Source organism: Dama dama, chromosome 21 (assembly GCF_033118175.1).
Source record: "Dama dama isolate Ldn47 chromosome 21, ASM3311817v1, whole genome shotgun sequence".
Classification (NCBI taxonomy): domain Eukaryota; kingdom Metazoa; phylum Chordata; class Mammalia; order Artiodactyla; family Cervidae; genus Dama; species Dama dama.
In genome coordinates this window covers 26,756,703-26,900,881 of record NC_083701.1, presented here as the reverse complement: position 1 = coordinate 26,900,881, position 144,179 = coordinate 26,756,703, and the positions used below count along the sequence as shown (strand labels likewise).

Genomic DNA, 144,179 nt, shown 5'->3' with positions numbered 1-144,179 from the left:
GCTGGAGAAGACTTTGAGAGTCTCTTGAACTGCAGGATCAAACCAGTCAATCTAAAGGAAATCAGCCCTGAATATTCACTGGAAGGACTGATGCTGCAACTGAAGCTCCAACACTTTGGCCACCTGATGAGATGAGACGACTCACTGGAAAAGACCCTGATGGTGGGAAAAGGGGGTGGCAGAGGATGAGATGCTTAGATAACATCACCAATTCAATGGACATGAATTTGAGAAAACTCTGGGAGATACTAAAGATGGGGAGCCTGGCATGCTGAGGTGAATGAGGTCACAAACAGTCGGACATGGCTTAACAACTGAACATCAATAACAAACCAGATCTTAGAGAAGAATGCCCTTTTCAGGTGGCTCAGCGCTTCCTCCTTGCTGATGTCAACATTATGTAGAAGGACCTATGTGAAGGCTGTTAGAAATGTGCCTGACACCACTGGAATGCTTCATCACTTAACTGTCCATTAAATTCAGGATTTTGCTTCAAGGATCAGAATTCTGCCACCCCCTGGTAGAGCAGGGCATCACGGGGGTTTTAATTTCAGACTCCATCGGCTTAAATCCCAACTTTCTGCCTTTCTTTCTTTCCTTTGTTTCTGAGCCTCTGTTTCTCTACCTAAAAAGTGAACTCACAATGGGATACAGTAATGAGAGTTATTACAGGGAATAAACGAGAACACATGGGTGCTCAGCATGAGAGGGCCAGTCTTAGCAGTTGAGTATAAACCTCACCAGAGAAGGAATGCCATTCCTTCTCTGATGTACAGTTGACCTTGAACAACACAGGCTTGAACCATGTGGGTCATCTTATGTGCAGGCTTTTTTCAATAGTAAATACTATATTATATCATCCTGTTGTTCAGTTGCTAAGTCATGTCTGACTCTTTGTGATCCCGTGGACTGCAACACGCCAGGCTTCCCTGTCCTTCACTGTCTGCCAGAGTTTGCTCAAACTCATGTCCATTGAGTCAGTGATGTTATCTAACCATCTCATCCTCTGCCACCCCCTTCTCCTTTTGCCTTCAGTCTTTCCCAGCATCAGGGTTTTTTCCAATGTGTTGCCTCGTCACACCATCCTAGGTCAGTGGAATCTGAGGATGCAGAATGGTGGTTGCAGGGACCAACTCTGGGACTGAAGCATCCACAGATTTTGGTGTCCATGGTGGGTCCTAGAACCAATCCCCTGCAGATACCAAGGGACAACTGTTTTCCTATTGACAGTGTCCTGCCTAGGAAAAAAATACTCAATAAATAATTTGGAGTAAATTAATGAGTGAGTGAATGAGACAAACCACTAACTGTCGGCTTTATCTCACTCACTGAAATTCAGGGAACCTGGAAACAGATGTTTCTCAGAAAAGTCACTTCCCTTTGGAACTAAACACAGAATCCCGCAGACCTCAATTTGTCAGGGTCACAGTTTGTTTTTATCTTCTCACCACTTCTGGTGTTCTATGTCTATGTGTTTTCTTTCCAAACAGAAAACACCACCTCTTCAAACAGGATTTCTCTGGCTCTGTCCTTGCTGCCTCCTTAGTCTAGTCACTGTCTTAGCACAGGTTAGACAAGAGTCTTGGTTGGCCCAGTGTTTCAGAGTTTTAGGACTGATAGACCTGCATTCAGGATGATTTCTCTCACCCTCCTTGGCACCCAGACATTTTTGAACTGTGAAAGCTTAACTTTTGGGTACCAGTCACTGCAATATAAAATGTCTCAAAATAATTCATTTGTTTGCATCTGAGCTTTGTCGAAGAACGACATACGCCTTCTCTTTCAGCATCTTGTTTTGAATACAATCACAGTGGCAAAAAGGTAAACATAAGAGTGAATGGATCACATTTGTGGAAAATAAATACTAATTTTTTGGCAACAGCCAGAACAGGAATTAATATAAAAAGAATGACTCACATCCCCTCAAGATATTTTTCTTTAAGTTGGATTATTTAAACAGAAGGAAATGTGACAAAATGCTTATAAATGAAGCAAAGAGCAGCAAGTTCTCATGAAAATGTAATGGTGTGGTTTCAGCGCAGGGTAGATCAAAGGTTTGCTGGAAATGTGATTATAGAGTTTGCCAGAATCAGATATTACAGCTGTGGGCCTGATCAGAAAGATTATAAAATTACTTACACAAAAAAGGAATTGCATTGCTCATTGAATCCTCGAAGGGCTAGTTCCTCTCGTCCAAGTGGACTTCATTGGGAGTTTTTGTTTTGTTTTTTAGCTGCACCACATGACGTGTAGAATCTTAGTTCCCAGACCAGGGATGGAACCCAGGTTCCCTGCAGTGGAAGGTCAGGCAGTCATTGGACCACCAAGGAGGTCCTGGACTCCACTGTTAACGAGAATTCACGCAATATGGCACTGGTTGTCTATGAGAGGGTCTTGTTTTGTGAGGCAGTCTGCCTTGATGTTTGTTCGTTAGTGCACATCTGTCTGACACACATAGACATCAAGGGCCTACTGATGCATGTCTGCATGCTCAGTCGCTTCAGTCGTCTCTGATTCTTTGCAACCCTGTGAACTGGAGCCCTCCAGACTCCTCTGTCCATAGGATTCTCCAGGCAAGAATACTGGAGTGGGTTGCCATGCCCTCCTCCAGGGAATCTTTCCACCCAGGGATCGAACCCTTGTGTCCTACATCTCCTGTATTGCAGGCGGGCTCATTACCACTGAGCCACCCTGGGTCTGTTGGTAACACTTCCTTTTGTAGTGTCCTTTCCCTGGTGGCTCAGACAGTAAAGGGTCTGCCTACAATGCGGGAGACCCTGGTTCCATCCCTGGGTTGGGAAGATCCCCTGGAGAAGGAAATAACAATCCACTCCAGTACTAATGCCTGGAAAATCCCATGGACAGGGGAGCCTCGTAGGATACAGTCCATGGGGTCGCAAGAGTCGGACACGACTGAGCAACTTCACTTTCACTTTCAACTATTATCAGAACTTACCTGTTTGAACCAGGTGTTGATGTAATACTGAACTGCTTCTGAAAAGCTAAATTTAACATGGAAGCTGAGCAAGGAAAAAGAGGTTTTCCCATTATGACAAGTGTTCTTCATATATAGTAGTCCCCAGTTACCCATAGGCAGTATGTTCCAGGACCCTCAGAAGGATGCCTAAAACCATTGTATGGTACCAAACCCTAAACATACTGTGTTTTTCCCTATAGATAATACCTATGATACAGTTTAGTTTATAAATTGGGCAGAGAAATAGAATATCTGAATTGCCAGCATCACTACTTGTGCACTATGGGGCTAATATTAAGTAAAATAACATAAGCACTGCCATGCTGTGTCAGTTGATTCTACCAAGTGGCTACGGGGCAGGATACACTGGACAAAAGGATGATTCATGTCCTGGGTGGGAATGAGTGAGATTTCATCACACTACTGAGAACAGTGCACAATTTAAAACTTACAAATTATTTATTTCTGGAATTTTCCATGCCATATTTTTAGGCCATGGAGGACCCAAAGTAACTGAAACTGAAAAAGCAAAACCATAGATAAGGGGGGACTCAGTTCAGTTCAGTCACTCAGTCGTGTCCAAGTCTTTGCGACCCTATGAACTGCAGCACGCCAGTCTTCCCTGTCCTTCACCATCTCCTGGAGCTTGCTCAAACTCATGTCCATCAAGTCAGGGATGCCATCCAACCATCTCATCTTCTGTCATCCCCTCCTCCTCCTGCCTTCAATCTTTCCCAGCATCAGGGTCTTTTCCAATGAGTTAGTTCTTTGCATCCAGTGGCCAAAGTAATTGGAGTTTCAGCTTCAGCATCAGTCCTTCCAATGAATATTCAGGACTGATTTCCTTCAGGATTGACTAGTTTGATCTCCTTGAAGTCCAAGGGACTCTCAAGAGTCTTCTCCAACACCACAGTTCAAAAGCATCAATTCCTTGGCACTCAGCTTTCTTTAGAGTCCAACTCTCACATCCTTACAAGACTACTGGAAAAACCATAGCTTTGAGTCAATGGACCTTTGTCAGCAAAGTAATGTCTCTGATTTTAACATGCTGTCTAGGATGGTCATAGCTTTTCTTCCAAGGAGCAAGTGTCTTTTAATTTCATGGCTGCAGTCACCATCTGCAGTTATTTTGGAGCCCTCCCCAAAATAAAGTCTCTTACCGTTTCCATTGTTTCGCCATCTACTTGTCATGAAGTGATGGGACTGGATGCCATGATCTTCGTTTTTTGAATGTTGAGTTTTAAGCCAACTTTTTCACTCTCCTCTTTCACTTTCATCAGGAGGCTCTTTAGTTCTTCTTCGCTTTCTGCCATAAGGGTGGTGTCATCTACATATCTGAGGTTATTGATATTTCTCCCAGCAATCTTGATTCCAGCTTCATCCAGCCCAGTGTTTCTCATGATGTACTTTGCATATAAGTTAAATAAGCAGGGTGACAATATACAGCCTTGATGTACTTCTTTCTTGATTTGGAACCAGTCTGTTGTTCCATGTCCAATTCTAACAGTTGCTTCTTGACCTGCATACAGATTTCTCAGGAGGCAGGTCAGGTGCTCTGGTATTCCCATCTCTTTAAGAATTTTCCTCAGTTTGTTGTGATCCTCACAGTCCAAGGCTTTGGCATAGTCAATAAAGCAGAAGTAGACATTTTTCTGACATACTTGTGCTTTTTCGATGATCCTTCAGATGTTGGCAATTTGATCTCTGGAAAAGTTTAAAGTCAAATTAAGTTCACATCTAGCCAATTTCAAATATAAGGCATGTATAAGCAAGTGGTTATAAATAAGATGAAGCACCCACTACAACATTTGAAATATAAATTTCAACTTCTTTTGGGAGAACAATTTTTAATCCCACTGCTTCCACAGGTGAATGGGGGTGGGGCACAGAGTTTTTTCAGTTCTCTAAGGCTCATGGATTTTTTACTCCAGATCATAGTATTTTGAAGGTATCATTCTCTGAATACTTTAGAGGTACATTGTCTGGTTCAATCAGTTTCATATTCTAGCATGCACAGAATTGATGTCTTTAAACTGTGGTGCTGGAGAAGACTCTGAAGAGTCTTCTGAAGATAAGGGAGGACTACTGTAATTCTAAAAATCCAGATCATTAGGACGGACTCTTTCTATGGAGAACAGTATTAAGTTTCCTTAAGAAACTAAAAGTTTAGAACTACCATATGACCCAGCAATCCCAAGCCTGAGCATATACCTGCAGAAAACCATAGTTTGAAAGGATCAGACACCCCAGTGTTCCCTGCAGCACTATTTACAATAGTCAGGACATGGAAGCAATCTAAATGTCTGTTAACAGAGAAATGGCTAAAGAAGATGTGGTACATACACACAATGCAATATTACTCAGCTGTAAAAAGGAATGAAATCATGTGATTTGCATTATTCCACATGGGTGGACCTAGAAACTTTTATACAGAGTCAAGTATGTCAAAAAGAGAAAAACACGTATCATATAACAGGGTTTATATGTGGAATCTAGGAAAATGGTATAGATGCACTTATTTGCAGAGCAGAAATAGTCACAGGTATAAGCATCAACATTGTAAATCTATACTCCAATAAAATGGGAAGGAAATCTAAACAAGAGAGGATGGATGTATAACTAACTCACTATGCCGTACAGCAGAAACTAACTCAGCTTTGAAAAGCAACCATACTCCAATAAAAATTAATAAAAAGAAGAAAGTAATTCACATTCATTCTAGTTATTTTCCAAAGGGAAACTCATTGCCTCAGCTGTGCCATCTTTAGACTTCATTACCTTCAGATGTCCTCACTGGGTGAACATGGATTCTCATTTGCTGACAACAGACTAACTATTGCAAATAGAACCAGTTACCTTTGCCCCACTCCCATCCAACATGAGCCTCCTGCCTCCCCAGGCCCAGCATTTGTTTATTTATTTACCTCTGGCTGTACTGGGGCTTCGTTGTTGCATGTGGACTTTCTCTGTTGCAGCAAGCAGGGGCTGCTCTCTAGTTGCAGGGCATGGGCATTGTGGTGGCTTCTCTCGTGGAGCACTGGAGCACAGGCCTTCAGCAATTGCCGCAGGCTTGCTTAGTCGTTGTGGCAGGCACCTAGGTTTAGTTGCTCTTCAGCAGGTTGGATCTTCCCAGACCAGGGATGGAACCCATTTCCCCTGCACTGGCAAGCAGGTTCTTATTTACTGCCCCACCGGGGAAGTCCCCAGGCCCAGTATTTAAATGAAATGTTGACATCACAGGATGGTCTGCATGGTTGCCAATGAACAGGCGCTGGCTTTGATGCAGAAAGTCCACCTTTAGAATAAGCCAAGATTATGCTTCGCTCTTAAATTTTACTGATTTTACGGGCAAATGGAGTTCTGCCTCAAATCCTCTTTCAAGAAGACATCAAGATGCGAAAGTGGAGAACTTGATATTTCTTCACCCATGTACTCTGGTCAGGTTAAAGCAACACCAATATGTACAAAAATACAGAGCTGCACATGAAAAATATCTCACAGTTTTAAGGGCCAAGGCTCAATTTGATATTTTGCTTGAATTTTAAAAATAAATCATTTAGAGTGTCTTATGTGTTCCAAGCCAAGAATGCAGTCACTCCTCAGAAACACAACTTCTACAAATGCCATTGAACAATAAGCTGTGGGCTGATTTTCTTTTTAAAAGTAACACCTATTCTTTATTATTGATTTAGCTATCTTGAAAAGAACCAGTAGGTCTTTAAAAAATGATTTGAATAGCTTTTTCTTTTTCATTTCTGGAACATATCTTACTGCAGTAAGCATCTCTGCTCGACTGCAACACTTCTAAAGCTAGAACAAAAGCCTAGAAATTATATTCGTGTAGACAAAGTTAATGGTTATCACCCATGTATTTCAAATTGAAAATTCAGAACCTTTTTTCTCCTTATTCAAAAGCTTACAGGAAATGTCTTGAGAACTAAGCAAAGATGGGTTTTTAGGGCTAATATTAGAAACCCAATGGTTACACCATCCCTCAGGGTATAATTGGAGAGAGTGGACATGACTTTTTCCTATGCATCACATTTAGTGATTCCTACCCAGTGGGAAGCACTACCAAGACAGACGAATGCATCCTGGGATTAATGATAGCCCAGGGGTTACCAAGCCACTGAGTGGATGACAAAATCCCATTAATTCCAACCAATCATTTTGCCTTAGGATGTGCTGCCCAGCTAAGTGGCTCCAATTATTGTAGCTCGTGCAAATAGCCTGAAATATACACACGGACTTACAAAATACATTCTCTCCAGCCGAAGTAGGTTATTTGTTTTTTTGTTTTTTGCTGCTGGTTTAGGCTTCACAGGGGTTTATTCCCTGTAAAACCGTAAAGGGAACTGCAATATGAATTTAGAAGTATCCCTTCGGAGTTGAAGCTGCCTTACCAGGATTTGAGAATCCAGTGGAAAAATCTAACTTTCAAATCCCAACATGTTCGGAGCATTGGGACAAGACTGCCAAAGATTTCACTTAACAATAACAATGGGTGATTTCTTTTTATACTAGCTCCTCAGGATTTGATAAATATATATCATTGTCGATCACAGTTAATAACCACTAGGCATGAAGGTTTTATGTTCTTTTTTTTTAAACTTTCTGTTTTCAAAACTATAAAATTACGCTGGTAAAACATAAACATGTTATGCATTTCTATTGCTCCCAAAGCTATAGATGAGAATTCACAGTGTGTTTACAGAGGATTAGAAAGCAGTGTCCTGCAGACCAGAGCTAAGAACCACCTCCTTAGTTTTGGGCTGTGTGTTCAAATCCATAACTGTGTATTATGTCTACAATATTTGTCTAAGTTCTTTAGGAAAAATACTATTTCTAAACCTCCATCTTATAATCTTGCTTTGAGGGGTGATAAAATCAGTCTGGTTTCCACATCTTCATCCCCACAAATCAGCCTCTCTTCTCTATTTAAGTACATTAATGTTAGCATGCTTGTGGTCCACCTCCCAAGGCAGCATCTCTGTCTTTGTGGAGAAGCCATCAAGTCTGCTAAACCTCTCCCTCCAAACAGACCAGAGGGTGGAGGGGCCAAGTAGATATGTTTAGAGAGCAGATGATGGCTTCCAGTGCATGTTTTCAGCCAGCAAGACAAAAGGTCTTTGGGAGGACCTCCTGAGCTACTTTTGAGGATTCCAGAAGCTCAGTCATATTCCCTTAACACACAGTTTTTGTCATGTGACAATGAGATCTTAATGGGTTTAAAGAGAAGGGAGCCTGTGTTAACATTTAAACTATTGCCCTGTGAGATAAGCCAGTATACCCTCCAATTAGGGGTGCTCTCCATTGAAAAAAAGAAGGTATTAGTTGCTCAGTCATGTCCAACTGTTTGTCATCCCATGGACTGTAGCCCACCAAGCTCCTCTGTCCATGGAATTCTCCAAGCAAGAATAATGGAGTAGGTTGCCATCCTCTTCTCCAGGGGATCTTCTTGGCCCAAAAGTTGAAGCCAGATCTCCTACACTGTGGGCAGATTCTTTACCTTCTGAGCCACCAGGGAAGCTCTTTAGCTTTCCTTGAATTAGCAGGACTAAATTCAAGATGATGGTAAAGGCATGTCAAGTCCCAGGGTAGGCCTACAGAGGAAAAGATAAAGGCCAAGAGGATGCTTTTTGTGTCCCCCAAATCCTCCAGTGTTGGAGGACTGACTCACAAATGAGGACTGAGAATCCACTGCCCAGTTTCCATGTCTACACACCTGCAGAAGGACCCAAGTGGAGTGAACAAGGGATGGAGGGACTCAGGAGCAGGAGAAGAGAGGGATCTGTTGACCACCAGATCAGACGAAATGGTACCTACATTTGTCTCCCCAATGACACAGCCATGGAAGCCATGGAAGTTCCTTCCCCGGGTCAGCCTCACTCTCCTTTGATAAAGTCATAACTGTCGTTCTAAAGGTGTGCACGATTTTAAAAATTTGGAGGACACTGGAGCTCTCTCATGGTCAAATTCCTCCTCTCTTAGCAGTGACTCAGAGTATGTGAGTAGGAAGGCACTCAGAAGCACACCTACCACACTTACACTTTCCATGTCAGGGCTGTGTGTTCAACATCCTTGACATGAAGGGGGAGAAAGATGGTGTTTTAATACCTGTTCTGGCTAGTAGGATCCTGTTTGTAGGTAAATGAAAAGTCAAATGATTTTTCTTCATAATTAAAAAAAAAAGACCTTGGCTAAACTTTACCTTTGATCATTGGAAACAAGCTAGATCATGAGGCTGGCCCCTTAGAATGAGTTTTAATTCATAGGCTGTCAATTTCAGGTACACAGTGTGACTCTGGTACAATTATTCACCTCTTCAGCTGTTTTTAATGTCTGTTCTCACTGATTTGTGTGCCACATAGCCTTGCCAAGGCAAAAATTTTGATGCTACTATTTTTATACAGTCGATTTAAAGTGACTGATAGGATATTTAATGCAGTCTAAAAACAAGCCACTAAAGATTATTTTTAAACTATGTCCTTTGAATACCTGACCTCCTGTACCCAAATCTTATCCAGTTTCTCCATCTCAGCTTCAACCACAAAACTTGGACCACAAAGGAGGTAAAGAATAGGGTCATCTGTGATGCACATATCTTAGAGGAAAAAGCTTGTAATATTTACTTAATATCACACAGTAGGAAACATGGTCCAAACATTTCCAGTGTGTAAATGGCTCTGTGAGCTCAGAAACTCAATTTTACAGCGTGCATGCATATGTGCTCTGTCACTTCAGTCGTGTCTAACTCTTTGCAACCCCATGGGCTATAGCCTGCCAGGCTACTCTGTTCATGGGATTCTCCAGGCAAGAATACTGGAGTGGGTTGCCGTGCCCTCCTCTAGGGGCTCTTCCCGACTCTAGGATCAAACCCACATCTCCTGCATCTCCTGTGTACAGGTGGATTCTTTACTGCTGAGCCACCAGGGAAGACCCATCAATTCTACATTCACAAGTAAGAGGATTCCAAGACTGAACCATCATAAACATGCTTGTCAGACTGCTACATTAACCAGTGCATGCAGAAAGCCAGTCACCTAATTCACAATGGGAAATAGAGCTAACAAGTGGGCCAGAATCCTCACGAGCTCTGGCTAGTGAATTCCTTCCACATAGTAATAACTGCATGGGAGGTCAGATTATAACCAGAAAGTTACCCCAGGAATAGGAAACTGGGGTGCAAAGAGCTGGATAGATATATTGGTTTTCTGACTCTGCTAAATCCAGTGCCGCAGACTAACTGGCTTCAGTAACAGGAATTTATTTTCTCACGGTTCTGGAGGCTAGAAGTCCAAGATCAAGGTGTCAGCTGAGTGTTTTCTTCTGAGGTATCTCTCCTTAGCTTGTGGACAGTCATCTTCTCCCGGCGTCCCCACACAGTCTTCCCTCTGTATGTCTGTGTCCAAACCTCCTCTCCTTACAAGGACACCAGTTAGACTGGAGTAGGGTCCACCCCTATGACCGCATTGTACCTTAACTGCTCTTGGAAGACCCTGTCTCCAAACCCAGTTCAATTCTGAGGTCCTGGGAGTGAGGGCTTCACCATGTGAATTCTGGAGAGACACAATTCAGCCCCTAATATTGATGAACGTTAAGGCTAGTTCACCAACATTTTCATAACTTGGTGAACCATCCGCATTGCAAGGTGAGCCCACCAAGCTGATGTGCAGTTGTGTGGTCTCTTCAGGGCCATCTGCCCCCACAGCGCGAGAAACACCAGTTCTTAGTCCATGGAATCCCCACTCGAGTTCAGTAATGACAGTCCCACCAGTGTTGCAATTTTCCTTCAGTGTATCCTTCAAGAGATTAGATCTAAGCCTAGATCTAATTAGATCCTGGGTTGTACTTTTATTTCAACCTTGCCTCTCTCAGCTGGCATCTTCCTTGGAATTGGGGTGTCACCTGATTCCTGAGTCCCATATTTCCTCCCTCCCTTATTCTCTTCCACAAATGGCCAAGCCCATCCACACAGTGGGTTTCAATGTTTACAGAAGGCAGCCACATTTCAAAATTCTTCATTATGTGTTTTGGTTGCCACTAAACCATTGATTAAAGAAACAGGAAATAGAATATAGCCATAAAGGCTTCTCATAAAGATGTTGCTGATTTAACACTATAAGCTTCCTCCTATTTTAAACACATCAGTGATCTCACACACATACACACACACACACACACACACACACACACACACACACACACACACACCCCTAATTTGAATAACTTGAGTGCCATTAAAAACAAAAGGAACAATACATAGACCAGAAATGGGCACAGCTATAAATGAGACTAAAATCACACACTCTGGGTCAAAGTACCCTGAAGACTCCCTTGTCCTTCACTATCTCTCAGAGTTTCCTCAGATTCATGTTCATTGAGTCTCTGACGTCATCCAACCATCTCATCCTCTATAGCCCCCTTCTCCTCCTGCATCTTTCCCAGCATCAGGGTCTTTTCCAATGAATCAGCTTTTCACATTAGGTGGACAAAGTATTGGAGCTTCAGTTTCAGGATCAGTCCTTCCAATGAATATTCAGGTTTGATTTCCTTTAGGATTGACTGGTTTGATCTCCTTGCAGTTCAAGGGACTCTGAAGAGTCTTCTCCAGCACCCCAATAAAGATAAAAACTTCCAAAGTTATGAGAGAAAAAAGAGTGCCACAAAGAGACCATCAACAATGGTGGACGTCTCCTTGGGGCCAGATGTGCAGGGAGGGTAGGGTGAGACATTTAAATAGGGTCATTTACCACCCACAAACTGCTCTGAAAAATCTGCAGAGGCTTTGGAATTGCCTGAAAGTTTGAGGTAACCTAATCATGGAAGTGATGACCCATTCATTACCTTAGTCACAGAAGCAAGTTATAGGTCACCCCATACAGACACATTCCAAAGAAGAAAGTTATTCAAGGTCATGAGTCCTTATCAAGGGTCCTCTTGGAATTCCTTCCACCACCCTGGCCTTCAAATCATCTATCCAGTTGTCTGCTAGATATCTGAAACATCACAAATTATGTCCAAAAGTAAATCAATCATTTCTTCCTCAACTCCTGCCCTTCCTCTTCTTTGACAAAGTTCACTTAACATTAACCTAGTCTTTCAAGTCCAAAAGCATTGCAGTCATTTTGCTCATTCTTTCTCACCACTCCTACCCAGACAACAGAAATTGAATTAATCCCCTTCTTCCATCTCCACTGCCCCTGCCTTAGGCAGTTGTCCTGTTGTACTTGAAGCCAGTCTTTAAACCTTTAAGCACGTCCTCATACTTATGGTCTTGCCCACTCAAAGTCACACAACGTTCCATCATAGTTGAATCTCTCTTGCAGCTTTTTTGAAGACCTATAGAAATGTGATAGTAAGCATTTTCTATGAGGATGGGGTAAAACTTTCTAAACTTGATGCAGTTAGGCTAGGCAGTCAAGAGAGCAACCTCCACACCCTGAGAACAAGTTGAACTTCACAGCTGAATGCTGGGCTCACAGGTCAGCCCTTGATAAGGACTGGCCCTTCCAGGCTGATCTACACACCTGTCATTCATTCTATTCATTGTGTACCTCCCTTAAAGTCACTAGGTTGAAAATATATCAGTGTCTATAGAAATGCATGCTGTTATTTTAGCAGTGGAGTTTATTAAACTAACCTCCACCTTTACGAGAATTAACCTAAGTTCTTGCACAGCCATACCAGCTGGGTAATCTTACAAGAATCACTCGGCCTTGTCCGCCCTGTTTTCAATGGGAGTGACCATACACCCGCCCTTAGTTGTCTCTTAGAAATGGAAGAGGATTTGTGAGAAAATTTCTCCAATCCTTTTAGAAAAAGAGTGTGCAGTCAGTTCACTAAATTAGTTTTCATATCTGGTAGATATGTTCTGATGACTTTTACATTTTGTTGATTTTCCTGTTCAAGCACTACTAAAATACCTCAGTCATTGAAGTGCAAAATTCACCCAAGCTTTGCAATTTCCACAGGCTAATTTCTGAAACTACTGCAGCTCTTGCCAAGAAAGAGTAAGAATGTAATATTGTTCTGATTTATCTCATATTTTGTCAGAACCCTTTCTTCAGAATTAATGATCTGGATACCTTGTTCCAAAGTATATGAAAGATAGGCTCTTTACAGAATTCTGCCATACAGTTGAAATGAAATCAGCATGTGTGTCTGGAAAAAAATCCATCATTTTACAAAGCTAGTAAATATCCTTTCTTACCAAATGTCCTGGTGATGGATCACAGGGAGAAGTCACTTGATCTATCTACATGCAATAAAAAAAAAAGTCTGACTCTTTGCAATCCCATGAACTGTAGCCCACCCGGCTCCTCGGTCCATGGGATTCTCCAGGCAAGAATACTGGAGTGGATTGCCATTTCCTTCTCTAAGGCAGCTTCCTGACCCAGGAGACCCTGCACTGCAAACAGATCCTTTGCCGTTTGAGCCAGCAGGGAAGCCAAAAACATTTGAAGGCATTGCTAACTTCTGGTTTCTCATTTTTAGGTTTGTTGAAGGATCAAGAACCCAGGTGAGTGGTTACAGGGATGGAGTTGAGTTTCTTGAAGACCTGAGCCCACTGCTCTCCTCTGGCTTCCTTCTACCTTCAATAACCAGGGGGCATCTGCCTCCAGCCTACCTATACTCCCCTAGCTCCCTGAGCAATCTATCAGCCAGCATCTTTCCGAGGACCCCCAGGGGCAGAAAGCTGGAACTTCAAGACCAGGGTGACAGGCTGCCTGGAAAGCCACGGGGCTGAGTGACTTCTCAGTCTAGGGCACTACCTGCCTTCTCAGTGAACAAAGTGAGTTAGAGCTGAGAAACATAAGCCACCTCTTCTGTCACACATTCTACGTGGATGAAAACGGTGTCAAACTATGAGCCAAATACTCATCCTCCTCACCAAAACCCAATCTACAGATGGGAAGCGGAGGCTGAGAGCCAGCAGCTGAATCACCAGAAGTCACGCATCTGGCCAGTGACAGAGCCCGCCTGTGACTCAGGTCTCTCTGTCCTTGTCAGTAGCTTTCCAAGCTGAGTGCACATGAGAATCCCTGAGGGACTTTTGGAGCCTGGTCCCAGAGCCCTGGAAGCCCCACGATATGTGTTAATGCTCTCTCCTAGCAATTGTGATGTGCACACAGCTTGGGGAGGCCAGCTCTGCATCACACCACCTCCCTGCATCATTCAGGAGAGCAGAGCTGGACTCCTCCACCTGAGCTCTCAGCAGTCCTTGGGGTTGGGCCTGAGACAGCATGGGTCTCACAACTCCTAGAAGTTGCTCAGCAAATAATATATGATTTATATGATTTATTATTTATTAAATAATAAAGTCACTTTGCTGTACACCTGAAACTAAGACAACATTGTAAGTCAACTATACCTCAATTAAAACACTGAGAGGTACTTAGAATAACCAAATTCATAGAGAGAGAAAGTCGAATAAAGGTTACGATTATGTACAATGGAATATTACTCAGCCATAAAAAGGAATGAAATCATGTCATTTGCAGCAACGTAGATGGACCTAAAGATTGTCATACTGAGTGAAGTCAGTCAGACAGAAAAACTATCATATGATATCTCTTATATGTGAAATCTAAAAAAAGGTACAAATAGACCTATTTACAGAACAGAGGGGGCTTCCCTTGTGGCTCAACTGGTAAAGAATCTGCCTGCGATGTGGAAGACCTGGGTTCAATCCCTGGGTTGGGAAGATCCCCTGGAGAAGGGAAAGGCTACCCACTCCAGTATTCTGGCCTAGAGCATTCCATGGACTGTATAGTCCATGAGGTTGCAAAGAAATGGAAATGACTGAGCGACTCACTTTCACTTTTTTTTTTTTTTCCCACAAAACAGAAGAGTCACAGTTGTAGGAAACAAATAGTTAGCAAGGGGGAAAAGGGAGGAAGAATTAATTGGGAAGTTGAGATTGACTGTATAGCACAGGAAACTCTACTCATTACTCTGTGATGATCTATATGGGAATAGAATCTTAGAAAGAGTGGATACACATGTTTGTGTGACTGATTCACTTTGCTGTACAGCAGAAGCTAGCACAGAATTGTGAATAAACTCTACTCCAATAAAAATTATTTTAAAAAAATTAATCTTTTGATAACGAGGGGCTGGGAGAGAGGAGAATGCAGAATTATGGCTTAATGAGTAGAGAGTTTCAGTTGGGAATGATGAAAAAGTTCTGAATTTGGATAGTGATGACAGTTGCACAATGATGTGTATGTACTTAATGCCACAGAACTGAACGCTTAAAAATAGCTTAAAATGGCAAATTTTATGTTATGTATATTTAATGACAATTTCTAAATGTTGAATATTTTTTAAAGCACAATCCTCTAGCTGGTGGGAATTTACTTTACGAGGCAGGGAACCCAAAGCTGGTGCTCTTTGACAACCGACAGGTGTGGGATGGGAGGGAGGTTTAGGAGAGGGGAGGATGTACATATACCTATGGTTGATTCATGATGATAAATGGTAGAAACTATAACAATATTGTAATTATCCTCTGATCAAAATAAAATTTAAAAACATAAAAAGCACTATCCTCATTGGTGGTTTAGTCGCTGAGTCATGTCCAACTCTTTTGCAACCCTAGTATCCTCATTAAGCTTAAGCAGTTTCCTTGTGATGTATGAATTGATGAAACTTGCAGATTTTCTGGGGTTTTTTCAGCCAAATAATTCTACCTATCTCCAAAATTTCTTTCCTAAGTAGTTATTCTTTATGGATTTCCTCTGGCTTGGCAGATTCTGAAAGAAATACATCCTTAAATTTAAGCTTACAAACTTGACATCCATAAGCCACTCCCTTTTTGCTTTTGTTTGGTTTGGTTTTGGGTGTTTTAGTGGTGAAGAACTTGAAAAAAATAGAATAAGTCCTGTAGGTCATCTAATCATGAAATAACTTAGCCTCAAGGAAGTTTAATGAAGCTGGAGTCCCGTGTACAGTGGAAATTGCTTTAACAGACAAGTAGCTAAACAAAGTGACATGCGGGACTTCCCATTTGCTTTGTAATATAAAATTATTTCTTTTCTTTTTTAATGAAGCAATAATGCACCTAATGTCATCCACAGAATATTTAGGGAGCCTCATTATATTCTTCCCACATTTAACATTTTCCTGTAGAAATGATCCACTTCTGTAGACAGGCTAAGAAGTCCTTGGTGCATTAAGAACTATATTTTTTAATAAACATTTTTGTGCTAATAGTCTCTGAAAATTCCACTTGGATGTTTTGCCAGCAAAAGATAATCAAAAGTCCATTAGTTTTCTTCCTGAAAGCCCATAAATTTTGGCTTCAGTGGAAAGGCAACATCTTTATACTTTTATAGTTTGCTTTTTAAAATCAGTCCTTGCCCAAGAACATAGGCACCATGGGTTTTGGTTAGCAAGACCTGTCAAAATAATGATGCTTTTCTTTTCTCAGTGTCCCTCAATAAGTTTGTCAGCAATGATAGTTCTCTGGGAAAAGCTCTTCCACCCACAGCCAGGTTGTGTTGATCAAACCTGGAAGGAGTGTGACAGCGTGTACAAAGCATGAGCTTTGAAGCTGGGAAACAGGAATTCAAATACAAACCCAACTCGCAGAGGAATCTTGAGAAATTATTTAACTCTTCTTGGTTTCAGTTTTTGCCTCAAAAAAAAAGGAAAGAAAGAAATAGACCTCTATCTCCTACCCGGCAAGATGATTTTAAGAACTAAATAAGACAGCTTATGTAGAAACACCTAGATAGTAGCAGTTGCTTAATAAATATTAGCTGAATGCTTCTGTAAAGCTGTCTTAAGGCATCCTTGTTGTTAAGTTGCTAAGCCCTGTCCGACTCTTGTGACCCCATGGTCTGTAGCCTGCCAGACTCCTCTCTTCATAGAATTTCCCGGACAAGAATACTGAAATGGGTTACCATTTCCTTCTCCAAGGAATCTGCCTGACCCAGGGATCGAACCCACAACTCCTGCATTGCAGGCAGACTGTTTATCATTGAGCTACCAGGGAAGCCCCATGTAACCCTTAGATCAATCAATTTGTATAAATGATAAACTCTGTTGTGTGCATGGTTTTGTACTGAGATTAAACCTCTGATCTAGTGAAGCTAACACTCTATTATAAAAGGTAGATAAGAATAACATCCATGGATGCTAAGAAGGGAAGAGAAGATGCAAGGTGATCAATGCTGAGTTGGGTGGGACAGGCTCTGAATGCTGAAGCAGTTCTCCCTGAGTTTGCCTGCCTGGGAGGTTTCTTGGAGGAACAGGTGGCAGCAGCCTTCCAGGATGACAAGACTCTGGATTGTCAGAGAAAAGAATATAGGGCACTAAATGTAGCAGCCAAAGCACAGAACCCTTAAAAACACAATCTCTTTGTCCCACTAGAGCAATTCCATAAACATAACTTTTCTCATTATGACGAAATCAGACTTTTATATTGTATGCTTTTGCTTTGGGAGTGGGTGGGTCAGTTTGGGGTTTTTTGCTTGTTTCTTGGGGGTTTTGTTTGCTTTTTTGGCAGTGCCACATGGCTTGTGGGACCTTAGTTCCTTGACCAGGGATTGAACCTGGGTCCCTGCTGTGGGAGTGCAGAATCCTAACCACTGGAGAGCCAGGGAATTTCCCAGCCTTTTATTTTTTGCTAGAAAGAAGTTTAAGCACTTCCTGCCATCTCTATCAAGTATAGCCATCCTACGAGAGAGAGTCATTCCCACACTCTCCTCTTTGCTTTTTAGATTTTCTTTTCTTTTGTTTTTGTCTTTGTTTTTTATGGTGAGGGCACTGGATTTGTAGTCAGATCTGAATTTGAATCCTGACACTGCTGTTCCTCTGGGGCTGTGGGAAGTACATCTACCCTCCTCACACTAACTTTCCTTACTTGCCACTGCACAGGTCCTGGTGGGAGCATGCTCAGTCGCTTCAGTCCTGTCTGACCCTGTGACCCCATGGACTGGGGCCTGCCAGACTCCTCTGTCCATGGGATTCCCCAGGCAAGAATACTGGAATGGGTTGTCCTGGTGCTACTATTTGGGGCTGATCTGTTTGGGGCTCCTGAGCCCCCCATTCTGCAGGTGAGCTACCTCATTCCCTAATGACAATAGGCCCCTTACCTTTGGGGCTGATATTTTGAGAAAATATCGTCTCATTACAAACCCAAAGGAGGAGGTTTGATTTATCAAAATCAAAATTTGATTTATCAAAATTCCATTCTGCTGGGATATTTTTTTTTTCTTTCTGAGGTACACAGGCAAATAATTGAAAATGAAGTCAAGGAAAAATTGCAATCTAAGACATTTCACCATGATTGGTTGTGGCTAATACTGTCTCAAAAACATTTCCAGACTCCAAAACCTTATTGTGCATTGCAATTCTGCCCCAATAAAAGATAAATATATAATTCCCAAAATCAGACCTACAGTGGCCAATAATGATAAAAAACAAAAAAATCAACCTCACTAATGCTGAAATAAATGAAATAATAATAAGTTTGCCCATTGAATTGACAAACTTAAAAAGAATAACAGTAACTAGTATAGACACAGTTACAGGGTCAGTAATATCTTATACATTATTAATGAAAGACCAATCATCAAACCTTCTTAAAGGACATTAAGGCAACATTTTCATGAATTGTATACCTTTGGACTCGGCAGTATTATTTCATGGAACTTGTTCTAAATAAATAATTTGAAAAATAATCAAAGACATATGTGCAGGGATGTTTATAGTAAAGATTTTCCCATTAATGAAAAATGGTGAAACAAATTAAATATTCAAAAATAGGAAATAGAATACATATATGGATAACATCTATACATGGAGTGTTGCACCATCTCGCCATTTAAAATGACAAAACGAGGGCTTCCCTGGTGGAGAGTGGTGGAGAGTCCACCTGCCAATGCAGGAGACAAGAGTTTGATTCCTGGTGGATCCCACACGTCTCGGAGCAGCTAAGCATGTGCACCATAACTATTGAGCCTGTGCTCTAGAACCCAGGAGCTGCAGCTACTGAAACCTTCACACGCTAGAGCCCGCTCTCTGCAACAAGAGATGCCATCTCAATGAGAAGCTCTGCAACTAGAGAGTAACCCCTAGTCCCTGCAGTAGAGAAGAACCCACCCAGCAACGAAGCCCCAAGCACAGCCTAAGTAAAGAAATAGAATTATTTTAAAAATGACTATATGAGTGTGCATTTATTATTTGTCTTGGAAAACTTTCACATTAATGCTGCAGTGATAATTTTATTAACTCCCAAACGTTCACGTTTTCTCCTTTATGACCCGTCATCCCCACTCACTAAAGAAAAGGTTGATCCTCTCTCCTTCAGCAGATTTTCTCAGCAAGGAAGTTCCCTTACCTTTGCTAAACCAGACTCTGGAGAGTGGAAAATGGACAAGGGAACCAGACTTACAGGGACAGAGCATGAGGGGCAGGCTGGACTGAACTGAGAAAACAAGTAGCTACACATAAGAAGGTGGAAGGAGGTACAGAGCAAAGTTCTTCTGGGAATGGAAGCAACCTGGAGGTGTCTGGCATGGAGGATGCCTTAAGTAGCGCTGGGTGCAAATAAAATAAACCAAAATAACCTGAGGAAAACAGGAATCGGCTTCCAAGAGTACAACTGTGTGGTGTGTGTTAGATCTCCCTTAATATCTGCAAGAAACACGAGGACAGGATGGGACTGCACTTGGGGTTATAGATTCTGCGTCTTTGTTGTCGTTCAGTCACTAAGTCGTGTCCGATTCTTTGTGATCCCATGAACTGCAGCACGCCAGGCTTCCCTGTCCTTCACTAACTCTCTGAGTTTTCTCACACTCATATCCATTGAGTCAATGATGCCATCCAACCACCTCATCCTCTGTCGCCCCTTTCTCCTCTTGCCCTCAGTCTTTCCCAGCTTCAAGGTCTTTTCCAAAGAGTTGGCTCTTCACATCAGGTGCCCAAAGTTGATAATAAGCAGCAAGGGACCCTTGAATATACTAGAATATCTTAGAATTAAGGGCTTCCCAGGCGGTGCTAGTGGTAAAGAATCAGCCTCCCATGCAAGAGACTCAGGTTCGATCCCTGCTTATGCCGGGAAGATTCCCTGGAGAAGGAAATGACCACCTGCTCCAGTATCTTGCTTGGAAAACGTCATCGACAGAGGAGCCTGGTGGACTGCAGGCCACGGGGGTTGCGAAGAGTTGGTCATGACTGAGCACACACACACACACACAAACACACACAGAGGCATATTGTGCTTAGTCGTTCATTTGTGTCCGACTCTTTGCCCACCAGGTGGACTGTAGCCCACCAGGCTCCTTTGTCCATGGAGACTCTCCAGGCAAGAATACTGGAGTGGGTTGCCATGCCCTCCTCCAGGGGATCTTCCCAACCCAGGGATTGAACCCAGATCTCCCTCATTGCAGGCAGATTCTTCACCATCTGAGCCACCAGGGAAGCAGTTATATTATTTGAGAGGGAGCCCAGAAAGCAGGTTCAGAACAGTACATTATTTTTATACATTCCTTTGCTTGTATTTGCACAAGCAGATTTCTAAAAGACCATCAAGTTAAAATTTTATACAGTGGTCATTTTTTTTTCTGTTGTTTATCTAAGTTTTCTCTTTTTTTCTATAATGAACACTTTTTTAATGGAACAGAAAGGAAGAGGAAAATAGAAGACAATTCAGCCTAGAAGCTCAGGCACAAACACTCTGTGCTATACTGTATTATGGATTTTATTCCAGTCGCTCCCTCAAACCAGTTGCTTAAAGAAAATTTTTGCTTCCCCTAGCCCACATGTGTGTCCCAAGCATTGCTTGCTTCTCGTGTGTGAGGCCGCCGCCTCCCCCCATGCACTTGGAATTCAAGGCAGCTCCATGTCTGGTGTCCCTGGGCAGACTCCACCTTCTGCATAAAAACTAGACTGAGTTACAGACTTCCCACAGCACAGATGCTGGAGCCACCAGCATGAGTCTCCAGAGGAGCATGGAACTCGAGCATGAGATCAATGAGGCGCAGCAAGAAAACCACTGAACCAAATGCATTGTTCACCATGTGAAGAGCTATTCAAGACACAGTAATTTACAGTAGAGTTAAGGGAGAGGAAAACCTAAGACACTAGAAAATCACATCAGAATCTTTAGCTCAAACTATAGGAAAAAAACTGAGAAAAACGCGTCATATTAAAGCTGTGTTGCTTGTGTGTGCTCAGTCATGTGATCCCATGGACTGTAATCTGCCAGGCTCCTCTGGCCATGGGAGAGAATGGCCAGAGGAGCCATTCTCCAGGCAAGAATACTGGAGTGGGTTGCTATTCCCTTCTCCAGAGAATCTTCCCAGGGATAGAACCTGCATCTCCTACACTGCAGGCAGATTCTTTACCACTAGCACCACTGGGGAAGCCCTTATATTATGTATATAAAGTATCTATCTATATATGAGTTCATGTTTATACATACAAACTGCCATCTAAGGGGAGATGAAAAAAATGTGAGTTCATATCTTTGCATGAGTTCATCTGAAATGTATCAGTTCAGTCGCTCAGTCATGGCAGACTCTGCGACCCCATGGACTGCAGCACGCCAGGCCTCCCTGTCCATCATCAATTCCCAGAGTTTACTCAAACTCTTGTCCATTGAGTCAGATGCTCTCCAACCATCTCATCCTCTGTCGTCCTCTTTTTCTCCTGCCTTCTATCTTTCCCAGCATCAGGGTCTTCTCAAATGAGTCAGTTCTTCACATCAGGTGGCCAAAGTACTGGAGTTTCAGCTTCAACATCAGTCCTTCCAAAGAATATTCAGACTGATTTCCTTTAGGATGGACTGTTTGTATCTCCTTTCAGTCCAAGGGACTCTCAAGAGTATTCTCCAACACCACAGTTCAAAAGCATCAATTCTTCGGCCCTCCATTTTCTTCACAGTCCAACTCTCACATCCATACATGACCACTGGAAAAACCATAGCCTTGACTAGACGAACATTTGTTGGCGAAGTAATGTCTCCGATTTTGAATATGCTGTCTAGGTTGGTCATAACTTTTCTTCCAAGAAGTAAGCCTCTTTTAATTTCATGGCTGCAGTCACCATCTGCAATGATTTGGGAGCCCAAAAAAATAAAGTCTGACACTATTTCCACTGTCTCCCCATCTATTTGTCATGAAGTGATGGAACCAGATGCCATGATCTTAATTTTCTGAATGTTGAGCTTTAAGCCAACTTTTTCACTTGCATCAAGAGGCGCTTTAGTTCTTCTTCACTTTCTGCCATAAGGGTGGTGTCACCTGCATATCACAGGTTATTGATATTTCTCCCAGCAATCTTCCTTCCAGCTTGTGCTTCTTCCAGCCCAGCATTTCTCATGATGTACTCTGACTGTAAGTTAAATAAGCAGGGTGACAATATACAGCCTTGACGTACTCCTTTACCTATTTGGAACCAGTCTGTTGTTCCATGTCCAGTTCTAACTGTTGCTTCCTGACCTGCATACAGGTTTCTCAAGAGGCAGGTCAGGTGGTCTGGTATTCCCATCTCTTGAAGAATTTTCCAAAGTTTGTTGTGATCCACACAGTCAAAGGCTTTGGGATAGTTAGTAAAGCAGAAATAGGTGTTTTTCTGGAACTCTCTTGCTTTTTTGTTAATTCAACCGATGTTGGCAATTTGATCTTTGGTTCCTCTGCCTTTTCTAAAACCAGCTCGCACATGTGAAAGTTCATGGTTCACATGCTATTGAAGTTTGGCTTGGAGAATTTTGAGCATTATTTTACTAGCGTGTGAGATGAGTGCAATTGTGCAGTTGTTTGAGCATTCTTTGGCATTGCCTTTCTTTGGGATTGGAATGAAAACTGACCTTTTCCAGTCCTGTGGCCACTGCTGAGTTTTCCAACTTTGCTAGCATATTGAGTGCAGCACTTTCACAGCATCATCTTTTAGGATTTTAAATATCTACACAATCATATTATCTTCATTGACTAAAAAGGAATGTTTATACTTAATGAAAAATTCATAATCAAGTGAAAGAAGAATCTAAAATGCTCCATGACTCCTGACCTGGAAAGATAATGCTCAGAGAAAATATGATAACTGTTATTCCAATTATAGAATTTTGAAATTGGCAAAACTAGCATTTTCAGCTCTGCAACCTGGTGAGTGCTTGTAGCAAGTGTTATTTTGCCTGTCGAGCATCACACTCCACTTTATCTGTGAGCATCAGACTTCTGCATTCCCAGTCAATGTTTCTCACTGAGAGCTCATCTCAGCCCTAGTTACAGAGTTGAGCATTTATTAGCTAAGCCTCTGAAATGATGAAGCCCAAGCATGCTATAGTCAGGTGACAAAGTCTAGAACTGGCAGGAGATCCCAGACAGACAGGCTCCCTGACCCACAAGCTGATCCAAGCAACAGGTTGTTGTCACTTTGCTCAGTCCTCGCAGCCTTTCTCACTTCTCCCCAGTATGATCTACAACAAGTACCTCTCTAGATGTTCAGGAGAGACCTCAACGCATCGTATACAATATACACACTTGGGCTACGATGCCTTCAAAGAAGCAGTTCACTTCCGATTCACCATTACACTAACAGTACAGTCCTGTGAGGTCCCAGGTGTTTGGGAGGGGTCTCCTATTAGACTCCCAACTTACACAGATTTGATGCTTTCTGTCCCCATGTCTCACAAAGCCATCAAAGCACAAGTGAAGATTTGTCCTTCTCAGCAAATTATCTCAGGACAAAATGACTTCCCTCATGATTATGCTGTTTTCCTTTTATTTGGTGTTCTCTTGCAATCTTGTTCTATTTTATTAGCAACCCAATACTTTTTGAAAAGATATATTTTTATTAATATATAATATTATGCTATTACATGTGGCATACATGTAATAGCATAATATTATATATTATACTATATAATAGTATTATAAATTATACTACACAGTAGTATATTATATATAACTATTATATTAACTATATACTACAATTATAATATGTATTACATAAAAATATATCTCTCTTCAAAAAAGTATTGAATTACTAAAAAAACAGACCAATATTGCAAGAGAACACCAAAATTACAAAGCTTTCCCAATGGCTCAGTGGGTAAAGAATCTGCCTGCAATGCAGGAGACTCTGATTCAGTACCTGGGTCAGGAAGATCCTCTGGAGAAGGAAATGGCAATCCACTCTGGTATTCTTGCCTGGGAAATCTCATGGACAGAGGAGCCTGGTGGGCTACAGTCCAAAGCATTGGACACAATAGAGCACATGCACACACACACATACAAAATAGATATATCACATGAACTCATTTTAGCTGTTTGCCAAAGATGGTTGGTCCAGCCAGCCTAGCCCTGATGTTAGTGAAAATAGAACACATCCAGAGAAGTGTAGAGGAAGGGGCAGGGGCTGGATTCAAAAATCCTGGCTCTTTGGTAAAAATAGCAATATGAAGCTGTCTCAGCCTCAATGGCTAAATAAGTTTGCTGTGAAGATTGAATAAGTGGGTACCACACATTGATGCATTACCATGCCTAGCACAAAAGGGTTGCCTTGCTCTTTCTATTATTACATGACTTGATTCAATGTGAAGGTTTTTTTACAAGGGAAGTTGAGCATATGTTGGGTGACAGCAAATGTTGGAGGGAAGAAAGGTAGTCTCAAGTAGGGGCTGTGTAATAAACAAAGCAGTGAGAAAATGAGGTTTCTGGGTCTTCCCAGTGGTCCAGTGGTCAAGACTCTGAGCTTCCACTTCAGGGATACAGTGCATATGGGTTTGATCCCTGGTCAGGGAACTAAGATATCATGAGCCATGAGGCCAAATAAATAAATAGAAAAAAGACACTTAAAAATTAGTAATATTTTTTAAATGAAGTTTCTGAGAACAGATCTTCTGTTACTCTCAGCTGGAATAAAGATGGCATCATGTGAATTGCTTATATAAATGGCCATTTTGCATTTTTGTCTGCCTGTATAATTAATTTCTGTCTTTTATGACCCATTTCAAATGTCACCTCAGAATCAAACTCTTTATTAAATGAATGAATGGATGGAACTGGTTATCAGTCAGATTTCCATGGGAAAACAATTTCAGTGCCTTGGTTAATGTTAAGAAACATCACAATACAGTTATTCTCAATTTTATATTCTAGGCCTTTTATTTCAAACTGCCCGTTACATATGAAAATGAGTTCAGCTGTGTACCCCAGAATGGCGGGATCTGAATAAACCCACCATGATGCTGAACTTCCTTTCCCACCATCAGACACATCCATTTTTAGCATTCCAGCAAACTCTATCTTTAAAGATCTCAGAGAAGATGCTACAGTTTTTCTCAGTTCAATAGCCCTTTCTGTCCAAACTCCTTCCTCACACCTCAGTTAAATCCCTTCTGAAACTACAGAGCTAGTTGAAACATGTTTGGGATTTTACACTTTGTAAAGTCCAATTGCCAGCATCTCACACTTCTTTAGGGCTTCCCTGATGACTCAGCTGGTAAGGAATCTGCCTGCAATACAGGAAGATCCCCTGGAGAAGGGATTGGCTACCCACTCCTGTATTCTTGGGCTTCCCTTGTGGCTCAGCTGGTAAAGAATCCACCTGCAATGCGGGAGACCTGGATTCTATCCCTGGGTTGGGAAGATCCCCTGGAGAAGGGAAAGCTCCCCGACTCCAGTATTCTGGCCTAGAGAATTCCATGGACTGTATTGTCCATAGGGTAGCAAAGAGTCGGACACAACTGAGTGACTTTCACTTCACTTCACTTCACACTTCTTTGAAGGCATCTGTTGTAACTACCTTCAGTGACTCCCTCCATCTCTCCTCCTCCCTCCCTTCCTCCTTTCCCTCTTCCTTTCTCCCACCCTCCCTTCCTTCCTTCCCCCTGCCTGCCTTTCTCTCTTTCCACAGTTGTTCCCGTCCTCCAGTGCTCTGGTGAATACACCCCACCCAGTAAAGCCCCAGGGGTGGCACATCTGACTACGACTGGTAGGACTGACTGACTTCATGAAGGCAATTTGTCTCCTTCCCTTCCCGATCCCTTCGACCTTGCCTGTCCCCCCAGCGCAGCCTCAGATGCTGGTCCCCATTGCCTCCCTCTCGGTGTTTACAGCTCTTCAGCTATGCCGAGAAGGAACAGACACTGCATCGTCTCTTAGGGGAATCTGTGTTTGCATATCATTTTCCTTTCATTATGTGTCCTGCGGATCTACAGAGATGGGACATCAATTCATGCCACTTAATGTTTTAGTCTCACAGAAGGTCAATGCCAGCTACAGACTTGCCTTCCTACCATTCGCCCCTACTTGGTTTTCTTGTCCAAGTCCAAGCACATTTACGGTGATGAGTTAGCCTGGCCTTGCACTTCTCTGTGACCCTTTTCCTCCCAGGCTGTGCGGTGTTGGTGTGAGATGTCAGAGAGGCATAAATTCCCATTAGGGAGATTTCAGTGAAAGGCACAGAGACTCTTTCCCCATTTCATCAGCTCTATACAACAGCTTCACTCACACAGTCCTTAGCCCCAGGGCTGACCCTGCATGGGACCAGGTGATGGCCATCATTTTTCAGGTGGCAACCAGGGAGAAGACAAGAATTGGGATCATAGCTGTCATACTCACAACTACCATCTGTACCGCGCCCAAACCTTGCAAAGGGCTTCCAGATTAGCTTCTGTGTGTGCTAAGCTGCTTCAGTCGTGTCCAACCCTTTGCGACCCCATGGACTGTGTAGCCCACCAGGCTCCTCTGTCCATGGGATTCTCCAGATAAGAATACTGGAGTGGGTTGCCATTTCCTTATCCAGGAGATCTTCCCCACCCAGGGATCAAACCCACATCTCTTATGTCTCCTGCATTGGCAAGCCATGGTATTTTGCCACTAGTGGCACCTGGGAAAGCCCAATTAGCTTCCATATTAGCCACTAAATCATCACAGTCTTTTTCAAAGCTAGATGTTTACATTAATATTCCCATTTTACTAGTAAAGAACTTGAGAGCCCTGGAAAGACAATGTAAATAGTCTAAGATTACACTGCCACTCAGTTACTGAGTCTAGTAGCCCAATCCAGGGCTTCTGACTCCAGAACCCATGTTCTTAGTATTTACCTAACCAAACCACTGAAGAATTGAGTCATGGTTTCAACTACCGTCAAGCAACCCCGAAAATCCACGTTACACAGTGACATAATGGTCAGGAAATCATTTTGAATCCCAGCAAGAAGCCTGGTTATGGAATGAATCACTCAGCTACAGCCCTCCCAGCCCATCATACAGTGTATTTTTCCCTTCACACATTACAGTTTGATCCTAGACATTGAGCTTGGGTCTTTTTTTGGTTTTCATGTCTCTCTAAATAAATTTTAACATACAGAGTATAGTTAAAACTGTTTTAGCCTAATTCTAACTTCTGACATTCTAACATTTAGATCATTTTTTATTGATTTAACCTTATTACAGCTTGTATTTTCCTGTTTTTGTGTATGCCTGGGAATTTTGCTTTCACTGGGTGCTAGACATTGTGAATTTTGTCTTGCTTCATGCTAGAAATTTTTGTTTTCCACTAAATATTTCTGAACTTTGTTCTGGGATGGAATTAAGTTCTTGAAAGCCATTCCATAGTTTCAGATCTTGTTTTTAATATTTGTCAGACAGGACTAGAGCTGAGGAGTCTGAACAGAAGTGGTCCGTGTCTCTTTCAGGCCTGCTGCAGATAAATATCTCATGGAGAATTCTCCATGCTCTTTATTCTTCTGTCAGCTGATGTAGACAAGCATGGACTCCTTAGAAGACACACACTGAAGGTGGTGGAAGCACAAGATGAAAGTGCCAGGGCCCCTGAATCACCCTTGGAGGAGATGCTCACTAATTTGGAGCACTGTTCTGTACTTTATATAAGCAGGGAACAAATTTTTACTGTGTTTGAACTGCTGGAGAGGAGAACACTTTTATCCTTCTTGGTTCTTTGGCTGGTATAATAATCAAATTAACATGGGATAGGTTAACAGGAGAAAAACAAATTTAATTACGTAAGTACAGGCATCCCCTAAGAATATGAGATCCAAGGGCAAGTCAGGAAGTTGAGGCCTATATGCCATCCTGGGCTAAGAAATGGGATGAGGTCAGGACTTCAAGGGGGAGGAGGATAATTCAATAAGAAGAGCAGATGTTTGTTACAATAATGAGATGCTTGCCCTGCCATACAGATAGGTCATTCAGATAGAGGTTCTTCCTGATAATAGCTCTCTCTTGGATTCAGCCCCCCTATTTAAATTCTTTTAGATAGAGAAAGCGAGGTTTTCTTCAGTCTGTTGGGTCTTGCTTGCCTTCAGCTCATAATAGCCCACATGTCAAAGCAGCATATTTCAGAGTCATGTATTCTCCTCCCCTTTGGAACCATTATACTTTTTGCAGGTTTCTGTTGTAGGAGTTGAAGACGTCTTGTGTAATGAAGCCTCAGAATGTAGTGCTTTGCTGTTTACATTTCTATAAACTAATTGAATCAAGATAAAATATAATCTCACAATGAGTATTACTAATTTTTAAAACTCTTTAATTTTTCATGTTTTGTTATCTTATGACTTTTTCCACTTTTAAAGTAATGCCTGCTCATAATGTATTTTGTAAAAATTTGCTGCTCTTGCAAATAGAAAAGTGAAAAAGAGATAATAGCTGTCCTCTGTAATAAAACACCCAAAGATAACTCCAGTTAACTCTACCCACTGTCTCGAAGCCAGTTCAAACTCAATTTACTCAGCACTGAACTCAGGATCTTCCCTCCAAGTAATGTCTTCTTCCAACGTTCCCTCCTTCACTGAATAGCAACACCAGACCTCCAAATGCATGAGCCAAAAGCCAGAGTCATTCTCAACACCCACCTCTTCACATGCCCTTTCTGAAACCTGCAAGACATAGCTAGGATAGACAAAAGACACAACAGCTAATGAAACCTAAGAACAGATTGATATGTTAGAGTGATGGATGAACTGTATTAATCCTATTCCAAGACAGCTGTGGGTTGGGAGGAGTTGTGATACAGGTGGACTGGGCAGAGAAAACAATGGATCAGCACGATTTTGAATGTGAAGGGGGCTTTTCATCCTCTTACTATTTGGATCCCATTTTTCCTGGTGAAATACAACCCTCGGTCCAGCTTGAAATCTACCTCTTGCATAAAGCTTTTCTTGACTCCCACCCCATCGTAACCCTGATCTAGCTCAGAGTGATTTCTTCCTTACAAAAGGATTTCATATCCATTCCATTCATCCAGTGCAGGGTATGTGTGCTCAGCTGTGTCCAACTCTTTGCGACCCCATGGACTATGGCCTGCCAGGCTCCTCTGTCTATGGAATTTCCCAGGCAAGAAATACTGGAGTGGGTTGCCATTTCTTCCTTCAGGGAATCTCCGACTCAGGGATCGAACCCACATCTCCTGAATCTCCTGCACTGACAAGGGGATTCTTTAACATTTGCACCACCTGGGAAGGCATTCCATTCTTATGGTGCTTATTTTTGGCCATACACTATTATTTATTTTTTAGAATGGGTAAACTTAGTTGTTCAAACTAAAATCAAAATCATAGCTCTTGATGGAAAGGACTGTGGCTTTATTCCTTTGTGCATTCATACTCTAGGTTGGTGCCTGCTCCCCTCACATGCTTCTTTTAAAAAGAATAATGAACAAGTGCCTGCTGACTTACTCCAGTCTCATGTTACCCTGGGCTTGAGTGTCAATGAAGCCACATGAGGAGCAAGGGGTGAATGAAGCTCAGCTTTGTGAGCCATCCCATCTCCGTACTGAACAGAAAGCAAAGGACCAATTTTCCAAAGCAAGCAACTTGCACCCTGACCACTGCCTGAAGCACATCTAGAAGACCAAGATTTCTGAGATGAGGTTTCAGTTACATCAAAAAGAGATGAATGACCCTGGCTTAGATTATTCTCATTTGCTAATATTAAGAAAATCCATTTAAATTGGCCCTCCTCCACCACACTTTTTATACTGATTAATTTCTCTCCTGTCTTGACCTGCTGATCTCTTCAACATTCAAATTCACTACTTATTTCAATAATAATTCATTAACTTGATTTTTGTATTAACCACAAGACCCAGAAAATGTTTTTCAAATTCCTTACTGATCTGTTCAATGATGATTGTTTTTATGTGCTGAAATGGAGCCCTGGCATTTAAAGCCAATGAAATGGGGGCTAATAGGATCTTGTGAAACTCACTCTCGGCCTGACAGCCAGGTGGTTAGATGGAGATGTCGTTTTTCATTTTTTTTAAACTATTGCCTAAGACAGTCATATCTTTTGCTCAAGAGGTTTTCAGTAAAAATAAGCTTATAAAAAAGGGAATTAGGCAGATGTTGACCATTTCTGATTTTCTCTAGCCCTTTTTGACCACATTGCATTTCTGATGTTCCATGAAGTACTCGGTGAATTTTGGAAAATTGACATGTGCTCTTTTATGTAATCTATTTCCCTATGTAGAAACAAGTGTAGTGTTTTTTTTAGTTGGAGGATAATTGCTTTACAATGCTGTCTTGTCTTCTGCTGTACACCAGTGTGAATCAGCCATGAGTATGCATATGCCCCCTTCCTCTTCAGCCTCCCTCCTACCACTCCCATCATCCCACCCCTCTAGGTCATCACAGAGCACCAAGCTGAGTTCTCTGTGCTATAGAGCAGCTTCCCACTAGCCATCCATTTCACACGGTCGTGTATAGATGTCAATGCTACTGTCTCTATTCATCCCACCCTCTCTTTCCCCCACTGTGTCCACAAGTCTGCTAAGTCTGCATATCTATTCCTGCCCTCCAAATGGACTCACTTGTACCAGTTTTCTAGATTCCATATATACGCATTAAAAATAATTGTAGTCTTGAAAGAGAAAAATTATTGCTTAAAATTTGAGGAGATGTGCCCTTTTACCAACTTTGATGCTTTTCATCATCACAGTGACTTTTGGGGAGAATTTGCTGTTATTAAGCTCTGTGCTATGCAATTCTGCCATGAGATTTTCACACCAGCTCTGAGATTGAGCATCATGATTCTCCTTATGCCGTTGGTAGGCTGGGGCTCAACAAGGTTGCTAAAATCATCCAGGACAGCTCAGTGGAGCTGTGGAGGCTGGAGTTCAAAGCTGGGTCAGCCCGATTGCAAAGCTGAGAGCTTAAGAGTCACGTTGCTTGAAATATGGCACCATATTTAAAGAGCTTGTTGGAGAGACTTGTCACCTGTGTTAGTTGTCATTGTCTTTGCTGCTTACCACTGCTCTTGGTTTAGCATGACACTGTTGAGCATCTAAATATAGAGCTATTAATAAATAGTGAGTGATCAGTAATACCTGAGAGAGAGACAGACAGAAAGACAGAAACAGAAAGAGAGAGAAACAGGGGGCTGGGGAGAAGGGAAGAGAGACACGTGCTGGTGTTGTGGGAAGAGTCATGGTTCTGAAACCCTGCAGACAAGGCTTCTGTCTCCCCACCCAGCAGTTGTGCAACCTCATACAAATGAAATCAACTGTCTCATCTGTAAAACGGTGTGAATGCTAAGAACTCCTTTGGGGGGAATGGTGTTCTCATTACCTTGATTGTGGGAATGAATTCACAGGTGTATACATAGGTCAATATTTACAAACTGTACACTTATATGTGTGCCGTTTATTGTATGTTAAATTAAACCTCAATAAAGCTATTAAAACAACAATAATAATAGCTCCTGTATGGGCTTCCCAGGTGGCTCAGATGGTAAAGAATCTGCCTGCAAAGCAGGAAACCTAGGTTAGATCCCTGGGTCAGAAGATCCCCTGGAGAAGGGAATGGCAACCCACTCCAGTATTCTTGCCTGGAGAATCCCATGGACAGAGGAGCCTGGCGGGCCACAGTCCATGGGGTCCCAAAGAGTCAGACATGACTGAGCAACTAAAACCTTGCCTTTTTCAATCAAAGCCAGCTGCTACAGCAACATATTTCTCTATAATTCCCACCCTCATCTTCCAGCTTTTCAGAACCCATTTCAGACAGGCAAATGAGGACTTTCTCTTGATCCTCTTTCTTTCCTACCCTTGCCCACTCTCTGACCTCAACTCACATTGCTGCTGCCCCTTTAGGTTAATCTAGCAAAGGGGACTCTGTCCTGTAGCTCAAGTCATCCAGCCCTTCATTACGTGCTGCTTGGTCCTCTGCAGGGAGCACTTGCCTGACAAAGAAAGCTCTCTTTTGCAACCCATGATCCATTGACTATGGCTTTAATTTAATTTTATTTTTTTAGTTCTATTGAAATAAAGTTGATAGACATCACTGCATAGATTTAAGGCATACAGTGTAATGGTTTGACTTACATATATTGTGAAATGTTTACCACAAGAAATTTAGTTTGCCTCCATCGTCTCATGGAGATACAATGAAAAGAAAAAACAAAATAAGAAAAAAAAATCTTTCCTCATTGTAATGAGAACTCATAGGATCTAGTCTTTTATCAACTTTCCTATGTATCACCCAGCAGAGTTAACTTACAGCCATCATATTGTATAGCACGTCCCTAGTGCTTGTTTATCTTTTTATTGAATGTTTGGGCCTTTGGACCACCTTGCCCTGGTAACTTTCGTTTTTAAACTAAGGATTAATCCATGCGCAGTGAAATGCCCAGATCTTGAGTGTATTGTTACTCAGTCTTAACAAACATGCATCAAAGCACAGAATAATGATAATACTCCCCAAAACCTGCCTGTCCCTCCCCACTCAATTCTTGCTCCCCAAAAGCAATCACTGATCACATTTCTATCACCACAACACAGTTTGCTTTACCCACAATGTTATATAAGTAGAAATGTACAAGGTAGGTTTTGGCTTATGGAGAGATCTAGCTTCTTTCACTAGGAAACTGTTTTTGAGATGCATCTATCTAGCTGCATATATTATTAGTTTGTTCCTTTTGCATTGCTGAGTAATACTTCACTGTAGAGATGTATCACAGTCTGCTTATCCCCTCTTTTGAGAAGCATGCAGGATGCTTCTAGTTGCGGGGTATTATACAGAAAGCTACTCTAAACATGCCTGCTCATGTTGTTTCCATTGCTCTTAGATAAATACTTAAGTCATTGGGTAGATGTAAGTTTAATTTTAAAAACACTGCCACACAGGATGTACCACTTTACGTTCCGGCTAGCAATGTGTGAGAGTTCCAATCACCCCACGTTATTGGTCATTTTTTCCATTATAGTGGGTGTGCAGCAGTAGCTCATTTTAATTTTCATTTGCATTTCCTGAAGGATGCTGTGTGATTTTTCATGTGCTCGCTGCCATTTCATTATCATCTTTTGTTTAGTGCTTAACTCTTTTGTCCATTTTTTATTTGGTTGTCTTTTTTATTATTGAGTTGCAGGAGTTCTTGATATACTAGATACAAGTCATTTGTCATATGTATGTGTTGTGAATTATTTTTCCCAGTCTGCAAATGGCCTATCAATTTTCTTGATGGTGTTTTTTTTAATACACAGGAGTTTTTAATTTTGATAGTCTAATTTATTAATGTTTATTCTTTTATGGTCTGTGGTTTTTATGTCCTCTCTAGGAAATATATACCCCCCTCATGGTTGTAAAGATATCTCTATGTTTTATGCTAGGAGTTTTATCATTTTTGCTTTCTTGCTTAGGTCTGTGATCCATCTTCAGCTGATTTGTGTGTGTGTGTGTTGTGAGATAGAACATGATTCTTTATTTTTCCAAACAGATACACTGTTATCCCAGCACTGCCAGCTGAATATATTTTTTTTCTCTCCATTAAATGACTTTGGTGCCCAGGCTAAAATTTTGAATGCTGATGTGTGGACTTAACATGAATTTGATATGTTTACATGGAAAAGAGCCTCTTCCCACCAGGAGGAAAGGAAAGGCAGAGAGAAATCAATTCTCACACATACGAGGACTGCACTGGGTCTGCTGTGTGTCCAGAGAAGCAGCAACTGACCTGTCCGCAAACAGGAGAAACCAGGGACTTCCTTGGCGGTCCAGCAGTTGCAACTCCGAGCTTCCATTGCAAGGGGTACAGGTTTGATCCCTGGTAGGGGAACTAAGATCCCACATGCTGCATGGCACAGCAAGAAAAAAAGAAAGAAAGAAATCAACAGTGAAAGAAGCCTGAGAGCATTCAAGCTTGGGAGGTGACCGGCATAAACCAGGGGGCATTTCTCCCTGAGGTCTAATTCTCACTTTAGTTTCTCAAGCTCTCTGGTAAGAGAGAGGAAGTTAAGGAAAGTAAGTCTGAAAAGCTGCTGGCATTTTCGAAGTACACAGTCCTAGTTTGTTGTCTTCCATCCCCACTGAAAGAAAAATAGGCCCGGGCTCTTCCTGACACTCTGGGGCCCCTTGATCCAGAACACAGGCCTTTATTCTCATTTCTAGAGAACTGCATAGAAACCTCTTCAGTGCTAGGGCACTGAGCGGGTATATTTTGAGTTTTATGGCTGCTCTAAATCAGAATTAAGGAGTAAGTAGCCTGACCGATTTTCAATTTCCTATTTCTCCTTCATAAATTCTAAAGTGATTTTTATCATAGGGAAGCTGACATTTTAAGAATAGTATTTTTTTTTTTTTAATCCATGGCAGATAGGTCTCTTTGAAGTCTCGGTGGAAAATCTTCCTTGCAGTTATCATTGTCAAAATCATCATGTAGGGGCCTTATGAATATATTGAGTGCTTGGAAAACCACAGGGAGGGAATTTGCAGGGCCTTAAGTCTGTGCTAAGACCCTCACGGTCAGCATCCCCTTGAATGTTCACAACCACAGTATGAGAGAGGTTTCATCTTTATTATCTTCTAGATTAAAGAAGCAGAGACCCAGATAGATTCAACCACATGTTCATGGACACAGAGCTAATTAATCCTGAATTTGAACAGAGGGCTATCTGTCAAGCTTTTTGCCCTGTTCCTAACCATGATATAGCCTAGATTCCTCGGTATTACTTTGGGTTTATTTGTTTGTTTGTTTGTTTTGCAGGATCAAACCATGTGTTAAAATAATCCCCTCTCTCCCCCCAAAGGATGTAGCACCCGCATACACTTAGGAAGCTTCAGTTTTTAAGGCCGGAATGACACAGTTGTTTCTGATTTTTGAGTTGGAATGCTTGGCAGAAAAAAGATACTTCTTGCATTGAATTTGATGGTGCTGTTGAATGAAGCCTCTTTCATTTCAGCTCCATTCAGAGCAAACAGAAATCAATTTCTGCTTACCTAAAAAATAAAGTAACAAGCTCCACTAGGGGGGGAAAAAAAGATCTCAGGTTCCTTGTTAATACTGTGAATAATGGCAAACACCCAAGGGGAAAAAAGACCAGACACTGAAAAAGAAGCAATAAAGGCAGGACTGGTACTGAGCCTCTTGTTATTGCTCTTTGAGGCTTTTTGGCTTTCTTTTCTTTGTGGAGAAGGAAAATATTCATCTCTGATTTGTAGATTGTTTTTTCCAGTTCCCCAGATAGTCATTCTTAAAAATCTTGGGATCTAGCTTAAAATGGCTTATAAAGCATCTTGAAAGGACCAGTTGCTTTTCGTGTGTATTTTATTTTTGTACATTTGAACTCCATCTAACTCCATCTGTGCAGTTTTACCTGGAAATGCCGTCAGGACTCCAGGTTCAGAAGCCCACCAGGTAGCAAAAATTCATCCTTTCCCTCAGAATCCTGGAGACAACTGGAAACCCAGGAGAAGCGCTGCAGGACAGCCGGCGGGAGGCAGGAGTCCCACTGGCAGCCCCCCGCTGGCAGCCCCAGCCCCTTCCCGGAACCGGAGGCCGCGCCTTCCTCCTGGGGAGACTGGAGCCCGGATCAGGGACCGCGCCTTCCCCTCCCCCAGGCTGCCCCTCAGAGGCACCAGCCCGCTCTCCTGTTACTTTATTCTCACTACTGGAGGACCCTGTTTTTCCGTCTACCGTGACAGCTACGGAAAACAGACCACAACCGCACTTCCGATGGTCTCACCTTCTGCCGCTGGAGCAACCCCCTCCTGCAGCTGCCAGCTGGGAGCGCCCGCTTTCATCCGCGTGGAAACGTTTCCAACAGCCTCGGAAGCAGCCACTTGGCTCGGCAGCCACTTGGCGACTGCTTTCCGCCAACACTGCGATTTCGGATTTTAATTACATCCCCTTGATTAGGCATCAAAAATCCATATGTGAGCATTTGAAATGGCATTTCTAAAAGGCAGATCTGCCCACTTCAAGTGCTTCCTCTGGGTGGTCCGAACTGATTACACTTTTGCTGATTTGGAAAACACTCTGGTGGGTAGCACTAGTTACTCTTTGCTTTAAAAGTCACCTTTTCCAGAGATCTACAGAGAATCTCAGCCAACCAAGAAGAAGAAATGGGAAAAAAAGACAGTGTAGGGGGGCAGTATTTTCCTCCCCCCACCACGTGGGCCTGCAAGGCAGAGTGAGGGGTAGAGGGTGGCATCTGAAATCTCCCCCTCCTCTGCAAGCACCTGCCCTCTTCCCTTCAACTTGAATAAACCAGGACTTTAAGGATTTCAGATCCGAAAACATACAAGGAAAGGGTCAAGTGGACCCCTTTCCTGAGGGAAAAACAGGAATTGGAAGCTCCTCCTTCCAGGACATATTTGTGAACCACTTGCTACATGCCAGGCCCTGTGAGAGGTCATGTGACAGGACCCCCTTATGCTCTGCTCCCCACCACCCGCCCTTCACACTTTCCATAGGAACCACAGCTCTCCTTGAGGTCGAAATCTCTCACTTTAAGAAGCCCTCTGGGTCCTTGAATGGGCAACAACTTCAAAATCAGACTGATCTCCACTGCAGTAAAAGTTCTGCCTCTGTAGCTGTGGGTGCTTGAAAGAGTCACAACTCCGCTAAGCCTTAGTTTTCTCATCAGTAAAATGGGGACAGTATCTACTTCATAGGGCTTTCCTGGTGGCTCAGTGGTAAAGAATCCACCTGTCAATGCTGGAGAAACAGATTTGATCCCTGGGTCGGGAAGATCCCCTGGAGAAGGAAATGGCAACTCACTCCAGTATTCTTGCCTGGAGAATCCCAAGGACAGAGAAGCCTGGCAGGCTACAGTCCACAGGGGTGGTAAAGAATCACACACAACTGAGTGAGCACACACACACACACACACACACATACACATCTACTTTGTAAGATTGTCCTGAGGATTAACAAGATAATATCCTAAAGAATATAGCCTAGGGTTCAAAGCCAGTAAATGTTCAATAAATATTAGTTTCATCATTCTGGCATCTCTCCCTGTTCTGGTTTATTCCAGCATCCTCTGGCCAGCACCAGACTTGAGAACTGGCCCTCCTCATCCACCCAGATTACAGCACGAACAAGTCAGAGCCCCAGCGGTCGCTTCTCTCCACCTCGACACTGACTTCCTGTTACGTGCACGTGGGTACAAGAGTCTGTGATCCTCTAACCCTGGAAGCCAGTGCAGTAGTCTGGATTTTATTCATTGCAAGAAACAGAAATCTGATTTGCTCAAATATGATCTGAAATTGCATGGATTCCCACCACCCAGAAGTTTTCTCCTGGTGTATCCAGGGCCCTGTAACATCATCCAGCTCTCTCTCTGGCCTCACTTCACATTCTGCTGTCCTTGGTGGGTCAGCCCCTTCTGCAGCTACAGGAGGCTTGTCACTCATGCCCGGGAACAATGACTTTCAGCTGCCCCAGAATTTCACCCTCCCAGTGCACTGTACTAAGTCGCCTCAGTGACCGACTCTATGACCCCTGCCAGCCTCCTCTGTCCATGGGATTCTCCAGGCAAGAATACTGAAATGGATTGCCATGTCCTCATCCAGGGATCTTTCCAACCCAGGGATTGAATCTACCTCTCTTAGTGTCCTGCACTGGCGGGTGAGTTCTTTACCACTAGCACCACCTGGGAAACCCCTAGAGTATCGACCTCCAAAAAAAGAGGAAGCATCACCCTTGGTGTCGACACAGCAGCTCCAGGGTCTGGCCCCAGCTGGCCCTAGGAGAGCCCATCTCTGTAGGACTGAGGGGACAGGCAGATCACGGTGGTTGGGGATTCTGGTGGGACCTGAGGGCAAGAAAGGGTGATCATGACATCCCAGAGGGCAGAAACTGCATAACCCAGCACGGCACATGTCCCCTCCAGCCAGGGATCCTGGCCCAGGCACCCAGGACCTCATCACTGCAGCATTAGAGGAAGCCCAGCTCAACAGGGGTCTGTAATGGGAGGGAGGGCAGGCTCCCCGGCTGACTCTTCCTGGGGGCCAGAGTAGAATCCTAACTAGGCTTCCCAGTAACCCAGAGAAGCTTGGGGACCACAGAATAGGAAAAGGCAGGTTTCCCCAGCATCTGGCCTCAGAAGACCAAGCTTAGAAAAGTGTGGAAAGGAACAGCAGGAAGTGCCATGACCTTGGCCCTGTATACCACTCAGGTCTTGCTGGACCAGAAATAAATAAGAGTGAAACTGAAGTGTGGCAGCTAAGCCAAATCTTTCAAGAGATCGCATCACAATGATAAAGCTCTCCTGGCCTTCCACACATCTGTTCCAAGGAGACACACACACAGACACACACACACACAGTTAGGTGCTGCAGTGAGGATGGTTACAGGGAAGTGTCTACAAAGAACAAGAAGGTTGTTTAGGCTTTACTCAGTGTCATTTATCTGGGGGTCATAGGAATACTTTTGAAATATTTAATTAGGCCACAATGTGTCCGTAAGGAAGGTATCATTATTCATCTTCCCCAACTGAAACAAAAGTTATGAGTGACTTTCCTCGGGCTCCTAGGGATGGGGGATTTTGAGCAGCGTGACGGTCACAGATTCTGAGCGCGGCCACAGGCTCACCTCTTCCCTTCTCCCGTGGCAGCCAGAGGTTTAAATCCACGTGGCTTAAGCTGATAAGTCTGGTCAGTGTCACAGAATGCTGGATTCCTAAAGAGGAGGAGAAATTTTAAATAGGAAAAGTATTTTTAGCTTAATCTCAAGGTCAGAATAAATTGTAGAAGTCATTGAATCCATTTCTCGCTCTAGTCCTGGCCCGCAGGGTTCTCTTTGAATACAGCAAGGCACAGGGAGCCGTCCCAGAAAACACTGGCTCCAACCCCAGACACTGCCAATTGCTAGATCATCCTATGTCCCATTAAGTTAGAATTAGTCTCTGCCGAACTCTACGCACTGCTTCTGCTTTTGCCTGTTGGAAATCATTCATGTTTTCTGCCTTACTTGCTTTCTTCTGGCTATTAGTAGTTAGGAACCTACTCTGTGCTGTGTATTAGCTTGGGCCCTGCAACCAAGCCCTGAACAAGAGAGAAAGTCCTTGGCCTCATGAGAGATTATGTTTTAGTGGATAAAGACAGGAGAAAAAGAAAACAGATGAACAAAAATTTCAACTCAAGCTAAGCCTTATAGAAGAACTGAAGCAGGGAGGGGTGGGGGCTGCTTTCTATGGGGCTTACAAAAGTCTCCTGTGAGCCCCTGAGAAGGCGGCATTCAAGCTGCAACGGGAATGTTCCTGTAACCACACAGCATGTTTCCAGCCCTCTTTCCTCAGCTTCTGCTCATGTTCAAAGCCAGACACCATGACGCTCACACTTGCCTGTGTAGGCATGTGTGGGCATGTAGACACAGCTGGCTTCTATCCTCTTGCTTAAATATCTCTGTTCCTCTATCATTTCAAATATACACATCTTTTTGTCATTGTATCTTAAAATATAGTGTTCATCTTAAAATATAGTGTTCAAAACTGGATTGTTGTTGTTGTTAGTCACTAAGTCGTGTCCGACTCTTTGTAACCCCACAGACTAGAGCCTGCCAGGCTCCTCTTTCCATGGGATTTCCCAGGCAAGAACACTGGAGTGGGTCTAAATTTGGTCTGACCGAGGTTTGTGTCCTCACTCTCTTGTTATGAACTCCACCCTTCCATTAACCAGATTTCTGTGCTTCCAGACATAGGCGTGCCAAAGTCACTATCAGCCTTGAAAACCTGTATCTCATTAGTTCTCCCAGGAAGCGCTCAGCCAACTAAGTATGTATAGTAAGTCTGTCACATGTGCTAAATGTGATCACTAGTACCCTGTGATTTTGTCACTTTGAGTGGAGAGGAAGACCTACATCTTACCTCTTTTCTGTTAAAGCCATCTTGCCACCCGGTTAATATTTTCTTTCTTTCTTTTTTAGTGCAGATATTGTCCTTAGGATTTAACTGGTCTTCTACATTTCACTCTCAGATTTGATAAGCAAGACACCAATAATCAGATCTGACTCGTAATAAAAGTATCTCCCAAGAAGAGACAGTAAAGGGTTATGGACAGGCAGTTATCAATTCATTTAAAATATAATGAGCCAGTCCACGTAAAAGAGAAACATGAAAGAAACTTGCTAAAATCCAAACACACCTACGCATTCATTCAAGACTCGATGAACAGGCTTCCCTCCTGGCTTGGTGGTAGAGAATCCGCCTGCCAATGTAGGAGACGGGGGTTCCATCCCTGGCCCCGGAGGATCCAAACATACCGCTGAGCAACTAAGCCCGCAAGCCACAACTACTGAGGCCCTCACCCTAGAGCCCAAGCTCTGCAACAAGAGAAGCCACACCAACGAGAAGCCCACACACCTTCTCTCGAAGAGTGTCGTCCCTGCTCACCACAACTAGAGAAAAACCTGTGTAGCAACAAAGACCCAGTACAGCTCAAAAAATAAATAAATGAATAAATAAAAATTTTTAAAAACTCACTTAGCACAAATTTGTGCAAAGGTGAAGCCATAGTTATAATAAATAAATTAATTAATTCACCTGGCTATTTAATACGAAAAAGACCCAATGAACAAAGAAAGAAGGTCTTTGTGGCATTAAACTGGTGCTGAGTCATGAATTTGAATACTCAAAAGCTCCCCTTTTGAAACTCTGTTCTAAATATGTGCTCTAGAATCTTTCCTATTCTATACATAGGCTCACCAGTTTAGGGAACATATATTTTTATTTTCCCCTTAAAAATTCCAACTTTAATCCCTGGATCATGTTCCAGGATCCCCCAGAGGTTGCTGACAGTGCTGCTGTAGTTGAAAATGAAAGTTTTTTTCTCAGTGTCCTAAGACAAAATCTATTTGGGACCAGAGGTTTAGAAAGTTACAAACCTAACAGCCTCACTTTTACAATCATGATCTAATGTTGGGTCCCTTTTATGGTCATCAGTCTGCCACTTCCAGTACAATTCTCATCCCTAAAAAAAAGAAAAAAAAATTAGGTAGAAAAGAGAAATTGAGCACTTCTCCATTTATTGCTTTTTGTGTATCTTTTTTTTTTTTGCTCATACCTTTTATTTGAGGATGTAGAGAAGTTCCCCAAGGGTAAAGCAGAAAGTGATAGAAAGGAAACCTATATAAGAAATAAATGAAAGACAAATACAGTGTCACTCACATGTGGAATATTAAAAAAGTGAACAAACCAAACCAAACAAAAACAAACACACAGACCCAAAGAACAGATTAGTAGTGACCAGAGAGGAGGGGCAGGGGGTGGGCGAAATGGGTAAGGGGGGGTGATATGGTGATGGATGGAAACTAAATTTTTGGTGATAAGCTGTAGGGTACACAGAAACAGCCATATAATGTTGTACACATGAAACTTATATCATGTTATAAGCCAATGTTACTTCAATTTAAAAAAAAATTTTTAAGTGAAATTTTACACTGATCTTTTTAGGATATTTTGAAAATTAAATTTCTAAATTTATATGTGCCTGATCTGACCACTACGCTGAGGAATTTCTTTAAGCCTCAGATGACATTCTCTTTCACACCCAAGGTTTTTATAATCACAAAGCGCTCTCTCTTTGATCTGGAATAATTCCACAGTAGCAGTAACCATTGTTGCTTCTTTTAACTTCCTAGAAATAGAACTGTCACCGAAAACAAGTGGAAAAACCTTTCGGCAGCTCTGTTTTCACTGAATGAGGCATCCAGTGAGGGGTCAGTATCCCCGGCCCTCACCTGTGAGTCGCTCCCTCCTCTAAGCCAGCCTTGGGGTTTGTGTGGGAACATGTGCCTCCCTTCCCCGCTGGGGCCAGGGAATTCCTCGTGGACAGACAACACCCCTCTGTTTCGCTCTTTTAACCTTGACCAAGAGACCGTCCCTCTTGTAAAGGAGGCATTCTCAAAAGAAGAAAGTCCTGTTTCAGTCACCCTTTTGCAAGGGTTTCTGCTGACCTGTTGATCAATCTAGTTAGCAGGAAAAGAATTCAAATGTGGGTTGCACCTAACTAATTAGGTATGTCCCTAAAACAATATGTAAAGTATGATTTTAACCCAGTGCTTTGTAAAGGCTCCACAGTCATGCTAATGATATACACACTGGTCAAAATACTGGTTAGTGTGTCAATATTCAACATATAAATACAGAAATAAAATATAAAAATATTTACTATATATATGCTATTTTCTGAATGCTGTGATTCTTAAGTGACTTGATATACAACTGAGGTCACAGAGTGAAGCTCCTCTTGTCTCCATGTTTATCTATGCTTTTTTGAATGAGGTAACTTGAAAAAAAGGAGAGGGAAAAGAAGAAACAAAGGAGGAAGGGGAGGGCTGATGTTATAAAGGATCTACCATGCTGCAGAGGTTTTATATGCCTAGTTGTGCATATTTGATGAAACAACTGTTACTATTACCCCATCTCACATCTGAGAAAAAAGGAGCTCAGATGAGCTCAAGAAAGTGAAAAAATTAGCAAAAGGCAGAGGTAGGATTTTAACCCATTTTCTTCTGATACCAAATCTCTACTCTTTCTGCCACCCCTGTTCTCTTAGGAACAAGGACAGAGGAGCCTGACTTACTGGACACCCCACTATTCTCATGACTCATCACTAACACATTTTCAAATGACTTGAAGATATTTTAATTCAAAGAAGAAGAAAAAAAAGACATGCATATTCCAAGCTATGCTTTGGGTTTTCTTTGGCCAGTTACAAACATTTCCCTTACCTGTTCCAGGTAGGCATTTGATTCAACCAACCAAACACATCAATCACTTCTACAAGAGCAGGAGAAATACTTCACTCCACATCCAGATGACTCAGCAGTAGAGTTTTTATGGTCTTCATGATTATCAAACTAGAGAGATTTCATTTACGCCAAAGCCAGGAATGTGGGTAAAACTCAGGATTTGAGCATGATCATACAAAGGAAAGAATGAATACCATCTATAAAGAAGTGCAACGATGTGAGGAACAGCAAAGTTTCCAATTTTTTTTGTGGCAGCAAGGAAACTTTACCCAATGAAATCATTATTGTTTAATGATAATTTAATCAGGATAGGGGAGAGGACATCTCTGGGTTTCACCTGACTGACTCAACTGTCCTTACCCTTCTCCTCTTGGTCTCTATAAATGTGCCCTTTTAAGTGGATTTAACTTTTTGAAATTTTTATTGGCTTATAGGTGCTTTACAATGTTGTGTTAGGTTCTACAGTACAGCCAAGTGAGTCAGCTATATAGATATTTGCTCAGTCGTGTCCGGCTCTTTGCAACCCTATGGACTGTCGCCCACCAGGCTCCTCTGTTCATGGGATTTTTCAGGCAAGAATACTAGAGTAGGTTGCCATTTCCTCCTCCAGGGGATCTTCCCAAGCGGGGGATCAAAACCGTGTCTCCTCCATTGGCTGGTGGAGTCTTTACCGCTGAGCCATCGGGAAAGCCACCTATACATATACTCTCTCCCTTTTGGATTTCCTTCCGTTTAGGTCACCACAGAGCACCGAGCAGAGTTCCCTGTGCGGTACAGTGGGTTCTTGTTAGTTATCTATTCTACAGACAGTAGTGTTATATGCCAACCTCCCTGTCTCAGTTCATCCCATCCCTCCCTTTCCCCTGTTGTGTCCACACATTTGCTCTCTATTTCTGTGCCTCTGTTTCTGCTTTGCAAATAGATTCATCTGTACCATTTTTGTCTAGATTCCACATATATGCGTTAATATACAATATTTGTTTTTCTCTCTCTGAGAGAACTCTCTACTTCCTCTTCAAACATTTTCTTAATTTGGACAGCCTGTGGACCATGGTGGCGACATCTCAGACATCTCAGAGCTGTGCTGAGGACTAGCTCGGGGTCTGGAACACTGATTCAGCATCTACAGAATGGAAACACAGAAAATGCAGACAGTCTCGCCCTTCTGGCCAAACAGGGAAGGATTCAAGGTCACTTTCAGCCTCCAGGGTGTGCCCAGGAGTCTGCTGCAGTGCAACAGGAAGCAAGGTGAGGAATGGCAGGTCAGTGGAGATGATGAAGGACAAAGAAAATGCTAAACATTTCTCCCTGCTCATCAACAGAATCAATATGGAAGGAGACACCTGTCGCCAAGGGGAAGAGCAAGGTGCCCGCCTCCCCTCACTCTCTGCTGTCTCGGCTTCCCTCATCAGGCTGCGATGCTCTGCCGCCTTGTAGATCACAGCCTCGCTGAAAACGTGCCTGCATCCTTAATACCTCCTCCTGCCTTCCGTCCCTCCTGCCCGGGTCCCAGGTCCGCAGCTCTTTGTCCCTACTGACTTCAGCCTTCATCTCTCCCTCCCGTGTCTCCTCCCGCTGCTGGCGGCGTCCCCACAGACAGTGCACGGTGCTGGGGAGGGAGTGGGGAGGTGGGGATACCCGGCCACCGCGTTCAGCGGCTCCGGCACCATCTTTCAGCGGGAAGAAGGTGTCATCAACTGATAAAATGCCAAATGACAATTCATTTGCATTCTGGGGAACAGAAATTGTTAAATATTTCATTCCTATCACCTGCTCCTTTTCGGGGCAACCACCACACGGCAGAAAGGGCTCCCCCGAGAAATGCTTGAAAGGTCGGCGCCCGCAGAGGGCGCGGGTCCCGATGCTCTGCATCGAGGCTGGGCCCCGGGGCCTCCCGCTCCGTCGTCGATGTCTCAATGCTGCCCTCTGCTGGGCTGTGGAGGCGCTGGCAACGCCCCGAGCGGAGAGGCGCGGCCACCCTGCGGTTAACGGAGAGGATTCACCTCTGTTAACCGGACGCGGAGATCACAGATGACCCCTCATTGGAGATCACACCAGCCCATCCTAAAGGAAATCAATCCTGAGTATTCACTGGAAGGACTGATGCTGAAGTTGAAGCTCCAGTACTTTGGCCTCTGATGTACAGATCCGACTCACTGGAAAAGACCCTGATGCTGGGAAAGATTGAAGGCAGGAGAAGGGGGTGACAGAAGAGGAGATGGCTGAACGGCATCAACAACTCAATGGACATGAATTTGAGCATGCTCAGGGAGATGGTGAAGGACAGGGAAGCCTGGCGTGCTGCAGTCCATGGGGTCGAAAAGAGTCGGACACAACTGAGCGACTGAACAACACCTGTGCCCGGTACCAAGGAGCATGTGGCTGTATAAAAGGGGCACAGCAGAAATTCACTGCCTTCAAGGGCATCCTGTCTCACCCTGTGGATGCTCAGCTGCTCTCTTTGCAGTGCGGGCCCTGCTACCTGCGCCTAAGCTGTCAGTGCACAGATGAAGAAAGCCTTATGGCCAGGACTTCCTCCCTGAAAGAGATCTGCTTGTGGAACAAAGGCATGTGTGTGTTGCAGGGGTGAGGGAAGGTTCCTACTAGGAAAGAGTGAAACACTCAGATTTGGGGTCCAGGGTTAAACTACACATTCACTCCAGCTGGGGACCACCATCCCCCCCACAGAGCATTCCAAGGGACCAAGCCCTGCCCACCTAGTCAACCCCCCTCCCAGGCTGGGTTCCAGGCACTGCTCTCCCAGCAGTCACCCCAACTTGCCCCTCTCCCACTCCACAACCCATCTATTGGTCTTCTGACCAGTCTTTCCACACCAGCCCTCCTTCCCAAGTCCATCCTTCACTCCACCCAAGGAAAGCTACATTACATGATGCAATTAATGTAAAACTCTTCATACAATGCTTGGTACAGGGGTAAGTACTCAAAAGAGTTTAGCTAGAAATGTAGTTACATCTGAACATCCACACCCTGCCCAGTAAATGCTTTTAGGGTTTCCCTACACCTCAGATAAAAATCAATGGGCATCTGCTTGACTCTCTACTTCCTCTTCAAACATTTTCTGAAGCTTTATAGACCAGCCATGGAACCCCTGGGCTCCCCATGCACACCATGGGTCTGATATCTGCCTGTGGTAACGCTAATCCCTTCATCTGATAGACCCTCTCCCAGCCTCTTCATCTGTTTGTTTATCCAAGACTCAAGCCTTCCTGAAGGCCTCATCTCCTTCAAGAGTTTCCTAAGTGTCTGTTAGGAGTCTGTCCGCTCTCCATTTCTGAGCTTCTTGAATTCCAGGACTGTCTGAGTCATCTTTCTATCCCCTACCTCGCACAGTTGGAGAATCACCGCATGTTCACTGCATGAGTGGATGAATCAAGGCAAGGAAGAATGCATGCCCCAGAGGAGTCCCAGAGGCACCTACCTGCCCCAACCATCTCCTTGTACTTGCCAACTCACAGTCTCGTGACTTAATCTGCTCCTGTGAGGGCTGGAAAGGATCGAGCATCACCACCCGGAAGGCTTTGTTCAGTAAAGTTCACCTGGACCTTCAACTCCTTTGCTTAGATGATGATGTGACGTCAAGCTACTTTGGCAAAGGGAAGTGATTTTTGGAGGAGGAGAGGAGAGAGGGGTTCTGAAAACTTGACCATGGCAGAAATCATTCTGGTGGGAGCACAGGACTTTAAGACCCAGGAGAGAGCTATTCAGACACCAGGCACAAAAGGCAAGAAGAGAGTGTGGGAGCTTTGCAGAGGGGCTTAGAGGAGAGAAAAATGGGCTGAGTCCATGTATGTGCCAAATACTCCTCAAACTCCTTCTAAACCTCACGCCAGCCATAGAAAGTTGTGATCCTCATTTTCTCAACGGGAAACTGAGACTCAAATGGATTTGGTTTCAGACCTGAGGTCACATACCACTAAGTGACAGCTCTAAGATTCAAACCCAGGCTCCCTGACTTCTAAGCCCGCATTTTCCCGTTACATTAATGTTTGCTCTGCTCTGAGAAGAAAGGCAGAAGTGAGATGGAGCAGGAGCCTCTTTCCTTGTCCCCTCACCCCCACCGTGTCCTCTGCCTGCTTTTTGTCTGTGGAAACCTTTAGTCAAAGAATAAGTTCAATCAGAGAAGTAAGAATCGCAAAAAGAAAGGAGAAACAGTCAAAGGAGACCAAATAATAATAATGTAGTCATTAAGCATAGTCAAGGACCTTTAGTTCTTTCTCAAGGGCTATAGATGATATTCTGAGCCATATCCTGTGAGTTGTCTTGTAGATACTAAAGCACCAGGTGGAGAAGTTGACCAGATGGCAGGATGACTAGACTATACTCAGGACATGAACTGCCACAATTTCGAGAATTGATTGCAAAGAAATGGGAAAAAATGGACCCTGGAACTGAAGATTAACTGTACCTAAAACAACCAAGATGAAGCTGGTCAGACCAGCGATGATAGTTTGAAAATGACTGTTAGAGATGACTATGCTGTTTCTGCCTGTAGCACCCTCACTCTGTCTAAAAGCTCTCCCCCTCCTCGTTGCTGGCATCTGAAACTTTCCTTTCCACCAACCTGGCCTGTTTATTGGCTTTTGAGCGGTGAGCAGCCAGACCCCACACAGACTCTCTGTAACAAAAGCACCTAACACAAGCAGGAACTAACCTCCCACCTCTGAGTAAAGTGGGCTAGCCCTTCTGAAGGCCATCATCCTCTCCATCGTGGAAGTCTGCTGGATTTCTCCATCTCTCCATTTCTCCATTGAATACTAAGGGTCTCCTGTAATTCAGTCCCCTTCCTAGCTGCCAGCCTGCACATGTCCTAGGTATGATGAGGATCAATAATTGAAGAGTCTCATTTCCCGTCTTACAGAGATGACATCCACTTTCATATACCCGTTCACGAGGAGATGTGAAATGCTGCCTCATCCATCACTTTCCATCACTGGCTCATGCTTCATTAGGCATCAGTAGAATTAAATAGCAGTAACTAAAGAGATCTAATCGACTATTACAATCTTCAGGGACGAAATCTGAGCTCACAGATTGGTGTTTCAGGAAAACCCAGATTTGTGTCTGAACTTAGATCATGAAACGTGTGTTGCCGTGAACCGGGGGCTGAGAGGTAAGAACCGGAGTGTGCCGTGTCAGTGGGGATTTCCAACGCTCAAGTCCCCCTCGCCATCAAGAGCCACTGAGTTCCACGTGAGGTTCATATGACCCTCTGGGCAACAGTCAGAAACAGCAGCCTGAGAACAGTGCTCTGGTGTCCATTGCCATCACCGGGAGGGTTATGAAAATATAGGTATCAGCGCCTCACAATTCCTGCAGTTTCTGATTCAGTGGGCCTGGGGAAATTTAAGAATTTTGGTTTCCTAAAAAGTGGAAGCAGTGGCAGATTTTATTTTCTTGGGCTCCAAAATCACTGCAGACGGTGACTGCAGCCATGAAACTGGAAGACGCTTGCTTCTTGGAAGAAAAGCTATGACAAACCTAGACAGCATATTAAAAAGAAGATACATCACTTTGCTGACAAAGGTCCTTATAGTCAAAGCTACGGGCTTTCCAGTAGTCATGTACGGATGTGAGAGTTGGACCATAAAGAAGGCTGAGTGCCAAAGAATTGATGCTTTTGAACTGTGGTGCTAAAGAAGCCTCTTGAGAGTCCCTTGGACTGCAAGGAGATCAAACCTGTCGATCCTAAAGGAAATCAACCCTGAATTTTCATTGGAAGGACTGATGCTAAAGCTGAAGCTCTAATACTTTGGCCACCTGATGCAAACAGCTGACCCTTTGGAAAAACCCTGATGCTGGGAAAGATTGAAGGCAAAAGGAGAAGAGGGCGGCTGGGGATGAGATGGTTGGTGGCATCACTGACTCAACAGACGTGAGTTTGAGCAAACTCTGGGAGATAATGAGGGACAAGGAAGCCTGGCATGCTGCAGTCCATGGGGTTGCAAAGAGTCAGACACAATTTAGTGACTGAACAATAACAACGATTCCCCAGTGATACTGACGCTATTGGTCTGGGGCTCATTCTTGGAGCATTGCAGCCCCAGATCAGTTGTGGCCAGAGTGAAAAAAAGAGCCCAGCAGAGGGAGCACGGGCTTGGAGGGTTCCCTGAGCACCCCCAGTGGCTTCATCCTTAACTCACAGTGGTCACCAAGGCATGTCTACTAGAGTTACTTTCCTGTTTTTAAATGCATTTTTGGCACAAGCTAGGATCCACTGAGAGCTTCCCAGGTGGTTCAGTGGTAAAGAATCTGCCTGCCAATGCAAGAGATGTGGGTTCAATCCCTGGGTTAAGAAGATCCCCTGGAGGAAGAAATGGCAACCCACTCCAATATTCTTGCCTGGAGAATCCCATGGACAGAGGAGACTGGCAGGCTACAGTCCATGGGGTCACAAAGAATCAGACTCAGCTAAGCATGGGCTTAGTTGCTTTGCAGCATGTGGAATCTCCCCAAACCAGGGGCAGGCAGATTCTCAACCACAGGACCACCAGGGAGGTCCTAAGCACAGCTTCTGGCCCCTGGTAGATGCTTTATATGAGTAAAAACGCTAACTGCTAAGCTGACACGAGAACGTCACAGTGCCGTTGAAGGATGCTGGCTCTTGAAGGACTAAGCCATGCCTGACCCACTTGACACCTGGATTATTGCAGCCACCTCCTCGCGGGGGTTGCTGTCACTCATCTCCTCCCTGTCTTGCATCACTCTCCCTTCTGCTACCAGAAGGATGTCTTAAAATACAAACATGTTCAGGTCAAAAAGCTCTGGTGTGTAATGGTGTATGCACTGTTATGATGGTATCTCAGCCCAGGGTCACAGACGCAAGTGACCTCCCCAGGGGACAACACTGGCCCATCAGAGGGGGATGTGGGGTTGAGGGTGGTCATTGTGGGGGTCTCTGGCCTGGGATTCAAGCACAGACCCTGTGTAGAATGATCCCTGGGAATGCCCACTTGATAATCTGGAAGTAAAAAGGGTTTGCTTAGGACATTCAGGCCTGAAATAGGCCCTGAGCCAAAACTCCTAACCTGATGAATAGTGCAATTACTATGATTTGATTCATCTGAAATTTTGGAGATGCCTTAGGCCTCTGCCCTGGCAGCAATTTACAGACAAAGGAAGAGGCCAAGGGTGACTGCCAAGGAGCCCCGTGGCAACCACCTTCCAGAATTCTGAGAAAAGTCCAATGATCCTTCCAACAGCAGTGATGGGCGTGGGGAGCCTGTGGCCTGGACATTTCAAACACTTGACCTGGAGCTTCTTGAAGCTCTTCAGGGACTTCCCTGGTGGTCCAGTGGCTAAGACTCTATGTTCCCAATGCAGCAGGCCTGGGTTCAATCCCTGGTGGAGGAACTAGATCCCACATGCTGCAACTAAGGCCTAATGCAGGCAAATTAATAAAATAAAATATGAAGAAGGTTCTTCAGAAAGTGTTCTCTCCTTTGCCTTCCTTCACCCCATCAGACAGTCCTGTGAATACATGTAACTGCCTTTTAACAAAATTGCAGACACAGACAAAACAAAGCAAAATCAGTGCTATACTAATTATATTTTAGAAACTTATTTCCTCACCCGAGATGCCAAATTATTATTCATTCTGTTGGCTTCTAATCTATTTGGCTTAAGAGCTTTTTTGATTGATGACAGATATGTGAACTAATTCATTATCTATTCATCCATTCACTCTGGTAGTCTTTATTCACTGTCCACAGAATGCTCGTCATGAATTGGGATGATTTGATGCACACAAAGGCTCCATGTTGTTCCCGATATTTTATGGAATATACTGATCGACAGTGGAACTTTGTAATACATATGTGCTTTTTAACTCTTTAAATCAATTGCTCAGTCAGGATTATGAAAAAAGAAAAACCATGTATTTAGATTCAAACCAAAGCATATATTAATGTTGTTTTAGAGAGGTGTGGTGCTTTGAAAATATGTCTGCAAATTTTAAGTCCTGGAGAGATAGCAGTGGGTACACCTTGCCTTTGAGCCTGGTCCAAACTCAATGACTAGCTGACCAACCAAATTTGGCAGAAATGGTGCTACAAGAGTTCTGAGACTGTCAAAAAAGTGGGGTGGTTTTTACCTGGTTCTCTGGAACAGTCAGGACCTCCCAGGTGGCTCAGCGGTAAAGAATCCACCTGTAATGCAGGAGACGTGGATTCAGTCCCTGGGTTGGGAAGATCCCCTGGAGAAGGGAATGGCAACCCGCTCCAGTATTCTTGCCTAGGAAATCCCGTGGACAGAGGAGCCTGGCCGGCTATAGCCCATGGGATTGCAAAGAGTTGGACACGACTTAGCAACTAAACAGCAATAGCTGAAACAGTCAAAGTGAAGCCCTAAGTCTCTGCATAGTCTCTGCATAGGAAGAGAGGTTCTACCACCGATAGGCCGCCATTCTGTGAGGAAGCCCAAGTTAGCCTGCATGGGAAGATCGCATGAGAGGCCCTGAGACAACCAGGACAGAGAGAGAAAGGGAGGGGGTGTATACCTGCCTGCACAGATCCAGCCTCCAGCCCCACACTGCTGCAGCTCCAGTTCCTGGCCAACGAAACCATTCAGTGGACACTATAGTATGTCAACCCTGAGAAGTCTTCCTGACCCTCAGAAACAGTGATTGATTACAAAATGATTATTTTGTATGATGATTATTAAGTTTGGAACTGGCTTATTACACAGCAACAGACCAGTGATATGGAAGTAAACGCAAGATTTTCAATATTCATTTCTACTGCTCTCATGAGGAGTAGTCCAGCTGACTTTCCCTGGTGGCTCAGTGATAAAGAATCTAGTTGACAAAGCAGAGGATGATGGGGTTTGAGCCCTGGTTCTGGAAGATTCCACATGCTGAAGAATAACTAACCCTGTTTGCCACAACTACTGAGCCTGTGCACTAAAGTCTTACTCCACAACAAGAGAAACCATTGCAATGAGAAGCCTGTGCACCACAAGTAGAGAGTAGCCCCTACTTGCAGCAACCAGGAGATAGCCCATGTGCAACAACAAAGACACAGTGCAGCCAAAATAAATGAATAAAATTTTTTAATTAAAAAAATGCTCCAGAAAATATTTCTTATTAACTGCAAAATAACAAACCACCTTTTTCCTCTTACATTTGACCAATTATTTCTCTGAATAGTTAATGTGTCATGTGCCCTTAAGTACTATTGGGCTTCTCTATCATGCTTGACTCTCAGAAGATTATTCATAAGTAGAGACTCCAACTTGCTTACATTTAAAAGGAATCATGGTTAAAGGAAGAAGCAGTAACCACAGGTTTAGCCAACATATAAACATCAGAATCCCTTTTTGCTTATTTTTTAAAAAATAAATCGTCAAAGAGACTGTAGGATGCTGAGCTTCTTATCTGTTCCTCCAGCAAACGGGGACCAGGTCAACCCCTGATGGTAAGAAAACAGTTTTCCTAAGCAGGTTAATATGGCAGGTAACATTCAGCAACATGCTCTTCAGGGGTTTGGGCTGGAGGGTGAGAAGGAAGGTATAGACAGCAAAGAAAAAAAAAGCAAATTCTATTCATGTATCAGTGAAGCTATTGAAAGTCAAGGCTGATGGAAACACTGGGACAGGTTGAGAAGCTCCAGGGTATAGACGGAAGAGCACAGATGGAGACCATGCTTGATGGCTTGGTGCCCTGGCACAAACCCTCTGCCTCTTTCTCCTCTGGATCCTGGATTTCACACCATGTTACGTAACTCACCAAATCAGAGCTTTGTATTGCAGGAGCCTGCAATAGTTAAGAAGACAGAGCAATTGTTAGAGAAAAGGAATATGGAGAAAGGAGCCCTATATAAGGAGGGAAAGATTCCAGAAAAAAGGATAGATGGTAAAGACAATGAAACAGACCCAACTCTGTGGCTAGTTCTGACTGTACAGGACTGTGAAGGAATTCCCTGAAATACTTCTTGAGGGGAATGTGGCATAAAATGGAGAGTGAAGTGATCTAGCAATATGGAATATAGAGTTTCGTAAGAAAGTAAAATTTGTGTATAGAGTAATAGCTGCAGATATTCAAACAATAAAGTCTGAGGGTAAAGGGGGAAAAGCATCTAAAAGATCATAAAGAATAAAATCGAACCCACATGCCTGTGGAGTAATTCAGGCTTACCCCTCAATGACTAAATGACATCCAAGAAGAAGTTAAGTCACAGGAATTCTTTCAGGACTGCATATATCTATGCACAAATCAGTTATCACTTCTAGGAAATAGCTTTGGACCTAGGTGATCGTATTCAGCAAGAACTCAAAAAAATCAGATGTTTGGTTATGTTGTTGCTGTTTAGTCGCTGAGTCATGTCCAACTCTTTTGCAACCCCATGGATTCTAGTCCACCTGGTTTCTCTGTCCTTGGGATTTTCCAGGCATGAATACTGGAGTGGGTTGCCACTTCCTTCTTCAGGGGATCATTCCAACCCAGGAGTCAAGCCCATGTCTTCTGCGTCTCCTGCATTGGCAGGTGGGTTCTTTACCAATGAGCCACCTAGGAAACCCATATTTGGTTATACTGATCCCAAAAATCTTCTTGAAAAATAGAGTAAAATTAATCAACACCCAGAGCAGCTGGTTAATGAGCTTTCAAAATAACTAATGTTTTTCCCTCTTGTTGCGTCCTAGATCTTCCGTGTATATTTAAACGTGGTGTGTATAAACCCAGCCTTTTTTGGCACCAGGGACAGGTTTCGTGGAAGACAACTTTTCCCTGGATCAGGGGTGGGGGCGATGGTTTCGGGAAGATTCAAGCACATTACATTTATTGTGCACTTCATTTCTATTATTATTGCATCACCTCCACCTCAGATCATCAGGCATCGGATCCTGGAGCTTGGGGACCGCTGGTATAAAGGGAAAGAGAGATGCGAGACCATGACACAGAGCTGGTCATGACTCAGACATGACACTAGCCTGGCAGGGCAGACCTCCGCAAAGTTCACGGTGGGGCTCTGAGGAAGCTTCGAGAACTTAGTGATCTCTGTCTTTGTACACTTATCATTCATTTCCAAACCTTTCACCATAAACTATATTAACTTTGGAATCAGACCAGGAAAAAAAAAAAATGCCCTTGAAAAAGACTCTGCTCCATTTATCAAACCAGCAAGGCTATTTCTCATTAATTGTTGTTTTAATATTAATTAAGAACATTTATATAACTTTGAAAAATCAAACTAAAATATATTATCTGTCATAGTATTTCACTGCCTGTGTCTCAGAGGTGTGTCTTCCTATTAATCTCCCCAGCGTATTTGCATATCTCTGTTTTAAATTCTCTGATAGAAAACCTTCCTGTGTACTAAGTAGGACATTGTCCTGACCCTGAAAAAAAAAAAAAAATGAACTCTTTAGATTCAAAAATCCCTTCGGACAGAATTTAAACAATAGCTGAAAGTTTGTTGCCTGTCTGTTTGTTTTAACTCTCCCAAGAATGAGTCCTTGTGCCTCGGTCAAGTGACCTAGTGTTCTTTTAATCATGTGTTTTAAAGGGGAAAAAAAAAAAAAATCACTCGTCTTTTTCAGTCAGTTTGAACTAAGTGAGAAAAGAAATATGATCTGGAAGAGACAAACCAAAATGAGGAACTGAATATACATCATTTTTTTTTTTTTTAGTTTTAGTTTTGAGTAACCCCTTATGGGTAAAACCTTACTCTTGCATAGGCTGGCTGTGCTGTGGAGTAAACTGTCTGCCACCCAGCCCTCACCCCTTCCCTGGACACTGTCGCACCCCTGGGTGCAGCTGCCAGCATGGGGGTGTGGGGAGTGAAGGCACACCCATGTGGAGTAGGAAAGAGCTCCAGGGTTAGTAAAAGCAGTCTCCCGTTCATTGCTGGGGAGAGTCTTCACGTGTCCTGCGTGCATGACCTTGGGCAGATTGCTAATCTCTGTGGTCCGTCATTTCCTCTTTACAGATAATAATAGTAACCACCGCAGAGGCCTGTGGAGAGAGATGAAAACTGCCTCCAACGCCCAGCCTGGGACCAGCACATAGTAAGTGCTACATGATCCTTTGCTGTTCCTATTAGCCAAGGACTTTCCAAACAGTCCCTCTCCTCTATTCTCTGACGTCCTCTGCTCCTCTTGTCCCCAGGGAGAACCTGTCATCCACCTCCAACCCTCTCCTGGTGTAGGAGACACTTCCAAAAAGCTTAGGGCACACATGACATGAACATGTGTGGCTCTCCACCGCAGCGTAACTCACAAGGGTTAATACTAGTAAGGCTGTGTCTTCTTTGTCCTTGCATGTCCGGCGCCCAGCTTCTAGTGGCCACCCCCTAACATTTTCAAGGAATTACTGGAGGAATTCTAACATGAAGAATTTGAGACTCAGCCACCCTAAGTACCTGCCTCATGATCGCAGGCCAGTGAGTGCCAGGCTGGGGTTTTGGTGAAAGGGTCTGTAAGGAACCACAGTGACGCACTGCGGTTTCAAGTCCTAGAAAAACAGACAAGCTTGACTAGAAAGGGAGTGAGATAAAGGGGCTGTTACAAATAACGAATCTGGATCAAACGTACAAGAGCATGCCGCCTTTATGAGAAAGGAAGGCCTTGTCCAGACACGCACACACCAGGTTTAAAACGAAGTGACTCACTCTGGTCCCCTCAAACAAGCAATGACTTTGGGAGCAATTCATCTCTTTCCAGGGATCAGTTACTGGCCATGGAATCTCCTATGAAGTGCTTTGCCTGTTTTGTGTTGGTTTGTTTTGCTCTAAGACCTCCTAAATCTTGTCATTTGGATCTTGTCATTGGAGAGAGCATTTGCTGCTCCCATTCACATCGTTTTAAAACTCACTCAGTGCTGGTGAATTTGGGAGGGCTGTTCTTGTGCAAAGATTTGAACCTGAAAAGCATAACCACCGATGGACAGGGACCCTCCAAAACACATGGTTATTTTACTAAATTGACTTTTTGAACAACTGATTCTCGTCCTTTTTTTTTTTAACAAGGAGAAGTTTGTGTTTTGAAAGTAAGAGATGTTTTGTCTCTGAGCCTTGTTTGTGCAGAAACAAAACATTTTTAAACCCCTCTTAAAGACTCAAAACCAAAGTCCATTTTTTTGTTTGTTTGTTTTTTGGGTTTTTTAGGGTTTTCTTTTCTTTTCTTTTATGTGGTTGGAGCTAAAGAAAGGAGAAGCAGTCACCTCTTCCTCTGGTAACCCTGTGCTAGCTCCTTTTCTGTCTAGGTTGATGATCAGTCTGTTTCAGAGTGAATCCAGAGCCTCAATGTAAACAAGCGCCACTTGAATGTAAATCAAGGGCCTCTTGAAGTCTGCGGGGGACCAGCTGTGGTCACTCACCCCAGTGAGGCCCTGCCTTCATGGGGTTTAGTCCATGGACATTGGTGGGCCTAAAATTTATAAAACTCCAAGCGAATGACCCAAATCAGCACAGCCTGCTCTTCCCCAATTTTGGGAAACCAAGTTTTCTGTTAAACTATTAATGAAGAAAAGAATAAATATTTCGAAATATTTTTGAAACCATGAGAAATTTTTAACATTTAGAAGTTAATATTTTAAAATATTTAATATTGGTTTTTTTCTCTAAAACATTCCTGGTGAAAAATGGAAATTTGAGGGAACAATTTATAATCTATTTACTACATGTACTTTTTAGCTTAATAGTACAAAAGAGCATTTGTTGTAACTTTTTATTTTGACCATAAAAAATTCATGATTTTAAATATGCATTAGGAAAGAAGGTGGCTTCTAAGGGGCTTTCCTTGTAGCTCAGTCGGTAAAGAATCTGCCTGCAATGAAGGAGACGTGGGTTCAATTCCTGGGTCAGTAAGATCCCCTGGAGAAGAAAATGGCAACCCACTCCAGTATTCTTGCCTGGAGAATCCCATAGACAGAGGAGTCTGACAGGCTATAGTCCATGGGGTCGCAAGAGTCGGACACAACAAACTTAGCGACTAAACCTCCTCCTCCTGGTAATTCTAAAGTTACCAGTTGAATTTATTTTCAAAGATTTTAATGTTTTCAGGAAAGGGTGGTTACAAACTATGAAACTCTTTAAAGCACTCCGTATCTCTTTTGAGCAGTTTATGAAATACAAGCAAAAACCAAGGAAACCAGAAACATTAGTGTTGAACACAGAAAGTGACTTTTTAAAAAAAATTTTATTTATTTCTTTGGCTGCACTGGGTCTTAGTCGCCACACACGGGATCTATTATATTAAGTTCCCTGACCAGGGATGGAAACTGGCCCCCCGGATTGAAGTGCAGTCTTAGCCACTGGACTATCAAGGAAGTCCCAGAAAGTGACATTTTCCATGCTTAAAGCCATAAGAGTCAAGCATCCTTTTTCAGCAAAGAAGCCAGGAGCTGAAGCTGGTCCAAAGCATCTTTGGTCTTGGGAAGTGTGTTTCAGTCTTTATCCCTTTCACTGCCTTCCGAATCTTCAAGAGACTAGCCTCACACTTTTACGTCTCCTTTCACTTCTTGGCTTATTGATTTTTGGGGTTTTTTAATATAGACTATTGGCTTTTGCATGTTGGAGGAAATGGATCAATAGGATTCTGTAAGAAGTAAAGAGAGCCAAAAGTCAGAGTTTGCAAAGGTCAACCACTAGGCTGCCAGAAAAATGTGTTTGACACTCCCTAACAACCATATTCGTGGCCTGAGAACCTGGGAAAACTCTGGATTTTGCATCAGTTGTGAATATCTTGTGTGTGGTTCTTCTGCTGCTCCCATGCAATGAAGAGGTGGTGATGGTGTCATCCACTACATCGTCCAGGAGGTTTGTAGTGAGAAAGCTCTCGATAAGACCCTACCCATGTCTTTAGCAGCATTAGTCTTCTCCTTACTTTGCTGTGGACTTCCCTGGTGGCTCAGACAATAAAGAATTTTCCTGCAATGCAGGAGACACAGGTTCAATCCCTGGGTCAGGAAGACTCCCTGGAAGAGGAAATGGCAACTCCAGTATTCTTGCCTGGAGAATCCCATGGACAGGGGAGTCTAGCAAGCTACAGTTCATGGGGTTGCAGAGTGGGACATGACTGAGTGACTAACACTTTACTCTGCTGTGAAGCTCCAATACTTTGGCCACCTGATGCAAAGAACTGACTCATTGGAAGAGACCCAGATGCTGGGAAAGATTAAAGGCAGGAGGAAAAGTGGACAATAGAGGATGAAATGGTTGGATGGCATCACCAGCTGTTGATGGACATGAGTTTGAGCAAGCTCTGGGAGTAGGCGATGGACAGGGAAGCCTGGTGTGCTGCAGTCCATGGGGTTGCAAAGTATCAGACACGACTGAGTGACTGAACTGAACTGAAAACAGAAAGAGCTTTAGAGGAAACAGATCAGCTCATTTGACCTGAGTTCTTTTTCTAAGTCAGGTCTAACCAGCAACAGACTGAAACAGACACAGGTATTGTTGAAGACAGCGCTTTAGACTCTTCAGGAGGTTTTAACAGTTAAACTCAGAAGAGATTTCCACCAAGTTCAGTGGGCTTTTTTTTAACTTATGAGAATATAATGCCTCAATTCATTCTGATTCTTACCTTCCACCATGCCAAGTCTTACTACAGTAAGTCCCCTACATACAAATGAGTTCTATTCCATAGAGTATATTCATAGTCCAATATTATTCCTAAATCCAACAAAGTTAGCCTAGGTATCCAAACAATACAATTGGCTATGTGATACTGTACTGTGATAGGTTTATAATACTTTTCACACAAATAATAACCACATAAAAAACAAAGCAAAAAATAAAAAAAAAGTTTTAATCTTTCAGGAGAAGGAGTACGTCAAGGCTGTCACCCTGCTTATCTAACTTATATGCAGAAATCATCATGAAAAACACGGGGCTGGAAGAAGCACAAGCTGGAATCAAGATTGCTGGGAGAAATATCAATAACCTCAGATATGCAGATGACACCACCCTTATGGCAGAAAGTGAAGAGGAACTAAAAAGCCTCTTGATGAATGTGAAAGAGGAGAGTGAAAAAGTTGACTTAAAGTTCAACATTCAGAAAACTAAGATCATGGCATCTGGTCCCATCACTTCATGGGAAATAGGTGGGGAAACAGTGTCAGACTTTATTTTTTGGGGCTCCAAAATCACTTCAGATGGTGATTGCAGCCATGAAATTAAAAGACACTTACTCCTTGGAAGGAAAGTTATGACCAACCTAGATAGCTTATTAAAAAGCAGAGACATTACTTTGCCAACAAAGGTCTGTCTAGTCAAGGCTATGGTTTTTCCAGTGGTCATGTATGGATGTGAGAGTTGGACTGTGAAGAAAGCTGAGCGCCGAAGAATTGATGCTTCTGAACTGTGGTGTTGGAGAAGACTCTTGAGAGTCCCTTGGACTGCAAGGAGATTCAACCAGCCCATCCTAAAGGAGATCAGTCCTGGGTGTTCATTGGAAGGACTGATGCTGAAGCTGAAACTCCAGTACTTTGGCCACCTCACGCGAAGAGTTGACTCATTTGAAAAGACCCTGATGCTGGGAGGGATTGGGGGCAGGAGGAGAAGGGGGCGACAGAGGATGAGATGGCTAGATGGCATCACCGACTCGATGGACATGAGTTTGGATAAAATCCGGGAGTTGGTGATGGACAGGGAGGCCTGGCGTGTTGCGATTCATGGGGTTGCAAAGAGTCGGACGCAACTGCGCGGCTGAACTGAACTGAAATGAACAGTACAGTACAGTGATCTCCTGGAGGAGGTCATGGCAACCCAACTGCAGTATTCTTGCCTGGAGAACCCCATGGACAGAGGATCCTCACAGGCTGTAGTCCATAGGACTGCACAGAGTCGGACATGACTGATATGACCACGTGAGCACTTTGAGAAGTAGAGTAGGACAGCACAGCAGCTGACATTCAAGGGCCGGCACGCATGTTCACATCTTTGAAAGTTCTCAACTTGAAAGTTCATACGTAGAAGACATACTGTATTGTGTCTCAGTGTCTTTATTTCCCTGGCATGCTTTTCTTTGGGAAGGCAGTACTTCCATATGGACAGATTGCACATGTTCATGCATCCTTTTTTTCCCCCTCTCAGCTCTAGGAGTTTCTGCTTTGTGCCACTTTAAGCGAGTGTAAACCTTAGAACATACATCCAACTGCTCTAACGCCTGCATGTGGGTGGGCGTGTTTCCGTTCTGAGCAGCCCTGCTGTTGTTGAGGAAGTTGTGCTTTGACAGTCAGCTGAGAAATGTACTTGAAATGCTCAGCATCTCTGTGATTTCACAGGATCTATTCACTCAAGGCTTGATTCTTCTGCAAAGGCCCGATGGACTGAGACGTCCTTTCAAAGTCTGTTTGATGATTTTATTTCCCAGAACATGTCTGATCAGTCTGTAAGGGCCACAAGACACACGTGTCAGTGATTCTTCCTGGAATATATTCCAACCCACACACACACACAAACACACAGAGTCAATCTCATAGTTACAACACAAGCTGCCATTTTTCTAACCCTTACCGTGTGCCAACCGTTGTACTAAATGCTTTGTGCACAATAACTCATTTTGGTGCACAATGATGGTGAAAGATCACTATTATCAGCCCCATTTTCCTAATGGTTCAGAGTAAATTGTCCCAAGTCACGCACGGTTAAGTATCAGATGCATTGTGAGCCCAGGGCTCCATCCTGCCAAATCCTGTGCCTTGAAACCCCGTGTTTTAATGTCTTCTCTACAAAAGGCTGCTTCCAAAAATGTCTGCAGAAAACATCTTACAATCATCTCAGTTCTTACAGAGTCCAGCTTGCAAGTAACGTCAATGGCTAAAAATGACAAGCCAGAAAACTGCATGGAATTTTGAAGAGCACAGTGATTTTTGGTATCTTCTGAGGTTGTTTTTCACACTCACATGAAACCACTGGAAACTTTCTGTTTTTATTTTTATTTGTTGCTTTTCAGTAGCATGACTTGAGAATGTCACTTAGAAAGTGAGAAACAAAAGATGAATGTAGAGCTTTGAGAAGGCCGGACTATAGATAATTCCATTCACTTTCTTTTAATATGTGCAAGATATTTCCTATAGCCAAAATTATTTCGGCCAGTCTAGAACTCTGGTAAATACATGCCTCACGTGCAACCATGTTTTTTTTAACCTCAGAATAATGTATTAGGTGATAGTTTCAACATCTTGCTCAAAGTGGAAGAAATTTTTTGTGCTGTAGCTTGCTGATAAATACGAAGTTTATCAGGGCAAAAAATAACTTGGTCACTGCATTTTTTTTCTTTTGATCCATTAAGTGTCAGAGTGGTTTTATTTAGGAATTTGGTCTCTTTTTTTGTTTGTTTTTAAATATCATTTCTGTGAAAGACATTCCCTCAGAGTGTTTGTGAAGAAGGCCCAGTTGATTCAAAATTCAGAGAGTTTTCTGGGCAATTTCCTGTGGACGATAGTCTACTGAATCCATGTCAAGCTCTTCCTGCTATTTAATTTTATTTCTCTGGGTGGTGTTGGCCCTATCAAAGGACTGTACCCTGGTTCATAAGACAAGTGAGTCTTTCCTGTGGGTAAAGGCAGGGTCTGCCACCTGGTGTCTAGGGCTTGCAACCTAAAAATGCTTTGATATTTTCAAACAATTGAAAAGAAATATAAGAAGAAGAAAATTTCATGACGTGTAAATTATATGAAACCCAAATTTTATCATCCATAAACAAAGTTTTACTGGAGCATGATCACAGTCATTCATTTATTTGTCACCTATGATCACTTTCAACACACAGTTACTTTGGGGAAGAGTGGACACAGGTACATGTATGGCTGAATCCCTTTGTGTTCACCTGAAACTATCATATTGTTAATCACTGTACCACACTACAAAATAAAAAGTTCAAACAAAAATGAAACACAAGGACAGAGTTGAGTAGTGGCTGCAGGCCCCTAAAGCCCAAAATATTTACTAACTGGCCTCTTATAGAAAAAGTTAGCATAAAGTAAATACAGTCATTGAAGCTTCTTTTAGACACTAGAGCCCTTTAGTGTTTTGGCTGGTTTCTTTTTATTTTTCCTTACTTGGCAATTTTTGAAATGTAGAGTTTGGGATGGTTTAGCTTTCTCTATGGATAAGAGTTCCAAATGCTAGCTCTGGGTAGTGACCATACCATCATGATTACCCAGCTCATTAAGATCTTTTTTGTATAGTTCTATGTATTCTTTCCATCTGTTCTTCATCTCTTCTGCTTCTATTAGGTCTTTACCATTTCTCTCCTTTATTATGTCCGTCTTTGGATGAAATATTCTTTTGATATCTCCAATTCTCTGGAAGAGATCTCTAGTCTTTCCCCTTCTGTTGTTTTCCTCCATTTCTTTGCAATAATCAGGAAGAAGGCCTTCTTGTCTCTTCTTGCTATTCTCTGGAACTGTTTGAAACTTATAAGAATCATTTATAGACTCCTTTTATAGAATGAATATTGAACACCAACAGTTTTTAAAAAGACAACAGAAAAGAAAAAAGACTCATTTTTCCATATACTACAACATGTTCTAAAGCCACAGTAATTAAAAAGTAAAAAGTCTAATAACAGCAAAGAACGAGGCAGAAAGGTTTGTAAAACAAAGTAGAAGACCAGAAATGGAACCATATATAAACAAATAGATTATAATAATAGCATTCAAATCAACATGGAAATGATCAACAAATATAGAATTTGATAACTAAAAATTAATTGAATTAAAGTTTAAATGTGAAAGATAAAGCCACAAATGGACCCTACCTGTATTTCTTTCCCACTCCCAATCTTTTGGTGCTAAATTCATAGGATAACACATATCTGACACATCTATCTTTACCAAAAGTAAATTCCAAAACAACAACAAAAAATGCTGAGTCATTTTCTCTTGGGGAAAGTGACAATGCCTTTTGGAAGGAGAGGAGCATTTGGTTTCTGTGATGAGCTGTCATTACATAGAGAATTTTAATAATCTAACAAATATTATGATCTTTATGTTCACAAATTTTCTAGTTTTTCGCACAGCAAAAGCTGAATATTCATATCTGACAGTGTTCTCTTAAACATCACTGCATTTTCTTCAGAAAAAAAAAAATCCTGCTTATTTTTACAAATCTTCACAATTCTTTTAATTACAGGTAGGAGAAAATAAGATCACATTCATGGATCGCTGTCTTAGATGTGTCTCCCATCTAAGACAGGGATCCTTGTGACACTGAGAAACCCGCCTCTGAAGTGGAGGGAGGGGTGCTGGAGGGAGCAGATTTTCAGGACGGCTGCCTGGGCCCTCGGAGCAACACTCCTGCGGGACCTGCACTGAGGGGTCCCTCCCTGAGAAAGGGGGGTTGTCTCTTGTGCCCCTCATCCCCCCAGTCAGTCAGAGCTGCAGGCTGCCCCTGTTTGGGAGAGAGGGAGCGGAGCAGAGGAACCTTGATCTCTCAGGTAAAGAGGCTGTGTTTAGGGGCAACTGGAGTCCTTCAGCAGCCAATCTGAAATTCCACCTGAACTGGGCTTCCTGCTTGTAGTCGCTTAATTTGGCAGCCCTAGGTGGGGTCCCTACAACACACACCACTAGTAGCCTACAGGAACCAGGCTCTTTTACGGAAATTACTTCCTTTAACTGTGTGTGTGCCCAGTCATGTTCGACTCTGCAACACTATGGACTGTAGCCCACCAGATTCCTCTGTCCACGGGGTTCTCCAGGCAGGGATACTGCAGTGGGTTGCCATGCCCTCCTCCAGGGGATCTTCCCAACTCAGGGATTGAATCCGTGTCTTTTGTGTCTGTTACATTTGCAGACGGATTCTTTACCACTGTGCTACCTGGGAAGCCCTTAGACTTTAAGGGTAATGGTATTTTCTTTAAATTACGAATGAGGAAAGTTGCAAAAATCACTGGAAGCAGAAAGTGGGCCCAGTACAACCCCCTAGCCTGAGGACATACAGCATCACCAGTGACTCAGTGGGACCCCTCTAGTCACTCTCCCCCGGTCACACCAGGACAGGCCAGGGCTTTGCCAGGGCAGGTGAGAAATCCCCGAAGAGAAAACTGCTTAAAGTCCCAAAAGAGATGAGAGAATGCCTGCTCACCCCTTTCCCTCCAATCAGGCATCTTGCTGAGGAATATTCTCCCTGATCTTGCAGGAAAGGCTGTTTACCTGCTCCGGGCAACGTGGCTCAGAACCAAGAGGAGTGAGCAAGCTGGAATACAGGGCTGAACTGGAAATGCCCACGGGCCCCTGACTCAGCGGAGCTGCCTGACCCCTTGAAGAAAGAAGAGCCTTCTAAGCAGCAAGCTCCAGACTCTGAGCTGAGTTTTGTAACAACAGAGAGACAGGACACAGCCACCCAAGAGGGTTGTAAGTAGAAAGGAACAACAAAGTCAGGAGAAAATACACCCCCTCGAATAGGACTCGTATTTAGTTTGGCTGGGTCTCAGAAAATTTCTTGGACGTTCTAATAATCTTAGCTAGGTTCACACAAGTTAAGTATAATAATAGATGTCCCTTTCATCCTTTCTTCCAAATGTTGTTAGAGATACATGTATTATCTGAGTGTGAGTATATACAGAGAAAGATACATATGCCCACACACACATACACACACAAAGACAGAGACAGAAATAGTGAGAAATTGGAATAGATTGAAACAGAGATCCATGGAGCCATTCAGAACTTTGAATGCTAGAATTATAGGTTTACTAAGTAGTCAAAAACAACGAAATGAATGGCACAGAAAAGTACCAAGCAAGAGTCACTCCTTTTGATACAAAGGAGAAATGTAGCCATTAGTGTACATTTGCAACTAATAGTGTAGATTGTCATTACCCGGAATAGAAGACCCAAAAGAACAGAAATTCCTGTCTTCTTTGTTCCCTAACGAATTCCACGTGTGTGGAGCAGAACCTGGTAGGGAGCAAGCACTCAGTAAACATTTGTTGAATGAATCACTTTTCAACTTACAATCAACCAGAGATCATAAAGATACATCGGTTCACAATTCCACCCCAACTTGAAGGAAAAAACAGTCACTTGAGCTCTGGAAACTTCAAAGAGTGGAGGAACTATTTCCAAAGCAGCTCCTATGACATTTCAGTTCAATCCAGCAAACACGTGTTTGTGCTCATTGATGCCACACTGCGCCACCGGAGGTGCAGAAGATGCTGCAATGCTCATGCTTGTCTTCACAGGGGACTCTCCGCGGATCCAGGTTAGTCAGCACAGACCCAGAATCTCAGTACATTGGGTTCCGCAGTGCAGAGGAGGGCTTCTGTCCTGAATTCTGTCTGATTTTTAGATAATTTCTCACTCTCTTCGATGTGAAGACCAACCCTTGAGGTGTGTGTGTGTGTGTGTGTGTGTGTGTGTGTGTGTGTGCGTGTGTATGTACTCACTTGTGGACTCTTTGCAACCCAAAGAACTGTAGCCCACCAGGCTCCTGTGTCCATGGAATTTTCCAGGCAAGAAAAGTGGAGTGGGTTGCCATTTCCACCTCCAGGGGAACTTTCCAACCCAGGGGTCGAACGCATGTCTCCTGCATTGGCAGGCGGATTCTTTACCACTGAGCCGCCTGGAAGCCTGCAGACCAACCCTTATGGTTTCAGATTGTCTCCTAGCTTGTATCTGTTCTGCTTCCTCAGTCTGAGTAACAGGGATTAGCTGATCAAAGTGTCTAAAATCCCTTAGGACAATCATATGGGAGGAGAGAGGGAATGTGGTGTTCAGCCAGTTTCCATGCATTCTCTGAGATGGCTTTCTCAAAGATTCAGAACTGTCATTGTCTGGGTCCTTCTCCAGGCATGCCATCACACGAAACCAGGACACTGTACTCATTTCCTCATGCATTCATTCATTCCATCAACACTGAGCACCTGGCCCGCTGCTTGCCTCTAGGCATCCTGAGATAAGGAGCCTGGATTTTTCTTCTCTGCTTCGCTGGTAAGTCCCTTAAAGCTGAGTCAGGCTGATTCTTACCTATAAACTTCATAGTACCTGGGAGTTTACCCAGGAAGATTTCGATAGCTGTGTGTCCTCTGTGTGAAAGGAGCAAAATCAGGTGTCTCCACATTGCCAAGTGCCTCGGTACAGCCTACCCAGGCCGGCAGCCTGCACCTGGGCTGCCTGTCAACTTGCCCGGGTCTGTGGCGCCCCTGGACCATCCACCGCACGCCAAGAGATGCCAGGAGCTCCTTTCTCAGGGTTTGGAGCAGCCTTGGCACCCCTTTTCCAAATCTCTAATCCTCACCATCACTATGTGCCTCCCCTGTGCCCAGCCTGGCTCTCAGAACCTGTTTCCAGGATTGTTTTGCTGTTTGGCTCCCAAAACCTCTTTAGCCTTCACTCTAAATCCTTTTTAAATATCAGGCTTTCTTTCCTGTGTGCCATCTCTTCAACCCTTTAGAAGATCTTCTATTTGGCTGTTAAAATTGACAGCTGGCCATCCATCTATAGCGGGTATGTGTCTGTGCCCTGTTTTGCTTTTTGCTTGTTTTTGGAGAGTTCCATTGACAGCATCACTGCCATGTTTGAATCTGCACAGTTACTTCGGATTTAATTTCGCTCAATTAAACAAACCTTAACCAAGAGCCTACAAAAGAGCCCCACTCTGCTGGGGAAGGGGTGAAGGAGAGATCCATCAAGGCAGGTGTGACAGAGTAGATGGGCAGGGGTAGATAGGCAGGCAAAATGGTGGTAGGATATGAAAAATACCCCAGCATCCAGGGATAAGTAAGTGCTGAAATGGAGCAGCAAAGGAAGGGTATCTCCGCTGTGAGAGGACTTCCCTGGTGGTCCAGTGGGTTAAGACTCCGAGCTTCCACTGCAGGGGACATGTGTTCTATTCCTGGTGGAGGATCTAAGATTGAGCATGTCATGTGGAGTGACCATAAACTCCGCTGGGGGAATTATAACCAGCCTCTAGAACAGCCCTGAGGGTAAACAGAGATTATCAAGGTAGGGGTGAGAAGTAGAGAGACTCCTCAAGTCCTGTGGCTCAAGTTGGGTTTGAGATGTGTCACGTGTGTCAGTGACAACACATTCTTCCTTTGTCCTTTAGCTGCTGATTCCTACATATTTGGAGTATGCGTGCTAAGTCTCTTCAATCACGTCCGACTCTTTGTGACCCTATGGACTGTATGTAGCCCGCCAGACTCCTCTATCCATGGAATTTTATACTGGAGAAGATCCTTCTCCAAGAGATCTTCCCAACCCAGGGATCAAACCAAAGTCTCTTACATCTCCTGCATCGACTGGTAGGTTCTTTATCACTATTGCCACCTAGGAAGCCTTTCTGAGTACGAAGTCCCTTTTTAAAGCACACACACACCAAAAAAAAAAACAAAAAATTTCAGGGATCTCCTGCATGAAAATAGCTATAGCTATATTTTTAATAACCTATGACTAAGAAAACACATGTAAAAAAATACAATAACACATGCCTTGAAATTAACTTACTTATTTTACAAATTACAATCTCCAAGCATCTGTGAGGCCTTATTCAGAGCACAGACGATGCTTGTTGTGAGAATTGGGCTCCAGTGACCCAGGCCATGCCCTGCCACCCTGTACCTATCCTCTATTCACATGCCTTCAGATAGGTGCCCCAGTCTTGGGAGTGGGGAGCCATGACTATTCCCTTCATTGAAGTTTTAGGTCAGGCAGGCATCAGGCACATTCTCTGTCGTAAGAAGTTCTCTCTGGTAGGTATGAAAAATGCACTGAGTGAGGAAGAACCTGGGGTCAGAGAAATCAGTTGGGAAGCTATTAGATTTCAATGACAGAAGCTTTATGCAAAACTGTGTGTGTGCGTGTATGTGTGTGTCTGAACTATGCACAAAAACTCTGTATATACATCTCATTGATTCAAGTTTTCTAATTCCTTTTGTTCTTTTTCTTCTTCCTATAAATATTGATGAAAGCTATCTTAAGAAAATCTGTATTTTAAAAATATTTCTTAAACTTTCAAACTCTGATCCAATCTTAGGTTTTCTTCCAAAAAAAAAAAAAAACTCATATGCATTTGATTTGACCAAAAAAAAACTGTACTGTATAGGATAAGCCAAGTTTCCAAATAATGACTCAAATGTGTTTCATGATTCTTAAAGATCCCTACAGCCAGTAACATTAAGACATAACAATAGATCTCTCTTGTAACCTGGGTGAGTTTTTTCCTACTCCGTCAAAATCACTGGCATCCAGGACTGCATGACTTTATCTTGGATTTTCCATCACTGCCGACCACAAGAGACATCCACACCTTCTATATATCTTTCAAGCACATTAATTTTAATCTGTTGAAACCACTGTTTTACCTCCCATTCAGCTCAAGAGCTTTGAAGTTGACCAGATGATGAATCCAGCCTGACTACTGGCTTATATGGACCAAGTTTCTTCCTTCTGCTGCCTGTGGCTCAAGTTTTCATTACCCATATTAAGAAGTTTTTAGAAAAGCAGAAATTTTGCAAGGTTGATTTGTTCTTCAAAGAGCAGTGGGCTTAAATTTGCTTACTTTCATGCTTGCTGAAATCCCAGTGTCCAGTAGATTGTTAATCACTTTCTGAATACATGAAACAGGCAAAAAAAAAAAAAACAAAAAACCCAGATTTTATGATCTATGTTGGTTATCTATTGTATTGTGCCCCTGAATACCAAAAGGGAAAAGACTTTGTAGTGGTGTTTTGTTACGCTTCTAGAGGAGGGGTCCAGTGGAGGGACGATACAATAGGATCTATTCTCCACTCATAAATCCCCACCCACCCAGGAGAGAATAGAATCCTAACATTTGCATTCTTTTAAGCCAGCCCTTGCCTAAAGTTCACCCCTTCCTGAAATTCGACTCAACTGTTTAGCACATGTCGACCCTGCAGTAATGAATTGGCACAAGCCTAATTCTTATGATGATTAATGGAGCGCCTCGGATGCAGCCTATTATTTCATCCAAAGTTAAAACACTGATTCATCATTAATCACTATAAGAAATGGGCTCAGTGATTCATAATTCTAAGCCAGCCCATTTCCTCAAGGATCCCGTTTGCCTTTTGTTATTCCAGAAGTGGTATAGTTCACTGCCTTGTGCTACCCACATTCTGACGTGCACATTTTCTGATTAATTCTCTTAAAAAAAAGTCACGTACTCCAAGTGTTTCACTTATAACCCCAAAGCCTCTGAAAAATCATACTTCTTTCAGATACCAATCTTTTTCTGGATCCAGCTGCCCTCGGATTACCCAAGTTAAAACAAGTCAATAATTAGACTGAATGAATTAATCACACACAAGTCAATAATCCTCACGGCTATCTTTGGTCCTCAGCAAAGAGTCACATTTGGGGCGGGGCATTTGGATTGAAACGCACTCCCCGTGGTTACTTCTTCATTGCTACTGCTCACCTGCAACCAGATAGATGGTCGTCAGTGGCCAAGGAGGAGCAACAACACAAACCAGGCTTCCCCTGCTGGTCCTGGCCCAGAGTCACTGACAAGGACCGCATCATTGCTTCCTACATGGAAACCTGCATTGCATCATTTGCCATCTTGGTATTATTTTCTTTAAACCTGCCCATCTTGCATAAGGACTTGATGCTTTTCTGCTTTACACAAATGAAATGAAAACCTTTACTATGCTAGAGCACCATTGCTTGCCTTTCCTGGTGGTGCTCAGGCCATGCACAAAAAAGCAACAGCTTCAAGGACTTCCCTGGCAGTCCAGTGGTTAAGACTTTGCCTTCCAATGCAGTGCCAGTTTGATCCCTGGTTGGGGAACTAAGATCCCACATGCTACAGAGGATGGACAAAATGTAAATAAATACAATGTAAATCGACTAAAAAAAATTAAAACACAACAACTTCACTGCTGGCATGACTGCATACACAGTGCTTGGAGAGGCTTTAGTTCCAGAACCAACTCTTAGCTTTTCTGTTCTTTTCCTTCTTCTCCTCCTTCACCTACCTCCCTCCTATTTCTCTCCCTCTACTCTTCTTTCTTTTCCCTCTCAATTTCCCCTTTTCCCCATTTTTCCTAAGATATTTCTCCTGAGGGACCTGCTTACCCCAGATGACCACTTACCCTAGTAATGGCATTTGGGAATTAAAGAGCTTGGGAGAGGCATGGAGCTTGTCACTATGATCCATGATATCCTCTGAAGAAGTTATAATGTATAGCCAAGTCAATTAGGCAAGAATCTTAAATAACAGGCATCCAACTGGAAAGGTGGAAGGAAACCACCTCTATTTGCAGATGACACAACCTAATGTATAGAATATCCTAAGGAATACACCAAACAACTATTAGAACTAGTGAACAAGTTCAGTGAGGTTGTCGTATGCAAGAAAAATATACAAAAGCTTAGTGTATTTCTATATAGTGGTAATGAGAAAAATACAAAAGAAATTAAGAAAACAGTTCTGTTTACAATAGCATCAACAAAAATATAAATAAATACTTAGAAATAAATTTAACAAAATAGTGTAAAACTTATACCCTGAAATCTAGAAGTCATTGTTGACAGGAGTTAAAGAAGAACTAAATAAGATTCCTGGTGGCTCAGACAGTAAAACATCTGCCCACAATGCGGGAGATCTGGGATCGATCCCCGGGTCGGGAAGATCCCCTGGAGAAGAAAATGGAAACCCACTTCAGTACTCTTGCCTAGAAAATTCCATGGATGGAGGAGTCTGGTGGGCTACAGTCCATGGGGAAGAAGAACTAAATGAATGGGAAGGCATCTCATGTTCATGGATTGGAAGAGTTAAGGCTATTGTTAAGCTGATAATACTCCCCAAATTGATCCATAGATGTGATGCTATCACTATCAAAACCCCAAATGGTTTCTTTACAGAAATTGACAAGAATGGGGTGAAAAAATAGAACCCACAGAATGTGATAAAATTTTTTGTAAATAACATATTTGGTAAAGGATATGTATTGAAAAAAATACATAAAGAATTGTTACAACTCATTAATGAAAAGGCAACCCATTTTTTTTAAAGAGGACAAAGGAGTCACATAGACATTTTTCCAAAGAAGATATACAAATGAATAATAAGCTCATGAAGAGATGATCCACATCAGTATCGGGGAAATACAAAGAGGTACCACTTTACCCCACTAGGAAGATGTGCTGGTGAAGTGTTGGTGAAGATGTGTAGAAGTTGGAAACCTCATACTTTACTGGGTGGAAAGGAAAATGATGCAACCACATTGGAAGGCAATCTGGCCATTCCTCAAATGTTTAAACCTATGGGCACATTACCATAGGACCCAGCAATTACATCCCTTCAGTATACATTGAAGAGAAAGATAAACACATGTGCACACAAATATCTGTTCACAAATGTTCATAGAAGCATCATTCATAATAGCCAAAACATATAAACAACCTACATGTTTATCAACTGATGAATGGATAAATAAAATGTGGCTTATACAGGCAAAAAATATTATTATACACACACACACACACACACAGATGAAGTACAGATACAAGCTACAACATGGATTAACCTTGAAAACATTACCCTAAGTTAAAGAACACACTCAAAAGGTCCACATGTCTGTATCAAATGTTCACAATTGGCAAATCCATAGAGTTTAGTTTGCTAGTTCACCAGGGCTGGAGGAGGGGGTAGCTTATGGGAGTTTGGGATTGATGGCTAAGGAACACAAGGTTTCTCCTGGGAGTAATGAAAATGTTCTGAAATTGATTGTGGTAATGGATGTACAACTCTGTGAATGCACTAAAACACCATTGATTATACACTTAAATGGGTGAATTCTCTATTATATGAACTATATCTCAAGCTGATTTTGAAAAAAAAAAAGAAGAAGAAGAAAGAAACAATTTAAAAGAAATAAGTCATAGCTTGAAAATCAAAGTTTTATGGAAAAGACAAAGCAAATTCTCCAGAATACCAAAAATTTTAGGATACTAATTTTAAGTTCAGGTATAATTTCTAATGTTGGGATTTATTCCCAAGTTTAGACCAGTCATTTGCTTTACTTGTATCATTTTTGTTTATGTCATAATAATTAGTGATTAATAAGTTAAGTGAAAGTAGCTCAGTCGTGTCCAACTCTTTCCTACCCCGTGGACTATATATAGTCCAGGGAATTCTCCAGGCCAGAATACTAGAGTAGGTAGGCTTTCCCTTCTCCAGGGGATCTTCCCAACCCAGGGATCAAACCCAGGTCTCCCGCATTACAGGAGCTCTTTACCAACTGAGCTATGAGGGAAGCCAAAATAACAATTAATCAGATTCAATACTTCAACAGGTCACTGTGAGAGTCCTGCTCATCATCAGTGGTAGCCGTTGTCATGGTCCTTAGGTTCTGCTGCTGCTGCTGCCAAGCCGCTTCAGTCGTGTCCGACCCTGTGCGACCCCATAGACGGCAGCCTATCAGGCTCCTCCGTCCATGGGATTTTCCAGGCAAGAGTACTGGAGTGGGTTGCCATTTCCTTCTCCACCTTAGGTTCTTGCCCTGTCTAATGAAAATATTCAAAATTCTATCCTTTCAGTTAAATTCTGGAGCTGAGGAAACACTTTAGAAGAGACTCTTTGGTCAGGACTCAAAGAGATTTGTGCTTTGTCATCCAGGAATCTGCAGCAGGATTCAATGAGATTGAGAGTGAAAAGCGGGTGGAAGAGGGTGTCTCCAGTATCTCAGGCTTACCCTTCCCATTGCTCTGAGCAAAACGGGAGGCTTATGAGTAATTAATAGCATTCAATCCACCAAACATTGTGTTTTTGAAAAGACAGCATGTATTGTCTCTTTAAAAAAGTCCTTTAACTCATGGTGACAGAGACTGCTACATGCCCCTTAATACCCACATTTCTGTTCTTCCTTAGGAAGCTGTGGAGGTGGCTGCATGCTAAACAGGACACGTCCCCCATCCCCTGAAGCTAGGTGTGGCCACATGACCAAGTTCTGGCTAAGAAGTGAGAATGGAGAATGCAGCTTGCAAACCCTTTCCTGCAAAGACACTTCACCTTTTTCCCATCTGCTTGCTCCCTGCTGGCAGGGGTATAGACATATGGCTTCTCCTCCAGCACCCACTTAAACTAGTTAAGACCTGATCTTGGGACTTCCCTGGCAGTCCAGAGGCTAAGACTCCATGCTTCCAATGCAAAGGTCACAGGTTCAACCCCTGGTCAGGGAGCTAAGATCCCACATGCCTTGCGATACAACCAAGAAAAAAAAAAATCTTTTTACTAAATTAAAAAAAAAAAAAAAAAAAAAAGGAAGGTCTTGGTCAAAACATGGATTTGTGGACATCCAAAATGTGGATATCCAGTGATAGCTTGTTCTCTCCTTCCGAATGCTGTGGAGGATTGTATTCCTCACTCCAGGATATTTGGTTTGGCCATGTGATTTGCTTTGGCCATGAAATGTCACCAGAATGGATATTTATCATTTTTGAGTTTAAAACAGTTAATTGTCTGTGCATAAGTCTACTGTTTCCAGCATGATCTGCCGGTCATTGTAATCAAGTAAACCCATATATAAGTGCAATACTAAATAATGCTATTTGTTTAAAATGATGTAATTTGTTACTACAGCATAGCCTGGCCTCATCCATATAAAACAAGAAAACTGGAGCCAAAACAGGTGACGTGATCATAAGAAAATACTGTGCTGTGTTAAGTTGTTTCAGTCGTGTCCAACCCTTTGGGACCCAAGGACGGCGGCCCACCAGGCTCCTCTGTTCATGGGGTTCTCCAGGCAAGGATACGGGAGTGGTTGCCACGTCCTCTTCCAGGGTGTCTTCCCAACTCGGGGACTGAACCCGTGTCTCTTATGTCTCCTGCATTGACAGGCAGGTTCTCTACCATTATCGTCATCTGGGAAGCCCCCATCTCTCCCATAGGTATCCCTAATTCTAGCATTTCAGGATCCACCCTCACTTCTCTGGATGTCTATTGTGCTTATCATCTGAGTCCTCAGTGGCACTAACTACACAGCACACTTTATTGCTACTTGTCCATTAACATATACCTTGTTTTCTCAAACAGATTATAATCTGCCTGAGGACCAGAATCATTTCTAGTGTCTTCATTTTCTCAGGAGTCCAGAAGTGTTGTTGTTCAATCTCTCAGTTGTGTCTGACTCTTTGCAACCCCATGAACTGCAGCACACCAGGCTCCCCCGTCCTTCATCATCTTCCAGAGCTTGCTCAAACTCATGTCCATTGAGTCACTGATGCCATCCAACCATCTCATCCTCTGTTGTCCTCTTCTCCTCCTGCCTTCAATCTTTCCCAGCATCAGGGTCTTTTCTAATGAGTGGGCTCTCTGCATCAGGTGCCAAACTATTGGAGCTTCAGCATCAGTCCTTCCAATGAATACTCAAGATTGATTTCCTTAAAGACTGACTGATTTGATCTCCTCGCAGTCCAGGGGACTCTCAAGAATCTTCGCCAATACCATAGTTCAAAAGCATCAATTCTTTGGTGCTCAGCCTTCTTTATGGTCCAACTGAGAGCATTAATTCTTAGGTAGGTTGATAAGGAGTCTGGGGCCCTCAAAGAGGAGAAAGGGATTTGGGGCTCTCAAGGAGAAGGAAGGGACAAACATTTTTTTCTACATTGCTTTGTCTTAGTCATGTACAATGTTTTTTCTTAAACTCTGAGTTATTATGACAACAGCCTTTAAGACTAACTTTCTTAAGCCCAGCTAATGACACAACAAAACAACTTATCTTGATCAAGAGTATGTTTTTACTTAAGCTTTGTACTAATGATTATATAACAATAATGTATCTTGCTGGAAGACATGTTTCTCCTTAACAAGAATCTTCTGACTAATCTTCTTACCTTAAGACATTTGTTGTGGGAGTGGGTCTGGTAAGACCTTTCTATGTCAGTTCTAATCTTGTTAATTTAAAATGTATGTTGTGGGAGTGGGTCTGGTAAAAGTATATAAGGCCTTGATAAGACTATTGAGTGGGGCCCCCTCCATCCCCCTTCTGACGCCTATGTCAGAAACTTCCTCTGTCCTTTTTCACTGTAATAAAACTTCTGCCACACAAAAGCTCTGAGTGATCAAGCCAGTCCCTGGTCCTGAAGCTAAAACTTCTTTGGAGATCATGAATCCTACATCATTCACCATAATCTGTCACAACTCTCACATCCATACATAACTACTGGAAAATCCATAGCTCTGACTATACGACAAAGACATTACTTTGTCAGCAAAGTAATGTCTCTGCTTTTTAATATGCTGTCTAGGTTTGTCATAGCTTTTCTTCCAAGGAGCAAGTGCCTTTTAATTTCATGGCTGCAGTCACCATCTGCAGTGATTTTGGAGCACAAGAAAATCAAGTCTCTCACTGTTTCCATTGTTTCCCCATCTTATTTGCCATGAAGTGATGGGACCGGATGCCACGATCTTCGATTTTTGAATGTCGAGTTTTAAACCACCTTTTTCACTCTCCTCTTTCACTTTCATCAAGAGGCTCTTTAGTTCCTCTTCACATTCTGCCATAATGGTGGTGTCATCTGCATATCTGAGGTTATTGATATTTCTCCCAGCAATCTTGATTCCAGCTTTTTGCATGATGTACTACTCTGCATATAAGTTAAATAAGCAAGGTGACATGACATACAGCCTTGACATACTCCTTTCCCAATTTTAAACCAGTCCATTGTTTCATATCCAGTTCTAACTGTTGCTTCTTGACCTGCATACTGGTTTCTCAAGAGGCAGGTAAGGTGGTCTGGTATTCCCATCTCACACAGAGTAGGAATTCAGGGACCACTTGCTGCTGCTATAAATGATGCTGTCAGTTCTAATTGCTGACCTTCGGCCAATAGATAACCTTGAAAGTTTAACTCCATCACTGCCCTCAGCAAACTCTTCACCCTTCAGGCTCAGCCTCCATGTGGTCTTCAAGAAATGCCTCTTGGAAGATTTTTTCTGAGCCACTCAAGCTAATTTGCCTTAATTAGACTTTGTAAAAATCTCTACAATTGCTCATTATTTTATGTAATAATTATTTGTCTGTTTGTTTATCTTTGCTCCTTGATTGCAAAGCCCTGAAAGATGAGCATTATGCCTTATTCAAGATCTTAGAACTGCTTGCACCCTATCTACGTCTGGCATATAAAAGATACTGGAAGAGTGTTTATTGAATAAATAAATGAATCACAAATAAAGACAATGGCCAAAGAAGGCTCAGGGCTTCGCACTGAACTTGCTACTCTGCCTTTCAACTCAGTCTCTGGAGCCCTTTGACCCCAGGTCGCAGCCTTTCAATGGCTCCGTGGACATGAACCCTTTGGACGCCCACCCAGATCACACAGAGGCCCCCTCCTCTAGCTCCACTGAAACGACAGTGAAGTCCATGTGAAACCAGCCTGCATTCAAGTGAAACGAAGGAGAAAAGGTTGTCAAACTCAAAAGACAGATGTTAGTACTTCTCAGTTTCAAACTGAATCCTAGCTCTTGTGAAGTTCAAGTTTCATTTCTGCTGGGCCAGATGGAATTTCCTGATTCTATGTAAGAAAAGTTGAAGGGTCTATGTTAGAAGACTTGGAGGACTTTGGGACTCTAAGTGTTACCCCATTTTACTTTGGTGATTAATATACACATCTCTTTTCCCTTAAAGAGCACAGGTTTTACATTTCAAGAAAAAAAATTTTTGGCTTTGTTTTCCGCAAGGTGTTCATTGTGTTGCTCCACACCAATAGTCAGAAAGCAGGTAGAGAGAATCCCCAAGATCCTTGGCGTTCACTCCCAGGAGGAGGCAGACTGGGAATGGAACACAGAAAGACTCTGTTCTCTACCCAGTCCTGACTCATGCAACCCCAGGGAATTGCTGAAATCATCTGCCTCTATGGCCCTGTCTGGAAAATGGGTTAATCACCTTGTCTCCGATCCACCTTCCTGGAGTGTTGCAAGGATTAATGAGTTAATAATGCTTGGAGAGCACTGGGAGCTCTGGATGAAAGATACAGAAGAACAAAGTAGGAGGGTTATTATGCATAATTAAAAGCTCCAGCAGGAATGTTGGTCTGAGTTAACCACCAATACCACAACAACCAGAGCTCAGACATAACATAGGACTAATCTTCAAATAGATACCATTTCTAAATTTTAAACTTAAAAGGGGGTTTAAATCTGATTGCATGATTACACCAAACTAACTCATCTCGTGAGCAGAGGCTTCATAATCACCAAGGGTAAATGCATGATTCCATTCACACCCCAAGGCAGTTAGTAGTTATTGCCCAGACCCTGACCCAGGACTACCATGAGTCTCTCACCCACCAATATATATATATTGGCTGCTCTGGGTCTTCCTAGCTGTGTGCAGGCTTTCTCTAGTTGCAGTGAATGTTGTGATGCACGAGCTTCTCTGTGGTGGCTTCTCTTGATGCAGAGCGTGGGCTCTAGGCACACAGGCTTCAGTAGCTGTGGTGCTTGGGTTTAGTTGTCCCCCGGCACGTGGGATCTTCCTTGACCAGGGATCGAACCCATGTCCCTTGAATTAGCAGGCAGATTCTTAACCACTGGACCATAAGGAAAGCCCTGTGAACTCCCTTAAGATGAACTTTTTTGGAGAACTTTTGGGGCATCAAGATCCACTGCTTCCAAACCATTCCCTCACATGGTCACAGATTCTTGATATTCCTTTAATAATAAGACAAAGCTCTTTTCATATTAGAGAGAAGAGTTAAAATACAATTAATTCCCAGTGTAGCAAAGCACCCAGCCTGTGAAAGAAGTACACAGGGATGCAAGAGACCTGGGTGGATCCCTGGGTCAGGAAGATCCCCTGGAGGAGGGCATGGCAGCCCACTCCAGTATTCTTGCCTGGAGAATTCCATGGACAGAGGAGCCTCACAGGCTACAGTCCATGGGGTCACAAAGGGTCAGACACGACTGAGCACACAGCACATTGAGGTAACTGATAGCAGACCCCACCCTCCGCTCAGCACAGGCTTCAGTAAAGAGGAGGGAACAAATGACCTCAAGCTCAGGCATGAAGGTGAGCTCCTCCACCATACAGAGGCTGCGTGAGAAAGGAGAGACCCAGAGACCTCACAGCTGGCTCCCCGGCTTCCCACGGAGCACAGTCTGCACAGCGGAGAACCCTCTCCTCTTCCTCCAGAGTCTCTGCTCACACCCCCCAGGAAAACGCACAAGCCACATGCTCTAGAAATCTGGGGAGGGAAGACAGTGACCAGCGGTGCTGTCCTAGTTTCTGTGGGTGAAAAGGCAGCGTATTGTGAGAGCTCATCACACATAACCACGCTCACCACCCCTTTCTCAAACGACTGCCTACACTCTTTTTCAGCAGCCTCCAATCACTCCATCTACGCAAAGTGCCCTTTTTGCTGGTCAAGTTGATGTCTCAGTTGGACAGGCTAGAAAGAGCAGGGTTTTCAGAATGGAGGTAACGCCGTCCATCAACCTCATGGGAGTCTGCCATGGACACTCGAGTACAACAGTCCAGGCAGGACTGGCCATGAGTGGGCACAGCCAGAGGTGCGTGCAGGTGGCCACGGCGTGGAGGATGTAGGGATCAAATCTTGGAAGCCAGGCTGTGCAGCCTGAAAGATGAAGCCCTGGGAGCTGGAATGACTTCTTCATACATGTGAAGAGAGAAAATCCGCTTTCTCTGTGTTGATCCATAGCACAGAAATGGGCCCAATGCCCAGCAGGCTGACACAGCTTAATCCAATAGAAGGACACGCTTCCTAAACACACTGACCCAAGTTGGAGTTACCTGGCCACTGGCCACTTCCTGAAGTCAAGCAGAGGCTACTACGAATGATTTAACTTGTTTTAAATGACATTTTACAGTGAAAAGCATTCTTGAGTCTCATGCTGACAGAAGATGGGGAGGGGGGTGGAAATAAAGAAAAATTTTAAGTGGTTGTCTTACCAGTTCAGACACTATCGAATAAGTCCTTCTCTCAAGGTTCCTCTTTCAGTATTTATATCCAGTTTTTTACAAGTGGCTTCCCAGGTGTCTCAGTGGTAAAGAATCCACCTACGAAGCAGGAGACGCAGGCTCTATCCCTGGGTCAGGAAAATCCCCTGGAGAAGGAAATGACAACCCACTCCATTCTTGCCTGGAGAACCCCATGGACGGAGGAGCCTGGCGAGCTGCAGTCCATGGGGTCGCAAGAGTTGGAAAAGGAAGTGTTAGAGAATTTGAAGATTTACTATAAAGAAGAACTTTTTTCCTGCAGAATACAAGGTTTCACTTTGCATTCTAAAGCAAAATTTAAAAATTCAAGTAAGTACAGATTCTGTTCTTTCCAATTGCCCCGGGAAGAGGGTAGAAGAAAAAGTCCAGCGAGCCTGATGGCGGAGGATGGACGACTCGAGCTTGCACGACCCGACTCTTTCCTGTAGGTGGCAGCATTTGTTTACAGCTGTCAGATTTCCCTTCAATGGCGGCTGGAGGGCGACGGGGTTGAGTGAGTTTGAGCCTGGCTGCTTTCATTTCCAGAACATCTAGCATAATCAATTAAAATTTTAATATCATTAGGTAACTGCGTTTGCTGAAGGGAGAAAAAAAAAAGAAACCCAGAAATCGGTTCTGCCTGACGGAAGGAGAAGCAGCCTATTGATTACATGCAAGGTCACAGCTCAAGACCCCACTGTCACATTTTTTTCACCTGGACCACACACTGAATCCTTTATTTTCCTTCTGCCGAAACCTACGTGAATGCAACACAAACTGTTGTTTACTATTCTCTTGTCCTTCCCAGGTAGATTTTAGAAGAAGGCATTGAAGAAAGAACCCATGCTAACTAACACAGTGAAAATTCAGAAAAGCCGTGAATGGTCTGCAGCTGAAACCAGGAAACTGGGCTAATGTTGCTTTTTATTAACAATTACAAAATAATAATAATAATAAAGTATGCAATTATATCTTAAAGTTATATTTTAAATATACATATGATGTGTGTGTGTGTGTGTGTGTATATATATATAGAATGGAATAAATTTCTTAAAGCATTAAAAATAAAAAGCCAGATGTGCCTTGAAACACCGAACATTCCACTGTCTATGCTTGGGATCTCTGTGATCATTAATTACTGTGAAGACCCATAGTAAGCCAGAGAATGCGGTGAGAGCAAGTCTCCAACTGCCATTGTGGTCAGTCTTTTGGAAAGCTCTGTTGCTTAGGATCCTCTAGGGCAAACACTTCCAACCCGTAGATCAGGATGAACCAGTAGTGTCACCTCGCTCCCCTGGGGAGCTTGGCAGAGCTGTCCACGACCCGCCCACTCATCCCATTTCTATCCAAGGCTTCCTGTTGGGAAAAGGACACCAGCCGGTGTCCAGTCCTCCGAGGCCTCCCCTGGGTGGACTTTCCACCCCAGCCCTCACCCATCCTTGCCCAGGCTGTCAATCCTTTGGGAAAATAAGAAGTGCTCCACTTCTTGACAGTTGCCTGCCCCTGTTCTGGGGTCAGAAAGCCCCACTCTTTGGGGAATTTCCAAACCTTATTGTTTGTTTAATTTCCTGAAACCTGCCTTCTGCCCCTAAAAACCAAAAGCTGTTTTGCATAGTTGTTTCTGTCCCTTTAATTAAAGAAAAACTGAGTAAGTGTTGTTTTGAAATGTTCACAGCTCACTTAGACAAAACTGGACACGAGGGTAGCACAGTCAGATTTGGGAGTGATTACTTCCAAATTGTGGTAACTATATTATTAATAGGAAAGGAGAGACCGTATCTAGTATTTTAAAACATGTCACTTCAGAATATAAAATAAAGCTTAAATGTATTACTTGGAACTTACTACAGAAAAATTCGGAAACTTACATTGAAAATATGGGTTCTGTCGTCAGGCTTGCAAGGTATTTGCCGTTGTTCATTCACTAACTCGTGTCTAACTCCTTGTGACCCCATGGACTGTAGCACCCCAGGCTTCCCTGTCCTTCACCATCTCCCGGAGTTTGCCCAAATTCACATCCATTGAGTCAGTGATGTCATCCAACCATCTCATCCTCTGTCATCCCTCTTCTCCTCCTGCCTTCAATCTTTCCCAGCATCAGGGTCCTTTCCAATGAGTTGGTTGTTCCTGTCAGATGGCCAAAGTATCGAAGCTTCAGTGTATTCACCTTCAAGGTGTGCAGGCTTAGGAAAGTTACTGGATTTTCTGCTAAGGCTCCCATGACGACATACCACAGGCGAGGGGACCCCTAAATGACAGACAACTACTTTCCCCAGGTCTGGGGGCTGGAAGTCTGAGATCAGGGGTCCAGAGGACTGTCGTCTGAGGCCTCTCACATTTGCTTGCAGACGGCAGCCCTCTCCAAGCCCTCGAGTGGTCTTCCCTTGGTGTCTGTGTCTAATCCCCTCTTATAAAGACAACAGTCATGTTGGATTAGGGTCCACCCTCATGACCTCATTCCAGTGTAATTACTTCCTTGAAGACCCTATCTGCAAGCCCAGCCATATTCTGAGGCACTGGGGATTCAGCCTACAAACTGCCATATGCATGCCTGCATGCTAAGTCGCCTCAGTCATGTCCAACTCTTTCCAACCCCATGGACTGTAGCCCATCAGGCCCCTCTGGCCATGGAATTCTCCAAGCAAGAATACTGGAGTGGGTTGCCATTTCCTTCTCCAGGGGACCTTCCCAAACCAAGGATCGAACCCACATCCCTTCCTGCATTGGCAGATGGGTTCTTTACCATTAGCACCACCTGGGGTGGGGGAGACATAATTCAGGTAACAGTTACCCAGCCTTTTGAGTCTCACTTTACTCGCATTTAAAACAATAGTAGTAACAGCCTGTGAGTTGTTCTGACGATAAGCCGCCATTAGGCAGTAAAGCACTTAGCGGGGTGTGCAGAGCTTGGAGAATGCTAGCTGTGTTCTCTGTCACCATCAGCAAAGGGATAGGAAGGAGATAACACCTAAGGACCACTCAGCATCAGTGCCCTGCATTGCTGAGTGGGAAAGACGGCCCTGGGAGGGACGGACAAAGGAAAAAGAGAGACGAAAACACAATTTCCACACCCTTGTCCCATTTCTGACACAAATCATCTCAGAGCAGAAAATCTCTGTATCCACAGGAAATTCCAGCAGAGGAGGATCCATTTAAAGCTCTGACATCTATGGACTTCCCTGGTGGTCCAGTGGTTAAGACTCCACGCTTCCAATGCAGGAGGCACAGGTTCGATCCTTGGTCAGGGACCTAAAATCCCACATGCTACACGGCCAAAAAAATAATTCTGACTTCTAGCATTCAAACCAAATGTGGACCCAGGATGACAACAAGAAAAGAGAGATGAACTTGCCTTCCCTCAAAGAAGACCTAGCCGTGCACACCGCTGGTCACGCAGAGAAGCAGCAGTGGCCGGGTGACTGGCACCCCACCCTCCCAGGCACACTGTCTGGGATGGAGTTTCATGTTCAGAGCCTCTCCTGGCAATGACAAAGGCGGGCCTTCAGTCCCTGCTTCTTCAGGGAAAATGCACAGCCAGTCACCCAGTCACCCAGTGGCTGCGACCCCTGACACTGGCATAGCAACCAGCTGCTAAAACAACATTGCTAAGGCAGCCCACGAAACCATGGCCGGAAAAGGTGGCAATTTCTTGCGGGAGGGAAAAAGGGCCCCAAGAAAAAAAACCAAGCAAATGTGTTCCAGAAAGAAAGACAAATAGAGATCAACTTGGTGTCTGTCGTGTCTGATTCTCTGCCACCCTATGGACTGTAGCCCACCAGGCTCCTCTGTCCATGGAATCTTCCATGCAAGAATACTGGAATGGGTTGCCATTTCCTCTTCTAGGCTCCCTAGGGCTTGCGTTTAATTTATGATACTCAGTACCAAAGAGACTATCTATAGATTTAACATTGACATTCCCTTCATACAGTAATCCTTGGAATTCCATTTGCTATTATTTCTGCAGAGTGACATCAAAGACTTTTTTTTAAATAAGCACATTATATTGAGCTATCATTTTCCAGTAATGGGGCGGGGGGCGGTGAATAAGCTAACACACCCAAACTTGACCTCTTTAGCCCACATCCAGGAGGAATGCTGGAGAGACAGACGTTGGATTATAAATTGTCATGCTGTCTATTGTCACAAAAAACTCCAATGGATGACGGTTCTAATCACATGATTTTCCCACACAGGCAACTCAGACTCTCACCTGACTTAAGGAAAGGATTTGTGTGTGGTCAATAGGGCAATTTCAATAGGGTTAGTCTTTTCTCCATTGGAGAAAGAAATGGCAACCCACTCCAGTATTCTTGCCTGGAAAATCCCATGGATGGAGGAGCCCAGCAGGCTACCGTCCATGGGGTCACAAAGAGTCGGACATAATTTTACTTTCACTTTCTTTCTCCATAACGTTGGTACACTTCATAAAATTGTGTCTAGTTATCCCATATACAGCAAAGTAAAAAAAGAACAATACACTCTATTGCCGCTAATAAAAAAAATTTGAAATTCCACATTTAAAAAAAAAGGAAAGGAGGGACTTATCTGTAGACTGGTGGCGAAGACTCCATGTTCCCAATGCAGGGGGCCTGGGTTCAATGTCTGGTGAAGGAACTAGATTCTGTGTGAATGCAGGGGCCTGGGTTTGCCACAACTGAGATCTGGCACAATCAAATAAATAAATAAATGTTTTGTTTCGTTTTGTTTTAAAAAAGGAAAAGCGAGATGTCAGATCTTTAGCACTAGATGCTTACTTCGTGGAAACTTTCTATTTTGCAGGGTGGGGCCAAGGAATTTCTTTCTCTCTCTGTCTACACCTTGCCATCCATGATCATAATTCCTGCCTCAGCCCAGCCTCCATTGTATCGCCCTGGCTGCCAGTCCCAAGAACACCCTGGAAAGAAAAATAATGACTTCCAAAGATGCTCATGTCCTAATTTCCCCTAAAGCGTGACTGGTTACAATAGAAAGTCAAGGCGAATGGAGGTTGTTAATCAACTAAGCTCAAAACAGGGAAACTAGCCTGGATTTTCCAGGTGAGACCGATGTAATCCCAAGGGCTTCCCAGGTGGCACAAGTGGTAAAGAATCCCACCTGCCAATGCAGGAGACACGAGAGACAAGGGTTAAATCCCTGAGTGAGGAAGATCTCTTGGAGGAGGAAATGGCAACCTGCTTTGGTATTCTTACCTGGGAAATCCCATGGACAGAGGAACTTGGTGGGCTACAGTCCATCATGGGGTCGAAAAGAATTGGACATGACTAAACACACACACACACACACACACACACACAATGTAAACACAGGGCCTTTAGATGCAGAAAAGGTGGCAGAAACATAGTGTCAGAGTGATGTGATGTGAAAAAGACTAACCCAGCCATTGCTGGCCCTGAAGATGGAGAGAGGGAGTCAGTAGCCAAGATATGCAAGTGGCCTCCCAGATGATGGACACACCATTCTCCCCGGGGCCTCTAGGAAGATACATGACCTTGATGACACCCTGATTTTAGCCCATGGAGACCCACTGCAGAATTCTGAATTACAGAACTACAAGAAATCAGTATATCTGTGTTGGGACTTCCCTGACCCTCCAGTGGTTAAGACTCTGTGCTTCCAATGCAGGGAGCACAGGTTTGATTTCCAGTCTGGGAACTAAGATCCCACATGCCTCTCGGCCAAAAAAATTTAAAAGCGAAAAAATAATAAATCTGTGTTATCATAAGCCACATAGTTTACGGCAGTTTGTTACGGCAGCTGTAGAAACTATCCACCATGCCATCCCCATGGCCTCTAGTACTAAGGGAGCAGGCAACCTCCTGCTGACCAGCGGGTCTCCCTACTGCCCTTGGCCGGTTCTCAGACCTGTAATCCCCTGTGTAACCAACACGTCTGATTTCCTGACTGGTCTGTGACTGATGTAAGAACCATCAGAGCAACCTGGTATTGAGTCAAAAAGGTCAGACACTAACAGACAAGATGCTAGCTAATAAGCTAGTTGTCTAAACAGAATCTTCAAATTTCTCCCTGTGAAAGAATTCCAGTGTGACGGAATCTGCACTCATATACTAAATGTAAATGAATTAAATGTTGTATGCTTGCATCTCTCATCAATTAAAACAAGAACGTAACACAGGAATGAAGACCTCAGCTCACAGAATGTTCTTCCTAAAATCAAAAGCACATACATTCTACTTCAGTGTTTTGCCAGATCTGCCCAAACCTGTCCTAAATAACCAGTGCCATCAAAAACACCTCTCAAGCTTTAACCATGGCATTTTTCCCTGTTAGGATTGCACAAGAATATCAATAATGTGATCTTGCTGTCATTTTGGCAAAAATAATGTCATGCATCATCCTTAGTTTCTTTCCCAAGAGGTCTTAGGTTTTCTAGAGAGAGGATTTTTTAAATGGAGTCGGTTTAGAGCTTTAGTAAAAGCTGAAGTATTTTATCCCAGGTAGGATCTACTAGATTATAGAACATTTGTTTTATAAAAGGTTTTGTAATTTAGTTACTTCTTTCTAGTACCTTTAAAGATCTTTTGTTTCAGAAAAAGAAAATTGACCAATTATAATGAAATGGTTTGCTTAGGAAAAAGGTCTCCTCTCTCATGTCTTTTCATACAATTGTTCTAGCTCATTTTCTTGAATTTACAAGACTAATTAAAGACCCTAGTGCAAGAGAGAGTATATTAGCTTCCTATTCCTGCTCTGTAAAAAATTCCCACAATGTAATGCCCTAAAACAACACAGAAGTATCGTTTACAGGTCTGGCAATCAGAAGAGCAAAATGAGTCTCATGGGGTCTAAATCAAGGTGTCAACAGAATCTGGTCATTTCTAGAGGCTCAAGAGAAGAATTTGTTCTTCTCTTTTTTACCTTCTAGAGGTTGCTGACATTCCTTGGCTAATGGCTACACCAATCCAGTCGCTGCTTCTCAAGTCCTTTTCCTCTGTCTCTGACTTTTCCTTTGTTGTTGTTGTTGTTTTTGTTCAGTTGCTAAGTCATGTCCAGCTCTTTGCAACCCCATGGACTGTAGCACGCCAGGTTTTCCTGCTCTTCACTGGCTCCCAGAGTTTGCTCAAACTCATGTTCATTGAGTTGATGATCCTATCTAATCATCTCATCCTCTGTTGCCCCCTTCTCCTGCCCTCAATTTTCCACAGCATCAAGGTCTTTTCCAAAGAGTCAGCTCTTTGCATCAGGTGGCCAAAGTAAGGGAACTTTAGCATCAGTCCTTCCAATGAGTATTCAGGGTTGATTTCCTTTAGGATTGACTGGTTTGATCTCCTTGCTGTCCAAGGGACCTCTCAAGAGTCTTCTCCAGCACCACAATAACAACAATGGGACATACATAGGATAGCAGTTACAGGCATGCCATTCGAAAAGGGTAAAAACCAAAGAAGACAAGGAGTATGTGGGTCTCAGTCAGTGAATATCCACATGCAACCAGGCAAACCCCATGACATTTCAGGTCCTGGGAATGACTCTCTGTGGCTCTCAGCCCACAACTCCACCCTTTTTCTTGAAGGATACTGCATGTTTGCAGCTGAGTACTTTTACCAGCCTCTCTACAACCTGTGGAGTTTGGGGAGCCCACCAGCCTTACTTTATTTCATCCTCTTTCTGTCCCTTTCCATCCAAGTGGCAGTGTGCCTGCTGGAATAACATTCTCAAAGCCTATGGGCCATTATTCAGCCTGCCACAGATCGCGCGGACAGGATAATTAATAAAGGGAGGGAAACGTGACTTCTGGAGGGTGGACTTGGCTATCTACGTTATTATAAAGCACTATACACACAGAATGCAATCATTCCACGTTCTTAACTGTGGATTTAAGGCATGTCAGACCTTTAAATCTCAAGTTATACACAGGAACACGATATTATCTGAAAGACCTTTCAACTGTGATATATCTCCTTACAAGAAAAGTCGGAATGAATGCTAAAAAGTAAAAACTGGACTGCCTGGAGGATGCTTTTATGATTAATAAACAGAGAATAATTCTTAAAAGGAGGGAGGCTCAAATGACACAGGAGGTATTAGGAAGAGCTTCCTCCTAGGACCCCAAACGAACAGCAGGACGGTTCATGAGGCCATGGAACCTGCTTCCTAGAAAATTCTTAATCACTGCTTCGGAAATTAATGGCATCAAGAACTTTCTTTCCTGGGTCAGGGCCCCACTGCTGGAAGGTGGACACTGAAAAAGTGGCAATCAACAACTTGGGAAAGCAACTTGGTAAAAATTAAAAAGTGATACCATACAACGCAGCAATTCCAGTCCTAGGTATATGCCCCAAGCGAACTCTTGCAAATAGGCCCCTTTAAACACGCTTAAGATAATGTGGCATATAATGGCAAAAAATGTCAATAATCCAGCTATCTATTGACAGGAAAATTGATAAAGACATTGTTATGGGCTTCCCAGGTGGTGCTAGTGGTAAAGAACTTGCCTGCCAGTGCAGGAGACATAAGAGACCTGGGTTCAATCGCTGGGTTGGGAAGATCCCCTGGAGGAGGGCATGACAACCCACTCCAGTATTCTTGCCTGGAGAATCTCATGGACTGGCAGGCTACAGTCCATGGGGTTGCAAAGTGTCGGACATTATTGAGCACGCATGCAGCACAGCAACCATCATAAGCTTATGATGAGGTCCAATAACTTTGGACCTATCGACTATGGGGAGTGTTAGATGGATACAGAAGTAAAGCACCATGCAAATCCAATTTGTTTTTACTGCTTTGACTATTTAGCACTTCCTTGGCAATCTTGGAGATTATAGTCTAGAAAATAGCCATGGAAGTCAGGATCAAGATCTCTTAGAAAATATAGAGTTGGGGGAAAACAAAATATAATTAAAAGGGCACAGGAATTAAAAGTTCTAGAAGATGTTTGCTTCTTAGAAACATTAGTGTTATATTTGAATAATATTTTTAACTACTAACTTGAAAAATATAGCTGTTTTCCTAAATGATCATATCTAACTGTTCAAAAAATATTGCTTTGGATTATGGTCTATGATAGTTTTAACAATAAATACTGTTTCAGTAAAAGTCAAGTACCTTGCAATATTTGGGATGTTGTTATTGTTTAGTTGCTAAGTCATGCCCTACTCTTTGTGACCCCAAGAACTGTAGCCCGCCAGGGTCCTTCTGTCCATGGGATTTCCCCAGGCAAGGATACTGGAGTGGGTTGCCCTTTCCTTCTCCAATATTTGGGATGCTGTGCTGTGTTAGGTTGCTTTAGCTGTATCCGACACTGTGACCCTATGGACTCTAGCCCTCCAAGCTTCTCTGTCCATGGGTTTTCTCAGGCAAGAACACTGGAGTGGGTTGCTATGCCCTCCTCCAGGAAACATTTGGGATATACTTGTGCAAAAAATTATCTGAATTTCAGATACAGTGAATGAGTTTCGAGATGAGGGGGAAGCAAAGATTATTGTTGTGCTATTTCATTAAGGACCTTGAACTAAATCACATGTATTTATTAAAAGGTCGTGGATTTCTGAATTATACTCTACAGAAATAAAACAGTGACATCTTAGAACCTCAGTTGGCAAAACTAAGGCAAGCAGGAGTTTGCTGTCCCCTGACCTTCTACACCACATCTCTTCTTTTCAAAGATCTGATCAAATTGCTGCTCTATCCTTTTAGACCCATTGTTAATATGGAAATTCCAATGTACTTTTCCATCCCACAGAATGCCTTTCCTGGGACCTACGGACATACCTATTTGTTCACTATTGTATGAAAACAAGATACCTACGATTTTCTTCTCTAAGATATTTTAGACCCTGATGGGTTCCATTTCCATCCCAGTGGTCATTGGTCATCCCTTTTAAAACACTATCATGCCTTACCTACCAGCTTCCTATCCTGACCTCAGGACTAGGTTTTGCAGAGGTAGTTTTGTACCATGAGAGTTTCTCTGCAGTTCACCTCTTTTTAAAAATAATTTATTTTTTTGGCTATGCTGGGTCTTCATTTTTGCTCGTGGGTTTTCTCTAGTTGCGGCAAGTAGGGGCTACTCTCTAGTTGTGGTGCAAGGGCTTCTTATTGCAGTGGCTTCTCTTGTTGGGAGCACAGGCTCCAGAGTACCCGGGCTTCAGAAGTGGAGGTTCCATGGGCTCTAGACCACAGACCCAGTAGCTGTGGCTCATGGAATTAGTTGTTCCGCAGCATGGGGGATCTTCCCTGACCAGGGATCAAACCCATGTCCCCTGCACTGGCAGGCAGATTCTTCACTACTGGACCATCAGGGAAGCCCACTTCACCTTTTTCATTTCAAGTACCTTTTATTAGCTCTTACAGTGCACTTCCCAAGACAATCTTTGATTCTTCACTTAAACGATTAAGTTTTCTATATGTAAATGCAGTGGGGTTTGCACTCACAACTCTCTCCATTTCTAATGACCTTCCCTGAATCCAGGCTTTCCCAACCTTGGCACTAGTGACATCTTGAACAAGACAATTCTTCATTTTGGGGGTGGGGGTGCTGCTCTGTGCATTGTAGGATATTTAGCAACATCTCTGGTCTCTACCCCTAAATGCCAGTACCTGAATTCTCACCTCCCCCAACCAAAATTAGTTCCAGATATTATCAAATTCCAGGAAAGGAAAAGAGGGGTTCCAGTAAAAGAGGGGAAAATCTTTCCTGACTGATAACAACTACCCACCTCAAAGTCTTTTTTTTTTTTTTCACTTGATACCAGTTTTCTTCATGTGCAATATTTTACAGGGTAACCAGTTGTCTCATTTGCCTAAGACTAGGGGTTTTCCAGGAGACAGACTTTTCAGTGCTAAGATGGGCAAAGTTCTGGACGTACCAAGGCAAATTAGTCATCCCACTGGGTGATAAGAGTTTTAAATCCTTGCAAATCCACCAATATCTTCCTTTCATTTTGTCAGTTAGTCATAACCTTGGCTAAGCATTGAATTCCTGGTCTTAGTTCTGTATTCACAGTAGCCGAAGCACATTATTGCTTATTTTCTAGCACAAAAGGGACATGTAAACAATCCAAGTCTAGTCTGGTTTCTGAATAAAAGTTTGATGTATCAGTACTTCTTATCCCCGCATCCGGGCTAAGTTGCTTCAGTCATGTCCAACTCTCTGTGACTCCATGGACTGCAGCCTGCCAGTCCCTGGGACTGTCCAGGCAGGATACTGGAGTGGGTTGCCATTTCCTTCTCCAAGGGATCTTCCCAACCCAGAGATGGAACCCATGTTTCTTATACCTCCTGCATTGGCAGGTGGGTTCTTTACCACTAGCACCACCTGGGAAGTCCTTCTTATCCCTGCTCTTTTATAAATAAATAATGTACTCCCCCATCCCACCCTGGGGCTTCTTTAAAGATTTGCTTTATCTTTGATTTTCTAAGGTTTAAATGTGCTCTGTATAAGTGTTTTTGTTTTTGTTTTGTATTTATCTTGCTTGGTGTTTTCTGAAGTTCCTGGCTCTGTGGTTACGCATCTATCATTAATTTTAGGAAATTTCCAATCATCATTGTTCCAATGGTTTCTTCCATTCCTCTCTCTTTCTTCTTGCCCATTATGCATATGTAACACCTTTTGTAATTGTCCCACGGTTCCCTGCATATCCTGTTTGAACTTTTCATTCTATCTCTTTGCATTGTTTTAAAAGTGCCTACTGACATTTCAAAATCATTGATTCTTTCCTCAGCTGTGCCCAGGCTGTTGGAGAGTCTATCAAAGGCATTTTTTATTTCTGTTTTTTTCCTTCATTTTTTCTCAAGCCTTCCTTTTGGTCCTTAGAGTTTCCATCTCCCTGTTTATATGACCCATTTCTTCTTGCGTGTTGTCCACTTTTTGAATTAGGATTTTTAGCCTATTAATCACAGCTGTTTCAGATTCCCAGTCTGATAATTCCGACACCTCTGCCATATCTGAATATCTGAGTCTGGTTCTGATACTTGCTTTGTCTCTTCAAATTGTGCTTTGTGTCTTTTAGTATGTCTTGTAATTTTTTGCTGAAAGCTGGGTATGATGCACTAGGTAAAAGGAACCTGGTACTGGTTGCCGTGGAGGTTCCTGCTCCAGTACCTCTACTCCAATAAACTGTGATCCTCTGAATCTGCCTATATAGCTCTAATCTGGGGGTGGCGGGGGCACAGCTTGCCCTTTGACTTTGGTCTCTGATGGATCTAATAAGTGGTGTTGATTTTCAGCTTGTTAATTTTTTTCTCGCTATGAGGCCTAGAATAATGAATTCTAAGCTTTTTATAAGCCGGACTGAAAGGGCAAGTATCCTCCCTTCTGATTTTACCAACAATAAGAACGCTACTGTCTAGCTCAGGGGAACTCTGCCCCGTTGTGTGGCAGCCTGGATGAGAGGGGAGTTTGGGGGAGGATGGACACATACATATGTACGGTTGAGTTGCTTTGCTGTCCATCTGAAACCATCCCACCCTTGTTAATCAGCTAGACTCCAATATAAAATAAAAAGTTTAAAAAAAGAAAAAGAATACTCCTATCTCTGCAGATCAGGATACATTTATTTGCCTCACCCAGGCTCTCCCCATTAACTCCAGGCTCTTATCAAGCAAACGGAGCAGAAATCCTGCCTCAACCTTGGAATCCGCCGGAGACGAGGCCATCCCAGCCTCATACCCTCCAGCCTGGCATGCCTGCTGGCTTCAGCAAGCATTGGCTCAGGAGAAGAAGCCTGGACACATTCAAGTTGCCATCTTTCCAGAACTCTCTTTAATCCACCTGGACCCGATTAGTTGCCAAACGAAATGTAGATTCTGCCTTTTCTCTTTTTCTCCCCCCCGCTGCCTCCAGCCTGGCCCAGGTCCCGACTCCTTCTGCTCTGTCTTCCTCACAGGGCATTCTACCAGCTTCCGCTCGGCGGGTCTCTTCCCAAACCATCCCAGCTCAGTCCTCACTATCAGTGAAGCATGACTTGGATCATGTCACTGCCTCCTCAGAAACTGTCAGTGTCTTCCAGTGCTTTCTGGATTAAACACAACATGCCTCATCCTGACGTGTAGAGCCAACCTACATTCCTAATCTTAACTCTTACTGATTCCCCACAAACAACCTTCTGCCAGCCAAACTAAAATTACAGCATTTTCCCAACACCTGGGCATTTTCTATTCCATGCCTTTGCCTTATCTTTTCAATTCTGCCACTTGAAAATTCTTTCTCAGTTTGCCAAATTCTTAGCCACTGTTCCAACACCATCTCCTTTCTCTAAGGACCCACCACAGACACCACGACCTCACAACTAAAAGCTAGTCCTTGTGGCTCGATCGCTCTCCTCTGTGAACCTCCAGGCCACTTTCACTTTCAGCATTTAAACTCCTTCTCTATTATTAGAGTGTGATTGTCCTTCAGACACCTGTCTTTTCTATAATACTTCTAGTTCCTTGAGATAGTCTGTGCCTTACCAATCTCCATTTTCCTCCATAACATCTAACACTATGCTCTGCAAACAGCACATGCTCAGCAAACATATCTTTAATTGAAATTGTGTTATTTTAAGAAGGCAGCTCATGGGTTTCAGCACAGTCATTATGGCACTGATGTACTGGATAAAATAGATGATACAACACCCCTGACATTCACAAGGGAAAGAAGGGATAGGGATCAGATGAATCCCAAATAGCAGAACTCAGAAATGCTCATCTACCTATTGCATACGTGCACGCTCAGCTGCTTCAGTTGTGTCTGACTCTTTGCAACCCCATGGACTGCAGCCCACCACTCTCCTCAGTCCGTGAGATTTTCCAGGGAAGAATACTGGAGTGGGTTGCCATGCCCTCCTCCAGGGGATCTTCCCAACCCAGGGATCAAACCCGCGTCTCCTGCTCTCAGATGGATTCTTTACTACTGATCCACCAAGGAAGCCGCACCTACCTCTTACTTCCTCCTTTGTTACATCTCTATCAAAAGCTACATGTTGACCAACTCTCCACAAGTTAACTCCATTTTCTGTCTTTACTTAACTTTCTCTCTTACTTAATGGCCATTTTATTCAAAGGAGCAAAGTTTTTCATCACTTCATGAATATTACTCTACATGTGCTTGGTATAGGTGACAGAGGAGCCTGGCAGGTTACAGTCCATGAGTCACAGAAAAATCAGACATGACTGAGCGACTAAACAACAACTACAAACCAGGAGAGATACTGGCAGCCAGTGAGCCTTGCCATATGTGTTGTTAGGTTTTTTTATTTCCCCAAAATAACAAATTACTACAAATTATGGACTTCACACTGTTTTTCAATTGTTAAATCCTTATTGTGAAGAAATTACTATACTAAGATATACTATATATATATATGCATGTATGTATATGTATATATATACAAATTATCTACCACCTACCACTGATAAACTTTACTGCCAGCAATAGATGAGTCCAGGTGTGGAATATTCCCCCTTAGCCCCACTAGTTTTACCTCCATCTCACTAGAAACCATGCAGCTACAATGATAGTCAACATCAACATTCTCAGCCACGGGACTAAGATAAATTTTCTCTACTGACGTTTTTATTGTGATAAAAGACACGTAAGATTCATGATGACTGACATTTAGTGCATTCACAGTGCCGTGCAGCCATCAGTATTAACTAGCACCAGATATTTGTTGTTCAGTTGCTAAGTTGTGTCCGACTCTTAACGATCCCATGGACTGTAGCACGCCAGGATCCTCTGTCTGTGGGGTTCTCCAGGCAAGAATAATGGAGTAGGTAGACATTTGCTTCTCCAGGGGAACTTCTCAGACCAAGGATTGACCCCACATCTCCTATACTGGCAGGCAGAATCTTAACCACTGAGCCACCAGGAAGCCCACCAGGCATTTTTATTTTTATTTTCCTAACGCTTTTTCTAAAATAAATAAAGACGATTTTCTATAATGTAAATAGCTATTAATTTTGCTGAATTGAAATTTTCAGTCTCTGAAATGCACCAGCTTTTGTCAATAGGACCAATAGCCCAAAAGAAAGAATTACTGCTATATCCCTTTTTTGGTCTGTGTAGAGGTATTTTTAAAGTATAGGCAATTGACAGCCATCTGCCTTGGGAGGACCGGCGGGTGACATGGTTTTTCTAGCCTCTGGCAAGTACGTTCCTGGAACTATAACAAACCTGGATGAAACACAGGAGACCCAAGACCTTGGCACATTTTCACCTAAGCCAAGTCACACCATTAAACCTCAGTTAGGAAATATCAATAACTTGGGGAAAGTGGATTGCAGTTTAGCGTATTACCAGCTGTCAGCACCTCAGGAACTCAACTGAACAGCCAGGGAATTGAGATATGAAAAGTAAAGAAAGAAATCGCACAGGTCTCCTTTAATATCATCGGTGACATGACCCGCCCCCCCCAGCCTCACACCACTGCCCCTCCCCAACTGAAACCAATGTAAACAGTAAAACAGATATTTCGGTTTGTTTTTAAAGAAACAGGGAGCAGAGAGATTGTAAAATTCCAGAAATATAAAAGCTGATGTCTCAAAGACTGCTACTCTTTCTACGCTTGTATTTTATAATATAAACCAGATGTTTTGAGTTTTCCAAATAACCTCTTTCAGAGAAATAATGCCTTAGTCTTTGGCATGCTTTTGATCTTAGGTCAATTATTCCTACCTATTTTTTTTTCTTCAACCTTCACAAGTGTTTTCAGAAAATTCAAATGTAAATAGCCCCTAACTGGGCTAATTTGAATTTGCAGCTGTTCATCTTAACATTGAATATTTATCATATAACAGGATATTGGTTTTGAAAAATTTGAACTTAATGAGAAAAACACACAGGCATATCCAGAGAAATGGCAGATTTGATTCCAGACCACCACAGTAGAGCTAATACTATAAGAAAGTGAGTCTCACAAATCTGCTGGTTTCTAGTGCATATAACAGTTATGTTTACACTAAACTGTGGTCTATTAAGTGCAATAGCGTTATGTCTAAAAAAACTAGTGTACATACGTTAGTTAAAAAGCACTTTATTGCTAAAAAATGCTAACCATCATCTGAGCCTTCTGAAATTTGTAGTAGTAACATTCAAGATCATGATCATCATCACAAATATGGTAATGAAAAGATTTGAAGTATTTGAAGAATTACCAAAATTGGTGCTTTTGCACTGTGGTGCTGGAGAAGACTCTTGAGAGTCCCTTGGACAGCAAGGAAGTCAAATCAGTCAGTCCTAAAGGAAATCAACCCTGAATATTCATTGGAAGAACTGATGCTGAAGCTGAAACTCTAATACTTTGGTCAGCTGATGTGAAGAGCTGACATTGGAAAAGACCCTGATGCTGGGAAAGATTGAGGGCAGGAGGAGAAGGGGTGACAGAGGATGAGACGTTTGGATGGTGTCACTGACGCAATGGACCTGAGTTTGAGCAAACTCTGGGAGATGGTAAAAGAGGGAAGCCTGGCATGCTGCAGTCCATGGGATGGCAAAGAGTCAGACAGACTGAGCGACTGAACATCAATAATCAAAATGGATACAAAGACACATACTGAGCAAACACCACTGGAAACTGCACCAGTAGACTTGTTAGCTCAAGGTTGCCACAAACCTTCAACTTGTAAAAAGGCAACGGTCTGTGACATGCAATAAGGTGAGGTGTGCCTGCAGAGAACTCTTTTGACCTAATGATCTAATTCTTAGAAATTTTCAGAGGAATCATCATTCGGGGTAGTTACTAAACTAAGATAAAAAGAATGGCCCAATATACACACAAATGCCTGAAGTCTCTACACTGGTGGATTTCACAGACCAGCATCAAAAATGCGGGAAGAAAAATTCTTGAGTTCAACAACTGTCCTTGAACTTGTTAGATTTATTGTTAAAGTGAAAAATACAACCAGTTTCAGAATGAATTAAGTTAAATCTTCTGAGGTTTCACTCTGAATCTTGACAGTTTGCATGCCTTTTAGACTCTGTAGAAAACCCAGCAGGTAACACAAGTCAAAATAGCCATAAAAGATAGGTAAAAGCTACAACTAGAAATTTCCATACTTTCTGACCAAGATATTACCTCTTGCCACACCCCAGTCCCTGCCATGGCCCTATGGCCAGAGATGGCACATAAATAAACACACAAACATGGCACCCAAATATTCTACTCCAAATTAGGGAATAAAGTCATCACTCGTGCCTCATGACGCAGCACAGGGGAGCAATTCCTGTGTATGTGTATGTCTTGGTGCCCCAGATAGTTAAAATAACCACACTGCAGAATGTCAAACAAATAAACCTCCCTCCTTCCCACAGCCTGTAACACGCAGCTTCTTTTATCAGCTGCCTGGTGTGCCCTTTAGACAAGCACCCCTATGGGGTGGACCATGTGGGCACGGATGTTGTCTAGGATCTAGTCCTGAGTCCAGATGGGGGTTCTATTTAAAACTTCAGATCAGCACGCTCCCTGGATTCCCCCGCCACCAGCACTACTTGCTAAAACAATAGGACCACAGGGCCAGTCTGATCTCAAGTCAAGCCAGCTCAGTCTAGCTCAAGGACACAAAGGCTGTGGGAAGAGGAGCGGAGTCCGGGGGCTGGCCACCGCCAGGCCACACCAGCGGCACAGACTCGTAGGCCCCCGGGCGTCGTTACGTGGCTCCGGCATGGTCCAGGGTCCACTGAGGCTGCCGATGCTCTGCCAGCTGCAGGCAGGGAGCCTGGACAAGCACTTTGCTTGACCCAAGGAGCTTGCTCTCATACTCCTCCCCTTCCAGCTCTGACTTCAGGTTGGCAAAAGTTTGGCGAGTGTTTCATTTTGGAGGATTTGCTGGCTTTTAGGAGCTCAGGAATAGATGAAAGCTATTGATTCTGGGAAAAGGAGATTATCTGGTTTCTAAGCCAAGGTCTGGCCCCAACTCAATAATACATTTTGGTAAATATTTCAAGGACCAAATATAACCATATGAAACAGGAGCCCTAGCCTGAGAATAAGGCTTAGTAGACTCCTGGGGAGACACAGTAATGGCCTAGCTGGAGGTTTGCAAGGGGAGAGGATAAGAGAGGAAAAGCGTGATTGCCAGAAGATGAAAAATAGGCCTAAATCTTAGTGTCAGGGCTCTGGCCTTCTTCCAATGGGACATATTAGAACGGGTATCAGGGGTGATGCAGCAGGAGCCACCAGGCTGACGCACTCTCCCGATGAAGCCACCCAAACTGCTGGCAAGCTGCCCTGCTCCACCCACCTCCATGAGCTCACCACGACATGGGAGCATCTGGCACATTCATCATCCTCTCCCAGCATGCATGGATGCTTAGGAGGTAGATAATGTCGCAGGCATATGTGTGTGTATTATCACGGCGATGCAGATATGACGATTATTTCATAACAGAAGTGGAACACAGCTCAACTTTGCCTGACTTTTGATCCTGCCAGTGCTGCAGAAAAATTCAGGCTGATCTGTTCCATAGACAGGAAATGGAAGGACAGAAGGAGAGAGAGATTACAGGTCACTCTGCGTTCCCTAACACGTGCTGTGATCTTGGCCCTTTCTTGCAGAGATCTGATTTCACAGGGAGGAGGAAAAGGCAAGTGGGAGACAGAGGCTGCCACCAGGCATGCACACACTTTCCATCCCTGTGTGAAACTAAAAAATAGGACAGGGTCATGTAAATAAGGCAAAAGCGTATCAACAGACCACATGCTGTAAAACGGTGCCAAAAAAAGAGAGAGAGAGAGAAAGCAAGAGAGAACAAATAAATGAAAGAAGAAAGAAATGTGTAAAACTGATTTTTCCTTAAGAGAATTTTCTTTTGAATCAGATCAGAGTACCCTCCTTGTTTTGTTTCACATTGAGTACATAGATACATAGGCATCCATAGAGATAAATAATTTTTTTAATTTATTTATTTATTTTTGGCTGCACTGAGTCTTTGTTGCTGCAAGGGGCTTTCTCTAGTTGCAGCAAGTGGGGGTTACTCTCTAGTTGCGGTGTGGCATATGGAATCCCTTCTGGACAAGGGATTGAACTCATGTCTCCTGCACTGGCAGATGAATTCTTAACCACTGGACTCCCAGGGAAATCCAAAATAAATAATTTTCTACTTTAGATTTTAAACTCAGTGAGAACAACGATAGTACTAGTCCTTGTTTAATTCCATAGCCTCAAACCCTTGGTAGAAAATCTAATATTACATTTTTTCTCATCTAATTTGGAAAGATTTGAAAGATGTAGGGGAAGAAGGAAGTTAAATAGGATATGTGAAAACAGAGTTCTCTGAACTTGAATTGATTGAATTATAAAAAGAAGCAGGGGAGGAGGCATTGTGGTCCAAGCCATGGAGCCCACCATATTCCATTGGTAACCAAAGCAGCAATGCTTAGTCAATGGCCCAGGACACCCTGGGTGTTTTCTGAGAAGAGCATGTGCGAAAGGGAAGCAAGGATAAGTAAGGGAAACCAGTACTCAACCAATCATTCACATTCATGAACAACTACAAATTAGGTTTTTCCATTGTACTATGTCTGGAAGAGGGCATGGCAACCCACTCCAGTGTTCTTGCCTGGGGAATCCCCATAGACAGAGGAGCCCGGTGGGCTACAGTCCATGTGGTCACAGAGTCGAACACAACTGGGCGACTAAGCACATTGTACTATGTGCTTTACTTTCAAATATCTTTTGATAGTGATTTCTAACATAATTCCACAGTGTTAAGAGAACAGACTCAGTATGATTTCAATGCTTTTAGACCATGAAATTTTTGCACCTTGTTTTATGTCCCTGGATATGTTCCAGTGTCTCCTAGCTTATAGCGTATGGGAACTTGAATAGAATTTGTATCCTACTGTTGTATGAAAATTGTGTAAATCTTAGTTATGTTGAATTGATTCATAGTGCTTTTCAGGTCTACTATATCCTTCTACTTCTCTGTATATTTGTTCTATTCATTTTTGAGAGTTTGATATTGAAATTCCAACTAAAAGTCTTAGTTTACCTACTTAGAAAAATAATTTTAATACAATAGTGGAACTATATATACTCTTGTTCTGTGTTTTCCAAGCCTCCTGTAAATGTATTATCATATTTTCATAATTTAAAATATAAAAAGAAAATAAATAAAATTATTTTCTTATAGAAAAGATAAATTAATAGATAAATAAATTAGCTTATAATTTGGGAAATACTTTTGTTTGCATCATACTTAGAGTAGCTTCAATCATAGTGAAAAGTTAGGAAGATGTGACAAATGTAAAAGTCACTTCATTTTAATCTGGATCTATTTCATGCATCTGAGGATTGGTCCTGTTGTCTCAACTCTGATACCCCTCTGGCAGCCTCTGCAGAGGTTGCACCTTGTCAGTACTGGAGGGTGCTTATATGTTTTTATCCAGATAAATGTAGAAGTGCTTGACTGATCTGTCATAATTGTTTCAGGGGGATGGGAAGGAAGGTTTGAAGGAGGCTTGATAATGATAAGAGAGAAGTGGGGACTGGTGATGCCACTCAGCGTGGGTCAAAGTAGAGGGCTCAGGCATGAGACCATTTTTGTTTGGGACTCGGGCCTCTGAACTTGAGGAGCAAATTTCAAGGTCAGCAAGGGGTGGAGGTTGGGAAACAACCAGAAATTCTTTTTTTTATATATATATAATGTTCTTTATTTCCCATCTCCAACACTCCTGTTTCACTCATACCCCCTCTGGTTGTCACACCATTTCCTCTCTCCCCCCTTGAGCAAAACTCATGAAAAGAGCCATCTCAGTTCATTGTCTTTGCTCCCTCACCTCCAACCTCTCCACTCAACTCTAGACACTAGTCCCGAGCACTCCATCAGAATTCATCAGTGCTGTCAGTAACAGTGACTTTGCCAAGTCCAGTGGTAATTCTGTCTTTTTTTACTTGGATTCTCAACAGTACTGATAGAATCAATCACCCTCCTTGAAATATTTTCTTCCTATTTTCCTGGCTGCTTCTCAATCTCCTTTGCTAGATTTTCCTGCCTCTTTCCAGCTTCTAAAATGAGAACTCTAGGGTTCAGTCCTTAGTACACTGTGCATATACTCACTCCTACTTAAGCAATCCTGTCCACTCTGTGGACTTATACCAAGCCATGGTAAACAGTGTACAAAAGGTTGATACAGTTCGGGAGTTAGCATCATATACTATAAGGTTGACCAGAGCTTATCTTGAGATACAAGGTAACATTATACTTAGCAAAACTTAAATTATAACTACACAGTAGTTCCTAGGACAGAGAATAAGTTTTTCTTTAGTGACAATTTTCTGACAAAATGAAGAGACACAACGTGACGGGTCTTCCCATATGACTTTCAAGGCACAACCATAAAAGAGGATAATCTTTGCTGAGTCAGCTTGAAGTAGATCAGAAGGCTCTTGGACTCCACAGACAGGGCCTGATGCTCTCAGAGACTGGTCCACAGGCACAGCTGACAGTCCAGAGAGGAGTACCCCCTCAGGAGGATGCCCAGGATCTTCCAGAGGGTGAGGTTCGGCTCTGCTGGGCGCCGAGCTACATGGGAGTCTGGGGAGGTCACAGTCATGTGCTGGGAAGAGCTGATTTGAGAGGATGAAACTGACAAGTTAGAGGAAAACACCCGTCCTGACATGACAGCAGGCGAGTGTCTAAGTCCAAATGTTTGAGACACCCACTTCAGTTTAGCTACCGAGGCCTATTAATTCCTCTTTTACTGAACCAGTTTAGGCTGTCTTTTGTAAACAACTGTGTCTTAAAGAGCACTGTTGAAATAAAAAGTGTAGCAGACTTGGGACAGTCATCAGAGGAGACCGTGGGCAGAGCTAGCCCCAGGGAAGAAGCCCGGCTCTAGCAACAACTGTCCAGCCCTGAGAAGACTGAAGGTGGCCTCATTTGAGTGGCAAACAGTAACGTTTAAATTTCAAAAATTATTTATCCTGCTTCCTAATATTACTTAAGCCACACAGTTCCATGAGGCAGGGTAAACTTGAAATCAATGAAATATAGTGATCTTTCAAAACTGAGTAGCTGATCTACACATCAACAAGACAGGTTAGATTAAATCAAACTCAATAAAAAGCATTTTAAGACATCAGTGTCCATACTCATTTTTAATATGAGTCAGTTTTTCAAAAGGGGGAAGACGTAGGGGAATGTCAGAAACAAAGTGAGACCAAATTTGCTTTAATCTCTGTTCAGTTTCCATAAGGGAAGGATGGATCCACTATCATTTCTTCACCAGTTTTCTTTGTTGCCAGCATCTCACACGTTCCGTCTTCCATGCCGAGGAAGGAACAGTTTGCTGGGTGGCACCACTCTAACTGCTACCAGAGTCGCTAGGTTTGAGTTATATTTTGACAAAATCTGGCAAATATCTTTTGAAATCTTCTGTAGTAACTTCTGGAGGTGTAGGTGTTTTGAGCAGATTCTTGTAAGAAGAAATCATAGGAGAAGAGGGACCTGCAAACTTCTCAAAGCACTCATCTGAATTTGAAACTAATGATGCACTTTTTTTCATTTCCAAATCATTTGATGAACTGTTTGCTTTCGATAATGGATAATTTGTGGATACCAAAGCTGTGCTGCTCTTTGTAGAAGGGACTTTCAAGCCAGGAGTGCAGAAGGGAGAATGGGTGTGCTCAGCATCATTTTTTTCCAACGGCTGGGTCTTGAGGCCAGGAGTGGCAAAGACATTACCATTGGGCACTGGTTCTATTTCTATGGTCTCCTCACTGTTAGTCTTCACATTTTTAAGTCCAACTGTGTAATTGTCATTTAAGCACATAGTATACTCAGAGATACCAAAGTGTTCTAATTTAGGAGTTACACACTCAAAATCATCCATCTTTAGTGCACATTTTGGAATTTTTACTAGTGATTATTTGGAAAATGGAGTTAAATTTTTTGGCTCTTCCTTTTGGTTGTTTACTGCTTGGGGTGGGTTTGGCAGAACTTGGGACACAATGTACTACTCAAGTCCAACATCAGAAAGTTGTGAACTACGTGGTGACTTCTCAGAAACAGAAGTGCTTAGAGCAGCAGAATCCAACAAATCATCTTTCATGTCGGGCTTCTCAGGATTTTCACATTCACTGGACTCTGGTTTAGAGTCAGTGACTTCTTGTTCACCCACTGAATTTTTCTTGGCATGTGGATTATATCCATACTTCTGGAAAAACTCTTTCATTTTCATGATATCCACGGAATTCTTTTTCATCAATATTTTTGTTGCCTTTATGAAACCAACGCTTTGTTGACTTTACAAGCTTGCTTTATCAAGAATAATATTGACTTCATCCTTTAGAGTTTGTACTTCCGAGTGAAGGTCATGGAAAACTCTCATTGGACAATCTTCAAAGCCGCTGTCCTCTCTCTGCAGCGCTAGCTGCAACCGGGCCGTCTCACCGTCCAGGGTGACAGCCAGAGACCACAGCTTCCCGCTAAAGCCTGGGATCAGATCCATAGAAGAGCCTGGTGCTCCACCTCAGCGCCAGCGCCCATTTGAATCCCAGCGCCACAAGCGCCATAGGCTCTGGGAGCCACGAAAGGCCTTTTTTGCAACCAGAAATTCTTGAAGACTTGAGAAAATGTGCTGCTTTATCTCAACATGCCATTAAACGTTCATTGTCCTTGGGAACATATTAATAGTATTGACAATAAAAGAAGAAGAAGGGTTTTAGAAAACCCAAGCTGTAGTTCTTCTTGGATTAATACCTACAGCCCAGTAAGCAAACCTCACTGCTGACAAACTTAAGCTCTCAAAGACTCAGCTGATGAAACTAAAACGATGAGGATAATGAGCATGATATAAGGACTATACATCAAACATGCCAGGGGATAAAGTCACCCACAGAAAGCCAGGAGAACTCAGAGAGAGGGGTTCTGCTCAGAACCCCACAAACACAGGCATTCAAGGGGAAGGCAGAACAAGAGACATCCAGGGAGGGGAAAAGAAACATTTCCAGCGCTGTGAGGGGAAGGCGGTCGTGTGCTGGGACGTCTGTAAACAGGCAGGGACCAGGGACGGTAAGACTGAACAAAGATAGGTAGCAACCGAGGAGGTACTAGTATCCCTAATTTTCAAGAGGTGCTGAGAGCAGAGCCAGGGAAGGGTGGGAAGGACAGGGAGGTGCCTGACAAGGCACATGGAAGGAAGCCTGGTGACTGACTCAAGACATCTGCTCCACGGTGGACCCTGAGAACTGTGTTATTAACAACTACGCACAAATGCAAATGGCTTACTTTCAAAGGGAGGGAGGAAAGGAAGGGAGGGAAGGGGAAAGTAGAGAGGATTTAACACAACGCTTGGGCTTCCCAGGTAGCACTAGTGGTAAAGAATCCACCTGCCCAGGCAGGAGATGCAAGAGATGCGGGTTGGATCCCTGGGATGGGAAGATCCCCTGGAGAAGGGAATGGCAACCCTCTCCAGTATTCTTGCCTGTAAAATCCCATGGACAGAGGAGCCTGGCTGGCTGCAGTCCATGGGGTCACAAAGAGTGGGACAGGACCGAGCAGCTGAGTATGCATGCACACACTATCACCTGTAGTTACCTATATTCTGATGTGATTCCTGGAAATAATGCAATGTAGGAGAGTTGGCGCTGGTGTGCTGGGAACTGTCTGTGATCCTGCATTTTAAAAGATGCCGTGAGACTGCTGCTGTGGAAGAGGGCAGATGGAAATGCGGGGCAGGTCAGAAGGCTACTGCAGAAGCCAGGAAAGTGATGAGAGCATAGCCTCTCCACAGGCAGAGGGGCATCCACGGTGGACATGGACCTGGGGATTGGAGAGCCTCCTGGAAGGGGAAGCACTGGGAGATGGACCCAGGAGCATGGAGGACGCACATCCCCGGAGAGGCTTGTGTGCCCGGGAGGGGACCACGTTACCTTTGGAGGTCAGGCTGGGAGGACGGACGTGGGTGTAGGTAAATTGTAGGTAAAGGGTGGGAAGTTACCAGAAAGCACACGCATGACCTCAATTTTCTCAATGACTCACAAGGTGAGTTTGTCTGCTGAGAGCAGGGGCGGGCAGGAATTGAGAATGAGTCTTGAGAAAAGAGCTGAGGCCTATAAATAGTCTTCTAACTAATCAGGCTGCTGAGGGGGCCTGCGGGTCTGTCTGTGGGCATCAGAGGCGTGAAGGCGACCTCTTACCGGGGCCCACGGTCCCCGCTCTGCACCCGCTGCTGTGTGTGTGGGCTGGACAGTTGACACTCCCATCCGCCCTCTGCTCTGCAGCCCCGGGGTCACCGCCATATCGAAATAGCATGAGGGTCACTCACGTGTCTGCTGCCCCTGTGAGCATTCGCGTCCTGAATAGCTAAGACACGCTGGGACTTCAAATAAAACTTAAAACTAAATTGTACTTTGTAGACAGTCATTGCTGAGCAAAGTAGCCTAGAAACTTACAAAATAATTTTGTGGTTGTTGTTGTTGTACAGTTGCTAAGTTGTGTCGGGTTTTGCAACCCCATGAACTGCAGCACGCCAGGCTTCCCTGTCCTTCACAAAATATCATCAATGAGAATTGAAACAAAAAGTGATTTCTGCTTACAATATTCTGAGTAAGTGTTTCTGAGTTTTGCTGCAAATCTACAATAAATAGAATGTTATTTCCCTATCCTTTATACAGATTAAACTTTTTTCAGTTATACATATACATGTATCTATTCTTTTTCCATTTTTTTTTTCTCCCAATTAGGCTGTTACATAATATGGAACATAGTTGCCTGTGAATGTTTTGCTTTTTATTTTTTTTTTAAAAAGATTATAGAGGATTTGCTGACATCAGACAATGAATTATTTGCAAAGATTCCTTGTGGTATATTATACAACTCAGTCTGCTTTCATATATACAGTGTTCCGCATGGAGAAGGAAATGGTAAATCATCCCAGTACCCTTGCCTGGGAAATCCCATGGACAGAGGAGCCTGGCGGGCTACAGTCCAGGGGTCGCAGAGAGTCACCACTGAACAGCTGAGCACGAACATGCGTGGTAGTGGCTCAATTATTTTTGTGCTGAGTGAGTCACTCTTGTCTTGTTTCAAACTGAATGGGAAAAATAGGAAATACGTAAGAGTGAAAACTTTGTTTCCCAGAAAAAAAAAAATAGCATGAGGCCTGGAGGAAGCTATTGATTCCAAAGTAGGAGCTTTTAAAAAATGGTTTAGATTATTGTTGGGAAAATTTTTTTGTGCTCAAAATATATGGCTTGTACATACATATACATACAATGAGTGTATATATACTCTGTGTATTCAGTGACAGTATAATATACATGTGTCACAGCACTAATATATGTGTGTATATGTTTGTAGGTATGCAGGCATATGGGTATTATAAATGTATTATGTATGTATACACATATGCATATAATCCATATGGGTTTCCCTAGTGGCTGAGATGGTAAGGAATCTGCCTGCAACACAAGAGACTCAGGTTCAATTCCTGAATGGGGAATATCACCTGCAGAAGGGAATGGCTACCCATTCCAGTATTCTTGCCTGGAGAATCCCATGGACAGAGGAGCCTGGTGGGCTACCGTCCATGGGTTGCAAAGAGTCGGACATGACTGGAATGACTGAGTACAGTACAGTACCGTTCCTTAAAGCCCTTCAACAATTCCTCATTTTCTCCTGACAAGTCCCAACTTCATGGACTGGGTCCTGCTTGCCTCCTCCTATGTCTGTCCTTCTTGAACCCCAGGCTCCACCCAGGCCAGGTAGCTTGCATTTCCCCCATCATGTATCTGTGCTTTGCTTGCTCAGGTTCTGATTTCTGTAATGCTGTTCTCAGCCCCCACCACCTTCCAGATGGAAAACACCTTCTTATCCACCTCAGCTCCTCTAGAGAACGTTTCCCAAGATTCAGTTGTTTCAAATCCTCCAGCCCTGACCAGGGAAATGACTGCTTTCTCTCTCTCTTCTTCACTGTCTCTGGTACACGTCATTGTCACAGCAAATACAATATTAAATGCACTTGTTTATTTACAGGTCTGTCTTCCTCTGTGCTTCCCAGGTGACACTAGCAGTAAAGAACCTGCCCGCCAATGCAGGAGACACAAGAGAACGAGTTCCGTCCCTGGATGGGGAAGATCCCCTGGAGGTGGGCATGGCAACCTACTCCAGTATTCTTGCCTGCAGAATTCCATGGATAGAGGAGCCTGGCAGGCTACAGTCCACTGCATCACAAAGAGTCAGACACGACTAAAGTGACTTAGCACGCACAATGTCTTCCTATGCCATATTCTGGGGGGCAGGGGCAAAATCTGTTTATATAGTATGGTTTTAAAATCTTTGGCTCAAACTATGTGACCTTGGGCAAGATATGTAACCTCTTCTATATCTGTTCCATCTTCCATACAATTTGAATGGTAATCATAGTCTCTATGCCATAGAATAATTATGAAGCATAAATGAAATAATGCATGTGAAGTGCTTAGAGAAGATCTGATATAGTCAACCAAGTGTTTGGTCTAAGGAAGTACATAACCAATAACAATGGTTCAGTGGTTAAAAGGATGAATATTTATCATTGAGAGTTGATAAGAAGAATGAAAACCTAATCCCAGATGTTTATTTAGAAAGACAAATGAGGAAGTTGAATAACTGGAAGAAAGAATATTATAAGGGAACATCTTTTGGTGTCTGTATGGTCAAAATACCTCCAAACACCACTCAAGTTTCTGCCATAAACTCTTCCAGTCCTCCAGAACCAGCCTAACCAGGCTACAGAGATCTTTAAAACATCCCGATCTTCTTATAAAACAAAAACTCAGTGAAACCAATAAGAAAGGCTCACTGCCATAGTTTTCACTACCAAGCCAGCAGAGGTTCATTGTGCTTTAAGAATGTAAGCCAGTCCTGCTGTAGACTTTGAGGAATTTTGCATGTTTTCTATACTGACCCACTTGCATCAAAATGTTGGCAAACTAGGCTCACTCCTGAAAGTTAAATAGTAAATAACCTTTTCTCCAGCTAGCCTGGCTTTGGGCATAAATTATTATTTTACATGAGCAGGTACTATCTACTTCCAAGGTACGCAGCTGACTTCCACAGTGGACATTAAACATTATATGATATACATGCATCATTTGTTATAAGGCAACACACGATGCAGTGAACATTACTGGGGACTTCCTGGTGATGGTACCCGATTTCCATGCCGTCCACAAAAGTGGACTTCACACCCAGTCTCAGGGGTGGAATTTGTGATCCAAGTCTAAGCCATCAGCATGTCTCATTTCCCTATCCTTTGATCTTTGTGGACCATAAGTGACCTAGTCAAAGCCAATGAAATGCAATGACATTTTCACTGCAACTTCTGGGGAAGAGACTGTCACATAAAACCTTTGGCATAAAATATAAGAGAATAAGTAGGTTAGCGGAGACCTTTCTGCCATAAAATCCAAGGCTGAAGTCAACACAAAGGCAGGCAGAGCAAGGAATAAAGTTTTTTAAATTTGGCAAGTGCCACTGAGAAGCCTGAGCCCTGAACTGAGTCTTGTCTGTAGCTCGCATCCTCTTTTCAGTTTCTGAGTCAATAAATTCCCTTTTTGACTAAGACAGTTTGAGTTGGGTTTTTCTGTAACCGCAACTAAATAATCCCAACTGGCCCTCATCAAAGCCACTCTTCCCAAACAGGAGCTCCACACTCTGATTCTATCAAAAAGATACCTGGTGTCTCTAGAGAACTCAGATGTGAATGAATCACAGCGTATTCAGGAGGATAAGTGTCTTGGGTAAGAAAATATCTCCTTTGGGGAGGCCTGTGGTTCACGTTTCTGTGTGGGCCAGGAAACTCCTATAAATTTTACCTGTTGACACATTTTCTTTGCAGGCATTTTGCTGCTTCATGGGGAGGAGCCGGAAACAGAGGTGGAGGAGGGAAGGCGTGAGGCAAATATGAATGATTGTGCAGGAAGCAATACAGCTGATGGCCTTTTAGCAGAGGGCTGGCATGTGGGTACATGCGGTGTGAATTCACAGTGGAGGAACTAATCAGGCAACGTTATCTGATCTGGAACAACAAGAAAAAGAAAGGGTCTCTTTCATTTTCCCCTGCTTTGGTCTGTCTGAAAGCCCTTATCAAGGGGACAGGCCTTGGAAGCACCCAACCAGAAAAACCGTGACTTTGGATTGTGCTAAAGTGGGGACCTGGGATCTGGCTTGTTTTCCAGGGACCGACTGTCGTTTCGTTTTCAGAATGGAGCTGGAATTTTGTTCTGTGAAAATAGAGCAGTTCTGGACTGAAAACAAAAGTCAGACATGCTGATGCTTGAATATGAAGAAGTACAGAGTTTCATAAGTTCTTCTGAGTAATAGAGGCTAGTCTCCGGCCTGGGGGTAAGGAGCTGGTGAGAGCAGAACCAGTGTCTGGGAGGTTATTTCTCCCGTAAAAATGAAAAGCCTGAAGCAACACATTGAACAGTCAAAATGCAAAGCAGCAGAGCTTTCAGGAGGGGACTTGGCCTTTGGGTACCAGGATGGGTTTCAAACTTGCCTCTGTCCCCCACTGTCTCCATGGTGATGAGAAGTTAGTTATCTTCTCTGAATCTGTTTCCTCATCTTTAAGCATCAGTCAGGTTCTTGAGAGAAGTAAATAGGTTGGATTATATCAAGGGTTTTGTTGCGGTTCAGTCACAAAGTCGTGTCCAACTCTTTGTGACCCCGTGGACTTGTAGCAAGCTAGGCTTCCTATCCTTCACTCTCTCCGAGAGTTTGCTCTAATGCAGGTCTGTTGAGTCAGTGATGCCATCGAACCATCTCATCCTCTGTCACCCCCTTTTCCTCCTTCCCTCAATCTTTCCCAGCATCAGCCTTTTCCAATAAGTCAGCTCTTCACATTAGGTGTTTCTGCATCGAGAGTTTATGAACTCAAATAAAACCTAAATAAATGGTAATGACACATTTTCACTTACTCTGGGAAGATTTAGATCAAATACAGGGTTGTATGTACCAAGACATGGGTACCTTCTTCTCATATGGCAGACAGAGGGGGCAAAGTTCAGTTTCATCTTAATGTGATTTTCTAAAGAATCTAAAGGGCTTCTAAAGAATTTAAAGGGCTTTCTAAAGGGTTTCCCTTGTGGCTCAGCTGGTAAAGAATCCGCCTGCAGTGCAGGAGACCTGGGTTCGATCCCTGGGTTGGAAAGATCCCCTGGAGAAAGGAAAAGCTACCCACTCCAGTATTCTGGCCTAGAGAATTCCATGGACAGTCCATGGGGTCACAAAGAGTCGGGCACGACTGAGTGACTTTAAAAAAAAAAAGAGAGAGAATATCAAGAGAAAAACACCGGCTTGCCGCCACATCTCTGCACTTGTCCAACTTCTTTGAAAGAAAGATCTTACAAGATCTTTTGAAAGCAAAATCTTGTCACTACACTACCGACAACTCTCTAATTCCAGACTGGCTAGAGACAAACTGAAATCAAAAGACATCCATTGGACCGTCGATTTCTTGAGTATGAAAGGGAAAGTGTTAGTCACTTAGTCGTGTCCAACTCTTTTGCAACCCTATAGACTGTAGCCTGCCAGGCTCCTCTGTCCATGGGATTTCCCAGGCAAGAATGCTGGAGTGGTTTGCCATTCCCTTCTCCAGGGGATCTTCCCAAGTCAGTGACTGAACCCACATCTCCTGCATCACAGGCAGATAGATTCTTTACCACTGCACTACCAGGGAAGCCCATGGAATTTGCTCTTTACTGTATGTCAATTATACTTCAGTTTTAAAAGGATGTGCCCTTTTTTCAACAGATAATGAGAATAACGGAAGTTGGTGGTCAGTCAGAAGTATCTGCTCCAGCTAGTTTCTTTTGCTATGTTACTATGAAATCTGGGATATTCTGGACCAGAGGAAGGGAGACTATGGTAGGAAGATTTCTGTTGAGAAATAAGACTCCAAGAAGGATCTAGCCCTTGGCCTTGCCTCGAACTCACATGCGTCTCAAGCACCAACCGAGCTTCCACCTCTGGTCTTGTTCTTTGCAGTGAATACATCCCACTCTGCATGATGCCAGGAAAATCTCCCACCCATAGCATGAAGTCCACAACACCCACTGCCAGTGACTTGGCCCACTTGCCTCAGCTTTGCCTGCCAGACCACACCTTTCACTGCAGCCTGCTGGCCCCAGGCTCCACTCCAATTCAGCCCACCAGACAAGCTTCTAGTAGGGTTGATGCTGACCTAGCCAACCGGATGATTTTTCTTCCCTTAACATTTTCAACAAGGTGAAAAAAGTGACTATCTCTGCATCCCATTGAAGCCTAGCTAAAACCTTCCCTCAGCATTCCAGTTAGCATCAACAGGACTTGTTCGCAGAGCACTCTTCAAACGTGTGTGTGTGTGTGAGCACTCAGTCAGACATCGTCAAGTCCAAGTCCTTTGGAAGCCGCCCCATGCTCCTTCTCAACAGCCTGGCACATTCTTTTTGGTGACACTTTGGATTCTTCCTAGGTGAAAGCTGAGAGATATAAAGGCATCGTAAAAGAATTCTGAAGGGTTTGGGCAGGATTATTCTAAGGAATTTATCCACCCACTTCAAGCAATTTCTTCTGTTGATCTTTAGGATTACTAGGGAAGCAGCCAGGGCTTTTGTTGATGGATCCCAGAATCTCATCCTTGTGGGAGCATAGAGTGTGGTATCGCCAGTGCAAAGGTTTTTTCTTTTTCTCTTTTTTTCTCTGACTGGCTCAAAGTGAGATACCAGAGCTAAGTAAGAAATAAGCCCATGTAAGAATGAGAAGATTTAAGGATTATAATTGATTCTCCTAAACTTAGTTTGGAAGAGCAGGGTGGGGGTAATGGGGAGCAATTTTCATCTTTCTCCATCACATACTCAGGCCTCATATGAGAAACAGAGCGTACCAACCACCTTCCATTTAAAGGTGAGGTTTTTCTTCGAGGGGTGTGTGTGTGTATGTGTAAAAGATGCTAGCATTAGCAGGACTTTGTCAACGGAACTGGTGCTAACTGGAGTTAACAGCTGCTGATAAATCAGGGAAATACAGGAGAGACGAGATAAAGCATAGGAAACACTGGAGTGGGCTTCATTGAATTACACCAGGACAATGAGACCAGGGCGGTCTGTGGACCAAAGGCCTTCCCTCTTGGGTTCTTTGGGCAGAATTAGCAAAAAAGCAAGTTGCAGAAGAGCCCTTTCTCCAGCCAGAATTCTTAGTAGGCAGTCATGTGGGGGTAATCGCCTCTTTGTCTGGCTCCAATTCCCTCTCGCCCTCATACCCTCTGATTTCTGCCTGAATGGAAAGAACTCACAGCAGTTGAGTCTGGGGGCAGCGTGGGGGGGCGGGGAGGAGAGGAGCTCCCTCATCCGGACAAAGGCCTTGGAGGGCTCCTCTCCCCACGTGGAGACAGGCAGGAAGGAGGCTGGTAGTGACACTGGTGGAGGTGATTTCTCCTTCACTATCTGCCCTCACCTTTACGACGTGCCGTGAGATGGGAATCATTGACCCCATCTTCACAGAACAAATAAGGTTAAATAAGTTGCCAAAACTTCCCAGCTACCATGTGGTGGGCTGGAGAATTTTTCCTACATCAGCCCAAGGGCAGGAGATGACTCAACCGTGGGGGTAAGGGACTGGGGATCTGAACAAGGCTTGACGTCCTGAAACATGAGAGTCAGGGTGTGTGTGTGTGCGTGTGTGTGTGCGCGCGCGCAGGCGTGCACACTTGGTTGCTCAGTCATGTCCGACTCTTTATGGCCCCACGGACTGCACCCCCCCAGGCTCCTCTGTCCATGGGATTCTCCAGGCAAGAATACTAGAGCGGGTTGCCATTTCCTTCTCCAGGGGATCTTTCTGACCCAGGGATCAAATCTGAGTCTCCTCCTTGGCAGGCAGGTTCTTTACCACTAGGGCCAGGTGCTCAGTGATAAATGATACCCTGGTCTCACAGACAGAGGTAGAGACAGAGAGAGAGACTGATCTGGCCTGCCCCACACCACCAAACTATTTTATTTTACTACTTTCATTTTCAGATGATTTATGTATATGTGTATATATATATATATATAAAACAGGGAAAGGCAGACTTCTTTTGCTACAGACTCTTTCCTTTTTGGTTGCTGTCTTTTTCTACTTTATTATAGACTGAGATTTTGAGATGTTGAATTCCAATCTAGAAGCTAATGAGGTAAGCAAAACTCAGTGGCAAACCAAGGAAATTAATTTAATACCCTCTCTTGAGGCCCTGGCAAGTATTCCCACATCCTTTGGAGTAAGAGTCTGGCCACTGGCAGAGCCAAAAGCTTCTTGACTGTGGTCACAGAAAGCAGACCCTATTGTTACAAGTTCAGGCTGGCATGCAGTTAGGCTGCATCCCTCGCAGGGATATGTGGTTGTCTGTGGTCCAGCATCCATCCTGCTTTGGTCAGAGGGTTGTTCTTGCTGTTTAGTCAGTCAGTCGGGTCCAACTCTTTGTGACCCCATGGACTGCAACACGCCAGCCTTTCCTGTCCTTCACTATCTCCCAGAGTGTGCTCAAACTCAGGTGCATTGAGTCGGTGACGCCATCCAACCATCTCATCCTCTATCGTCCCCTTCTCCTCCTGCCTTCAGTCTTTCCCAGCATCTGAGTCTTTTCCAGTGAGTCGGCTCTTCACATCAGGTGGGCAAAGTATTGGAGCTTCAGCTCCAGCATCAGTCCTTCCAGTGAATATTCAGGGTTGATTTCCTTTAGGAACTCTTAAGAGTCTTCTCTAGTACCACAGTTCAGATGGTCAGTGGATAATGAGCAGAATTGGTCCACACCAATCCCAGGTCTGGATCACAAATCACTTGTGACCTTCCACGCGCTCTTCTCTTCTAGCCACAGGAAAGAGTGGACCCCAGGAACTGTATCAAGAGCTGCATGCTGACCCTGGCGAAGCCACAGATAAGGAGGTGAGCTGCTTGGCTGGGAGAGTCAACCTTGGACTGTCCGGAAATCAGGACAAAAACTTGTGGCATGTAAGGCAGCTACTATGGGGTGAATTTTCTGCCATAGCAGCAGACACTTCCTTAACAAACACATCCCAAAGTCAGCTTCTGCTTGCCCTCCTGGCATCAGGATGGGAACTGAAAAGCTCGGGACCTGGGAGAATAAAACCCACTCTTCCAGAAAACAAAAAGACCTACGGACTTCTAAGCCTCAGGACTTTCTTCTCTTGTGCTTTATGTCCCAACTACAGGGAGTGTGGAAAGAATTTCTAAAACATTTTCTTTATCTGGTTTAGAAAGTGAAGTCTCTCAGTCGTGTCCGACACTTTGCAACCCCAAGGACAGTAGCCTGCACCAGGCTCCTCCGTCCATGGGATTTTCTAGGCAAGAGTACTGGAGTGGGTTGCCATTTCCTTCTCCAGGGAATCTTCCCAAACCAGGGATCGAACCCAGGTCTCCTGCATTGTAGACAGACGCTTTACCGTCTGAGCCACCAGGGAAGTCCTAGCAGCATCCAATTGTGGCACCCAGAATATTTATACCTCACTGGAGGGTAAAGTCATAAATTAAAACAACCTTTTTTAGGTGATGGTGGGAGAAGGCCAAAGGAAATTAGCTTAAAGAGTGAATGATAGGGTTTTTCGGTAGTTTTATTGCCGTAAATAAAAAGTAGAATGAACACCAGCTGCCTCCAGAAATCCTCAAAACCCTGCTTTTGTGAATCCAGACGATTTTTGTGGACCTGGCACCCATCGTTTAGGTGCAATGTGCCAGTCTAAAGTGCTTGAGGGTCTTTAAAACATTTTTTCCCTTAAACACTTTAGATCCACCCTTCCTGCAAGTGTGTTTAGTCTGGTAACGCGCACTATCTCCAATTATCTGAGCATGGTGCTTGCTAAGTCACTTCAGTTGTATCTGACTCTCTGCGACCCCATGGACTGAGCCTCCTGAGCTTCTCTATCCATGGGATTCTCCAGGCAAGAATACTGGAGTGGGTTGCCATTTCCTTCTCCAGGGGATCTTCCTGACCCACGGATGGAACCCATGTCTTCTGCGCTCCTGCATTGCAGGTGGATGCCTTACTGCTGAGCCACCAGGGAAGCCTAATTATCTGAGCAATAAGTAGATTTTGTTTCCGCATCTGTCAAGTGCTACAGATTCCAAATGGGTGGCTCTACGGTTAGTGAGGTTGGCTGAGCTGGTCTCCTTCATTTCCATGATGGCAGGAAAGTATATGATTGGATGGAAGGCTCAGTGTCATTAGATGATGAAAGAGTTGGTGTAAAAGAGAAGTCTTCTCAAAGGAAACAAGGAATCTTCACATAGGAGCAAGCAAGGGGGCAATAGGGCTTCCCTGGGTCGGGAAGATCCCCTGGAGAAGGGAATGGCAACGCACTCCAGTATTCTTGCCTGGAGAATCCCGTGGACAGAGGAGCCTGCCAGGCTACAGTTCCATGGGGTCACAAAGAGTTGGACATGACTAAGTGACTAGCACACATACACACAATAAGGCAATGACTTTAGATGAATGGGATTTATATCAAGACCTTGGGGTCTTGGTACCCAGGGCTCTCTGAAGTCCTAGTTTCAGCCTAGGTAACCAGGAATTATCACTGGGGCATCGTTTACCTGGTCAGGGTGCAGAGAAGTTCAGGGCTCTCTCAGGGCTGATTTACACATCTGACCACATAGGAGAGAGCTGTGAGATAAACCAAACAACCCCTCTGTACCCAGACCTGCTAAGGGTAAAAACACATGGAGAAGATGCCCCAGGTGGCTCACTGAATCTTTAGAGCTAAAAGCCAGCACCAGTGGATTACGCTCTGTTCCCAGTGTCTTTAAGACGCTGCAAAGAGTGTGTGGCTGGCCCTTTAAAAAAAGCACCAAGCCAGAGAAACCTCAGCCAGCAGAATTAGTCAGTTTGTTTTAGCAACAGCTTCCCGTGCCCTGGTCTCCCATTACTTCATCTGCATTCCCCAAATGCTGGGCCCATGGCCTGTGGCAGTCCCTCTCATGGTTTTCATAATCTCCCAGGGAACTCCCAGTACCTGGACGAACCCCGTGACCCCAGGACACCACCTCCTAGGTCACAGGTGGAACCTGATGCCCTTGTCCAGCATCTCTGGTTGTAACTCTACCTGCCCCCGATTGCAGACCTGCGTCAGAGGCTGCCACAGGCAGGCGGGAGGTGACCCTGCCTGGTCTTGCCCAGGTCAGCCTCTGCCACGCAATTCCAAGCAGCAGAGAAAAGTCCTGAATCCAGGGGTTGCTTAGTGAGGCTTCACTAAGAGGGTCGCCCCCTCAAGGTGGCCAGGGTCTTTGCCCAGTGGCTCAGAGACCCAGCTGGTCAGTCAGCGAGTTGGCAACATGCCCTTCCTCACGCTCTCTCCCTAGGAGCGGGCATCAGAGAAATCCCCACGGAAGCGAGGGGCAGAGGATGATTCCCAGGAGCTTAAAACAGAGTTTACTGGCTGGGAAGTGACATGGAGTCCAAGGAGGGAGCAGGCTTCAGGCAGGGCTGGATCCAGACCCAGTGCAGATGCTCCTGTCAGGGATCTGGCCCTTCATCTCAAAAGGAGTGAGTCCACCCAACAGGCAGGCCTCTGCCAGAGGCAGGGATGTTCACTCCAGCAGTTTAGCAACTCCAGGGGATGGGCCTGCCTGCCCTAACAACTCCAGGAGGAAAAGGCCAGAGGGTGGTCTGACTGGCCAGGCTGGACCTGAATAAGTACCAAAGCCAAGGGAAGAGATCCCTGTGGTAAGCTAGGCCTGGGCCCATCCCTTCTCCAAGAGGCTAAGGTTGGGTCTGGAGCTACAGCTGAAGACTATTGATGGGTTTTCTTTTTTACAAAATTGAGCTCAACAATGGCCTCCACATTGTTGGGACCAGCTATCATCCTTAGGCCTTATCTTTGCCGTGGTGGACAACGACCCAAGATACCGACCTGCTCAGCCCCTTGTCCCGTCTCCCCCCTTAACTGGGCCTTTCTTTCCCAGTCTCCCACTGTTCTTCCTCGGCTCCCTGACCTGCTCGCACTGGAGGCTGCAAGCTCAGGCCTTGACCACTCTCTTCTCTCTGCCTGCACTGCCACACCCCCGCACGGGTAACCTCATCCTGCCTTGTGACCTTGAATGCCAACTCTGTGCCTCAGGCAACAAGTCTATCCCTGGAGGACTCTCCTCTCATGGGCTGCAGACTCCACTCCTTGTCTGTGGTGATGGACAGTCCTCTGGGGTCTATGCAGCCCCCAGCCCCCCACTTACACTGCCCCTCCAGCCCTCTCGTTGTCATGAGGATGGAGAACTCCAGGTTCGCTGTGGTTCGGGCCAAAAATCCCCCCGCCTCCATCTTTGCTTCCATGCTTTCTCTCACACTCTACATGCAGGCGGTCAGCGAATCGGGCTGTTCTAAGTCTGTCTGGACTCCAGTTCTCACATCCTTCAGCTCGGCCAGTCTGGGTCAAGTCATGTCATGTCTCATGATCACAACACCCCCAACCTGGATGCTGTCTTCTCCTTGGTCCTCTTTGGACCAAGATGAGAAGGCTCTCATCTCAGCTGTCAGAATGAACCTGCAATACAGTCAGATGATGACTTCCTCGGGTCGGCTCCCGAAGGGACTCTCACTCAGAGTAAACCTCGTCCAGTCGTCTGCAAAGCCCCTCAAGGCCCCCACCCTCACCCTTCCCCTCACCATCTCCCTTTTGATAAGCTCTGCCAACGTCCCCCCACCACCGTCTCTATTCACATCAGTTCCTCGACGTTCCTCTCACTCACAGAGCACAATCGTGCCTCAGGGCCTTTACACCTGCTTCTCCCTCAGCCCAGAGGTCCTCTTTCCTTCCTTATGTCCATCGGATTTTGAATGAAATATTCCTCTTTGATGAGGCCTTCTCTGACCATGTCTTTAAAAGAGCAGAACGCTTCCCGATGCTGGTACTTTCTGTCTTCCTGCACTGATGTAGTTTTCTCCATAGGAGTTGTTATATTCTAAGTCACTTGTAGTTGTTGTTCAGTAGCTCAGTCACGTCCTTCACCATCTCCCCGAGCTTGCTCAAACTCATGTCCATTGAGTTAGTGATGCCATCCAGTCATCTCATCCTCTGTCATCCCCTTCTCCTCCTGCCTTCAATCTTTCCCAGCATCAGGGTCTTTTCCAGAGAGTCAGCTCCTCACATCAGGTGGTCAAAGTATTGGAGCTTCAGTTTCAGCATCAGTCTTTTTATTTTTAATACTTTTTAACTTATTGATTGGTGTAAGTTCTCTGCACACTGATTCTGTCCCTGTCTGTTTCCCCAGCCCTGGACTATGCAGGGAGAGATGTTTTTGTCTCTGTGGTCTGTGTGTCTAATGCTGCCCTGCCAGCCCTCAGTGACGTGGGAAATGAATGAAGTGGACTGACTGGCTCAGTCCCCCCATCTGACTCCCCCTGGCTGGGAGGCCCTTTCACCCCGCTCACCTGTCTCAGCCTCTGGGTCTCTCACTGCAGAGACCAGGGGGCCACACAGAGTCATGACCTAGGCTGAGACATGGTGGTAATATCCGACCAGGAAAGGTGAGGCCAGACCCCAGACCAGCAGGGAGAACGTGGGTGCGCTGACTTTCCGGTCGTGGGATGGACCCAGTGGACAGAGGCTGGAGAAGGCCAGGCAGTGGGCAGAGTCTGTGTGTGGCGTCAGTCTTTCGTGGAACTGGCACTAGGCAGATGCCAGGGCCAGGCAGGGGAGTCAGGGGACAGAAATCACTGAGGTCCAAGTATCTGGGAGCCAAAACACAGCCAGTGAACTTAGCCGAAGACAAGCGATCCGGAGTCCTCTCCCAGCCAGGACTGATGGGCGCCCGCTCTCTGAAGACACCTGGCTTCCCCGAGGTCAGCTCTTTCTCTCTCTCACTTGACTGTGCTTGTTCACGAAGGATCCCAGTGGCCTGGTTCTGGCCAGCCCCGGAGGGCAGCTTCCCTGACTGGGCCCACACCCTCAGGAAAACAGCCACACTGTCCCCCAGACCTGGTGGCAGGCAGGCCGGCTGCCAGCAGGGAGGAGGCCCTGTCTTCCCAACCCCACTGCACCTGAAGCAATTTCCCTTAGCATTACAAAATCTAAGGGTGCCTTGTGGAGCTAGGGTCCAGTGTCCAGTCCTCATTTTATCAGCCAGAAACCTGAGCCCGGAGGGTTAGGTTAGTGGCAATGGCCGCACAGTGTAGGTGCTCAGCTGCAGGCTCTCCCAAGACTGTCCTATTGAAAGTTGCCTGCGTTTCCAAGGCCGGGCCTGGCTGCCTTTCCTGTGAATTGTTGTTATTGTTTAGTCACTAAGTCATGTCCGACTCTTTGTGACCCCACCGACTGCAGCCCACCAGGCTCCTCTGTCCATGGGATTCTCCAGGCAAGAATACTGGAGTAGGTTGCCTTGCCCTCCCCCAGGGGATCCTCCTGAACTAGGGATCGAAACTGGGCCCTCGCATTGCAGGCAGATTCTTTACCATCTGAGCTGCCAGGGAAGCCCCAAGAATACTGGAGTGGGTAGCCATTTCCTTTTCCAGGGGACCTTCCTGACCCAGGGATTGACCCACGTCTCCTGTGTTTCCTGCATGGCAAGCAGGTTCTTTACCACAAGAGAAGCCCCACCTATGAATTAGCAGCTCTCTAATATCCTAGGAATTCACCACGTGATGGGTGAAATTATGAAGCTGCCCTGCAGCGGCGCCTGTTCATCCCGCCCCTTCCTGTCCTCTCTTCTCCCCACTCTCTGCTCCCCACTTCAGATGGAATGGGATAGGGGTCACTCCTCTGCCTGATGGAAGTCTCGGCTGCTTGCCCTCTAAGCTCATTATCTGACTGGCTCAGACCTTCCCAGGGGTTGCAGGGAGGCGGAAAGGTAATTAAGTGTTTTGCTTAAATGGCCTCTTCAGTTGACAGAAATGCTGCCCAGGGATGCAGTGGGCTCTGCTTCCTGCTTCCCTCTGTACAATGCCACAGCTGCAGGCCCCGGGCAAGGAGCTGGCCAATCATGGTGCAAGGCCGAAGGGACCAAAGGCTGCTGCGCTCCCCGACTGATCCCCAAAGTGGATCATCCTGAAGCACATCGTGGAGGAGAAGGCAATTGCTCTGAGGACCCTGCATCCACCCCGGCTGGCCCGGTGTCCCCTGCAGGCAGTGTCTTACTGCGTGTCTGCATGCCCTTGGGCGCCATGTGTGATCAGGCCAACGAGAATCAGGGTGTTTCTCCTGCCTCCCAGGCCCCTCTGTGGGACCAGCAAACTGAGTGCCACTCCAACCAGTGGTGATGTTCACTGTCCCTTTGCTGCCCAGGGTATCACCGTGGCTTAGAGGAGGCGTTATTTTGGGAGAAATGATCCTGCCCTATGGAGCCCCTTGGAGGCTGGGGGATGGGATAGGAGATGCAGACAAAGCACAAACAGCATCTCCCGTGGACTCCATGGATACAGACAGAATTCAACACTCTCCTCCAGTGGGCAAATACCTATTTCAAAACAGAGAAGAATTTGGATGCGAAAGGCGGCTGTTACAGAAATATACATAAAGGGACTTCCCTGGTGGTTAAGGTTAAGACTTCTCCTTCCAATGCAGGGGTTGCAGGTTCGAATCCTGTGGCAGATCTAAGATCCTACATGCCTCAAGACCAAAAAACCAAAGCATAAAACAAAAGCAATATTATTAACAAATTCAATAGAAACTCTCTTTTTTTCAGTGGAGGATAATTTGCTTTACAATATTGTGTTGGTTTCTGCCATACATCAACATGAATCAGCCATAGTTATAGATATGTCCCCTCCCTCTTGAACTTCCCTCCCATCTCCTACCCTAAGACACCCCTCTAGGTTGACAATAGAATATTACTCAGCATGATGACTTTAAAATAAAAAAAGAAAGAAAGGATTAAGACTAGGGAAAGAGGAGAGAGTGAATGCAGCAAAAAATAAAATGAAAACAAGAGTGGGAATTTCTGAGGGTGGAAATCACCAATAGGGCTGTGAGAAGCAGCTGGAATCAGACCACAAAGAGTTAAGTCCAGTCTTAACTAACAGCACCTACTTATGCGTCCTGGCACATTCAGCGTTATTGTGCTAAAGATAATAGCAGACTTATTACAACAGAGCGCTCCATATACATTAGTGCCCACACAATGTCACCTGTCTGTGAATTCAGCAGAATTTGCTCACAGAATAATACAGTATTGCCATTGTCACAGCTTAGAATTCATTAATAGAAACAGTGTTTCTGGCACCTCTATGTAACACTCAGTCCCCCAAGAAGGTTCATTATGGAATGTGGCCCTGGATTCAGTAATGGCAGTCATTATGACCATGTGCATTAATATCAAAGGATCTGTAATTATTTTTACATTTTTCCTGGTATCATCAGTGAGCCTCTAAATGATGCACGTCTTCTGGTATAATCATGGGTCCTTCAAGTCTCTAACCATAGCAAAATTTCACTGCAAGCCATTAAAAATTACAGAAGATATGCCTAGTAGAATGTTTATTAGCTACCATTTTGTTTCACATTGAACCTCAAATTGTAGTCAAGGCGATTTTTCCATTGTTTAGTGATATTTAACACAAATCAATCAAGTGCTTTGGATTTCATAATTGGAAAGAATATAATAAAGGCAAAATCTCTCAACTTCTCTGTGTTGGGTTGGGATGGTTTGAGCCAGACACCAAAACTGAAGGTAAGAAGAGAAACTGATACACCCAAGAAAACTCAGTGGGGAAAAAAAAATGACTTTGCCAGATTTGTGCTCATTGTTATAGAAATTCCTATTCTTATCCATACCCAGCTCTCCCCTTCACTTACAGATGGGTCGTGTCCCAAGTTTTAGCCTAGACTTGACAGTGGAAGTGATGGCAGTTTCTAGGCTGAGTTACAAAAGATTCTGTGACACCTTATACCCTTCCTCTTCTTTCTGCAGTGTTCTTGGGAAAATTAAGCAAGGTGTATATTTCAGTGTGCTCTTCTGTACGTGCATTATGCTTCCATTAAAAAAAACCATAAAAATAATATACACATAGTGGAACATTGTTCTTGTTGTTCTTTAGTCACCAACTGTCTGACTCTTTGCGACCTCATGAACTGTAGCTCTGCGAGCTCCTCCATTCATGGGATTTCCAGGCAAGAATACCAGAGTAGGTTACCATTTCCTTCTCCAGGGGATCTTCCTGACCCAGGGATCAAACCCACATCTCCCATGTCTCCAGCATTGGCAGCTGTATTCTTTACCATTGAGCCACTTGGGAAGCCCTTACAATGGAATATTACTCGACCATGAAAGAAGAATCAAATAATGCCGTTTGCAGGAACATAGATGGACATAGAGATTATCAAGTAAAGTAAATTAAACAAAGAAAAATATATTAAATCATTTATTTGTGGAATCTAAAACAATGATACAAATGAACCCACTTATAAAACAGAAAGAGACTCACAGACATAGAAAACAAAGTTATGGCTACCAAAGGGGATAGCCAGGGTGGGGAGAAGGGCTAAATTAGAAATTTGGATAGTCTATATAAAACAGATAAACAAGGACCTGCTATGAACCACAAAGATTTATACTCAATATCTTGTAATAACCTATAAAGGAAAATAATCTGAAAAAAATACATATAGAATCACTTTCCTATATACTTACAACATTGCAATTTAATTATACTTCATTTTAAAAATTTTAAATTTAAAAAGTAAAAATAAGAGGTGGTCTTTAATACATTTTGCCCTCTGGCACTTTTCAGTTCTAAAAACTCTGCCATTAGAAGTTTCACTCCCCAAGGTTCTTATTTTTGTTCAAGGGGTAATGAACAGAGTGCCTTCTCCCCAGGTAAAAGGACTTATGGAGGGAAAAGCTCAAAGTTTTGGTCAAAATGTTCAGATGCTCAGGATTCGTTGAGGGGGTACCTCACAAGGAAAACTGGTGAGGAAGCAAGGGAGTGAAGCATGGAAGGGAGAGGGAAGAGCTGAGCGAGGCTGTTGTCATGGGAGGAGCCCAGTACCGCCTGATCCACGGTGTGATAGAGGGAGCCCCAGGGCATGGACAGAACTGCAGAGTCATCCCCCTAACCCTGATGCAAAAGATCCTGCCTTTCATACCCTTTTATCAGTCAGTCATTGCCTACGGGCCCCCCAACCTGGAGGGCTGTCCCAGTTTCCTCAACAAGTCTATTTGAGAAACTCACTTCTGGGAACCGAGGTGTTCAAAATTCTGACATTTTGGCCCAGGAACTTTTAGCTGCACCAGTTCTTCAGATGTGGCACTCAGGATCTTAGTTGTGTCATGTGGGATCTAGTTCCCTGAACAGGGATTGAACCAGGGCACCCTGCATTGGGAGTGAAGAGTCTTAACCATTGGACCACCAGGGAAGGAAAGAAACCTTAAAGACATTATGTTAAGTGAAATAAGGCCATCATAAAAGGACAAAGGCTGTAGAATCCTACTTAATATGAAGTACCTAGGGTAGCCAAATTCATAGAGCATGCTATTCTATGAAGGCTAAGTCCTTTGAATCCTGTCTGACTCCTTGCGACCCAGTGGACTGTAGTCCACCAGACTCCTCTGTCCATGGGATTCTCCAGGCAAGAATACTGGAGTGGTTGCCATTTCCTGCTCCAGGGGATCTTCCCAACCTAGGGATCAAGCCTTCATCTCTTCTATCTCCTGTGTTGGCAAGAGAGTTCTTTACCACTAGCACCACCTTCATAGACAGAAAGGAAAATGGTTGTTACCAGGGGCTAGGGGGAGGAAGAAATGGAATCTAATGTTTAATTGGTATAGAGCTTCTCCACCTGCAATACAGGAGACCCCAGTTCAATTCCTAGGTCAGGAAGATCTGCTGGAGAAAGGATAGGCTACTCACTCTAGTATTCTGGCCTGGAGAATTCCATGGACTGTATAGTCCATGGGGTCTCAAAGAGTCAGACACGACTGAGCGACTTTCACTTTCACTTTCACTTTTTCAGCCTGGGAAAGGTGAAAAATTTCTGGAGATGGATGATCATAGTTGCACAAAAGTGTAAATATACTTAATGCCATGGAACTGCATACTTAAAAATGGTGACAGTGGTAAGGTTTATGTTATGGGTATTTTATTGCAAAATAAAAAATAAAATTAGAAAATATTTTAAAATATTAAGGGCTTTTGTTGTTTTTCAGTCACTGCCATTTGTGTCTGACACTTTGTGATACCATGGACTACAGCACATCAGGCTTCCCTGTCCTTCACTTTCAGTTTGCTCAGATTCATGTCTATCGAGTCAGTGATGCTCTCTAACCATCTCATCCTCTGCTGCTCCCTTCTTTTGCCTTCAGTCTTTCCCAGCATCAGGTTCTTTTCCAGTGAGTCAGCTCTTTGCATCAGGTGGCCAACGTATTGGAGTGTATTACTACTCAAATGCATGATTTTGGTGTCATGGCAGTACAGGTCATACTTTATATAAATGGTGTGGTTTCACTAAGTAGTGTCTGACACATGACCCCATGGACTGTAGCCCACCAGGCTCCTCTGTCCATGGGGTTTTCCAGGCAAGAATACTGGAGTGAGTCGTATTTCCTTCTCCAGGGAATCTTCCCAACCGAGGAATCAGACCCAGGTCTCCTGGACTGCAGGCAGATTCCTTACCAACTGATTTATAGGGGGAAGAAGTACTGAAATTGTCAGTCTCCTATTGAACGCAAGTTGTGTATTCTGGCTGTGATTTCAGTGGAGGTTTCATCTCTCCCCTTCCTAGGCGGAGAGGCCCAGAGTCTAGCTCTGTGTCAGACACATGACAGGAGTTTAGAAATACGCACTGTATGGCTGGCTGGAGGTGTGATGGGATGTATGGGTGGACAGAGAAGTGGATAGATTAAAAAAAGGATGTCCGCGATAAAAAGTTGTTCAAAAGTATGTTATGGAAACTAGAATTCATATCCTACACTTTGGTAGTTATGACACCTTATATTCTCAAATCACTTCATTCCCTTTTCTAAAGAAAGGTATATAAATGATGGAATTCGGGGGAGGGAGTGGGGGGCAAGCCATGCAGCAAGTGGGATCTTAGTTCTGACCAGGAGTTGAACCTGTGCCCCTTTCATTAGAAGTTCAGAGTCTTAACTACTGGACCACCAGGAAAGTCCCCAGTGGTGGATATCTTTAATCAAATTTGAGGGTAATCTTGAATTAGAAAGGCAAAATTCAAAATTGTATGGTGCTATTTATTTCTGAAAGAAGTATTTTATTCCCAAAGATTCAAAAGAAATCACAATCCTCATTTTAACATTTACAAGTTGGCCATTTTTATCAGTCACATTTTACAGGAAAGATCACTGGAGCAAAGAGAGAGAAGGACCTTGTCCAAGGGCACATGATGAGAAGATGACGGAGCAGGAGCTGGGGGACAAGTCAGAGCCCATCCACGGACCGAAAGTTCTACTGGTTCTTTCTCTTCAAGAAAGAAAGATAGGAAGGAAGCGGGGGAGGGGGAGAGGGGGAGGGATGGGAAAGGAAAGAACCTTCTAGCTCAGCTTTTTAAAATTTAAAAGCCAAGTCATAATCAACTCTGTGGTCCAATTTAACGCTACATTCTAATATGAACAATGCAGAGTGGGGCTTCTGTGTGTCCTCCAGTTCGAGTCTCACCAAACGAAGCCTCTTGTTTCCCAGGATGCCGACCCCCCGCAGCTGCCCTGAGAGCCCGGGCCAGAGGTCCCACAACACCCAGCGCCTTGCTCACTCTTCCTGTAACAGAGGTAACTTCCCTTAAAACGCTCCAGACTTCCAGGAGGCTGCATTGTTCTCAAACCCCCATCTTGGAGTTTCAAAAGACCTCATTTCCTCCGGTCATTCTTTCCCCTCCTCAGGCCAGCGGGCGAACAAAGTCAACCCTACCACCCCCCTTTGCTCTGGGTCACCATCTCCTAAGGGACCTTCCAAAGTGCACTTAAAGTGATAAGACATCAATATCCTCTGTGAAGACCCACGACCTCAATGGCGTGGTGTGGAGGGTAGGGATGGTGTGGAGGGTGGGGATGGTAGGGAAGGGGCAGGAGCAGGATGGGAATGAGTGGGAAATCACAGAGGGCGGCGCCTGACCAGGAAAGTCCAAGAAAGTCCATGACACTAAGTCTAAAGAAACCAATCTACTCACAAAAAAATTCATCAGGTGCACCCAAAAGTGTCATTGAATTAAAATTTATTCTAACACATGTTTTTACTATCGTTGCCAAGTTAAACCAGTTTCTATATAAGATGGGGTTTCCCAGGTGATGCTAGAAGTACAGAACCTACCTGCCAATACAGCAGATATAACAGACTCGGGTTTGATCCCTGAGTCAGGAAGATCCCCTGGAGAAGGAAATGGCACCTCTCTCCAGTATTCTTGCCTGGAGAATCCCATGAGCAGAGGAGCCTGGTGGGCTATACAATACATAGGGTCGCAAAGAATTGGACATGACTGAAGTGACTTAGCACACACATAAGATAGTATTTATAAGCAGCAATTTTTTAAAAAAGAAAAGAATTTGAGGGAAAAGGATTTGTGGCCTGCATTTGTGCATGCGTGCACACTAAGTCACTTCAGTTGTGTCCAACTCTGTGTGACCCCACAAACAGTAGCCCACCAGGCTCCTCTGTCCACGGGATTCTCCAGGCCAGGATACTGGAGCGGGTTACCATGCCTGCCCCTGGGGGATCTTCCCAACCCAGGCATCGAACCCAGGTCTCTTGCGTTGCAGGCAGATTCTTTACCGTCTGAGCTACCAAGGAAGCCCCAGTCTGTGTTTACTAGCACTCTCTTCTCCTTGAGAAGTCACTTATCATCAATGCTGGGGTGTCTGTCTGGTCTTTATTCTTTAAACGAGTCTGTGGAAGGCCTCCTGTGCCTTAGAGAACTGGTCCCTGTGTTACTCTGGGCAGACACCTGCATCTCCAAGCTCATGTTAGAGATTACAGTGAGCAGACCTTCCTTATTCTCCTCGCAGAATTCTCGCCACCCCTTGAAGGTGCAGTCCTACTGTCAGTAATGGTAAGACGGGTCAGATCCCTGGGGCCAATCACAGGAGCCCCGGCCACGCACAACTGTTCTTTAGGATCATATTCAAAGTGTTGGCAATTTCTCTCCTGGTGGTGAGCCTGAGAAAACACAAAACTACTCTTGGATGTCTTGCCCTTATTTTATCAGTCTACTTTGTAAAGAATAAAACAAAAAACAGAACTTCAGACTGGAAAATGCAAACAATAGTAGGAAATGACACTCTGATTTTTGAACTCTGAAAAACAGGTCAGTTTTGGTGAAGAAGGAATTTCAGACTCTCCCCTCCCCCATCCACTTCATCATCCTAGTGTGAGGTCAGGATAGGAAACCTGCAGATCTCCTCAAAAGAAAAGACTAAAGACCAAGAATTTCAGGTTTTCTTCTTGATGCAATTTGCATCCTTAAGATTTTAACCTTAAAAATAAATTTCAGGGAATTCAAAAAAAATCAGAAACTAAGTTTTCTAAAATACACATTTTCACAAAAATCTATGTGTATCCCCAAGTTCATTGCAGCATTGTTTATAATAGCCAAGATACAGAGGCAACGTCAGTATTCACCCATGCTGCTGCTGCTGCTAAGTCATTTCAATCGTGTCCAACTCACAGATGAATAGATAAAAGGGATGTGGTATATTTACACAATTGAATATTATTCAGCCATTAAAAAAAAATGAAATCTGGCCATTTTGGACAGCATGGGTGAAACTTGAGGGCATTATGCTAAGTAGAATAAGTCAGACAGAAAAAAAAAAAAAATGCTATCCAGTCTCACTAATTGTCAAACAGACAAACACACAAGTTCATAGATACAGAGAACAGATAGTGGTTGCCAGAGGCAGGTGGTGGGGGCTGGTTGAAATGGGTAAAAGCAGCCAAAAAGTACAAACTTCCAGTTATAAAATAAGTAAGGCATGGAGATACAACATACAGCCTCTGATCATAGTTAATAATGTTGTATTATACACTTGAAAGTTGCTAAGAGAGAAGACTTTAAAAGTTTCCTCACAAGAAAAAAATACCCTATAACTATGTATGGTAACAGATGCTAACTACACTAAACATTATGTTTTACACCTGAAACATATATAATGCTGTGTATCAATTATACTTTAATGAAAAAGGAAAATAAATATCATTTAAATGAAAAAAATACAAAGATACACTTTCAAATAATATGCTCAATACTGATCTTCAGCGTCCAGACTCCTTTTCTGATGAAGTAGCTCTAAATTTAAAGCATTATGTCCAATTATTAGCCTGAAAAAGTAGACTCTATTATCTAAAACATCTGGAAATTCAAGACAACTTGTGTATTTATTGTACATTTATTGGATATATCTTGGGCTTGGGGACCTCCTATGTTTATCTCTCTTTTTCTAAGACCTCTGCTGCTTTTTTGAAACCACTGTATTGAGTTCTTTCAGGAACCACTGAATACAACTTCCCCAGAGAATAATTGCAGGTAAAAAAATTAAGCTGCACTGAAAAAGTTTTACTCAAAGTTATACCTGAATGGGGGATTCCCTGGTGGCTCAGATGGTAAAGAATCTGCTTGCAATGCGGGGGACCTGGGTCTGATCCCTGGGTCTGAAAGATTCCCTGGAGTAGGAAATGGCACCCCACTCCAGTATTCTTGCCTGGAGAATTCCATGGACAGAGGAGCCTGGCGGGCTACAGTCCATGGGGTCACAAAAAGTTGAACACGACTGAGGAACTAACACTTTCACTTTCATATCTGACTGGCAGTAGCCTCGACAAAGAAGCTCCCAAAATGGCAAAAGAGAGAGCAATGGTCATAAAATTGGTAAAACTTAATCAACGACTCCTGGGTGTCCCACATGTGGGAGGGTCATTCCTGGTTCCTCAGCTCTGAGTCAAGAACTGTTGGTTTCTGACCCTTGAGCTGTGGGCCTGGGGTAAACCCTGATGCGACCCTGCCTCTGACCTCTGCCCTTGAACTTGGGGATGAACAAGAGGACCTGGGGGAGCTGACGCAGCAGCGGAACTGGTGAAGACCCCACAGTCAGAACCCTCTCCAGCTGGAGTCCCAGCCCTCAGATTTGCAAGAGCCAATGAAAGGCTGCAGCTTTCAGCACTAAGTTTGGGGAAATTTTGTTCCATAGTATCGGGTTGGCCAAAAAGTTCATCTGGATTTTCCTGTAAGATAGGGAAAACCCAAAGAAACTTTTTGGCCAACCCGATATTTCGAAGCCACAGCTAACGAATATACCCTCTTAGGTTTCCCCATTGGGGTCAGCACTGACTTCTGCGCTGCAACTTTGCTTGAGGACAGAAGAGCCCTTGGAGCCAGAAGGCGTGGGGAAGAAGGAAGTGTAGCTTTTCCCTTATTCTCAGCCTTTCCTGTGGGCCCTTCCCCAAGTCTCACACGCCCAGGCCCGCCAGCGGAGGAAGTGCTGCGGCCTAGGGGAGCAATTCCCTGACTCCTTCATTCAATGTCCTGTTTTGTTTTGTGTGTTTTTTTTTTTACAACCGAAAGGCCTGCGATCTTGGGGGAGGGGGCTGGACCCCTCGAGAGCTAATTGGTCACTGACATCTCCTGTTGATGGTTGTCAGAGCCTTGGCCTGTCTATTGCCAGGCTTGCATCACATGTGTTACTCACAGCGGGTGACAGAAAGCTGGTTCAAAAAGAGACTTTGACACATGGAGGTGGCGGAAGTCAAGATAACCAAACGCTGGAGAAGCGGCAGCCCGTTACAGAATCCTGGCTTCCACTTGGTCTGAGAAAACAGAGCACCAGTAGGTGCTCAAATGATGAAGAACATGAGGCAGGTATGATTCAACACACGACTCAGCCCCGTGATGTCCTTCCCACCCCCGAGGTCATAGTCTCATCTCTCAGGATGGAAGCAGGTCTTACCCACAGCACAGTTTTGTCATCCTCAACGCTGCACACACTCCCTAGGTCCAGACTCTTTCTGGGCCACCTCTTTCCAGCCGGTTGCACACCTGCTGCCCTTACCCTAATCTTAACACACAATGCCTCTGAACATCTGCGAAGATCAGGTATACTTGTCTGAAATTAACCCACTGCACTGCCCCCTGATTTTATCTTGTTTTGTTTCCTTGAATCATTCCACGCAAGTCCAGAAGATCTTCAGTCTTCTTCTCGGTTATAAAATTTTAATTTTGTATCTTTCCCCTCATTTTCTTGTTTCATTTAGAACAGACACCAATTCATGTTTTCCTGCTTCAGCTCCTCCTGAAACCCCGCCTGTCCTACATCAAGAAAAGCCATTCAGCACCTTGTCCCCGTTCTGCATTGAATTATCGATGCCACTCATGCTGCTAGATTTCAAGTTCCTCAAGAGCCTTGAGGAATGCTTCCCAGATGGTGCTAATTGTAAAGAAACTGCCTGTCCATGCAGGAGACACAAGAGACACAAGTTTGATCCCTGGGTCGGGCAGATCCCCTGGAGAAGGAAATGGCAACGCACCCCAGTATTCTTGCCTAGAGAATTCCATGGACAGAGGAGCCTGGTGGGCTACAGTCCACCGGGTCACAAACAGTCAGATATGAATGAAGCAACTTAACAGGAAGCAGGCAATGGCCATGAACTTTGTGATTTGTTTGGTTTATTTCATCTGCTGTGCATTTCTGTGTTCATTTACTACTCCAAACGCAGACTAACGAGGGAGTAACAATGTGAAACCCAAAGGCAGAAGATGATGACTTCTCTTAAAAGGCACAGAGAGAAATGGGGACATTTCTAGAATAACTGGGACACAATTGTTCTAGTGCCTTTTGCTCTGAAAGAACCACAGATGTTGCCCTGTTAGCATTTGGCTTTAGTTGAACCTAGTGCGGAGATGGATGGAGGAGGAGGGGGGATGCAGGAGGTGGGTTGCACCTGGTGAGGAAGAGTTCACCCCTGGGAAGATGGTCGCAGAAGCCACTGCTATGAGCCAAGCAAACACCAATGTTTGTCCCAGTGACTGCTGGGCAGCAGGTCCAGAGAGCCAAAGCAAACGTGCACCTTCTTTCCCTTCCTGTGACCCTCCTGCCCACAACCCACCCATCCCAGTCCTCTGTCCCCCCACCCACCCCCAGAGAGCTGCCATTCCATCCAGCTCTGTTCTGGAAGAACTTTTCTGTCCTTTCTATCTACCCTACTAGCTACAGTTTACTGGGTTGCTCAGAACTTGGCAGACTTGAAGCAAACATATACTGGAGCTTACAGAAATGATCTCACTTAATCCTCAGAGAGGCCCTGCAATGAAGTAGGCATTATTAGCATCTTACTTTTACAGGGAAAGAGACAGAAACCCTAAGGGTTCTTAGCTTGCCCAGAGTTACAAACCCAGCTGAGCTCTGGACCCAGCAGCCTGGCCCCTAACTTGACATCTTTCTACAGCTCATCACCCCGCATTCACGGCAGCCACCCTCGGCCAAGTCTCCAGGCCAGTGCAGCTCAGGGATGTGGAGACTTTCGGGAGAGAAGGAGCCACCCTCCCAGGCAGGGGCTTCCCCAGCACGCTGGAGAAAGTGCAGCCCAGCACACAGTCTGCATTCAGTGATTGTTGGACCAACGAAGGAGCGACTTGTTGGCAGCCACCTTCTCCATCTCTGGGCAGAATCCTCCCCCAGGGTTGCTTTGTCAGGATATTCCGAGACCCTGGAGGAGAGCAGACCTCGGCCCAGCATTTCCAGAGGCTACATCTGTGAGAAGATGAGTGTGAAGTGTGTGAAGATCCCGTCAGGACTTCCCTGGAGGTCCAGTGGCTAAGATCCCTTGCTCCCAGTACAGTGAGCGTGGGTTCGATCCCCAGTCAGGGAACTAGATCCCAAGTGCAGCCACTAAAAATCCCACATGTCACAACAAAGACCTGGCATGGCCAAATAAGTAAAAATATCTTTTTTAAAAAAAATAAAGCGCCCTTATCTGTGCAAAGACTTTGTACCTTCATTTCTCCAAAACCAAACCTGCTATCTCTGGAGCTCCCCATTCCACTGATGGAAAACTTACCCTTGCTAACTGATGATAATTTAGTCAATTTGAGATTTTTTTCAGCCCGTTTTAGGTAAATACTTAGTCAATTCATACTTTGCTTCTCATGCCCTCTCATTTCCTTCTTCCTCATGACAATCTAAGTTTTGGGGAGAAGAACATTTCTTCTCTGAGACCAAAATTTTATTTCTGAATGAAGTGTTTAGAGACCATGGTACTGTTAGTAGCAAGTCCCAATTGGAGGCAGATGCATGAGTCTCATGTGGTTGGCCCGGGGCTGCCCAGGGCAGGGCTCACCTGTCATCAAATGGGCAGTCCATGGGGCCCCCAGAGACCAGGCAGAGTCAGAGATTCACTGAGCTTTCCAGTGGTTTCTCTGATTACTAAGGAGATCTTAGATGCAAATGTATTTTCCAACACAGGGGAGAGGTGTCAGAGGGCCTTCTGTCACAGATCCTAGCATGACTTGTAGGAGGTGGACAGTCAGACTGAGCCACGTGCTAACTGAAATCACCCTGACCTGCCCTGATTTACACCCTATGTTAGTTAAAGGAAAACATAAGTACCAGCATTTCTGTGGCTTAACATAATCAAAATGCATTTCTCACCTAGTAAGAGTCCAACCCAAAGGCTCCCTGTAGGCTGGACTGGTTCATCTCATGATGCTTCTGTCTCCTGACCGACGGGGGAACGACAGCGGTAAAGTCATCATTGATTCTTAAAAACCTCAGCCCAGAAGTGACAAGTTTCACTTCCACTCACGTTCCAGTGGCTGCTCTCCCAGCCCCGCCTCCCCCCCTCCATCCTCTCCCCACCACTGACCCAGTTTCCTGGGGCGGCTGCAGGGGCCTTGCAGGGAGGCAGACACTCACAGGGAGACCACACCCTCACCGGAGCCAGGTGGCGCCTCAAAGTCAGAAAGTCTGGGTTGAGGAGTCAACCGTTGGTGACAGATAAACCTGGGCTGAATCCCACTCCCCTCCCACATACGAGTTAACCTGGAGCCAGTTACTTAGCTTGGGACTCTGGATGCACATCAAACGTTCAGCACTCCCTCTGGGTCGTGTCAAGTGCTGAAGTGAGAGCCATCACGTTGGCTGAGGTCTCCCAGGCAAACTGCAGAGGCCAAAGTGAAGTCCCCAGAGCCGGTGACATTTACTCGGGGCCATTGGAACCCTCTGCATGGCACACTTAGAATCAGGAGCGGGGGCTTCCCTGGTGGTCCAGTGGTTAAGAATCTGCCTGCCAATGCAGGGGACACGGGTTCGATCCCTGGTCTAGGAAGATCCCACATGCCGTGGAGCAGCTAAGCCCGTGTGCCTCATCTACTGAAGCCCACACACGTAGAGCCTGTGCTCCTCAACAAGAGAAGCCGTAGCAATGAGAAGCCCACACACCGCAACTAGAGAGAAGCCCCCTCTTGCCACAACTAGAGAAAGCCCACACACAGCAATGAAGACCCATCGCAGACAAAAGTAAATAAATAAATAGATAAATTTTAAAACAAGAGCTGGAGAGAGAGGTGGGTACCTTGTCCCTTCTTCAGCCTCCTCGGGGTGCATGCAGCTGCAGGAAGAGTTGAAGCAGAAACAGACACAGGAAGGGAAGGACGCAGCAGGGAAGGATGTGGGGGTAACTGGTCAGGGAGGGGGCAAGTGGAGGGAGTGAGGGCCATAGGCAGCAGGTGGAGGCTGGCGGGGCCTGATCAAGGAGCCGAGGAAGCAGGGAGGACCTGAGAGTGTTAACACAGGCCCTAGACATCCCCCGGCCCGACCCATGTCCACTTCTCAGAGGATGGACAACACGTCTTGGAAACTGTCCTTGTCCACACTGGGTTCTGGGTCATGATTCTCCCAAGTGCTCATCTCAGAAACATGCTGCTGTTCCCCAGATGTTTCAGGTTAAACTGTGACCCACTCCCCAAAATGGATATGTTGACATCCTAACCCCTGGCACAGTTGAAGGTGACCTTCACAGAAAATCACATCCTTCCACATATAAGTTGAGGTCACACTGGAGTCAGGTGGGCCCTTAATCCAATGTGACTGATGTTCTTATAGAAAGAGACATAGGGACAGACACCCACAGAGCGGGAAATGCCGAGGGAAGACGGAGGAGGATAATCATGTGACCACAGCCGCAGAGATTACAGTGCTCCCCTGCAACCTCAGGCTGCAAAGCATTGATGGACACAGCCAGTCACTGGGGGTGGAGCGATGAGGAGATTCTCCCTCCAGCCCCCCAGCAGGAAGAAGCCAGCAGACACAGCCCCAGAGTGGTTGTTTTAAACCACGTAGTTTGTGGGGGTTTGTTCCAGCAGCCCTTGTTATTAGTACAACCCTCCTGCGTTTGACAAATATTGAGCATGGATTGGGCTTTCCTAGTGGCTCTGCAGTAAAGAATCCACCTGCAATGCAGGAGATGTGGGTTTGATCCCTGGGCTGGGAAGATCCCCTGGAGAAGGAAATGGCAACCCACTCCAGTATTCTTGCCTGGAGAATCGCATGGACAGAGGAGCCTGGCAGGCCACATACAATCCATGGGGTTGCAAAAGAGTCAGACATGACTCAGCAACTAAACAACAATAGCTATTGAGCTATTACCCTCTGAGTATTGAACAAAACAGATTTGGGTCTTGCCTCCATAAAATGACAATGCGCTGGGAGAAACTGCCATTAATTTAAAAGTTAATTATGGAAGTCCAGGGGTCTTAGTCACTTTTTTATCCCTGCGCTAGATGCTAGCACAGTGCATTCGTGATCAGTCACTTCAGTCATGTCCGACTCTTTGCAACCCCATGGACTATAGCCTGCCAGGCTCCTCTGTCCATGGAATTCTCCAGGCAAGAATACTGGCGTGGGTATCCATTCCCTTCTCAGGGGATCTTCTCAATGCAGAGATTGAACTCGGGTCTCTTATGTCTCCTGCATTGCAAGGAGGGTTCTTTACCACTAGTGCCACCATTGCAGTTGCTCCGAATTCCTTTCCTTTCCCCCTGCCTCTCTGGGGAGGTTTTCTCCCTTCCTGGTCTTTTTTCATGCAAAGAAATTTAAACTCTCTTGGCTTCTCAGAAAGGGTCCTGCTTAGATGCCGCAAGAAAGGTGAACCTATTAATAATTGATATTTAGATTTTATTTTTGTTCTTCTCATGAACTCAAGGATTATCAAGTGAATTTATAAAGAACCAGCTGCAAGAAGCCTCAGGTCTTTGCTTTTTGCAAAGCAGGAATGAGTCTGAATTATTTGCAGACCTTGAAAATCCAGAGCTCTAATCAAGAGCCCTTCTTCTAGGGCAGAAAATTAACGCCTTCCGTGAAATCTCTGATTTCTCGGCTACTCTCTGATCTCATGGTTTCTCAAACGGGGCCTCTGGTATAATAGACACTTTCTCATTTTCCCCATTTAACACCAGTTCACTGTTGGTCAAGGTGCCCTGCCGGAGGCCAGAAAGAAGAACCTGGGCTGGGGATTTACAGATGTGTGCCCCTGGGGAAGTCCCTCCAGGTCTCTGAGACTCATCATGAGCCCGAGCAGGGGGAGAGGTTGCTACTAGACACCGTTGAAGGCCAGGGCAAGCTCCAGTATGCAATCAGCTTGGGTAGCAGACAGGGAGGATCAGAAAGACCAACCAAAGAACAGAACCCTCAGTTCTCGAAACTTCACCAATTCTTTGTTAACTAGGATCCAGTGATGGGCTTTTCAGTTCATCAGCATTTCTTTGATGCTGATCTCCTAAGTGATACTTAGGAGATTCCTTAGCTACCAGCATCCTTAGAAGAGCTAAGGAACCAAGACATCACTCTCAGCATATTTGGCCCAACTGAGGCAAAGTGGCCAGCAGAGAAGTCTGGAACCTGGGGAACTCACGTTGGAAGGTCAGGGAGGCAGAAACCAACACAATATTGTAAAAAAATTATCCTCCAATTAAAAAGAAAGACATTTTTTTAAAAGGCCAGGGAACTTCCAGAATTGATCTTGACACCAGCTGACACCTCAGAGTGGCCAGGAATTTGCTACCTTCACTACTTTAAAGCCTGGAATCCTAAATGTCTTGTTGTTATTAACTTACTGACAGTTGTTCACAGTTATCCCACTGGGGATAAATTCATTTGGTATAAATCTTAATGTCATATGTATAGGACTTTCCTAAGAATTACTGTATGATCCGGCATTAATTAATCTCTCTTTAATGTGAAGTGCTGGGCTTCCCTGGCGGTTCAGTGGTAAAGAAGCAGTCTGCCAATGCAGGGGACATGAGTTTGATCCCTGGTGCAGGAAGATCCCACCTGCCATGGAGCAACGAAGCCCATGCGCCACAGCTCTTGAGCCTGTGCTCTCGATCCCAGGAGCTGCAACTCCTGCAACAAAGCCTGAGTGCCCTAGAGCCAGTCACTGCTCCGCAACAAGAGAAGTCACCACAGTGAGAAGCCCTCAAACTACAACTAGAGAGAAGCCCAGGCAGCAACAAAGATCCAGCACAGCCAAAAATAAATAAATAAAATTACAAGATAAAATGAAGTGAAACGTTAGCAATCGAGTCATACTTCTTGGGTTCTTAAGCCACTGGCAGAGCCTTTGTTGTAACTATCATTATTTGTGAATTGTGCATGGCATTTTCAAATATATGCATTCAGAGATTTCTCCCAGCACCCCGCTCCACTATCTATACATCACTGCTGCCTTGCCAAACAGATTTGTCCAATCAATACCTCCGTGTCATTATCTTCAAAGATGTCACCTTGTGTTTGCAGCTGTTAGTCCATCAATACATGTAAAGATTTCTGAGCAGCTTCTATAGCTGTGAAACGAATCATATTTTTACACCACATTCATCTCAAGGACCATCCAGCTAGGAAAGACATCAGGATCTTTTCTATTATGCCATGAAAATATTCTCTTGATTGCCTACCATACCTTATCACAGAGGGGTCGGTTCACCACGAAACAAGATCATATTTTAGAATATGAACATTAGAATCAGATTACTTCGAGCGGAGTGTTATTGTAACTCAGATAACTTCATACGAACGTATTTAGTATATCACCTCAAACATGCTGATGCCATGTGAAAAATGAAAAACCATGCGGATGTTTGTCATATTCTCACCAGACACTGAATGTTCTAAATACACAGCCCATCCATTCGCTCTGGTGCAAATGGGAACGAGCAGAAACAGACACCAACGGTAGAGAAAATATTCAGCAAAGAAACGCAAAATGGTAAATCATCATGGTGCTGACACTTCGTGAACTTGATCTTAAAAGATCTCAACAGCAAAAGAGAGTTGTTTTTAAGGGGTCAAACTATAAATTTAATTTATGTGGGGTCTTGTGATATGGACCCAAAGCAGAGGTGACATACATATATAATTTTGAGTTAGACAACTCATTAGACTCATTTTATTAATTCCACTCCACCTTTTGACATTTGATTAGCCCTCTTAATATTTAATTCCAATATTTAATTCCCCTAGAGCAAATGCCTAGTGTCTACTGAATTCTTTTTTATTCCATAGTTGTGTGTGTGTGTGTGTGTGAAAAGCACAGCATGATGCAGGCGAGTCAGTAGTTTACTGTAAAGTACAAGGTCCGTCTAACTCACATCCTTGTTGGCTTCTATCAGAAGCTGTTGTGAGTCTCCTTGAGACAGTGTTTGTCTCACTCTTGGTCATGACAGTGTGATGGATATGATCCATCATGTTCATTTCCTTCCTGTGTGCCTTGCCCTATTGGAGCAGGCATGAGATGATGGTAATCTGATGAAAACTCAACATGATTTGTTTATTACTGGAGGTTTATTTAAGGCCGTCACCATGACCTATATCCATTAGTAACCTCACAAGTTCTTAAAGGGACACTGATAATAATACCTGCTTTGTTCAAACCTCAGTATACTGAGTATAAGCCCACACAAAAGTCGTTTCTTTGCTCCATCTCTCCCCTGCCTTCTCATCCCTTTTAAGAATCACTTTGAGTTGTGTACACTTTTACACACACACACACACACAAGAAAACCTCAGGACATTAATAATCCAACGTTACATAGTGAGGTGCACTAAAGAAAATAAAAACGCTCAACACTCTTGAGGGAAACGGAATTCTCATGACCTGACATGGTTTCGAAACGTTTATCTACTAACAAGAAAAGAAAAACCAAGTCCAGCCAAAAGCTGTAGACGTTTCCTCATGTCCACTAACCCAGATCCAACTAGTGTACTGGAGTGGTGGCCGCGCTCATTGTATTCTGCTGACACCAAGCCAGTTTAGCTTCTGCAAGATCACTGCAAACCCCAGATGGGAGAAACTCCATGCCCATGGCGTCCAGCAAGGAATTAAGCATCTGATCAAGCGCTCTCTGGGAAAAACAGCTGTATCAGTGGGAAAATGAGAAGATGAACCAGGCAAGTCTTTAAAGAGCATTTGTTGATGAGGCCTCACCTTGTAGAATACTAGCAGAATCTCTCAACTGAGCCTTCTATCTGGATGTATACACAGGTGCACCAGGATAGTCAGCCCTCCATATCTGCCTACTCCCCATCTGCAGAGTCAATGAACCACAGGTGCAAAGTATTCAAAAGAAAATTCCAGAAAGTTCCAAAACCAAACTTGAATTTGCAGTGGGGTCACCTATTTACATAGCATTTACATTGTATTAAGTATTGTTGATTTTACGTGTACAGGAGGGTGGTGGTTGTTTTTGTTGTTTAAGTCACCAAGTCATGTCCGACTCCTTTGCAACCCCATGGACTGCAGCCCACAAGGTTCCTTCTGTCTGTATACGTAGGTTATATTTGAATACCATGCTATTTTATAATAAAGGGCTTGAGCATCCTCAGATTCTGGCATCCATGAGGGGTCCTGGAATCAATCCCCTTCAGACACTAAGGGACCACGGTACCTAAGGATGCCGTGTGCAGGTCCACAGAGCTTATGTGTGCACGCTAAGTCTCTTCAGTTATGTTCAACTCTTTTTGATCTTATGGACTGCAGCACACCAGGCCCCTCTATCCATGAGATTCTCCAGGAAAGAATACTGGAGTGGGTTGTCATGCCCTCCTCCAGGGAATCTTCCTGACCTAGGGATCGAACCGCGTCTCTTATGTCTCCTGCATTGGCAGGCGGGTTCTTTACCACTAGCACCACCTGGAAAGCCCCAGTAGAGCTTAACTCTGTTCAAAATTATTTTAAGGGACTGCAGAAAAGATGAATAAAGCACTGTGTTTTGAAGTGTTTGATTTGTCAGCATGAAAGTTTTTTTGGTGTCCAGATATTTGAAGTGGAAATAGAAAACAGTCTCCTAGGTGACTCACTGGTAAAGAATCCACTTGCAATGCAGGAGACCTGGGTTTGGTCCCTGGGTCAGGAAGATACCCTGGAGAAGGAAATGGCAACCACTCCAGTATTCTTGCCTGGAGAATTCCACGGACAGAGGAGCCTGGCGGGCTACATGGGGTCACAAAGAATTGGACATGACTGGAGCGACTTAGCACGCGCACAAGCAGTACAACCTTTAGACACTTTGCTTCTGGTTTTCTACATAAGAGAATAAGCCAAACAGATGAAAGACTGAGTTTGGAGGGGCTAGTTCACGCCTGTGTTTCTTTGCTACCTCCTTTAAATTCAGTAGAGGAAAAAAACCCGTGAAACAATGATTATATGAGATAAGAACTAGAAAGTCATGGGCTTCCCAGTGGTAAAGAAACCGCCTGCCAATGCAGGAGATGTGAGTTCAATCTCTGGTCAGGAAGATCCCTTGGAGGAGGGCCTATCAACCCACTCCAGTATTCTTGCCTGGCAAATCCCACGGACAGAGTTTGGTGTGCTGCAGTCCATGGGGTTGCAGAGTCGGACATGACTTGGAAACCAACCAACAGCAACAAAGAAAGCCACAGTGCTAAGCGGGAGAGTCTAACATACAAGAAGGTGACTCCAGGCCACAGCACCCAGACAGTGCGCTGGTTGGTTGGTAAAGCCTTGGGGAACTTACCCCAAAACAGGACCGTTGCTGCAGCGACCCAACTTCGACAAAATCGATCCTAATGGCCAGATTATCAACACCACATGAAACGCACGGTCAGGATATTTATCGATAGAAGAGTTTTCCTTCAGTCACCAGATGAAGCAAAAATGATTCGACCTTGAAGGTTAATGACCTGACCAAAGAGTCTGAGTTTTTCCTCTGAGTAGCTCTCTGGCCCTGGGTTCTTTAAAACTGAGATTTTCTGCATTAAACACAGGCTCAATAACAAACGCTTGTAGCACCATTCTGTCTGCCTTTCTTGAACCAAATGAAAGCTGTTATTTAGTTTTGACTCTTGCTCACAAGATGAAGTGGTCTCTCGGTCTCCAGAGATTTGTAACCTCACACGTGCAGAAGGACTATAAATTACGTGCTTTTGTTCCCAACCTGGCAACTTCTTCCTCACACTTTTTTCCTGTACAAACATCTGAAGAAAGTACTCAGAAACTGTGGGCAATAGTGCTGTAGGGAGAGAGGCTTCCTTTGAAGGAGAGGGAGGGAGAAACACTTTAGAGGATGAGAAAAACACTCTGAACCATGGGGCTTGGTGAAGCGAGCTTAACTTTTAAGAGGTGGTTCTGGCGCCTCATTTGAATTTACTGTTATTGCTGTTTAGTTGCTAAGTTGTATCTGACTCTTTGCGACACGTGGAATATAGCTTGCCAGGCTCTTCTGTCCATGGACACTCCAGGTAAAAATGCTGGAGTGGGTTGGCATTTCCTTCTCTAGGGGATCTTCCTGACTCAAGGATCAAACCCTTGTCTCCTGCATTGGCAGGCAGATTCTTTGCCACTGAGCCACCATTTGAATTTATTAATAATAGTGAAAATCCTCCCAAGAAAACACAAAAATAGACCATCTCAAACTCAGCAAAAAACCCCAAACACCATCTGTTGCTGCAATGAACCATTTGACTGGGAGAGGAGGTGGCTGACAAATAGAAGTTCGCACATAAATATCCACTCTGTGTCCTCTGCCTGGGACCCTTGCTGGGATGCTCAGATTACTATGTTCTTTAAAAAAAAAGTGTGAAAGCATGTACATGACACATTTATGTAGCTTTGGAGAAGCAATTTAGATTAAGCAAAGGTGTCAAAGGAGTTTGAAGTAAGGAATTTCTTTTCTTTTCTTTTAATTTTTTTATTTTATATTGGAGTATAGCCCATTAACAATGTTGTGATAGTTTCAGGTGAATGGCAAAGGGACTCAGCCATACACACACATGTATCCATTCTCCCCAAACTCCCCTCCCATCCAGACTGCCACATAACATTGAGCAGAGTTCCTTGTGCTATACGGTAAGGTCCTTGTTGGTTATCCATTTTAAATATAGCCATGTGTCCATGACCATCTCAAACTCCCTAACTATCCCTTCCTCCCATATTCCACCACCCTCCCAGCCCTGGCAACCATTAGTTCGCTTTCTAAGTCTGTGAGTCTCTTTCTGTCACGTAAGTTCATTTGTAACATTTTTTAGATTCCATATATATATACATATGGAATCTAAAAATATATATATATATATATATATATAAGGAGTGTCATATGATATTTCTCCTTCTCTGTCTGACTTATGAAGTAAGGAATATTTTGATGCTGCTTTGAAGGGATTTCCCTTCTAAAACACATAATCGTCCCTTGATGGTTTTTTGACTTGCTAAACAAGATCACTGCATTGAACTGTAGTTTAAACCCGCCTCTAAACCAAGGGCTGGTTTGCAGTTGCTCTGACCACGCCAGAATTCCACTCTGTTTCAGAGATGCTAAAAGGGAAAAAAAAATTTATCTGGAAATAAAATACTTTCTAAAACTTAACCCATGGCACGATTGGGCATTGTCTTTATCTAGGAAATCATGCTCTTGGCATCAGCAGAGTGTGCTTCAGGGTCCTCTCAAAGCAGAACGATGCAAGGGCAGACTGGGGTTTGGTAATGAAGGAATGGCTTTCCAGATCTGCCTGGTAAACAGCAGTTTGATTAGATCATCTGGCCTTTAATAAAGAAGAATGGGAGCAGCGGAAAAGGGACCAGACCAAAACAGAAAACCCTCCTCCAACCTCACAGCAAATCTCCCTGGGTTGTCGTCGCGACTTCAAGTTGACCCACATCGGCAAAGCCCCAGGGAGCAGTTAGCACCGGAGCTGAGAGCTCGTCCTGCCTGTGATGTTTACAGTGACAAGCGCGATGCGGCCACGCGGCTTTCAGCGCCGGAACCCGCGGCCGTGCCCGAATCGGCCGGTAGATGGCGCACCAGGCCTCCGCCTCAGCCGGCCGAGCCGCTTGGGCTGGTGAGGCAGGCAAGGGTTTTGATTCCTCAAAAACATAAATTCTACTTGATGAACAATAATAATAAAGGAAATTGACTACTGGGCACCATGGAGATGAATTTTTAAAGCCCCGAACTCCAGTTATTTGAGATTATTTAATTTAATTTACTAAATTTGAATAACTGTGGTGTAATGACGCATGGCAGGGCATTTAGGCTTTATGGCTTCTAAATGCTCCTCTTTAGGGCGATTGCTCGGTTGCTTGGTCGCCAGAGAACTCTGTCCCGATCTCCAAACCCTGTAAACAAATTGGGAGGATAATTGCACGTTGGGTGAAAGGCAGAGGGGGTGCGGGGGGCGGGGGAGAGGGAGCCCAGTTACAAAATTTCCCTTTGGGGGCAATGCACCACCTCCAAAGTCCTGGAAGGTCAGTGCTAAGGACTTTCTTAATGTAAGCACAGCAGCGGAGCCTAAGCTAAGTGCCTTCCAGCTGCTTCTTGAAGTAGAATCCTTATCTCTTAAAAATACAAATAAGATCTCTAAAAATCTTTAATAACCTCTAATCACCTTTGTTAAAGACCTTATTTTATTAAGAGATAAGGATTCTACTTCAAGAAGTACCTGGAAAGCTCTTAGCTTAGCCTCTGCTGCTTTCACATCTAAATGTTTTAAGTTGGTGAATGTGTGTGCTAAGTCATGTCTAACTGTGACCTTATGGACGGTAGCCCGCCAGACTCCTCTGTCCATGGGATTCTCCAGCCAAGAATATTGGAGTGGGTTGCCATGCCCTCCTCCAGGAGGATCTTCCTGACGCAGGGATCGAACCCACGTCTCCTGTCTCCTGCATTGGCAGGCAGGTTCTTTACCACTAGTGCCACCTGGGAAGCCCCAGGTGGTGAACATACGTCTCTAGTACAAATGAGGACACTGCAAAACTTAGAAATTCTGTTCATCTTCTGATCCACAAAAATCTTCTACAAGCAGATGCAAAAAGTCCTTTTATAAAAACGCAGCCCCCACCTTCCCCTCCGGGTAGCTCCAGCACGCACGTTCTCTGTTTGCACAGACGTGAGTGTGTGTGCGTGCACAGGCACACGTATTGGTTCAGAGATCTTCGGGTGTGTACACGTCTGTGCAGGGATGCACACGCTGTCTGTGTACCCCTCTCCTCTATTGTTTTCAGCATAACTGATTTTGGCACCAGCTCTTTAGCACTGTGGAAGGGCCTTCATTAGCACTGGGACAGTGTCCAAGAAGAATCCAGAAAAATCAACACATGGCTGCTCTTGTTCTCACGATAAATGACAGCTTTGGTGGAAAACAACAACAGTCAAGAAGCAAAACAAAAACCAAAAAGCAACAAGAGTAGCGATAACATGAATAGAAGTCAGACATCATGAACTCAGATTTTTTTAAAAATTAAATGTATTTATTTATTCCATTTTTACAACTCTCTTCCTTTGCCACTCACCCTCTGGGTACTTTCACATCATTAGAAAATACAAATAATGAAAGTATTTTAAGGATCCTAAGAAAAAAAACTGAACTGAACTGAAGGAAAAAAAAACCAACAATCATGTGGTCTTATGTCTCTTTATAGACACAAACATGCTTCTTATATTCTTTAAAATGTGTGAAAACATATAAGGGGCACATTTTTGTAACCTTATTGTTATGGTGAGGCATAAGCTGCTTTATCAGTAAACTGATAAAGTAAACTATATCAGTCCCCAAATTGAATGCTGTCCTTTGAACCTTTCGTACCAATAATCCACAGTTCTTTGGAACCAGGATTCTGAAAAGATGAACCTTTCTTGGAAACTAGAATCTCCCTAATTACCCAAAAGTCTTGCCTCAAAACCATTAACAGGAACTTTTGGGTCATTCAGCTGCCACAAGATTATGTAAAGAAGGCAGTAATTTCTAAACTAGTCAAAAACCCAATAACAGTGTGTGTGTGTACGTGGATATGTCCTTCCATCACACCTAAATAGGTAGATGATAAATCACACGTTGAAGGAAAGCAGTAAACAAACAAACCATGGAAGACTTGGCTTCAAAGGGTTAATTCCTTTGCTCTTCAGCTGTCAAAACAATGGTGGAAAATTGAAGTGTGCGCGGCCCTTTAAGGCCAGAGGCTGTGCCCAGGAGACCAGTCTGCAAGAGAGAAAACCCCACTGGGTCCTGAGCAAAGAAAAGCTATGAAGCTATTGTGCTATTCATCTCTCTATTAATCCTTTGCCTTCTCTTTCCTCAGTTTCTCAGATTTTGTAAGTTGCTTGTAATTGGAGAGTCTTGAAATTTTTCAAGGAGAAGGGAAAGAGGAACAAGAGAGCAGTGACACCAAAGTGAAAAAAGAAAAGGAGGGAGAAAGTACCTGGGATTTGTAGGCATGCACTTTCTCCCTTCCTTTAAAATGTTTCACTGCTGTCCCATTTCTTTTTCCCTTTTCCTTGAAAATTTTTGAGACCTTCCTTGCTTCAGAAGAGGACAAGGACAAGTGTGGGTGGGGTTGAACCGTGTAGGATGCTGGTGGTGAGAGTCCAGAGGAGAAGGAAGGTGGACGTGAGTAGGTGGCAAGAGAAGCCTCTGAAAGAACCCACTCTTAAGCTTTAAGACATGCTGGGAGAACAGTTCTGGAGTAACTCAGAATCAGGAACAGCCTGAGAGGGTAGATCACGGCAGAGAGGAAACTCCAAGTTAATTCGTTCATTTCACACAGATTTATTAAGTGCCCCTGATGTGACAGCCAGGTTTCCCCCATGGTTCAGTGGTAAAGAATCTGCCTGCAATGCAGGAGACACAGGAGACGTGGGTTCAATCCCTGCGTCAAGAAGATCCCCTGAAGGCTATGGTAACCCCCTCTGGTATTCTTGCCTAGAAAATCCCATGGACAGAGGAGCCTGGTGGGCTAGTCCATTTGATTGCAGAGAGTCAGACATGACTGATGGATTGAGAAAACGGGCATGATGTGACAAGCGCCCATTAAGCCCTAGGCGAGCGAAAGTTAACAAGCTACTTCTTCTCAGTGACTTTTTTATGGAGAACGTGGCCACCATCTTGTCTGAGCTCAGACTCAGTCAAAGTACAAAATCCTCTAATGCAGGAGACAGAGGTGAAAACCCTATGAGTCTGTGGGTCAAGAAGAAATTAAGTCCATCTCTCCTGATCACTGAATGTTAAAAGGACACCCTCCCAGGAGTTCAGTGGTCATTCCAAACTAGAGCTTAAGTATCTGTTGACAACGGGATTCC

General features: G+C 43.9%; 2 long non-coding RNA genes and 1 pseudogene across 3 annotated transcripts; 1 reads left to right on the top strand and 2 right to left on the bottom strand.

The window, feature by feature from the left end:
• Positions 1-38,566: 38,566 nt before the first annotated feature.
• Positions 38,567-131,319, bottom strand: LOC133042614 (uncharacterized). The gene is made up of 5 exons (XR_009689538.1): positions 131,248-131,319; positions 51,037-51,091; positions 41,237-41,298; positions 41,058-41,143; positions 38,567-38,855 (listed from the first exon to the last, which is right to left on the bottom strand). It is a non-coding gene; the product is annotated as an uncharacterized LOC133042614 (long non-coding RNA).
• Positions 54,623-72,713, top strand: LOC133042613 (uncharacterized). 2 transcript variants are annotated; one of them, XR_009689536.1, is made up of 5 exons: positions 54,623-54,758; positions 54,869-54,947; positions 64,025-65,089; positions 66,935-67,130; positions 68,201-72,713. It is a non-coding gene; the product is annotated as an uncharacterized LOC133042613 (long non-coding RNA). The 2 variants fall into 2 exon arrangements; XR_009689537.1 differs by lacking the exon at positions 66,935-67,130.
• On the bottom strand, positions 100,948-102,175 carry LOC133042298 (spindle and kinetochore-associated protein 3-like; annotated as a pseudogene).
• Positions 131,320-144,179: the final 12,860 nt, after the last annotated feature.